Source organism: Pectinophora gossypiella, chromosome 4, assembly GCF_024362695.1.
Source record: "Pectinophora gossypiella chromosome 4, ilPecGoss1.1, whole genome shotgun sequence".
NCBI lineage: Eukaryota > Metazoa > Arthropoda > Insecta > Lepidoptera > Gelechiidae > Pectinophora > Pectinophora gossypiella.
This window is the reverse complement of record NC_065407.1, coordinates 11,093,098-11,232,563: the sequence shown is the minus strand read 5'-3', so window position 1 is coordinate 11,232,563 and position 139,466 is coordinate 11,093,098. Positions and strand designations below refer to the sequence as shown.

General features: G+C 38.1%; 9 protein-coding genes and 1 long non-coding RNA gene across 14 annotated transcripts; 6 read left to right on the top strand and 4 right to left on the bottom strand.

Annotated features, from left to right (window-relative positions):
* Positions 1-26,786: 26,786 nt before the first annotated feature.
* On the top strand, positions 26,787-34,474 carry LOC126366063 (uncharacterized). The gene is made up of 7 exons (XM_050008976.1): positions 26,787-27,106; positions 27,533-27,726; positions 28,556-28,704; positions 32,178-32,323; positions 32,708-32,964; positions 33,592-33,741; positions 34,075-34,474. The coding sequence occupies exons 1-7, from the start codon at positions 26,911-26,913 to the stop codon at positions 34,321-34,323; spliced, it is 1,341 nt and encodes a 446-aa protein (XP_049864933.1). The 5' UTR covers positions 26,787-26,910; the 3' UTR covers positions 34,324-34,474.
* Positions 34,475-34,884: 410 nt separating this feature from the next.
* On the top strand, positions 34,885-40,154 carry LOC126366062 (uncharacterized). Its single transcript, XM_050008975.1, has 7 exons — positions 34,885-35,481; positions 35,722-35,912; positions 37,035-37,183; positions 37,636-37,781; positions 38,152-38,405; positions 38,675-38,839; positions 39,658-40,154. The coding sequence occupies exons 1-7, from the start codon at positions 35,286-35,288 to the stop codon at positions 39,904-39,906; spliced, it is 1,350 nt and encodes a 449-aa protein (XP_049864932.1). The 5' UTR covers positions 34,885-35,285; the 3' UTR covers positions 39,907-40,154.
* A 141-nt stretch (positions 40,155-40,295) lies between these two features.
* LOC126366085 (uncharacterized) lies at positions 40,296-44,460 on the top strand. Its single transcript, XM_050009014.1, has 4 exons — positions 40,296-41,057; positions 41,279-41,488; positions 41,735-41,946; positions 42,350-44,460. The coding sequence occupies exons 1-4, from the start codon at positions 40,902-40,904 to the stop codon at positions 42,444-42,446; spliced, it is 675 nt and encodes a 224-aa protein (XP_049864971.1). The 5' UTR covers positions 40,296-40,901; the 3' UTR covers positions 42,447-44,460.
* A 2,539-nt stretch (positions 44,461-46,999) lies between these two features.
* LOC126366041 (tyrosine-protein kinase Btk29A) lies at positions 47,000-100,316 on the bottom strand. Of its 4 annotated transcripts, none has more exons than XM_050008935.1 (17): positions 99,861-100,316; positions 74,553-74,707; positions 66,640-66,765; positions 65,019-65,112; positions 60,807-60,995; positions 55,788-55,855; positions 55,242-55,322; positions 54,923-54,987; positions 54,205-54,270; positions 51,980-52,108; positions 50,968-51,161; positions 50,035-50,206; positions 49,235-49,400; positions 48,733-48,828; positions 48,053-48,194; positions 47,533-47,666; positions 47,000-47,165 (listed from the first exon to the last, which is right to left on the bottom strand). In XM_050008935.1, exons 1-17 carry the CDS (start codon positions 99,991-99,993, stop codon positions 47,064-47,066), a joined length of 2,112 nt encoding a protein of 703 aa, XP_049864892.1. In that variant the 5' UTR covers positions 99,994-100,316; the 3' UTR covers positions 47,000-47,063. The 4 variants fall into 4 exon arrangements, with proteins under 4 accessions (XP_049864892.1, XP_049864893.1, XP_049864895.1 ...); XM_050008936.1 differs by lacking the exon at positions 99,861-100,316 and adding an exon at positions 75,016-75,210; XM_050008938.1 differs by lacking the exons at positions 65,019-65,112; positions 66,640-66,765; positions 74,553-74,707; positions 99,861-100,316 and adding an exon at positions 61,198-61,562.
* Positions 76,937-78,488, top strand: LOC126366073 (putative nuclease HARBI1). The gene is made up of 2 exons (XM_050008991.1): positions 76,937-77,466; positions 77,549-78,488. Exons 1-2 carry the CDS (start codon positions 77,179-77,181, stop codon positions 78,311-78,313), a joined length of 1,053 nt encoding a protein of 350 aa, XP_049864948.1. The 5' UTR covers positions 76,937-77,178; the 3' UTR covers positions 78,314-78,488.
* Positions 78,590-80,832, bottom strand: LOC126366076 (uncharacterized). Its single transcript, XM_050008997.1, has 7 exons — positions 80,519-80,832; positions 80,359-80,435; positions 80,108-80,235; positions 79,844-79,954; positions 79,650-79,751; positions 79,376-79,465; positions 78,590-78,860 (listed from the first exon to the last, which is right to left on the bottom strand). Exons 1-7 carry the CDS (start codon positions 80,696-80,698, stop codon positions 78,607-78,609), a joined length of 942 nt encoding a protein of 313 aa, XP_049864954.1. The 5' UTR covers positions 80,699-80,832; the 3' UTR covers positions 78,590-78,606.
* LOC126366086 (mediator of RNA polymerase II transcription subunit 7) lies at positions 81,932-83,405 on the top strand. Its single transcript, XM_050009015.1, has 3 exons — positions 81,932-82,287; positions 82,368-82,636; positions 83,056-83,405. Exons 1-3 carry the CDS (start codon positions 82,099-82,101, stop codon positions 83,258-83,260), a joined length of 663 nt encoding a protein of 220 aa, XP_049864972.1. The 5' UTR covers positions 81,932-82,098; the 3' UTR covers positions 83,261-83,405.
* Positions 83,394-87,470, bottom strand: LOC126366052 (apoptosis inhibitor 5). The gene is made up of 8 exons (XM_050008953.1): positions 87,282-87,470; positions 87,032-87,193; positions 86,223-86,567; positions 85,681-85,878; positions 85,324-85,515; positions 84,947-85,240; positions 84,675-84,836; positions 83,394-84,559 (listed from the first exon to the last, which is right to left on the bottom strand). The coding sequence occupies exons 1-8, from the start codon at positions 87,354-87,356 to the stop codon at positions 84,281-84,283; spliced, it is 1,707 nt and encodes a 568-aa protein (XP_049864910.1). The 5' UTR covers positions 87,357-87,470; the 3' UTR covers positions 83,394-84,280.
* LOC126366082 (homeobox protein CDX-1) lies at positions 94,428-111,021 on the top strand. Of its 2 annotated transcripts, none has more exons than XM_050009009.1 (3): positions 94,428-94,849; positions 108,299-108,444; positions 110,241-111,021. In XM_050009009.1, the coding sequence occupies exons 1-3, from the start codon at positions 94,513-94,515 to the stop codon at positions 110,484-110,486; spliced, it is 729 nt and encodes a 242-aa protein (XP_049864966.1). In that variant the 5' UTR covers positions 94,428-94,512; the 3' UTR covers positions 110,487-111,021. The 2 variants fall into 2 exon arrangements, with proteins under 2 accessions (XP_049864966.1, XP_049864965.1); XM_050009008.1 differs by having other exon boundaries at positions 108,296-108,444.
* A 9,634-nt stretch (positions 111,022-120,655) lies between these two features.
* LOC126366110 (uncharacterized) lies at positions 120,656-122,742 on the bottom strand. Its single transcript, XR_007566312.1, has 3 exons — positions 122,642-122,742; positions 121,973-122,036; positions 120,656-120,749 (listed from the first exon to the last, which is right to left on the bottom strand). It is a non-coding gene; the product is annotated as an uncharacterized LOC126366110 (long non-coding RNA).
* Between the last annotated feature and the right edge of the window lie 16,724 nt (positions 122,743-139,466).

Genomic DNA, 139,466 nt, shown 5'->3' with positions numbered 1-139,466 from the left:
TTAAGTCCCTTTCGTGGAATATGCTTTCTTTCGCATACGATCCCGACGACCCGATTACTCTAGCCATAGAGGCAGCCAATCAGCTCGCGACACCAAACACTTCAGGACCCCGATACCGACCCCGCCGGCGTGGTAGACGATTTCCCTCATTCAGCGCTTATCGCTATCGACCCACTAGGGTCGATTAATTCTTTCAAATATTTTCCTCTCAGACGACGCCCTGAGCCGACGTTCGCGCCCAACTGAGCACCCTCAGGCCTGTTGTCTTAAACGTTGTACCGGGTGAGAGCCTTCAGCGCTCCGCATTTGGGTGGAAACGTCCTTACATTACAAGTCCTTACTTAATATAGTACTAACCAACCCCTAAATTATTATCGCGGAAACAAAAAAAAACAGGTAGGGCAAGGTAAGTAGACAGGTAGGTAGCTTATTGTGGTGTTGGTAATTGTTTGTGCTATATGATTTGTGAGTTTACACGTTTATAAAATATAGACAGGTAAATTGAGTGATGTCTTTGACTTTGAAGCGTGGGGCAATTATAGAAAGTGTCAGCGGCAGACGATGACATGGGATTTCTTATCGCGCCTGTGCGCTCATGCAGCATCGGGCAGGTATATCTTAATTCAAGTCACCCAGCTACAAATATAGCCAAGCCTACTACGCCACGTGCCTCAATATCCCTTCATTACCTATACAAGTCAGTGCGAACCTCCAAATGAGCATATAACAGCGGGCGGGGCCGCCCCTAATTACTACCTCGTATCGTCAAACATGTTTCCTCCCTGATTTCATCTATTGAAACACGAAAAAAAGGCCAATGCGCTCGTTTATCAAATGCTTTGTTATTATATTTGTCGTATCAATGGCGAAGACATAAATTTCCACTAAGTTCATACTCTTAAAAAGACGTTATAGTAGTTTTTATGAGTAAGTACGAACTTTAAATAAGTAGGTAGTAAGTAGATACTTAATTCATAGGTTATTATATATTTTCTTGTTTACGTTAAAAATTATACAGAGTAATACCTACTTAGTACTCAAACGACGCTTTATAAAATTAAGTACCACATTACTACGGCAGATAAAAAGATTTGGGTAATGAGCCTCGAAATCACACTGAATGAGTTTTAGGATCCGTTTACTTAATTCTGTTCAAACTCGAGTGTGTGCCGGAAAGTAAAATATTGAACGGCAGAAACCACTCGTGATTCTTTATTATGGAAAAGGCAATAAAAGATTGAGAAGAATGTAAATGTGGCACGTAAAAGTTGAGTTGAGGTCCCGAGGACCCTTCTACCGGCTGCGAGCTATAAGGTAATCGCGACCCTGCCCTCACACAACTATCCCATATTACACTACTATCTTTTCATCCTGGCTATTTCTGACCATACAACTATCATAGTATTATATTTAAACAATATATTAAAAGCTTTCTCGTTTTATTCCGGTAAGTAAAATTCTCATCTCGTCTCTGAATAAATAGGTAACTTTTCTTCTTTTCTGTGTCGATGACACACCTACCTTATCTTTTGGGATTTGACTTGGCAGCGCAGTGAAAAGATTTTCCCGTCAACGTGGGATTTATTCCCCGGATAACATTTGCTGCTTGACTATAGTAATGCTACTACCGTAATCCGTAGCATATTGCAGAAAGTCGACATGCAGCTCATAACAGTTGTGTGTATAGATGTACGTACTTAACAGTTTCTAAATATAGGTGTCAAGATAGGTAGGTAGTTCCGACAGATTGGTTGCGCCACCAGCTTGGTTAAGGTTATTTACCAAAAGGAGCTTTAGACTTTAACCGATCGAAACTAATTTTCAAAGTAGGTGCCTGTCTAACGTCGAGACGGTACACTCTGGTTTTCCTCATTTAGTAGCGAACTTCGAAATCATTTAATACGTTCGTACTTAGTATACGTGTGTGTTGTATTTTCTTGGGTCTGATTTCGGTCATACCAACTGTCACGTCTGATCCGAGAGTGACGGAGGTCCTAGGATCCAAATTTTTCTCCGAAAAACAATACATTTTTTATGTTGGTTCTACCTACCTACTTACCAGATAAAAAATAATCCTGAAGATACTCAAAACGTGACTCATTATATATAAGAATAAAATAATTATTATTATTTTTAAGTTTTGTGCAATAAAGTGCTTTTATAGACAAAGCAAAGCTATCCGACATGTAATTCACGCGTCAATATTGCGTAGAATTTTTGGATTTTACTGCGTTTTTATTTGTCAAGTTATAGGCTGGTTATTGGCTCGGCGCGGGTGTACTGTGTGTGGGTGCCGATGTATGAGGTGGAGGCTCAATGGCAGCGAGAGGCGAACACGATTGACCTGATAGATAAAAAAAAATTATTTACGTTTAAGAGGTGATAATTTGATTCTTAATCAATAAGCTGAGTTAGTTACATCCAAAATATCAGCACATGTTGTTTACGTAGTGTGCAAAGAGCAAACTTTAAGGTTTTCAGATCGCCGAAATATATATAATGGTGTCAATAAAGCCGGAGGTTCCTAACTAACTTCTTAATAGCCAGATCCATAATAGATTTTTTCTTTTGTAGGGGTATTTCCAAACTTTTTTAAAAAATAGGAAACATCTTGAGTGGGGCAAATAAATATTTCGATCATATGAAAAAATGATTGTATTTTTTATTCCAATGAAAAATAAATTTAAAGTTTTTTTCTTTAAACCGTTTTGCGTCGGTCCGCCTGTCGGTTAGAGGGTCTCAAAGTATTTAAAAGCCTATATCTTTAAAACCCTATTTGATATCGAGTTGAAATTTGCACAGAATGTGAACTATTATAGTGGATATTTCATCAAAAAATAAAAAGTTTGGAAAGTTGATAAATTAAGAAGAGCTCCATACAAGTAACTTTTTTTTCAACGTCGATGTTATGATGCCGTGGTCGCTGTCCGTTGCCATTAAGACCCCACCTCAAATGTCGAACAGAAGCGTACCTGTGTTATTAAATCTGCCGCCCCGCTTTCCCTCGTAAAACTTTGTTCAACAGAGCAAAGTCAGATATCTCGAAACAACACCTCGGACTATTAGGTCACCCAACCACAAAACGCCACACTCACATCCAATTCATAAAAGCACAATAGCGAGCGATTACTCCGTTAGTTTTCCAGTCGGTTGTTTCATGATTTGTTTTCAATTCTCTTTTATGGTTTTCTAAATAAATACTTAGAGACAGTTGGTACTTAGGCAGATGATGATTGATGAGTCATTAGAGACACTTCGAATTCTAGTATTCCTACTATATAGGAAAGTTAGAATTCACTACCTTGTGCACTAAAACTACGCACGAGAGGGAAAATTAACGTACTAAGTACAGACCGTCGACAAATTGGCACATTATTCTTCGTCCCATAAAGGGATGCGGCCTGAAGTGACATTCCGTCGTTTAACTTTCAGTAAAATGTATCCTGTCATCCGCTAATCGGTTTTGTTTCGGTATTGACGAGGGTTACTAGAACATGCATCTGGAAAACTGATGGATTTATAATAATGACAGCATATTATGGTAGTTTTCTATAGTTACTACTTTAAATGCTCGCTCGTGTACCAAACCGTTATTAGCTACAATCGATTAGAACGAAAAACTTTTCTAAAGATTAATTTACTTACTGTATTTTTTGCTAATCGTTTTCGATGGTCAAACGCAACTGAAGTAAGTACGAACTCTACGTATAATAAATTACTATGCTCCAGCCATGTGTCACGCGTAGACGTTTTGGGAACGTACCTAGCTAACTGTGACTAATTGATGTTCTTTTCTACTCGGTTTCGTTTTTATTTTGTTTTTATTTGGAAGTTAAGGTAGCTTGCGTTCATTTTTAATCTATTTGCTGAAGCCTTGCAGGTTCCCATTTACGGTCAGCACTCGAGTGGCAAGATTATTTTCAGGACCCTATCGCAGGCTTCTAAACAGGTATATTATTATCATAAACGGGTCTCCCTAAAGCTATGTCTGACTCAGCTCACCTCAGTTCAGTTCAGTCAGTACGACTGTGTGTTTGAGTTGTGCTTCATTCGATTGAAGTCAAACAATGGTGTGCTGAGGGAGGCTGACAGCGACACAGGGCCTGTCATTAAACAATTGATACCACGAGACACGACAGCTCTTCAACTGCACATATTATAATTAGTGGAGTCAATGAAGGGTTTCACTTCTAATTTACCAGGGACAGGTCCGATTTCGATGATTTTTGAACGTTATTTTATTTTTTACTAGTTCTTATTTTACCCCACTGTTTACAATTACACCAAGTTTGACGCTTAGTGTATTATTATAGAGCTAATACAAGTAGATGTTGGTATTTTTCTTTAAGTGTTACGTAAATATGGACACCACTCTCAATTTTATATTCTTTTATTTTTATGTTTTATATAATTATGACACTAAGTTTAACGATATTAAGTAGGTATTATCGTTTCTCTACAAAGTAGGAAAATAAAAGACATTGAAAAAATAGTTTTATGTATGAGGCCCCCTTCATTTTTGTCAGTTTTTGATGTCTTTATTACTTGATGTAAGTCCGCTATAGTAATGCATATTCTGTGCAAATTTCAACCAGGTGTCAAATATGGTTCAAAAGATACAGCCTTTTAAATGTTGAACTTTGAGACCCATTGACAGACAAACGCACAGACGCAAAAACTCATTTTCGTTTTATTAAATTAAATTACATCTTCGTTGGAAAAAAAAAACAAACATGTTTTTTATATGATCGAAATATTTATTTGCCGCACTCAAGAGGTTTCTGATTTTAAATGATATAAAAAACTACCCCTTCACAAGAAAAAAACATCAAAATCGGACCTGTCCCTGGCAAATCAGAAGTTAGGAAGCTCCGGCTTTATTGACTCCACTAAATGCCTGATGGAACTATCTAATAATTATATAACGTAGATTGAAAATATCAAAATAGCACTTTAATAAATTTTAAACATCAATTTGTTAAACATCACTATCATACATAGAGCAACACGGACCTATCATAGAATTGAAAAAACAAAGCAATTATATTGAAATGACCTGAAGTTCTCTTTCATAGTTCAATGTTCGCTAGTACTAATGATCTCTTCATAATGTAATTACCGATCTTGTTTTACGATCACTGACATTTGAATTCGCATGATCATTACTTTATTTTACCTTCTCGTTTTTCAATAAATTAAGAGTTTACAGTTTCATAAGTCGAGTTGAAACGTTTGAGTTGGAGTTTGTGTGTTTTAAAAGTCAAACATAATGTAGTCGACTCCGGAACGGTATATTCCCGCGGGCACCTCACCTCACTGCCAAATACAAACACCGTAATTAAGTGTTAATTGATAAGTTTTGAATTAATATAGGTACTGGGGGGGTTGCGCATATTAAAGTAAGTGCGCAATGCAAACAAATGTCAAATAGCAATATTGCTTTCTTAGATGAATTGCTTCGATGTAGCCATTTTAAACCCCTGTTTTTTTTTTAATTAAAAACATACGAGTAGATCACATACAGCGTCTTCGTGTCCTTCCTAACATGATAGATGATGCACTAATCCCCTATCACCACAGGATTCATCATCATAACCATCTTAGAACGTAGCTGCAAGTTGTCTTCTGATTGTTAGTGGCTCTGCCCAGACATTACAGGCGTGAGTTTATGTATGAATATTCATTAATTAAGTTTATAACATTAAGATTTTATAAATTTTCACTTGAGCTAAATGCAGCTCAATAGCAATTAGGTAGCTGCTCCTTCGTAGGAAACTACTTATAAACTTGAGTACCTATTTCAGTCTTCATACCCGGCACACATTGCCATTTAGCTTAATGAGCAATTAGACAACTTGTTTATATATCTACTGGACTGCGAGTAAAGAAAAAACGTAGCAAACGTTCACCTACTTCATGGTCCCAGGTGTGTAGTGTAGTAACAAAACACTAGACAAGGGGTAGTGGACTAATCATCTATCACCACCATGTACTTGTACATTACGACCTACAATAACCGTCTAGATAATCCGTTAAATACGTTTAGATTTCTTCATCAATATACTCTAGCATCGCGACAACAACCCATTCAGGGCCCCTATACCACCCCGCCGGCGTGATCGACGTTTTCCCTCATTCAGCGCTTATCGCTATCGGCACACTAGAGTCGATTGATTCTTTCAAATATAATCCTCTACGACAATGCCCTGAGCCGAGGATTGCACCTTAGGTACCCCTAGGCCTGATAACATAAATTTTACCCTTACGGTTGATTGAGAGGTTTAAATAGCTTTCGGGGAAAATCTATTTTTACTTAATCCCTAAAAAGCAAAACTAACCTAAGAATACGAGTATGTAACTCTCTAATTTAACACAATCCAATTTCCTACGAAACATTTAAATGTTTTTGCATATGCGCAACAATAAATAAAATGATTCATCGGCAATACCATTTAATTACAGATAAAAGCATTTCCGATAACGACGTAAATCGAAAAAGACTCGTAATTATCTTGACGAAAATAGCTCCGCTAATTACTTTTGTAATCCCCCACGAACTGAGCGTCATGGTTCACGTATCCATTAAAGAAGCCATCCAACCCGCAAACCTAATACCATATAGATAAAGGAGTCACTTTTAATGATATCTTAAATTACAAATTAAATATAATAATATTTTATTTTAAGACAACAGTCAATACTTACTGTGTTTTAAATACAATAAATTATCAATTATATTTTTTTTTTAATTTTATTTATTAAATATAATACTATTTTTTTCACGTGACCCTATACTTATTAACTATCAAAGTTCCAACCCAACGATCCTCATGTGTCCTTTGTCATCAGCAAGTTAGCACGTTGTACTTATAATTATTTGGGCAATAGGCTAGTCACCATACTCATTATGTCCGCTTTAGGACTTCGTACCAAGTGAGGTTGCTAGGTTGTGTTACAATTTTTTGTCAGTCTCCCCATCCCATTAAGCATTACGGGCATGAATTTGTGTATGTATGTGCCTAATACTATCCGAATGTAAAGATGTTCAAACACAAAAACAAGTTGTAGGTAACACGTTTTACTGACCTGTATGTACAAGGATAAAAAATATGCAAAATTTAGGGCGTACATAAAAGGAACAGTTTGCCCTCAAATATGTCCCAGCGCTCGCGTTTCATGACCATCGTGGTATATTTTTAGGGGAGTGATCAGTATGCATTAGTCTCATGTGTATTTATGAGGCGGTAGATACAATAACTGCTGAACTGGGAATAAAGAAAACAATGCGATCTGTTTATTGTCTCCAACATGTCGTAAAGGAGTGAGTTTCAATGCACCGAATGTCAAAATCATTACTGTTACCCCAAAAATATCGTAGATTATTTTGTTTTTGTTTTTGCAAATATCCACTTGGAACTTATGTATGTTATTATATTATTATTATATATATACTATATATATTATTAACTTACGCGTAACCAAGGGATTGGATTGTATCGTATCCACAACATGATGAACTAATGAATATCTATAGGTATGAGCTGGTAACTAGTCCATTACTTTGTGTGTACTCATGTTAGAACTTCAATGGCTAGTAGTTTTGCTCAACCCTATTGGGATCGCGGGCATGAGTGGAGTACGCCTGTCTGCATAAAATAATATGATTTTCACCAACTGAGCGGCCTCCATGGTCCAGTAATTGGGCCTATGTCGGTTCAAGAGTAACCCTGAAACAAGGGTTGATGATGTCGGTTATTGATCTCACAACCCCGCACGAGTGGAGAAGACCAACCGACCATAAATTATTAACATTACATAAGCTCACGACTATATTCCAATTGGGGTAGTCAAAGATACGTCAATCGCAAGACGAACTAAGTACGCACACCAAACCGAGCTTTCTGTTAGACCGTGATAAGTGATGAACCGTATCGCCGTCTATAATGGTCGAGCCAACTGTGTTAGCGAAAACTGCACTTAAGATAAATTAATAAGTCATAGCTGCAAGTCATATAGTATTGTTATTTTCTTAATACATTTCAGCTTTCATAAGGCAATTTGAACTAGCAACGATGCAATTTAGCTGAGGTAATTCCCGCGCGAGTTGCGGAGTCAGGAACAAACACACCGTAGCGCAATAATGCGTCGGGAAAAGAAAAATTCATTTCTCGCTTTTACTACTTAAGTACTTATTATTGTATGAGATGAGGGCCTTCTGCAAATGGTGACGTAGGTTCAGCAAAAATCTGGTAATTAAACAAAATCTTATATTAATACCTACCCCATATACAACAACAATAAACTTTAAGACGCTGCGATAACGACGTAATAACCATTAAACTTTGTACTGATTAAAGATTTGATTGAAACCTAAAGATAAGATAAAATATTATAATTATTTTGTGAAACTCCGTCAATCATACATCACCTACCTATCTTAATTGATTGATTTCTAATCTAATTAATACCTACGCTGCACTCTTTTTTATTTTGTCCAAAATTTTTATTGTATCTTACGTACTTATAGCTGATATACTGTTCTATTTAATGTCATCTAGCCCTTGTTGACAATTACCTATCTCAGGAAGAGGAAATAAGCTGTAAGCTCCCCAAACAAAATAAAATAAAATAAATCTGAAAACCAGCGTAGTACAAATCTAAGATTAGGTTCTGAAACAATTTTATTTTATTATTTTTCAATCTGTAAGTACGCTTTTTTGTACGAAATATATGGTAGTATATTTTCTGCGCGTTCCTAACAAACAGGAATATATTCAATTCTATTTGTAATGGTTTTTAGTTTGATTTAATCAAATTATTTGTGTGCGTTGTTTGGTGGAGGATTTATTACGGTATGGGCGATTGGAAGCGCAGTACCTACAATCTCATTACCGAGAGACGGCCGAGTGAACGTTTAATTATGTATCGCGTAGTGGACACACCTCGCAGGACCGGGGGAGGTGGGAGGTTGTTTAGTTTACCAATTACCAATTCCGATCCAAGTCAAATACTACTTCAAGGGGATCGTTTCACAGGCGCTCGACTCAACAATCACTAATTATTTGTATAAACAAATACTAATTGCCATACCTACTACACAATTGGCTACGGACACGCACCAGAATGAGAAAGGTCCGAAGACATCAGAAGATATTTTCAGACACACTTTGTAATGATATCCTGAATAAGTAAGAAAGAAACATTTATTATTTTAGAACACCACAGACATTACCATAAAATCACACCATTGAGATGATCTACATGTATGGATATTTCATCATGTTGAATAAACATACGAAATGCTTGGAATGACCATTACATAAAACATCTTCTATCTACAATCCAATTCTAGCAAAAAAGTAAAGTTGTGTACCTATCGAAAAGACGTATTTAGGTACCTAGTTAAAAGCAACATAGTTTGTTATTCTTTATCCAGCTAAAGGTATCCTCCCGTGCTATTTCCTATTTGAAAATACATCGATATTGCCAAATACTACGAAATGTTCGGGAACTCCCAGAGGGTCTCGCCGGAGTGTTATTTGTCTGTATACTGAAGGCATAATTCCTTAGATAGATCGATAAAATACTTAATTGAGCGCAATGGACACGTGATACAGAAATAAGGCCCACAGATACAGAAAGGCATGACACGTGGCCTTATTGCTCATGCAGCAATTTCTTCCAGGCAACCTTTGGGTATAGGAAAAAATTGTACAAATATAATAGTAGCCTTACGACGTATCCAGGTTAGGGTACTTAAACAATATTTTTATTTTCCACGGTATACGTCATATGTTCAAATTATTTACGTTCAATTTATTTGGCTCGTTCGTCACGTGTACACGCTATATTTTATTGACTAAAGCAGAGCGAGTCGGGAATGGAAGTACGATCTATGAATTATGGACTAGTTCGAACAAAAGGGCAAAAGAAGGCTAAAATCATGAAAGTAGGAAGCGAGACTGAAACGACGAAGCAAAGCTACATACATTTCTATTCGATAAGATATGAACGCATCCATTTAGAAAACGAAAACACCGTTTAAAGTTTAGATATATGTATGTAAAATAAGATCCAGACTTCAACATTATATTTCCACTTGATCTTCTTGATTGACGGCAGGATTCCATCGAATGCACTCAAAGCGAATATCTGAGTAGGGATTGTATTTGTAAATATACTTGAACATTTTTATTCAATCTTTCGAGACATAACTGGTGTAAATGACGCATTTTTCTTCATATTTTTTTTTGATTAAATATATGAGTTATTTATATAAATACGTAAGTAATACGATATTTTACAAACGGGAGAACAGGATACTTGTAAAAGTATTTGCTCCACTGGGTGTCATACAAGTATTAAACTCGAATTTATAGCTGGCACGCGGTTGATGCTGCGCTCTATTATATGAAAGTTTTGGGGATCCGTCCGCAGTAATGCGACGCAAGACGCAAGTAAGCGCTGCTCATAATATGAATTACAAGGGCTAATTACGAAAGTTTGCGTAGGGCGACAGATTTTATGCGACTTCACACAAGAGACGGGTTCAACTTTGACTTAATAAATGGCGAGACAACAATGTGAGTTTCTTCGGTGGTTAACGCAGCTAGTATCGGCAGAGGGATAATCCCCGGTCGGGGTTCGCGTCTAGCTCACCCTGTCAGGATAATGGCCCGCGTTCTGACCCCCGCATCACAAATATTACTAATTCACCGACCCGTAGGTAACCCTAACCCTCTTTACACAACTTTTTGCACATGTCTTGGATGTTTCACACAAGAAAGATAGGTGAGCGCTACAATTTTTCTGCCCTTCGAAACCCCACTAATAATATAATGGATTATGTATATTAGTGATATTGAATTATAGAGATAGGGTGTATATAATGTATATAATTTGTCAATAGATTCCAGCATAAAGACATTCTATGTACTTTTAGACACCAATTGCGACAAGAAAGTTTCACAACATTATACAACAAGTAAGCGGGTACTAGGTGGTAGGTACCTTTACCTATCTATCTACTTATAAGCTCACGAGTGTATAAAATCTCTAGGGGTGGTAGAAATCTGTCGCAAAAACGGTTTCCTTTCTACTTTGCAATATCTTTTACTTACATTTTATTTTATTCCCCTAGAGACTTAATCTTTCTCAATTTAAGAATGTTGATATCACTTTGTCATCGGGTTTGGTTATCTGCACTTAGCACCTTATACACTTAACAAAGCTATTGCATAATTTTATCTTAAATGCGGTAATTGACGCGAAACATAATGCTTTGTAAACAACGGCAAACTTGCTGTTAAACTGTTAATTAATCCTAGAACGGGTTAGAACTTATCGATGGATGGGGATTAAATGACCCCTGCCACAAGCTTCAGTGCCTTAGATAAATCGTTCCCACCATCCGGTATCCCAATATTTAGTTTCAGCCATAACCGAATTTTCCCTCATTATTAAATTCCGTAATATTGATATTATTTCATGTTTCATCATTATACCATAAAATTTCATGGTCTGTGATTAGGGAACATGAAATTTTAAGCCTACAAATGGGTTACTTATATATTAATTGAAGGTTCTTTATGCGTATCTAGACCTGAAGATGTATTAAAATATCTACTACATATCTGCGTTCTCGTTCATGTATTATGTTTCTGCAGACAAAATGTGTTTTTAGACTACCTAATAGGTAAAAATAACGACAATCTTAGAGGTAGATATGTATGCTTCAAATAGTGTCCCAGATTGTAAGGAAGTCGAGGACTATCAAACTACACCGGGGCGGCTATTTCAGATCGAAGAAAAAATAAAAGTTCCAATATATGTACCTATCTACCTACGAGTAGGGTCCCGTATGTATGTAGGATCTTAATTATTAACTTGATTTGCTTCCTGTGAAGCTCGAAAATTTCTGAGAAGCATAGATCTAAAATTGTTTTATTTTTCCTGTTCAACTCACCACCATCAATCTTCTGCTGGATGAAAAATACAAATAATTGCATCTCTGCTGGTCGGACACGCGAAGAATAGTCCTTGAGATAACATACACTCTAGATACTTAACAATAGTCAGACTATTCTTAAAATCCATTGCGCGAACAACGTTCATAGTACGAAGGAAATGGAACAAAATTAGGCGCTGTAATCACACATGACAGAATGGCCGTATTACCCCAGGGGATTACCCCAGGTTCCTCAATTCTTAGATATTATGGTATACCAGAATTTGAATTCAGAACTAAGTTTTCTTCTTCTATCGTTAGGGTTGTGAGGTGAATTACCAACCTCATCAACCCTGGTGCCAGGGTTATTGTTGAGCCGCCAAACGCCCCAACTAACAACAACAACTAAGTTTTGTTCACGCGGGAATCAATTTTTTCCAGTTTTTACTGTGTAACTCTAGAGTAAAATTTTTTCGCGCTTACGCTGTGTAAGAACCGCGTACGAATCCACAATATAAAACATAAATGGCTTGTAGATAATCCCACAATAAAACAGGCTTCTTCTTCTATCGAACATTGTTTGGTTACTGATTGCTGATAATGATATAAAATAACAATTAATTCGTACGTATGAGATAGAATCACAAAAAGTGTATCGATACGAGTGTCAAAAAACAATCTCTCTCTCTCGTAATTTCTGATCAAGGATTGTTTATCTATTGATCATTAGGTGTATATATATATTTTATTGATTATTGTTTGGTAAGTAAGTACGTGATGTATTTTGTACAAGGTACTATTCTCGTCTCATTTAAAAAAAAAAGGATTTTATCGTGTCGTTTATTTATATCTAAAAAATAAGTAGGTAGGTAACTACAAAGGGTTGGAAAAGCTGCAGTGCAACAAGTAGGTTTTTCAGTAAGGAAAACGCCTCGTTTACCGTCAGAAGGGTGCTGTCATTTACAGGGGCGTAGCGACTGCGGGGCCCTTTCATTCCGCCGTCAGCGTCACCAACTTACGAAGAATGCTACAATTTCTGTTGATAATATAAAAGCTGGACTATATAAGTAAGTATATAGATAAAAAGTAAGCTACCAAAGTAACCTACGCAATCAAAGTATTATGTGAAAGAAAATTTCGCTAGAAAATCTTTGCTCATTTGGAAATTCAAAAATATCTTTATTCAGTAGGTAACATAGTTACACTTTGAATCGTCAATTTTTACATAACGAACGTCTCATCCGCCTAAAACTACTGCAGCTTCTCACGACCTGTATAGCCGAAACAAAACAAGACGCGATGTAACGTACAGTATACCATGGTTTCTCTGATTAAATAACATAATACCGAGGTAGAGGAAGGGTTTTACCTTTTCTGGCTAAGAAGTTGGCGTTCAATTTATTCTTTAAAGAACATGGCATGGGCCTGAAGGCTATCCGCAAAACTATCCGTAACTTTTATAAAATAAATAGTTTCCATGTTTTCCTAACTATAACTTCACTAGCGATTAGTATACTTATTCCAACGGTTTTATAAAAAATGTCAGCCCTGTGGTATACGAATAAAGCCAGTTTTGGAAACTAGTTTCCTCGCTATTCACAACTTAAATTAATTTATTTGAAAATACGAGTATCTAACTTGGCGAAGGGGTTACCTACGGATCCCATCATCAGTGCCAAGCGAATGTAGGTACTTGGGTTAAACTCAATATAAACATATATTTAGGTGTAAGTATTCTGTATAATCAATTGATAATGCGTCCATTATGGGGATATCGAGTGATTTGTTTTTTTTTTCTTGACGCTTGATTTGCCGCAGATGGCATTAACTACTTGGCCGGACAAAAATCCGAGTAGTTTGAGCGCGCAGTAACTTCCATACTTTATAGCCTTTCCTATTAGAGCTTTAATTCAACTCCTGTAACCCTTATCTTAACGCCTAAATGTTAGTTGAGAATCTACCACCAAACATAACTAACTTCGAAGGCGACCTTTTCAACACATATACCTACCTATTTAGTAGAACGTAGAAGCTTTTCCTTTTCTGTAGTCGGCTAATAAGCAATGCTGTAAATTACCATAAAGTATGTATAAACAAGACAAATCGTTTTCTTACGTCCTACGTATTGCTCGGACGAGAAATGGGTACCTATATAATGTCAGATTGTAGATGTGTACGCTCGAAATCGGGTTCTCACCAGTAGTAACTCAAAAAAATCGAAAAATGAGACTTGAGGTTTTGTTAAAATTTGAAACTCCGTTTTATGTTTATGTTAGAGGCACAACACGTTTTTATTATAATTACATTTTCCTGGTAAGAATAAAGTGGTTCTATGTAAAGAATTAGGGGAGGCCTATGCCCAGCAGTGGGCGTCGTACGGCTGATGATGATGATGTAAAGAATTGGTTTCACAGAAGAAAGTTCTCAATAGTTAATGCCATAGACACGAAATGTTGTATAAGCATATTATATAAGATCATACTTAGGTATTTCGCATTGGGTTAGACAGAGACCACGCTTATATATAGGTATCTTGTTTTCCCGCGTTTTTCGACGAGATTTTTTCGACTAGTTTTGATGTCATTTCCGCAAGGTCCGGCGGTCATACTAAATTTTTATGGGGACTTCTTGTGATTTTCTAATTACTTACTTATATTTAAATATTTAGGCACTTATTCAAAAATCGGCTTCAATCGATCCGTACCTAGTATTTTATGTTTTATATTAGACACAAATATTTGCACGTAAGTTTGAAATTCATTAAACGGCTGAAAATGTTTTTCAAGTTTAAGCAGGAATTATTCTGTAAACATAAGTAATTTTAAAATTTGACTTTGATCGATCTATTAAAAGTTCATTGTGATTTGATACATATAAATGATATATTCAACACAGATATGTAGTTTTCCCAATCCTTAAAACGGTAACGATTGTTTTAGCACATTTTACACGACGCCCTCTTATGAAAAGTATTGCAAACAAATAGTAATTAACAGGATTACAGAATAACGTAAATTTTAATTAGGTTCATTGTATAAGCGGAGCATCTAATAGAATGGGAGGTAGGGAGGGTTAGAGGAAAATACAAGAGACGCCAGAGGGCACAGCTCGCGAGTAAGAAATACTTAAAGACTATAAATAATACCGATAAAACAGAAATATTGTTATATGTATAAAGGACAATGACCGTATCTGTATGAGACCCGTCCCCCCTTGCAACAGATACTTTATACCTGTAAGTAGTTTCATTATTGTCTATAAAAAGACTACCAATTAGTTTTAGGTTCAAAATCCATGAGGTTTAGAAATAAAATATAAGTACCTAAAATCATACTTAAAAACCCTAATTCCGGCTAAATCCCACACGTTTCGAGAAAGTTGTCTGACTCTGCGTCGAGCGGCCGTCCCGAACGGTCGTTTGTTCAGAGGTCCCGAGCTGCGCCCCGCAGCTCCCCGCGCTGCGCCCCGCAGCCCCCCGCCGCGCGCCCCGCGCCCCGTGCCGCCATTGTCTGCCGGCTACCTGCTGGCGTGACCCTGCCGCCATACATTGAGCCAACAATAGTTCTTCTCAGAACTTGCTGGCTTATCTAAGTTTCAAGGTTAAAATAACGACTGTTATTTTACAGTTGCATCGATCTTAATTTAAAACCACAGTTTCGTGGTCCTCAGTGGATACCTTGCGGTGTTAACTAAGCTGAGTGGGACGTGGCCCTGGGGCGTCCGCTTGCCTCACTTTGAGGCAGGCATATTACCCGGACGGGGCTAGAACCACCGGCCTTGGGGTCTACCCTAGTCGACTCTAGCTGTCACCCGGGGTAGAGTGACCAATCTCTACCCCTTATTCTTTTCTCTTCGTGTTTCGGGGTGTAAAAACCCTCCGCACTTAGAGCATAGGAACCCTCTTGCACAATAAGATCGGCAAAGGGATACCAGCTTAGGGCACACCATAAGCACACATCCTCTTTGTTAACCCCAACCAAAGAGGCAAAACTCACTCTCACACACCCTCGAGCAATCCCACTCGAGTTGCGAAAGTTAGCGAGCGATCGCCTCAGAGTTTCTTGCGCCGCTTATTCTCTGAGGAACGCTTTTGCGAAGCGGTAGTAATTATTCTATAGCAGATTGGCCGTCCCTTAAAAATGGCCGACAGCTCCGAGCTGTGGGCCGAAATCGGTAAACTCATTTTGACGCATATCCTAGCGGATAAAAGCAGCGCGCTTTACGCTGAGATATGCCGTTTAGTACCGCAAGTTGCGGCGTTAACTTTGCCTTCCGCGCCCCGCGTTGATAGCCCTCGTGCCGACCGCGCTTCGTCACCCAGTCTCCCCGCGACCCCCTGCCCCACCGCGTCCTTCGCGTCGTTTCCCGGCCCTGCCCTCCCCACCGCGTCTCTTGCTTTGTCCCAATCGCGCGCGTCATCTCCTTCCCCTGCTTCCCTCCTCGCCGGTGACGATGAGGTATCGTGCGATGTTCGTATGGACGTTGCCGAGTCCGATTCGTCGTCGGAGTGTGTGGAGTCGTCCTCTTCGGAGGACATATTCACGCTCGTGGAGGGCCGTAAGGGAAAACGAGCCCGCCGTCACCGTGAATCTGAGCCTGCTAAGGTTCAGAAAACGTCCTCGGGAACGTCGATCCCCTCTTCCATCCCCGAGGTCCGTAAGGTCCCTTCCAGCCCTTCTAAGGCTGTCACTGAAGTACAAAAAGGTCCCACCCCTCCGCCCTTGTACATGAGGGACAAAAATAGGTGGAATGAAGTCTCCCTTCGGGCGAAAGAGGAGAACATCGTAATCACCAGCGCCCGCACGACCCAAGATGGGATCAAAATCCAGGTCCCGTCATCTTCTGAGCATAGAAAGCTCACTTCGATTCTGAAAGGTAGAGGAATACAATTCCATACCTACGCCCTCCCGGAGGAACGTATCCTCCGTATTATTCTAAAGGGAATCCCTAAGGAGTGGGAAACCACTCTTGTTAAGGAGGACCTTATTAAAAACGGTTTTCCGGCTCTCGAGGTGCACCGTATGCACCGCGGTCGTGGCCAAGTCCCGTACGACATGGTCACCGTTATATTAGAAAGGACGGATGAGGGCAAGAAGATCTTCAACCTGAAGACTTGTTGCGGTCTATCTGGCCTTAAAGTTGAAACTCCCCATAAGGGAGGCCCCCCAACGCAATGTCATAGATGCCAACTTTACGGGCATTCTAGTAGGCATTGTCATGCCAAGCCTAGGTGCGTAAAGTGCCTAGGTGATCACGCTACCTCGGATTGCCTTAGAGGCAAAAACGAGGTGGAACCCCCTAGCTGTGTGCTGTGTGGTCAGCAAGGTCATCCTGCGAACTATCGCGGATGCACCAAGGCTCCACGCACCCACCATAAGGTAGCTCAACGAAGGGCAGCCCGCGCTGCAGCTTCCCAACCCGGTCCCACAAAGGCCCATATGGCCCCTTCCTCGCACTCTACTCGCGATTTCCCGGCTCTGCCACTCACGCAAACCAAACTCGCGCCACAGCGTCCATCCGCATGGATTCGTCCCCCGGCAATCGTCCGACCCACAAATCCGCTCCGCGCCCAACCTAGTAGCAACTTAGGTATTCCTGCAGCCACTCTTGCGCCTCATCCGGTTCCTGCGATGGCCCCTCAGGCCTCTGCGTTTCCTGTCAACCAGTTTAGGGAATTTAGTATTCTCTTTAAGTCGGCCCTTAATCAACTTGACAGTTTATTAGACTCCCTGTCCCAATTTAAAGCCTAATAATGGATTGTACGAATAAAAGTAGAGTCAAACCGCGTTCCCTTACAATAGGTTTTTTCAATGCTGATGGCATCTTAGGTCAACGTGCAGAGATTCACGAGTTTGTAAAACATCATCAGGTAGATATTTTATTAGTGCAGGAATCTTTCCTCAAACCCTCTAATCGCGACCCCAAGATGGCGAATTATAATTTAGTGCGAAACGACAGGATCTTTGCGCCCAAAGGGGGCACTCTCATTTATTATAGAAAGTCACTTCACTGTATACCTATAGACCCGCCTGCCCTCACTGACATTGAGGCTTCGATCTGTCGAGTGGGCATGACAGGACATCAGCCAATCACACTAGTGTCGGCTTATCTATCTCCTAATAACTCTAAGAGGTTACTTAGAAGTGACCTCGAAGCCCTCTTTAATCTCAGTAATTCAGTCATAATTGCTGGCGATCTTAACGCTAAACATCTTTCTTGGAGTTGCTTAACAACAAACACAAGAGGCAGGGTATTAGAAACTCTAGCCGAGCCCCTCTATTATGATATAATAACACCATTGCAGCCCACTAGATATCCCCCTGACTTGAACCACAGACCAGAAATACTCGACTTGGCGCTTCTAAAGAACATAAACTTACGTTTATGTTCTATAGAAGTACTACACGAGTTACAATCCGACCACCGACCTGTTATATTAAAACTAGGCTCCCGTTTAGACGCCCCTGATAATCCAGCAACCCCTAAGACAGTACTGGACTGGGAGAAGGTGGCCGAAGGCCTCCAGTCTTCTAGTTCAGTATACTTAGATAGTATCCCAGTAGAAATAGCCTCCTTAGAGGAGGCCTCGACAGCTATTAACTCCCTCACGGATCACGTGAGGTCGGTTTTGAATGAAAGTTCAAAACAGGTTCCGGAGATGGAAGACCATCGCTGGAAACTGCCTACCGATATCCGTGATCTGCTAACGGAGAAAAACGCAGCCACCCGCGCATATGATTCCAATCGCACCGAGGAATGTCGCCGTCATTTGCGTCTCTTGCAGCATACTGTAAGAAAACGTATTAATGACATGCGACAGAATCGGTGGGATAATCTTTTGAGCGGCATTGAGCCCCACCACCAGGCCATCTGGCAGCTGTCTAGGTCTCTTCAAAAGGATACGGTTGTTCCTACTTCTCCTCTCAATAGGCCTAACCAACGCCCCGCTTTTGACGATGACGAAAAAGCCGAATGCCTTGCCGACAGTCTCGAAGCCCAATGTTCACCCAGTACTCTCCCTATCGATCGTAGGCACCTCTCGACGGTGAACTCTGAAGTTCAGCGTAGGGCTTCTGTACCTCCCACCGATCCTCCTCTTCCACAGGTTACTGAGGAAGAGGTACTAGGTATCATCAAAAGATTTCATACCCGAAAAGCCCCTGGCTCAGACGGTATCACGAATCGTGTCCTTAAAAACTTCGGTGCTCCCCTCATCTGCTTACTAACGGCAATATTCAACGTCGCCATGAGCAACTGCGTCTTTCCACAGCAGTGGAAAGAAGCAATTGTAATTGGTATACCAAAGCCTGGGAAACCTAAAAACGAACCTTCCAGTTACCGCCCTATAAGTCTCCTCAATACCATGGGGAAGATTTATGAGCGGCTCATATTTGCTAGACTACGGGACTACGCCGAATCCAATAGTCTTATTCCACCAGAGCAGTTTGGTTTTAGAACCAAACACTCCTGCGTTCAACAAGTGCACCGTATTGTTGAACATATCTCCAGTAGATTAAACTTAAAAAAACCTGTCGCTACGGGAGCGCTCTTCTTCGATGTGGCGAAAGCGTTCGACAAAGTCTGGCACAACGGCTTGATCTACAAGCTTTATTCACTGGGAGTGCCAGACCGTCTCGTGCACATCATACGAGACTTCCTCTCAAATCGAACCTTTCGCTACCGCGTAGAAGGGACGCTCTCGTCACCGCACCCGATACATGCCGGAGTCCCACAAGGCTCCGTCCTCTCCCCTTTACTATTTTCATTGTATACTAGTGACATTCCCAAATCCCCTAATACCGAATTAGCTTTATTTGCGGATGATACAGCCATCTTTTCTTCGTGCCGTGGTCGAGTTATGATGACCGGAATCCTCCAACGCGCGGCCAATGCCTTGGGCAAGTGGTTTCGCAAATGGAGAATCGAGGTAAACCCGGAGAAAAGTGCAGCGGTGTACTTTTCAAAGGGCTATTATAACACGCCACGGTCACGCCGTCAACTTAAAATCATTAAGATGTTTGGCAAGCCGATCCCTTGGGAGGAGCAAGTCAAATATCTCGGCGTAGTCTTAGATAGACGTCTTACTTTCAAGGCCCATATCAAACGTGTGCGCGATCGCGCCGCGTTTGTAATGGGCCGTCTTCACTGTCTTCTTAACAAGCGAAGTAAATTGTCCCTTAGGAATAAGGTGAAAATCTACACGACTTGCATCCGTCCGATCATGACCTATGCAGGGGTAGTTTTCGCTCATGCGAGTCCCTCTCAAATCCACCGTCTACAGGTAATACAAAATCGTTTCATGCGGAAAGCCACGGGAGCTCCGTGGTTCCTTCGCAATGAAAATCTGCACATTGACCTAGGTCTGCCAACTATTGCCCAATGGCTCAAATTAGCTTCCAAACGTTTTTTCGATTCTGCTCCGCACCACCCAAATCCCCTGGTAGTTGCGGCTTCCGAATACATCCCGCTTAGGGACGGTACTGAAAAGTATCGGCGTCCGAAGGACGTAATTTACGATCCCGACGACCCGATTACTCTAGCCATAGAGGCAGCCAATCAGCTCGCGACACCACACACTTCAGGACCCCGATACCGACCCCGCCGGCGTGGTCGACGATTTCCCTCATTCAGCGCTTATCGCTATCGACCCACTAGGGTCGATTAATTCTTTCAAATATTTTTCCTCTCAGACGACGCCCTGAGCCGAGGTTCGCGCCCAACTGGGCACCCTCAGGCCTGTTGTCTTAAACGTCGTACCGGGTGAGAGCCTTCAGCGCTCCCCATTTGTCCGGCCAAGTAGTTAATGCCATCTGCGGCAAATCTACAATAAGTCACGTCAAAAAAAAAAAAAAAAAAAAAAAAAAAAAAAAAAAAAAAAAAAGAGAAAGTTGTCATATAACAAAATATCAACTCACTTAGGCGCTTCGAATGAGATATGTTTGAAATCTGTTGGTGGTGGGGGACGGTTTGAATCGTTGTTCTTGAGTACGAAATCACTTCAAAACCTAAAGCGTCTTTGACGTGACTTTTGACTTTTTGACGTTATTGCCGATTTTTCGCAAATGGCTTTAACTCCTTGGCCGCATGTTGTCATTGCTCTACAAAGTAAGAGTAAAATAAGCCTAGGCACTAAAGATCTCGTAACTAATGTAACTAATGCAACGTCATAGTACCTACATTTCTAACATCATCATACAGTTAATTAAGTATAGCCATTCTAGGACTCCTACGTAGGATTACTAGTGCCTCTGCCCTCCGCATTAATTACGAGTGTGATTTTACATACGTATCTATGAGTGTATGTACGAAATTGGGAAGTGACGGGAAATTCAGTGTGCAAAGGCTGTCAAGTCGGTAGCCGACAGGAAAGATCGGGTTACTGAGCTTTAAACGTCTGGCACTGACGTCATCGCATCGATACGACCCCGAGATTGACTTGCTCTACCCGATAGATAATCCAAATGATCACGCTTCTCTGTACTTATGGGGAAGCCACAAGTACCTAATCAGAGATTCTGGTACTTAATTGTAAACCTAGTAGTCTAGTATGAATAATTTCGAGCCGAATTCGAATAATTTATAGTAACTAATGCTCACGAGAGAGAGATTGAATATTTCATTCCATAAATATAAGAAATAGTTTTTAGCTGATAAGTAGAATTCGAAAGAACGATACATTATATTGAATGAAAGAATGAGTAAATGTTTATTTCGGATTTGGATCCATAGGTATTAGTGGGTACAAAATAACTTAATGTTAGTGTTAGTAAGTAATACATAAGGGTCAGTTCACACCGAGACGCGACGCGACGATACGCGAAGAGGCCAATGATTTCACGCTGCGCCGCGATCCGCCGCGAGACGTCGCAAGACGCATTGTAGACTATCCGCGGGTGCAGTCTGCCATTTGCAAGCGCATGTGACGGGTGCGTACACCAAGGTCCCAGTCTATCATTATGTTTTCACTCGAGCACTCGACCGAACTGCACCAATTCTAAACGAAGTCTAAACGGAATCTAGACAACTCGCTACAGCGGCCTCAAGCTGCGCCTCGCGGCGGCGCGCGGCGTCACAAAACGCAACACGACCTCTATACGCCGCGCGTACTGGCGATTCACCGCTACGCCGCGATACGTAGCGCTACGCTGCGAGGCATCTCGAGGCCCAGCGCTGCGTGGAGCCACGTATTCTGAATTCTCAAGATGAAATGTGTATCGTTTTATGGTGTAAGTAAATAAAGTATTTATTTTAAGTTGCTCTATTCAAATGTACGCGCATCGTCGCATCGCGCCGCGTCTCGGTGTGAGCTGACGCTAAGAAACAAAATAGCAATAAAAATAATACAGACCTGACTTCACCGACGGACCCCATATCCCGGCTTAACTGGTATAATATGGAGGTCCGTCCAGTGTTCCCAGATGCCTTCAGGACTACATTGGGGCTCTCGCGCAAACGCCGCATTACGAGTAAATAATGTTCTAGCAGTGTTTTTGTTACAGAGTTATCTTATCAATTTCAGAGTATAGGTACATGCTAATTGTTGTTATTGTACAATATTTATGCAATGAAATCGATCAAATTATTAAGCCGCTTGTAAGCCCGTTCGTAATTTTGATTCTCGTCTCATGACAAAGTCTTTGTTAAAAGATTATTTCATTACCTACCCGTACTCCGGTGTCATTGCTGTCCCTCAGAATATTTATATTAGGCGTGAAATTTCTTTCACGCGAAAAATGGCAGGAGAATAAAAGCGTATCGTCATCCGCATCCTCATATTTGAAATTATTCTATAATGAAATATGGGGTAAACAGCATCAGGAAAAAGATTACTTTTAATTTACAGTCTTATATAATATATTTTTCATCGCTATATAATGATAAGTAATCTAGTAGCTTTTGCCACAAATTATAAGAAAATAAATACAATGATGTACTTAGACACAATTTGAACCTACAGGTGAAAAAGTTTAAAAATAAAACAGTTGTTGTATAAACAATTTACTGACTGATGATGGTGATGTAGGTCACTTACACACCTTCACGAACAACAAATCGTTCGTTTTATACTGCCCATAAGAACCAATATTGGTAAGCATAGGAGGCACAAACTTACAGGACATGCTACGGGTGACGTCATCAAAAGCGACCCGAGTGATTCGTTAACCGAAACCGCACTCAACTCGGACTAACCACCAACACTCAGAATCGAATTAAGATTCGCTTGCTTTTACTTGCGGGTTTCCTTGTATTATTCGATAATTACGTTAAATTGATAACATAACTGCTCAGACATAATTGTTACATAACTCTTCCGGATAGGTTTTATCTCCAAATCTTGCATTATACTCGTATGGGAAGCACGGTCTCTTAATAAATAGGATCCCAAAATAATATAAATAAAAATAAAAGTTTAAAAACTAAAATCTAACTACGAAAAAATCACGCTCTAAAAATAGTCAGGTTTTAGTTTTTAAACTGATATTTTTACGTTCCGAAGCCATTAACCTCTAATATGCCGAGATACCAGACACAATAGATTTTACATTGTGTCTGGTCGAGATCCGCGTTCCGGCGTTTAAGGGGTTAAAATTGCCCTACTTATAGGTACCCATATCCAGATCTCGACTTATCCAATTTTCTTATACATAAATCGATAACAGATAGACAAACAGACAGAGTTATTCTTAGCTACTGTCGCATTTATAATATTAAATTGGATTATGCTTATACGTCACAAAATTTAAAGCACTACAAGTCATGTCAATATACTATATTGATAGATAAGATATTAAAATGTACGTTTTTTTTTTCAACATGTTGGTAGGTTTTGTTGTAAAAATATCTCTGCTATATCCTCCTGAGGCCCAGATTTCCAAACACAATAATTAAACAATATTAAACGAAGGACTTTGTACCTTAAGCCCATACATCACACTAAAGGCCTGTTCCAAATATAACTTAAAGAAAATGACGGCAGAATTTACAGGAGCGGCTTCAAGATTACAATCTACCCTTCCAACTTTCAGTCCACAAGATAAACTGGTCAGGATTATCCCAACAAAACATTTTCAGGTAAAATGATGCCAAGACAAAATCATATCGGTTGCAATGTCAAAATGTTATCAGATCTCATGTAGAGCCAAGCTTCTAACTCTACACGCCCTAAGCTGCCAACCTCTACACGTCAGGCAAAGTATGTGGCTTGACCGTTTTGCTACCATCATTCATAATTATGACGCTCATGCGTATGTACCCCCAGATATGAACCGGCAGAAACTAGTAATGCTGACAAATAATTAGGTAAGTATATATGGTAGTACGTAAAGCACGATAATGAACGAGGTAAGTACCTACATATCTTAATTATTTTAGATTTAGATTATTAGTTTAGCAAAGAAGTGTGATAAATATAGTTATGTGTCGAGGGCGTGATTGCCATACCTTCGTATAAACTACGTTTTTGTATAAGTAGATAAATATCAATAATTAGTTAAAGACTTATTAGATATTATATTTTATTAATGTATACCCAAAGCAAAGAATAAGGAATAATACTGCCTAAAGCCAGCCGTACACACCCCAAAATGTACTCTGAACCCTTACTTACCGACTCGTTCCTTTGATGATGAGATAGTAGGTAATTTACTATGATAGATTGAATGAATTTGGGTGCTAGAACGAAAATACTCAAACTTCAAAGATTTCACTATTCGTAGGCACCTTTCAAGCGATATTCTAATATTAGACTCTATTTATGGTATTCCTAAAATGTACCTATCTATAAATAACAATAATACGATAAATAATCAGATAAATCTGGTTCTACTTCTACTTAATTAAAATCCCTTTTAAACATTTGGAAAACATTTATTGCAACTAAATTTATTTTAGCAATCCGTAGCCTTTTACGAATATTATAAAAAATCAATAGGTATACCAACATGGGGGCTAAAATGGCCACATCGAAGCAATTCATCTAAGAAAGCAATATTGTAATTTGACATTTGCGCATCTAAAATTAAGTGAGCAATGAAAACAAATGTCAAATAGCAATATCGCTTTCTTAGATTAATTGCTTCGATGTGGCCATTTAACCCCCCTTATCACTAAACAAAAGTCATTAAAAAAATTGCAAATAATAAATAATATAGGTAATGGGTGTGCCGTATAAGGGATCCTAATCAAGGATCATGCATAAGGTAAATATAGGCACTTGCGTCAGACAGAGTACTGCGGGGCGGAAGGCAAGAGGAAAACCACTGCCCTATATTACCCTAAAAAAGTAGCATGGAGAGTAGGAAAATGATGTACCGACAAGAGCGTGGCTCTTGCCCTTTTTAAATGTGTGATGATGATGAAATATAGGCACTAAGTAGTAAAGTCTAAGGAAATACTGCTTACATTTATTGTAACTAGTTATGTGCCGTTTTCGGGAAGGTTCCCAAAGTGGAAATGTTATAAGTAAATACTCTTTAATAGTAAGGACATCGACTGTTTTTCTTTTTCAAATTGTTCTTTATCGTTTTATGACTTTATCAGCCTAAAGGTTAGGTAATAACGCTCTGTTTACACAACTTTTGCGCCTTTTTATACTGCCGAGAACGTTCCCAAAGTGGGATAACTCAAGAGAACGGCACCTCACTGATTGCAATGAAGCAATGGCAGTGAGATTTCATGTAGGTATCTTTTGTTATCTGTGGTTGCTTCGGGGGTAGTTTATAAACGCTACGTTGCGTTTACAGCATAAGGTAACCTCTAAATCGATCAAAAAATCTCTAAGTCAATTATATATTGCGCAATATTGTACAATAAAAAGTATTGTACAATGTTAGTGTAGGTCTAGGGGCCGCCTAATGTTATAATTTATCCATAAAATGATCGTGATTATCATCAATAGTGTTGGTCCTGCTAAGCTTTGGGCAGAAAGTCCAGGTTTAGCGTGCCAAAATCAATCACTAATGTAAATCCAAACATAAGCCTGATACATCCGCGATGATATGAATACAGCTAAAACGTTATCTCTTACAAATCCGTGACTGATGAAATTTTACATTACCTATTATCAGTCTTTGTCCCTTATAGATAAAACAGTAAGTATATATCCATGTCGGGTCGTCTCTGAATGCTCTCCGAGTCTCTGAGTAATTCTAAGTTACCTACTAATCATTAAATTATTATAAATTGTAAACTTACATTACTGTTGCCAGTATTGTTAATAAAAGTTGATTTGAGAAAATGATATTTAATGAGTTTTATCTTTTATTCATTGATAGTCTTTTATTAAAAATACAGAGAACCTTCATCTCAACTCGTCTCCCTGTTGAAGGTTTAGATCAATCACACCACAAGATCTTCAAATTATTGATAGGTACATACTTCAGCATATTGACTAAACAAATAACTTCTTCAGTTGACATTACTATTTTTGTATGACTATTTACTTACTCTCGAGATATACTCCCTGAACATTGACGTCATTGACAATAACCTTCCTTTGAATGGAAACAGATTAGATTAAGTCAGAAATAAATAATCTGTTGTCCTTACTACATAGTACTCAAGAAAGTAATCATATAATACAGGTAGATATATAGGATAATAATATTGAGAATAACACCAATTATAGGCCACACACGCGGGCGGCACCCAGCTGACTAAATGGAGATGGAGCCATCGAGGACTTATACGCAATGTCGAGTTCACCGCGTAATCCAAGGAATAAGCACTGAACCTTATCTAAAAAGTAATCCGTAAGTAATTAATTAAACGATGAGTATTTTTGAAAGCTGTTATCAAAGTAAATTCTAAAATAGATATGGATGCGTATAAATTCACTGAAGACAGCAACAGTAGTCCGACTCTCAATAAAGGCTTTATAGCCAGAGTCGGGTCTGCGCGACTTTTAGCAATAGGAGAATATTTACACGATATAAACCAAAGTGTGAGTGAAATAACTGGTGAAGATGATGGGATTAACGACGTTACTGGTGGGTGTGGTGACCGTGATGAGTGTGGTGGCGATGCCCGCGGAGATGCCGGAGCCTGGCGAGCTGGCGTTGCTGCTTAGTGAAGAAGAGTTCGATGACTACCTAGACAAGTGGATTGAGCTGGAGCAAGAACGATATGGCAACGCTACCTCACTGCTGCAGGCTCGAAATGGTAAGATCCTTTTAATACTTTATGATGCGATGTTCGCAAAGTGGGCTACTATTGTCAACTTACCAGAAAGCCTAGGCAAGATGTTACGTCAATCCTACCTACATTTTCATTTGTTAGAACATCATTTTTGTTCTAAAACTTCGCTAAGACAAATTGTAATTTTTGTGTCTCAGACTAATTGTCGGACTTGAACATTATATTTTATGTTGTCTAAGGAATAATTTAAGATTATTTCATCTCCATAATCGTTGTATTGGAGCATAACACACACACCGGATCTTCAAGTCGAAGTTCGGTTTCGATAGCCACATCAGAGCCCACCACTACAACGACCCTTATAGATATTTAGGAGTCACCGTCGCTGGATATGGTTTGGACGACATGATGATGATGTTAACACGTAACATAACCTTCGATCTCCTTCAGGTTGCCAGCTCCGTGTCAACGGCAACCTCGGTCAGCCTCAGCCCGTGTACATCCACAACAGGAACTATCCCGTGCCTCGAGGCAACACTGGCATCATCCACCTAAACACTGGTGAGGCCATCACCATCGCCTGCACTGGCTCCGGGCGGGCCATTCGACATCCGCAGATCTCATCTAACAACATTCAAACAGCGGTTAGTACCTAAGGCATGCTATTATTTAGCTATTTTCACGAAATGATGGTCATATAATATGTTAAACATCTCCTAGAATTGTCGCTGTAAGTTGTCTTTGATTACTTGTGGCTCTGCCCACCCCATTAGGGATTACAGGCGTGAGTTTATGTATCTATACTTAATGAGTTTAAATCACTGTTTGGTTAGAATAGGAACCAACACTACGTCGATTTTAGGGTTAAAGCTTGAGTGAGCCTAATCGGTCACCACAATACCTCGAAATATATATTATTGACAGCCTCCGTGGTCTAGTGGTTAGAGCGTTAGGCTCACGATCTGGAGGTCCGGGTTCGATTCCCGATGGGGACATTGTCGAAATCACTTTGTGAGACTGTCCTTTGTTTGGTAAGGACTTTTCAGGCTTGAATCACCTGATTGTCCGAAAAAAGTAAGATGATTCCGTGCTTCGGAGGGCACGTTAAGCCGTTGGTCCCGGCTATTAGCCGTAAAAACACCTCCACCAACCCGCATTGGAGCAGCGTGGTGGAGTATGCTCCATACCCCCTCCGGTTGATTGAGGGGAGGCCTGTGCCCAGCAGTGGGACGTATATAGGCTGTTTATGTATGTATGTATGTATATATTATTGACTAGACAAAGGAGTTTACTGTTGTTGAATTTATTATTTATTATATGAGTACACTGATTACATAACCTTCCCTGAATGAAGGCAGATTAGATTAAATGACAAATTATATGTTCTGCTGACTCTATTACTACATACCTACTCAAGAACGTAATCGTTTATCGTATTAGATACAAATCTTGAGAATATCATCAATATTTCAGACTGCACAATGTGTGAGCGGCGCATTGGTGTCTGGGCCCGGCTGGCTCAATGGAAATGGAGCCTTCGGTGGACTAACTTGTGACGGCCATGCCTTCCACATCGCGGAGTTCACCGACCAGAGATGTTTTAACAACTTCCGCGTCATTCGGTTTGACACATTGCATATTGCCAACTTGATTTGGGTGAATTGCAAAAGCGAAAAAAAAACTTGTCTTGGCTGAGAACGGTAGTGCAAAGTTCTGCTAAATGATTTTGAATATTTTTTCTGGGTAAAGTAAGTAGTCCTCTACCTTGGCAAAAAAAATCATTCAGTTTCAGCAACTGTAACACGCTGAAAAAATTTTTTAAAGTGTCATTTTATCATTTCGGTAGCTTGTCCGTAACCAATTGTCGCTTATAAAATGTCTTGCTCTACAATTATTTTCTATTATTGGGATTTAAATTGATAGAATTTCGTTAAATTATTAAATAATCTAACAACAAAAACTATTTCTGTCTGTTTACCTTCCTTCTCATACATTTGACAGGCAGTTAAATTTTGTCCGAAAAAAAGTTATCATTTCAGAGGACAGTAAGTTTTGGTAGAATAACTCCGTCAACATTGCGTCTATGACACCTCCTTACCTGCCAACACCTCGCATTGGTTCGGCTCGACCGCTAGACGTGAACATACCCGTCACAGCGTGTAATGGTTTCCCGCCAAAAAAAGAAATTTATCATTTCGGTGATAGGGGGACAAAAAAAAATCAGTAAAAAATCATTTCGGTAGCCATTATAACTCGTGTTAGATTAGTTCAATTTATTTCATATTGATGTGTTAAATCGGCTGCAAGTACTGTTTTGTTTGAGAAGTGTCGATTTTTCGATAGTTATTTAAATTCACAGTTTATACAAAAATAACCTGTTTTTTATCATCTCGGTGTTATCATTCCGGTGGATTCGGTGGACTGAAATGCCAATAACAGTCCATGGGAATGATAAGTAACACTGAAATGATAAAACCGTTAAGTTTTAGAGATCCGTGTGTTAAATTTTAGTTTCGAATTAGGTATTGTTTTAAGGGCCTTTTTAACAGTTCTGTGGAGCTATTTTATTTTTCCTCGAGATGATCTCATGGTTTTCCAAAAACATTTTGGGTGATTGGAAAACGTCATATAACCTTCTATCAAACTCCTCTTTCTGCTTTTCTCGGTAACCTTGAATACCCAGACTTATCCATTCTTTAGATCCTGGTGGACACTGGCCTGGATAAAATAGTTTACACCAGTGTCTTCCGATCGCACAGCGGTAACTCTGAGACAAGCAGGTTATTCACCTACCTCAGTAGGACAGTGGAGTTGGCACGGCGGAGGTATCTCTCAGCGCAACTTGTTCTTCTCCGGGACTCCAACGCCCACCAGCAAGAGTGGTTGTTCCCATTCCAGAAGACCAACCATGCTGGCAAAGAGGCGCAAGCTTTTGCCATGTGTGGCAAAATATCTCACGTCTGGTGAATTGCGTTACAAAGATACCTGACGTTGCTAACTATAGCGCCAACTGCTTGGACCTTTTGCTGATAACTGATCCGGATCAATATCAATCTCTATCAGTGACTTCCCCCATGGGAACATCCGACCATTGTCTGGTGAGATATGTGTCTGTCTATTCCCCACCTGATTCTAGCCCCAGAGGATCGAGGCAAATATGGTGACACACGCTAGCAGAGATGCCATATTGTCTGATCTACATGCTATTAACGCCGGACTCCCTCAGGGATCTGTTCTCTCCGCCACGTTTTTTCTATCAATGGTCTGCTGATTATGCCCGGTATATTTAGGCATGCAGACGATAGCACAGTGACGGAGAGATACATGTCTAATGCACGCGTAAGCACCAGAGATGATAGTGCCCTCAGAGAGGATCTTGTGAATCGTGTGAAACTGCCCCTTAAGTCCGTCTCAGACTGGGGTGACAACAAGTAGGTTGGACTCAACGCTTCCATGACCCAGGCGTGTCTGTTCACCGCAAAATGGAGTCCTTTCCTCCTGACTGGGACTTTCCGGAGTGAATTACCAACCATCTCGAGCTCTTGGGTATGGATATAACTTCCAACTCGTTATAATCTAGGAGACTTCAAGACTAGGGTGAATAGGCATTTGCTAGGTAAGTGTGATCCACCCTAGACCACATCGTCATTTACCATCAGGTGAGATTGTGGTCCTACGTGAACCTATATTATTTAAAAAAAATGTAGGTAAGTAATAAAGAAGCAATGACAATAGCCACAAAAAAGACATATTGACAATAAGCATCATCCCCCTAGCATTATCTCGATTTTTCACAGGGTCCGCTTACCTAACTTGAAGATTTGACAGGTCCTGTATTTTACAGAAGCGACTGCCTGTCTCACCTTCCAACCCACGAAGGGGAAACCAGCCCAATACACATTAGGTCACATACCTCCGAAAATGGAATTTTCGGAAATGTGGGTTTCCTCACGATGTTTTTCTTCACCGCTGAGCATGTGACAATCATTTCTGATCTAAACATGAATTTGAAAATAAATTCGACAATCACTGGTTTAGGCCTGTGCTGGATTCGAACCTGCGACCTCAAAGTGAGAGGCAAGCGTTCTACCAACTAGGCTACCACGGCTCCACATATTGACAACAACTAAATACATTTTTTATTGCTCGATGAAAGAAACGAACAACAATCTATTACTATTAGTAAATAGTATTAAACTATTTTTTATTTAGCAAGTATTGAACTATTTATCTAAGAATGTATAAATCGATCTCCACCAACCCGCAGTGGAGCAGCGTGATGGAGTATGCTCCATACCCTCCCCCCCCCCCCCCCCCCCCCGGTTAATTGAGAGTAGGCCTGTGCCCAGCAGTGGGATGTGTATAAATCGAACTTCACTTTGTACGGAACCCTAGCTAAGCAGCACAATTTTTCTTGACTGTATCATTTCGGTGGGTTAATTTCATTTCAGTGGACTCATTATCATTTCAGTGTACATTTATATCATTTCGGTGTACATTTATATCATTTCAGTGGGTACTTATCATTTCAGTGGACTCGTAAAAATTCAATTTTAAATATCTCAGTAAGTTTCGATCGTATTTGATGCCCACTCACGCACATAATTCAAAATAGGTTAAAGTTTTATTTGTCGTCAAATATGTGAAGAAAAGTATTAAAATAAAAAATCTCACCGAAATGATAAAAAAATGAGACTTGTTGAAATTCACCCATTTGCCTGGGACAACTAGTACTTATATATAGAATATCTAGTAATGGGCTAATTTAGATAATTATGTTTACTGTTCCAAAACAAATTAATAACAAAATGAACGAAATGTATACAAGACTACAAGAGCGTTGCTCTTAATAATGATGATGTTTACTGTTAATCTTAACAGCATCATCAAAGCATCTGGTATCTACCAGATGATGATGATGAATAGGCAACGATGAAGGACTTTCCAGGCTACGTTCCCCAAAAACAATATAGATGGCGTTGTACAGATTTAACGTGATAATTACCTATTTTCTCATTGCTGGACGCCGCTGCAGATTGCCTATGATTTTTGGAAAAGTTTCTATAATAAAACGTTTCTTCTCCGTTCTCTTCAGGGTTGGTTTCGTGGTAAACAACGTGTTCTATCCGAAGTACTTCTCCTGCTTCAATCCCAACAGACTGGAAGTTCTTTACACGTGGGCCACCCAAAATCCGTCCCACGCGGTGCACCAGACAGGAGTCGACCGCCCTAGCTGGCTGGGTAAACTCTCGTAACCTAACAATAACATTGGCGAATTTGTCGATTTGTAACCTCACTATACTAACTCTTTGTCTTCTTAATTTATATGAAGTACTTTGATGTTTGTAACATATTCTATGCTACATCATATGGGTCAGACGTCATACTGTCAATTTGTAGTGTCTGTGTAAAACGAGGTGTTTAGTATGAAGTGTCTGGGGTGTGCTAAAATGTAGGATTTCAGTTTAGTATATTCATCATTCGTGGAGATCCTTGGGGGAGGCCTATGCCCAGCAGTGGGCGTCATACGGCTGATGATGATATTCATCATTCATATATTTTATCCTACAGTAAAATGCTTATATATCAACTACCCCACAACTTAATAAATTCTTAAAATTGCAGCCGGCAGCTTCTTCCCGGGTGTCAACATTAACAATCTCTACACTCAGAATCATCAGAGGAATTCAATTGCTCAGTTAGTAGGGAGTGTAGAACTAGCCAACCGATACGTTACGAGCACTCAATTCCTGGCACGAGGTCACCTGGTGGCCAAGTCTGACATGATCTTCGCTACCGGCCAGCGGTCTACCTTCTACTTTATTAACGCTGCTCCGCAGTGGCAGCCGTTCAATGCTGGCAACTGGAACTGGCTCGAACAGGTGATATAAAAACATTATTCCTTTGGATGAGTTATACAAAATAAGTATAATCAAATCGACCTCATCTGTTCTATAATAAGAATAAAGGCGTATGTATGCGACGACCCCATCCAGCTTGTAGCTAGCTGTTGGATAGTAATGACACCACGGATCCCCGAGAGTCACTGACGGGCCGGAGTGGACTCCAGCGGGGGTCACACGCTTGCTTTCATTGACCTTCCAGAGTATAGCGTTACAGCTAGACACTCGTAGGGTGGTAATGAAAAATACATACTTGAGTGAATTAAAAAAAAGATTAAAAAGTTAAAAAATTTTTTTTTTAAAACACCGTGTTTAGGGAAAATCACAAAGAGAAAATTAATTCGAAAAGTACTTACTGCGGATCCAAAAGTCCCGACCGAGTTAGACTTTTTCGATTTAATTTTATCTTTGTAAGTTTGGAACGGCACTTTTTGTGCTCAAGTGTCAGTGGTGTCTAGATGGTATAACACCTGAGAAGTAACTATGCACCTCGCTAGATGTACTCGCTCGCGTCGCTCAACATCCTTGACGTGAATTGTCTAAGTTAATTCTGTACTTACGGGTTACTCTATGTCCAAATTACTTAAACGTGTTATTTCACGGTAGAATCTTCGTGCTCGCATCGGGGCTGCAGGGTACCACACGACCGTCTACACGGGTACCTGGGGCGTGACCCAGCTTCGCAACCAGGCTGGTAGGCTGGTTAACATCTTCCTAAACAACAATCAACTCCCGGTGCCACTATATTTCTACAAGGTAACTAAAAACAATTCGTTTACATTTTCAAGTAAATTTACTTGCGTCTGCATCATCTTAATTTCCGACCAAGTAGTTAATGCCATCTGCGGCATTGAGTACTTGGCTAAAAAAAAATCATCTTAATGAAGGAATATAATCTCCTTAAAATCAGCCTCTTTGTCAGGATGCTTTCACCACTTCACGCGATTAAAATGTAGTTTAATACAGATTTTATAAAATTATTCTTTTTAGAAGTTCATATCAAAGATGGCTGCAAGTTGCCTTGTGGCTCTTCCAATTAGATTACCTACTTGAGTTTGTTAAAGACGACGCTATTACAAATGTGAACAGGTGGTGTACGACGCTTCCCGTCGTCAGGGCACGGCGTTCGTGAGCATTAACAACCCGCACTACACCCTCGCCGAAGTGCGAGCCCTGACGTTTTGCACGGACCGGTGCCGCAACAACAACGCCTTCAACTGGCTGCGGTGGCAGCCCGACCGCATCGACATCGGATACAGCTTCTGTTGCGACGTCAACGAGTTTAGGCGCACCATTCCCCACCTCCCCGCTTTCACCGTCAATGGACTCCTAGCGTAATTAGCCATAGAAGTAGGTATAGGTAATGCGAATTGACTAAACATCTCGCTCATAGCGATCATGCTACGCTGCGTGGGGACCTACTTTCAATGGCAATGAACTCTTAGCGCTATCACCTACAAGAAACACAATAAATATTATGATATACGTAGCATTTTCTTTCTTTCATAACTCCAATATTATCTGCAATTCTTATCAATATGCAGTAGATTAGGATTACAAGATTATTGTGACCCAGGGGGTCGAATGATATCGAAGTAAATGCACTTACCCACTGAAAGCTACTTACATGTATCTGTACATAAGATGATGATTGCGAAAAGATGAATCCTTCTATTATGTCGCGGTCAACGCTGATAAAGCTAATTGGGAATGCAAATTGCTTTTTGGTATAATAGTTAATTAAGTACATAAAATGTGCTGGGTTTGCATATAATTTATCGTTATCTAGATATTCGCTTTACATCTGTGGTATGTAGGTACCATAAAGAAAAATATTTAGGTAATGCAGGCGACAGGATTGCGGGCAATAAATATTAAATAAGTACAACATGAACAACTTCGCAAAACTGCACATTATTGTACACTACTTGTGTGTATTGTAAGTAAGTAATTGTAGTGTATCATGACTTCTATCAATGGTCACACCCACTCGTATTAAAGGTACCTCCTAAATTAATCGCACCGCAATCAACACGCATAAAAATCATCATAAACCTCTTAAATTCAAAGAACAAGCAACTATATCTTATCTGAAACGTAATCCGTAATTAATTTAGTAATTAGTACTTTTAAAATCTGTTATCAGAGTAAATTAATAGATACGGGTGCGTATAAATTTGGAGGGATCCTTGAAAACGGCAGCAATAATCCGACTTACATTAATGGCTCTATAGCCAGGGTCGGGTCTGCTCGTTCTGCAGCGACTTCTAAATCAAAGTAATAATAATTAGTAAGAAGAAATGATGCGATTGACGACGTTACTGATGGGAGTGGTGGCGATAGTGGGTGTGATGGCGTTGCCCGCGGAGATGCCGGAGCCTGGAGAGCTGGCGACGCTGCTCGGCGAAGAAGAGTTTGAAGACTACCTTGACAAATGGATTGAATATGAACAGGCGAAATTCGGAAACGATACCGCTGTACTGCAGGCTCGAAGCGGTAAGTTTGAATTACGATTCTCATGAAAATGTTACGCAAATATTGGAACAATTTCATAGTGTATCCGACTAAACAGACTGCATCTTTCACCGAACTCATTTCGTAATAACAATCCTAAAATCTTCAAGTACGTATTTAGGAAGCGCGCAAATTCTACGTCTTAACTATTGTAAGTATTCGTAAGTTTACCAACGATTCGTATCGAAAGTGCGACCGGCCTAAGCAACGGAAACGTTTCAGGATGCCAAATCCGCGTCAACGGCGACCTCGGCCAGCCGCAGCCGGTGTACATCCACAACGGGAACTACCCCGTGCCTCAAGGCAACACCGGCGTCATCCACCTGAACACCGGGGAAGCCATCACCGTCTCCTGTGTCGGTAACGGTCGCACCATCGTCCACCCCCAAATTGCAGCCTCCGTCGTTACTGCGGTTAGTTCGACTTTTACAATTAACTTCCAATACAACAACAAACAAACAACAATTAACAGCCGTCGATATATAGAGCTGCTTTTTTTTTTGACGTGACTTATTGTAGATTTGCCGCAGATGGCATAAACTACTTGGCCGGACAAATGGGGAGCGCTGAAGGCTCTCACCCGGTACAACGTTTAAGACAACAGGCCTGAGGGTGCCCAGTTGGGCGCGAACCTCGGCTCAGGGCGTCGTCTGAGAGGAAAAATATTTGAAAGAATTAATTGACCCTAGTGGGTCGATAGCGATAAGCGCTGAATGGGGGAAATCGTCGACCACGCCGGCGGGGTCGGTATCGGGGCCCTGAAGTGTTTGGTGTCGCGAGCTGATTGGCTGCCTCTATGGCTAGAGTAATCGGGTCGTCGGGATCGTATATTACGTCCTTCGGACGCCGATATTTTTCAGTACCGTCCCTAAGCAGAATGTACTCGGAAGCCGCAACTACCAGGGGATTTGGTTGGTGCGGAGCAGAATCGAAAAAACGTTCGGAAGCTAATTTGAGCCATTGGGCAATGGTTGGCAGACCTAGGTCAATGTGCAGATTTTCATTGCGAAGGAACCACGGAGCTCCCGTGGCTTTCCGCATGAAACGATTTTGTATTACCTGTAGACGGTGAATTTGAGAGGGACTCGCGTGAGCGAAAACTACCCCTGCATAGGTCATGATCGGACGGATGCAAGTCGTGTAGATTTTCACCTTATTCCTAAGGGACAATTTACTTCGCTTGTTAAGGAGACAATGAAGACGGCCCATTACAAACGCGGCGCGATCGCGCACACGTTTGATATGGGCCTTGAAAGTAAGACGTCTATCTAAGACTACGCCGAGATATTTGCCTTGCGATATATAGAGCGAACTATGACTATGACGCTGTAATTGTACTTGCTAAAAAAGCGAGAATATTGGATGCTTTATTTGTAGTTTACAAAATGCGCTAACAAATTAGGTACGTATAAGTACCTTAGGTCTACTTTCTAAATTCAGCGATTGCCTATCGAAGAGTTATTTAAGGATTTCTATTTCTCCTTATAACTGCATAATAATGTTACACCTACTTAATGTATCTATTTATATATTAGACCGCCACTTGTGTAAGTGGTGCATTGGTCTCCGGCGCCGGCTGGTTGAATGGAAATGGAGCCTTCGGAGGGCTAACTTGCACCGCGCATGCCTTCCACGACGCTGAGTACACCAACGAGAGATGTTTCAACAACTTTCAAGTTATCCGGTTAGTTGCGGATCCTAAGATAATAAATAACACTTCTATAACAAGACATGGACCCGATTCCTGCACACACCTCCTAATTTCATTTTATGTTATACCCGTCATTTTCTTATCCGCCGAAAAGGAAAGGGACGGATGATAGTCAACAAGTTAATTTTAAAATGAATGAATAACCCGTGCGAATAAAATAGACATCTCGCTGGTATCCAACCCGTTTAGTCCGTTTAAGGCCGATGTAAAATTTTTAGACGGTTGTTTTAGATTTCTGCTTAAAATTTGACGTGTACTCCATAAATTTTATGCCTGTCGATTACCCGTCCCTTTATTTATCAAGGAATAAGAAAATGACAGGCATAACTTAAAATAAAATTAGATGGCGTCTGCAGGAGTTAGCACCATTATTTAGATATTATTTTTCCATTTTTTAGTTACCTAATTACATCTTTGTTTCGCAGGGTCGGTTTCTATGTAAACAACGTGTTCTATCCAAAGTACTGGTCATGCTTTGATCCTAACAGACTGGAAGTTCTGTACGTTTGGTACGAACAAAATGAGGAACATGCAGTGCACCAAACTGGGGTCGACCGCCCAAGTTGGCTGGGTAAGAACTTTTACAACTCAGATTTTAGTTTCCCTATTTTAGCAATGAAATTATTATAGCTTCGCAATGAAACTTAAGTTGGTTTACCGCTAGCAAGTTTTGTATGAAGAACTTTCAACCTCTGAACGAGAATTTTCAACATATTGCAATTGGTAGGTAATTATTAACTTTATCGTACCTACTCAACTCAAAAGAGTTGAGTTGGTGCTTGTACCATATTAGTACCTAATGAACTGTCAACTGTAACGTAGTTTTTACTTGAATAAATAACCTAGAGTTAGCAGTAAACTTTACTAACTAGTTGGAAATGCACTCTATTTTTCAATAGGTAAGTGTTATTACTTTGTTTCAAATTAATTATAACTTTCAGCTGGCAGTTTCTTCCCGGGTGTCGGCATCAACGCTCTCTACACTCAAGTCCAACAGAAAGCCAAGATCGCCGAATACGTTGGTGCGGAGTTAGCTGACAAGTATGTGACGTCCACGCAATTCCTGGCTCGCGGACACTTGACTGCCAAGTCTGACATGATCTTCGCTACCGGCCAGCGGTCTACCTTCTACTTCATCAACGCTGCTCCTCAGTGGCAGCCGTTCAATGCTGGTAACTGGAACTGGCTCGAACAGGTAGGATATATATAAAAACCCTTTACCTATCCATGATCGCTAATGGGGTGGGTATAGCCACAAGTACTCAGAATACAACTTGTAGCCACTCTTGATACAAAAACCTAACTACTGGAGGATTATCTTCTTCTAAGGATATGACGAACATAATTATGTGCGATTGACTATCCATTACCTTGTGGTTTGGGTAGAAAGGCTATTTAATAATCCATCAAATTTACGCTGAATTTACAAATGTGCAGTGACATAAACGTCTTGCTTTGTCGCAGAACCTTCGCGCCCGTATTGGAGAGGCAGGGTACCACACGACCATATACACGGGTACCTGGGGAGTGTCCCAGCTACGGAACCAGGCTGGCCAACTAGTGGACATCTTCCTACATCACGACGCCAATAACAACGCTCAACTGCCAGTGCCTCTGTACTTCTATAAGGTAAATAAATCGTGGTACTTACTAAGAATATTGTCGTAAATGTATTTATAAATACTAATATGTAACTATAAAACCTCCGTGGTCTAGTGGTTAGAGCGTTAGGCTCACGATCTGGAGGTCCGGGTTTGATTCCCGATGGGGACATGTCTATTTGTCCGAAAAAGTAAGATGCTTCGGAGGGCACGTTAAGCCGTTAGTCCCGGCTATTAGCCGTAAAAACACCTCCACCAACCCGCATTGGAGCAGCGTGGTGGAGTATGCTCCATACCCCCTCCGGTTGATTGAGGGGAGGCCTGTGCCCAGCAGTGGGACGTATATAGGCTGTTTATGTAACTATAAAACCCCGAAAGTAAATAATTGCAAAAATCTAAATTGTTTATCAATAAACGTTCATTTCATGCAAAAAAACTATATATTTAGGTGTCAACGACGTACTATGATTTCCGTGGTCCAGTAGTTGACCGTTGTTGCACAATCCGAAAGTCCTACGTTCAACTACGCTCAACAACTACGCTCGGGGGACACGTGGCTCTTACAATTTACCAAAATAACCAGGTGCCTTGTAGTAAAAGTCCAAAATAAACGATTATTGAAGATCATTTCAGACTTTTACCATCATCTCTTGGTAAATCTTAAGATTTACTATACTTCGGGCTTTTACAGTAACATACCTCCTTATAATCTTTTTACTTACATAAATACATACACTCACGCCTATTTCCCAACGGGGTAAACGCTATGGAATTCTATGTGCAACATGTGCAACTAGCATTAATTCGCTTACGTGAGATCACTTTACTAATCAATATATCATGTAGGTGGTGTACGACGCTTCTCGTCGTCAAGGTACGGCGTTCGTTAGTATTAACAACCCGCACTACACGGAGGCCGAAGTTCGTGCTCTAACATTCTGCACGGACCGGTGTCGCAACAACGCAGCTTTCGATTGGCTGCGGTGGCAGCCCGACCGCATCGACATCGGATACAGCTTCTGTTGCGATGTGGATGACTTCAGACGCACCGTTCCTCATCTCCCCGCTTTTACTGTCACTGGACTCTTAGCGTAATCAAAAATATCTAAACAATTTAACTCGTGCAAATTACCCACGTATCCTTAGTTATTTCGCACGAGTGAGGTAAACATCTGTAAAGTCCGATAGGTAACTAAAATGATAAACTTCCCCACTTACTAATAATAAATTCTAGTTAATGGATGTCTTCATTTTACAACTTCCTTTAAGTACCTGAAATCTTATCATTTGTATAATATGAAATAATAATAAATATATGAATAAAACGATAATAAACTCTTTCATTTTTGGGTTTTTTTTGTTTCTAGACTATTATATATCTATTAAGTTCTGCTTGTAGCTGAAAAAATCATTTTAGTTACATATGTTACATATAATAAAACAATATTAGATTCCTAGCAATTGCAAGAAGTGGTACCGACTTATTGTGCGTTTTTAAATACTCAATAATATAAAAAACATTTTTTTTTAATTTGGCTTCTTTTTATTGTAAAAATATGTAAATCCGACGATTCTTATTTATGTTGATATCGATAAGTCACGATACTTAGACACGTTTACAGCCCTTAGTGTTTTAACATTTGTGTGTCATTGTTGGTACGACTGTTTGTAGTAAGTGCGTTAGCAATTATAGGTTTTTAGATAAAAAACAATGCCTATACTTGGTTGTCGCTATCTTCTTTTCCTTATTTTGTTAATTCATACTACCACATACTACCATAAATAAAATATAATACAAGAACACAGTTGAAATAAAGATGATAGAAAAAAAAAACTTCAGATGTGGCTGTATGGAATATAGCTCTTTGCTTTTAATACAATAATAAGAAAAATTACATTGACATTTGACGTTTTTCATTTGACAACGACAACAGGGACAGGGCCACAGTCGAGCAATTTTTGTTGGATTCAATTTGTTTTATTAAACAATAAAACAATACAGCCAGCCGTACTGTTATTCAGGAAACAACTATTAAGAAAATAGTAATTAATTTCTATACATTCCAATAGCAGAAGTGGTAAGCTGAAAAATGGCCGAAGAACCCAAGCCTGTTAATGAAGAAGACTTAAAACAATTAAAAGAACGGATGAATTTGATTGTGAGCGCTGACCCAGCACAGTACCACAACGAGTTCTCACTTAGGAGATACCTGCGCGCATTTAAAACCGTTGACAACGCTTTTCAGGTATGTTTAAAAACAAGTTTTCTTTTGATTGCTTTCGTCGTCAATCTCCCTACCTAATCTATCGATTTTGCTGATAACACTAACTACAAGTAGATTTTGGTATTCTTATCGCTATGCTATTATGTATAAGTATGACATGGACTATTTTGTTTGATCCAAGTAATTAGGTACCTACCTTATTAGAGATTCTTTCTAAATTTCGCATTCCTGTTCCATTTTAGGCAATAATCAAAACAAACAAATGGCGAGTAGAATATGGAGTGGCAGAGTTGCATAATGATAAGGAATTGATAGAGAAGTATGCAAACAAAGCCCGGGTATTGAGGCATAGAGATATCACTGGCCGGCCTATCATATACATTCCTGCCAAGAACCACAGTTCCAGCGATAGAAACATAGATGAACTTACCAAGTTTATTGTCTACTGTCTGGTATGTTAACATTTATGTCGTTATAAGTAATATTAGTATTCTGGTAACCAAAACCAGTTCTAATTATGATTAATAGGTGTAAAATGTGAGAATCATTAAAACTTATTAAGACATTCTTTAGTTTGGAAGATTTGTATAATTTATTTTATTTTCAACAATACTATATACTTACTTTTACTTACCACTGTGTATGTGACATAAAATATGAGTTACTAGCAAATACTTACTACATGACTGTAATTTCAGGAGGAGGCAAGTAAGCGCTGTTTCGAAGAAGTAATAGACAACCTGTGTATTGTGTTTGACTTGAACAATTTCACATTGTCCTGTATGGACTACCAAGTCCTGAAGAACCTTATCTGGTTGCTCAGTAGACATTACCCTGAGAGACTTGGAGTTTGCCTTATAATCAATGCTCCAGCATTCTTCTCCGGTTGCTGGGCTGTTATAAAGGGATGGTATGTACTGGCCCTCCTTTCCATACAATAGGCTAGTTTCCAACTAGTCAAATCTACCACTTTTTACTAAACATCAAATCACAAAATTACTATGGAATTTGTATAAAAAGCACACTGTGACAACATAGAAAAACATAATAAAATGTTTGACTTATTACCTTTTTCATGATTAATATTCATAAATAAGTTAAATGGAAATAAGAAAATGTTTTTAGTTAGTTTTATATCTGTCTCTATTTAGTAATCAGAATTTCATAATTTATCTTGTACCTAGTACACAACACAATTATACACCCACATCCACACTTCAGATTATGACGCCTTTGTTTATTAAGTTCTCTCAATCTGCTAGATTACTGCTCACTGGTGGTAGATTTATTGCAGTTAATGTTTCTTTTTTCAGGCTTGATGAAAACACAGCTGGCAAAGTAACTTTTGTCAACTCAGAGATGGACTTATGTCAATATCTCATACCTGACATCCTGCCTACCGACATGTGAATCACACCAACAACTGACCAATGCATGAAAAATGGAACAAGCATTACTTAGGTATGTATGTTACTCAGGTGACGATACTTCTGTGTATTTGTATGTTAAGTAATAGTGTATTTAATTGTAAAGTGAGAACAGATAATGAGAAACTTTTTCCATTATGTAGGTACTTCAAATATGTCACTTAGTTTGAAATTAACATGAATGGTATAATTACTCATTACTTCTAAGTTTCCTTCCTCAGTTGTATAATTTATAGTTCCACTGATACAAGAATATGACTGTCATTTTGATGCGGCAGCCGGCATGGTTTGACTATTTGATTTTGTATTCGACTTTGAAGCTGGCTCTCAGACTTCAAACATGCATGTACTCGCGTCATACAAAGACAGGCTCTAGAACTATAATTATTTAATTATTAATTGTATCAAATAAAGCATATTGATTAAGCATGTTGTGTTTAGAACTATCAAGTTGTTAATTAATAATAAATAGTCTAGAATTTAATTTCTGCAAACTTATTATAATTGTATTTAAACTTGCCATTTTTTAATTTAACTAAAGCATAACACCACTAAGTCAATTATGTTACAAAAAGACTCGATTGCATTCATTTTGCTTGGCCATACCACTAATATGTTAATATATAAATTTAGATGGATTATATTAAGGACTTATGATTTTACAATAAAAAATGTGCTTTGGAAAATTTGTAAAACCGATGTTAATTCGTATTTCCAATGGTGTTCATTTAGTTTTAGGTGTAAAAACTGAAATACTCAAATAGCCATATAAAAATGTAGTGCTGCAGTTTCACATTGTGTGGACTGTGAAGTATATAAACCTATGCATTGCCACTAAGTCACTAACTTTTTTTAGATGTAACTTATTGGAATAATTTAAATACAGTTTTTGGATAAGTCACATACATTTAAGACATGGATTCCATGTTTTATACTTTACCAAATAAAATTTATATTCATAAGTAACTTAGTGATTTTGTTTTATGGTACCTATCTTGTCTAGTCATATTACTACAGTCTTTCTGTGTATCAAGAAGTTAAACCAAAAGTGTATTATCATACAAAAACTGGCAACCATCATTTATGGGCCTATCCCAAGTAGAAGAAGCAGGCTCTGCACGCCAACCGGTCTGCGCGCGGCGCGAATTATATCGTGGGTTTCGACCGATAGATGCGGCGAGTAGACGTCATGCGGTTGGTCAAAGCACTCTATATAATAGGCCCGCGCGCGGCGCGTTTGCCGAGCCGCGAGGACTGAACAATGTAAATATTGAAAACATGACAATTTGCAGCCACTTTTGTTTGATATTGGTGTATGATTGCAATTATGATGAAATGTATGTGTAAATTTATATAAATGATAGGTTACCATAAGACCATGTATAATAAATGTATCACATGAGACAACATGTGATTCCAAAGTCATATTTGCATGATCACTCAGTAATGTTCTTGAAATTGAAAGTTTTTTTTTTTTATATTGTCCTCAAAGGTCCCAGACAATGCATAGAAAGTATACAAGTTTTCATCCTATTGTCTACTTTATTCGATTTTAAATAACTTTATATAACAATAGGTCAAACAGATATTAAATAGTTTATTGGATATTTAAATAACACAAAAGCCTTTAAATATAACTCAATTTAAGGATATCCTGATGTAACTAACAGGGTCTCTTCTTAATTTATTATAAGAAACGGTACGTAGTAGATCATGACGTGTATTTCGTGCTTTAATTTTAAAAATACTTTTGAAAGTCCTACCGAATAAACCCATAATTCATTGTAGTATGCACGATTTTAATTATTTTTAAGTAGACGTGTAATTAGTTGGCTAGATCAGTGGACGTACCTGTTAGAAATACAACGCATTTCTATTGCTTTGAGAGTTTATAGTCTATTTATTTACTGTTAATTTTTGTCGTCTATGTGCTATAAATATTACATGTGTTTATTTAACACGGTCATAATAAATAATATGTTGATAAGCATCAGTCATATTGTCTTTTTATTTTTACTAATCAATGATTGTAACAAAAATTATAATCACTCTCAATAATGAATAAGGATCTCGTAAATAAAACACATTACTTTTATCATAATTATTTATACTTGACTTAATAGTTTTACAAAATAGATACAAATTAATCGCTGTACATTTCCAAAGCAAATACACTATTTGAACATAGTATTCATATTGTAATCAAATTATACATTGTACTGATAAGTTTTTCGGAATATTTTACTTGATGATCAAGTCGCGTAACTCCAAACTAGTCTTTCCTTAATAAATAATAACTACAAATAACACTTAGTGTAACCAAGTATTTCAAACTTTATCACAAAACACATTCAACTTAATTTATTTATTAAAATACAAATTACATGACATGTGCTCAAACTACGGAATACCGCGCACGTCGCGTAGCGTCACGTTAATACGAAATCATATCTTTGCAGTAAAAGCAAAGCTGAATACTGAAATAAATAATGTAGTGAGATTTTTATATTCAGTCATAAATGCCTAAAGTAACGTCTAACTATATACTCACTATAATTAGAAGGATGTATTGTGTGGATTAATTGGCACATTTTTGTCACTGCTATTGATACGCCTACAAAATCTACAAATTTATACAATTGAGGTTTGTTTGCTAAGGTATAGTAGTCTTGATTGGAAGTAGTATTAATACAAATTTATTACTATCTCATAACATTATTTGGGGCAGATATATTAAAAATTGGAAATGATATGCATGGAAGTCAAATTTCACACTCATAAAAGTGATTGTAAATAAAGGATAGTACTGCCAAGCATTTATGTAATTAATAATTATACAGGGTGTTAGTGGCATCGTGCCGAATACTAAGAGGGATGGGGGATTGAGACTATTTCAGACCGTGATACTGAGTGAATATCAAGTGGAATTTTCTGTCGTGAAATTCAAGTGCTTTTTGGGATTTTTTAAAATTCTTTTTAATTCTATAATTTTGCGACGAAAAAGTCCACTTGATATTAACTCAATAAAGGGTTGAATCATCCCGCTCAGTATTCGCTACGATGTCGCTTACACTCCGTACAAGTACGGTCACGAGTACAATAAAGAAAGTGTGTATGTGTGGGAAAGTGTATATGTATACACTTTGGAACCATGTCACATTAACTTTTTTGACAAATTAAACCGTAAGTCTCATTAAATGTCAAATATGATATTGCTCTAAAGTGGGTACATGTTATTGCTCATGACTGTACATACAGGTACGGTAAGTACGTAGAATACTGAGGGGCACAATTCAGACGATGATTATGAGTTGATATCAAGTGTAAATCCTGTTTTAAAATATTTTCAGTTTCATACTTATGCGACGGAAAATTCCACTTGATATCAACTCAGAATCATGATGAGAATTATCCCTCAAAGTTTTCGTTACAATGTCACTAGTACCCCGTAGATGATTTTATTTAAAACCGTCACAAATGTTGTATAAAATTAAATGCATCGTTACATTGGAATGTTGAGTGACAGTAGTAAATGCCCCTAATTATTTATCGAATAAAGTAGCAGTGACAATATGGAATGGTTCTAGTTCATGATACTGAATCGTAAAAAATCCGTCGTGTATAAAATATGTTTTTGGGATAATATTGTACGCAAGGGAATGACGGCTGTGTATAAATGCCGTCATCTCGTACAACGACTAGTATGTTCAATAATTATAATAGTTATGTACAATATAAAATATTCTACGATACATAATGATATGATGACGTAAATGAGTAATATCACCCTATGACTGAAGTCATCACACTAAGCGGTGCAGGACTAAAGGTCGAACAAATTTCCTACGCACCATTCTCAACGTAGTGGGTTTTCAAAGGTGATATTGAGCTGCATCAAGCTAAGGGTAAATACCCTAAACAGTGGTAATTTGACTCCTAGAGCAATTACTAATTATAAAAAAAATACTATTGTGTGTATTGAACAACTAAGTGTTTGAGGTGATTACATGTAAGAGCATGCAGTAATGGGACTATGTCATCTAGCGAAGGCAGTGGACGGTACTACGGATAATGAATGCGTCTCCGGCTAATAAATTCAATCTAACTAAATTTTCAATTCCATTTTATCAATTCCGTTCGGATCCGGTTTGCGTTTATTGTCAGCGTTCGATACAGAACAGGTGTCGCGCTGCTTCGTATACTCAACACATAAATGAGATCACACAAACGTCGCCGTTTAAAAAAAATATTCCATTAGTAATTTTAGTAGAAGCGCGAACGGAGGATATCTCGCGTCCCATCAGAATCCCCGCGTATTCGTCGTACACATTACTATCGTTCACAACACTACTGCTCTCGCTCCGCCGAGAATTGGTCCTCACAGAAACAAATCAGAGTTTCTTCGTCATTAAATTAGCACAGATTTGATTAGACCGTCGCGACGCTCGTGGCCTGGCGTCAGGCAGGGGCGGGGCGTGCGGGGCGGGCGACGGGCGCGTCACACGGGCGCGGCGTGCAGGCGGCGCGCGCGCGGCAGCGTGGCCGTGGCGGCGGCGCGCGCGGCGGGCGCGGGCCGCAGCAGCTGCAGCAGCAGGCGCAGTCAATCGGCCAGCACGCTCTGCGCCACGTTGCCCAGCTGCTCCTTCAGCACCCGGAACGACGGCCGGTCCTCCGGCGAGTGTCGCCAGCACTCGCGCATCACCTGGACACATGGTTGGTTAAAATAGGTATGTCTGTAACATACAGAGCTACTATGGGCGACTATTGAATGACACCATTTAATCAAGACCCCTCGGTGAGGAGTAAGACAGGGGCCTAGGGTGGAGTTTCAACAAACCGGGGTGGAGGGGAGAAATGTGAAATCGATCGAATCACAACCAAAAGCGAGAGATGGTCAGTTGCTCTCTCTCTAGCTATGATTCCTGCACTATTCCGATCGTCTCCTTTTGACTCCACTTTGGTGAAACAGATCTAGCATTCATGACAGGTTTGGATTGGAACACGTAATTTGAATATAACACGTTTCAATAACGATGACGTCAGATTTAAGGTCTCTTAGAAGTACTCACATTATATATTTCATTAAGACAACCCTTGGGCTTCTCGAGCACCTGCCCCCGTTGCACCATGTCCACCACTTCAGAGTTCTTCATGCGTCCATACGGCACCTTGCCGCATGTGAACACCTCCCACATTAGGACACCTGCAATACAATACATTGAACTTATATATTTGTGAGCTAATTATAAAATAGACATTTCAATCAGGATCAAAACCCTTTTATATTCACTTTTCAATAATCAAGATTCTACTTTAGTTCTATCCTACAATCTAGCAGGATCAGAACAAGAAACTGCTCAAAGCGATTTTACCTTACGCTTCTAACTAGTTCATCAGGTATTTCCGCTCATATAACAGAGATGGCGCTTATCGAACTTAAAACGCACTATCAGGCATGGTACTAATATTTGGAAATGAAAAATCATTTTCCCCCCAGTACGCTTCCCATCCCTAAATCCTAATATCCTTTAAGAATCCCGAATTGGTAATATGGTCGTGAATGTACGAGTGGGTGGGTAGGTAACATACCGAATGCCCAAACGTCCGATTTGGAGGAGAACCGCGTGTAGTTGAGCACCTCGGGCGGCGCCCACTTGATGGGGAACTTGGTGCCGCCCGAGCTCGTGTACTGGTCGTCCAGCACGTACCGCGCTAGCCCGAAGTCTGCCACCTGACGGAGAATTATTTCTTATTAAGCAGCGGTTCCCAACTACCACGTTGGTGTGAGAAAAAGCTCAGTGAGGTGTGGGTACTTAGTTCATCTTACGAATGATGTAGGTACTTCTGACTACCCCATCGGAACATAGTCGTGAGCTTTTATGTGGTTCAGGGCCTGTCAGAACTAAATCTAAGTCCGCGAAAGTACAATGTATCATTACCTCGAAGTTAGTAAGTTATCCAGAAAGGACACCCCAGTTTTCGTTAGCCTACTGTATCCAACTGCTGAGCAAAGGCCTCCGATCGCTTCTACTGTTCGTTATCCCACATATATTTACTTTTTTTAAATATATTTTTGAATGTAATTTTAAACCTTAGAAATGTATCGAAAAGTTCGAGAACCACTGCTGACCAGGGAGCCCAGCCAAAATTATAATTGTTAACACCATAGAACAATAACAACATGTCTATGATTGCCCTAAGCGAATCATGTGACATTAGCATATATGTCAAATATCATTTCAATAGCACAGTAACTTTGAATAACTTACTTTGACTACGTTTTCGTCTCCGACTAAGCAATTTCTCGCAGCTAAATCTCGATGGATGTAGTTATGCCTTTCTAAATATGCCATTCCTTTGCAAACCTGTAAGTAAAAGAAAAAAACGTATTACAAAAGACAATAAAACTAAATAATATGTAAGCTAGAACATAATAGGCTACTTGACAACCTAGTCAAATGAGATACTTTTTACGAAAAGTCAAAACGAAAGTTTTCTTTGGAGTTTGTATGGAAATACTGTCCTGTGACGTCATCAATAAAAGCGCTCAAACGTCGTACCCATTGTTACTAATTCATAATTAAAGTCCGAAAAAAAGTCGAAAAGTAAAATGAGATAGATTTTGGATTATCTTAGACTGGCTTCTATTTCTAGATTAACATTTTATAAATTATCTTTGAACCAGTCAAATACCGTATTATTATTACAAAATAATTCGCGTCTCTCTAATAATAGACTTTAGTTGGGAAAGGTTAGTGTGTTTGTATGTACCTGTATGCACATGTCTAACAAGACGGAGGGTCCGAGCTGGTCGGGCGAGGTGCGGCGCAGGTAGTTGAACAGGCTGCCGTGTCGCATGTACTCCGTCACGATGTAGATGGGTCGGTGTTTCGAGCACACGCCGTATAGCTGCACCAGGTTCTGGTGCTGGAGTTTGCTGGAAATATCGAGGCGACGGTTATTATAAAGTAAAATAACATAAAAAGAAACAGGCCAGCCCGGAGGGTTTAGAAAAGTGTCAAGTGGTAGGCATGGAGTAATTAATAAAAATATAAGTTTAAAAACTAAAACCCACTACGGAAAAATGACGCTTTAAAAGGTATAAAGCAAGAAAATAGGTATATTTCTCTGAAATTCTTCCGAATAGTGATGGTTAGGTTTAGGTTTAGATAGCCGTGGTAAACAAACTCTTAGGTCTGATTGGTATACGACCAAGGCTATCTTTTACATCACGGATAATCAAGACGCTTCTAGTGACACCCTATTCAAAATTCTGACAGGTGGTTTAGAAGTTAGGTTAGGTTACAGGCTTGCATATAAATATATACAATACATACGTAGCGCAACACATAACCTTCCTTTTTGCTTCGCCACAGTCGGGTAAAAACAGAAGGCCCCTCGACTAGAATGTTGCCGCTAAGTAGTCAGGTAAAAATGCGAGCACAAGAAATTTATTTAGTAATCAGAATTGCGTAATGTATTTTTGACATAGGACACTACCCAATTTCATAGTCTCTACTTACCCCAGTCGGAAATAGGCGTGAGTTTATGTGTGTATGTATGATACTCACGTCATGACCTTGGCCTCGTCAATGAAGTCGTCTTCGGACATGGTGCCCTCCTTCATCATCTTGACAGCGGTGTCGATGCGGCTGCGCCAGATGCCGCGCCGCACCACGCCGAACTGGCCCGCGCCCAGCTCCTCCATCAGCACCAGCTCCGAGGGGTCGATCTCCCATTTATCTTGAATGTCAACATTACGAGTTTAAAACACATACAAAGCCAGGCAAGGGGGCTAAAGACTGAGCAGGATACTTGGCCAGACAGGACGATAACAGATGGGCCAAAGCTGTTACGGAATAATGGCTACGAAATGGTTTCCAACTTCGGTGAAAATAGTCCAAAAGAATGGTTACTTTTGAGTAACTCTATTTTTTGTATCTGGATAATGGCAGTAGGCTCGCCCCCTCATTACATGGCACTCAAGCGTAACTGGCGAGGAGTGGGTGTTGGTGACACTGTAACGAAAACTTTGAGGAATTATTCAGACCATGATTCTGAGTTGATATCAAGTAGAATTTTCCAAAAGTACGGAACAGAAAATAATTAAACAGAACACTAAAATTTTCAAAAAAAAAATCCGGTAGGAGTCATGGTCTGATATAAACACAAAAATAACATGACTTTTGCGACTGGAAATACACTATATATATTAACTCAGAATAGCTGCATCATACTGCTCAGTATTCGGTATGGTGTCACTAACACCATGTATGTACTAACCCATGACACCATATAGGTTGCAAAATGCAACTAAATATGAATAAAGAAATAGGCCAATTAGGCAGTTAATGTACATACAGGGAGTTAGTGACATCGTAACGAATACAGAGGGGGATGATTCAGCCCATGATTCTGAGTTGTGGAAGTGGAATTTTCAGTCGCAAAAGTAGTGTTTTTCTTGGGGTATAGTTACACGTCGTGAGTTGTGATGCTATACTGACCATGCGAGAGGCCGGCGGTCGGGGGCGCGGGGCGGTCGCAGGGCGTGGTCTTGAGCCGCGAGCACAGCCCGCCGCTGTTGTGCTTGTGGTAGTTGATGAGCTCCGGGATGCTCGGGCAGCAGTGCTTGTCTGACAAGTAGAACTCGCCGCGGCTGTTCTGCTTTATGTGGTAGTGCTTCGTCTGCGCGTGGTTACTGGAATGTTAGAAAGACTTTTTGTTGACACGTGGAGTCAATGCTGTATTCATGTGTTAATGTCTGATTGTTTAAATGTAGTTCTGTGCAATAAAGTATATTTGATTTGATTTGATGTATGTAGTGACCAATGATGGGGTCGCTCTTTATTACATGGAACTTAAACATAGCTGGCGAGGAGTAGGTGTACAATCACGAGTACTAATATAGTAACACTTTGAAACCATGTCACATTAAGTTTTTAGACAAATTAAACCGTAAGTCTCATTAAATGACAAATATGACAGTGCGACAGGGTTCTAAAGTGGGTACATGATATTGCTCATGACTGTACATATTATTTATACACGTCTGAATACCCCTTTGGTGTGTTGTTAGCCACGACCTACGGCTTAACGTGCTTTCCGAAGGGCGGATCATCTTACTATAGCACAATCGGGTGATCAACCTGCAATGCCATAACCAAACGAGGGATCACAAAATGATTTTTGTGATATGTCTCTACCGGGAATTGAACCTGGGAACTCAGGATCGCCCAACGCTCAACCACTGTACCACGGAGGCCAGCAGTACATGTTGCAAACGTTACTGCTACTATGAATACTAATATCTATTATTTTATATCACTAGACACAAATTAATACTAATTAAGGTGGTAAAAGTATTTTTAAATGGTAACACCAAGTATTACAGTTTTGAATAGTTGAGTGAAGCAAAAAAGGAATAAAAATTCCAACTAAATCGATCAAACCCTCGTTTTTTTTCTGAGATTCAGGCTTGATCCTACAATATAATAATAATAATGTATCTATACATACACTTTGGTATAGAGTGAGAGCGTGTACATGCCCTTAGTGGAGGAGTTGCGGACGACGAAGCAGCCCTCCTTGTCCTCCTGTTTGAGGAGGGACTCGGCGCGCTGGCGCGACATCTCGCCCACGTACCACCTGTAAGTTGCGATTACTTTGTTTTGAAATTTTCACGGGAAATTACACAAACAGCCTATATACGTCCCACTGCTGGGCACAAGCCTCCCCTCAATCAACCGGAGGGGGTATAGAGCATACTCCACCACGCTGCTCCAATGCGGGTTGGTGGAGGTGTTTTTATGGCTAATAGCCGGGACCAACGGCTTAACGTGCCCTCCGAAGCACGGAATCATCTTACTTTTTCGGACAATCAGGTGATTCAAGTCTGAAAAGTCCTCACCAAACAAAGGACAGTCTCAAAGTGATTTCGACAATGTCCCCATCGGGAATCGAACCCGGACCTCCAGATCGTGAGCCTAACGCTCTAACCACTAGACCACGCAGGCTGCTGTGGAAAATTAAAAGATAATAATTTACTTAAAATATATGTATACAGATCCCACATATATAGATACTTTTGCATTAGAATATCATCACATAACAAGACAGAATGCATACAAAGTTATACTTCTTCTCTCGTGTGGGTTGTGAAATAAATGACCAACATCAAGAAACCTAGTGTCAGCGTTACTATTGAGCCACTGAATGCCCATGAAAGAAGCAAGGATCATCTTGCCTTCGGACAATCGGGTGACCTGCCTGCAATGTCCAAACTAGGGACTACAAAGTGATTTTTGTGATATGCCCCATCGGGATTCGGACCTGGATAAATACTTAAAAAGTTACACGAACAAACAGCCAATGACCATTTTTCGTCCGTAGTTTATTGTTAGATAGGGCTAACATAACTCATGTAATAGCTACGGTAAGTAAGTAGCGGCTGGCTGCTTTAAGTAAATGGTAACCAGGACGGCTTAAAGTGCCTTCCAAAACACGGATCATCAACTACTACCTTACAGAAGTACGGTCACGAGCACTAATATGTTACACTTTGAAACCATGTCATATTAACTTTTTTAACAAATGAAACCTTAAGTCTCATTAAATATCAAATGTGATGTGTTTTTTAGTTCACTTTCATGCTTGATGAATGAGTGCAAGGGAACGTTTGAAAGTATGATGCCTGCAAGTACGATACAATAGTTCGAAATTATGTATTGAGTTGAATATTGTTTAACTTTTTTAATGTTAAGTATACTTCTTTGTGTGTAAACTTGTAACGATTTGGTTGTGTACTGTTATGTTGCATTGTATAATAATAATAATAAATAAATAAATGATAGTGCGACAGGGTTCTAAAGTGGGTACATGATATTGCTCATGACTGTACGTAGTCGATACGAACCATGTCAGGCAGGAGCCTTGTAAGTACGTAGTCTTTACATAAGTTTTAAGACCATAGTGCGCAAGCGGATCTTCTCCCTGAGCAGCAGGGTACGGGGCAGCGACAACACATACCTGAGCACGTTAGCCGAGAGGGTTGACTGCCCTATCGTAGTACACTGGATGAAGGCACTTATAATGTCTAATTCTGGAGTATACGAAAAATAAATTACATATGGTTATTTTACTAACATATTTTATAAGTGCCTTTCTTCTTACTAACAATTATGGAGTAATAAAATAAAAATAATAACCCATGTCAAGAGCCTTTGGTGAGTCAATAATGTAATCCTGACACCAGGGTTTGTTATGTCGGTGTCGGTCATCGATATTGCAACCCAAATAAGGCAGTAGAACCAGTCTGTGAATATCCTGAACCACTACACGAGCTTATGTACGGTTTTCCCCACATTGTAGCATAGTTTATTTACATTTGTGGTTCGATAGACTACAGCGGGAATCCCAGACGAGAGTGCTTCAATATTTATCAGTTATTAAACATAGCTGGAGACAAGTGGGTACACAACACGTATACAGCTCTGCCCGCTTCTTTGGGGATACAGGCAAAGAGTTAGAGGGAAATTGTAATGTGCAAAATAATATAATTATGCAGGTCGGCCGTAGAGAGGATCAATTACAGGAAGATATTATTAATATTATTCTTAACGTATTATACAAACTGAATCCACTGAACTTCGATAAATTACTTATATATAGGTACCTACATTGCTTAATCTGAAAGTCCACTGTAAGCTGACTAACTCATAAATACCTGTTCCACAAATACTTACTCATATTTTTGTAATCCTATAGTTTCCTTTTCCTTTACATAATTGCTGGGTATATATCCGACAGACCTACAGGATAGAAATAAATATGTATAAATAAGTCACATCCTGAACAGTATGAAAGTATAAAGCGTCAGTGTAGAACACTCCGGACGGGTAATTAGAAGTGCTAGTTCAATACGTCCCCGCGGGCCGAGACGAACTGGAGTAGGATTTCCTAGCGAAAAACGCCTGGAAAGAGGGGGTGAGGCAAAGCTACGTCTGCCCCCGATACGAATTAGTGCGGGGCGAAAAGTTACAGTTCTATATGCATTACATAAAACATAAACAGCCTATATACGTCCCACTGCTGGGCACAGGCCTCCCCTCAATCAACCGGAGGGGTATGAAGCATACTCCACCACGCTGCTCCACTGCGGGTTGGTGGAGGTGTTTTTACGGCTAATAGCCGGGACCAACGGCTTAACGTGCCCTCCGAAGCACGGAATCATCTTAATTTTTCGGACAATCAGGTGATTCAAGTCTGAAAAGTCCTTACCAAACAAAGGACACTCTCACAAAGTGATTTCGACAATGTCCCCATCGGGAAACCCGGACCTCCAGATCGTGAGCCTAACGCTCTAACCACTAGACCACGGAGGCTGTCAATATGCATTATTATTCTTTATTCTATGTTGTAGGTAAATCAATGCATTAAGATTTGAAGATATACAATACATACCCCTCTTTATCCTCTACTTTCCACCAATGCTCCTGAGAATCATCAATTACTTCATACTCTTTGCCCTGGAAAATATAATTATGTAATTGTTTATTGATCACGTTGTTTCCATAAAGTAGGTGTTTACGCTTTTAAGGTTAATAAATAAGTAACTTCTTTGTTGACGTAGGAATTTAGAAAAAGCATAAGAATGCGTTTAGTCTAAATCAGCTGTTTATCATATTTGGGCATACCATGAAAGTGGTTTAAGGGATTGTGTCCCAACACTATAGACCATTATATTGAGCTGTGGGTATGTATGTAAAATAACTATAAATACCTTTACTAATGAGAGATCTCCACTTTCGATCGCTTTAAACGGGTAGAGCGCGACCACCACTTTGTTAGTTCTCTGCTTTTCCTGAAATATGTTAATATTATGGTAACTATATTTGTAAATAGACGCATATACTTGTATATTTCATTTATTTATAGACTAAGGAAATCGAGCAATTTATGTCGAGGGAATGACGAGTGATAATTAGGTACAAAAAGGATGTAATAATGACGGACACATAAGTCCTTTTCAATATCCATGTCTTCCGACTTGGGAGATGGGGTGAATAAACTGCCTGCCGGCTGTCGTTGTTTCGACTCATCATAATCATAACCCAGCTTATGACGTAATATTAAGAATGACTGCGAGCTATCTTATCGAAGATATGGGGCTCCCCTTGATCGACAGCCGTAGGTGGTGTAGGCTTGATTCAAAGTAGGTATGTGAGAATATATTAGTTGCTACGCGACGTAGGAACAAAATCATCACATTTTGTAGTCTTGTGGCTATTTCTCGATAGGGATTAATAATTACGTTAGTTAAGCTTACCTTCGGCTTGGCCGAGGGAGTGCCAGGGGGCGCGCCTCCTCCCGGCATGGTGACCGCAGCAGTCACCGCTGCGCACACAAAAAAAAAACACATTTCAACAAAAATACATAACCCGAACAGAGTAGCCCTTTACCTTCATATACGCACAAACAATCACATAACTACGTAAGGTTAAAAAAAAAACTAACGTATGCACTTGGATAATCTTTCAAGAAGAACCTTTCGACGGACTCTTGAGGTGGACATCATAAATGTCCATGTAAAAGGAACTAATTAACTGTTGACAAATTGGTTTTACAGCGGTCTGAATCGGTAGAAGTCCCGATGAATACTGAGGAAATGAATAATGGATAATTTATGAGGATAATGCAATAAATAGTTTTTGTAGGTATTGGATTTTACGAACCTATATTATAAAGCAGAAATTTTAAAAGGTTGATGACTGCCATGCCATGGCCTATGCTGAGTGATGTCCTTTTTTTTTGGAGTTCCAAACACAAGTGCAATTGTTCCTTTCCCAACCAACGACTAATTCTATTGACTTATTTGGAATATCTCTATAAGAGGCTCACACAATGTTATTTTATTGCAAATACATACAAAGGTAAACAAATATAATATTAGACTCTTTAAAATTTTAAAGTGGGCTAGTTACTCCACTAAATGTTGACCTAGTAATCTTCTTCTTCTATCGTGTGGGTTGTGAGGTGAATTACCAACCCCAACAACCCTGATGTCAGGGTTACTATTGAGCCGCCAAAGACCCCTGACATGGCTCATGTAACGACTACTAACTTACACCAGTAAGTAGTAACCGGGACCAACGGCTTAACGTGCCTTCCGAAGCGCGGATCATCTTACTTTCGGACAATCTGGTGATCAGCCTGTAATGTCCTAACCAAACTAGGGCCCACAAAGTATTTTTTTTGTGATATGTCCCCACCGGGAATCGAACCCGGGACCTCCGGATCGTGAGCCCAACGCTCGAACCACTGGACCACGGAGGCCGAACTAGTAATGCCGAGTGGGGACAAAATATGACCCACACAAACACAACACACGAACACAGACGTGACACAAATTAAACCCTCAAGGGTTTAAGTGCCCACTAAATGTATTTTTGGTATAAGTATTCCATCTTGAAATGAATAAATAAAATAAATGTGTCGACATAAAACAATAATAATAAAGTGTGCTGTTTAGCAATAAGGCCGCCTATTGTGCTTATTATTCGTATGTTTATGTCATGTGTGTACGTCGTTGTGCAATAAAGTATTATTGATTGATTGACAATCGTATGAAAGGGCTTAATTTGTTTTGATTATTACGTTGCATAAAAATACTCTATATTTATTTTTAGTGAATCAATAACTATGGGGTTGATTAGGGTCAGCGCAGACCAAGAGTAGCGAAATGCGAGCACTTTCTCAGTGTAGTTGTGTATCTGGCGACATCGGTTTCAATACAATACAATACAAGCGGCGTCTCATGGCATTTCTCCTTTATTTTCTGTTCTGAGGTATCGAAAATATCACCTCAGGGTGCCACGGGCCGGCGCGAGCAATTTGTCGTTGTCGAAGAATATTGCATTTTATGAGGATGGCAATAATGTTAGTTTTCCGTGATAAATGAACGCGTCTTCGCTGCTCTGTGATTCTGCCCACCTCGAAAAACATACGGGTGTGAGTTTTTGTGTGTACGTATGTGTTATCACACATAACTGTATTTATAAGTAGAGTCAGTGTGGGTGAACCAGTATTCTATACTGAATTTTGTTTTAGATTCAGAATACCTACTGTTTTTGGTACCTAGCCATTAAGGTAGGTACGAATACTTAATTGTAGGTACATAAATAACAGAGGAACTGCAAGTCTATGGTGTTTTGCTTAGACTACCAATTGATGCTTAGTGTACTGTATGAAAATCACTGATCATTAGTCTTGCTAATAATAGGAACAGAATAACAGTATTCATCTACTGTAACGTACCAGACTTAATCACATCGTGTCTAAACCGAAAACAATTTTAAGGACTTTATAAGTCGAAAGATGATTAAAACCGAAATAGTCACGATTGGCGAGCACTATCAGATCTTTAAGACATGTTATTGTTGTCCATGAACAAGTTTTAGTTTTACGTCACAAAAAACGTGAAGCGGTATTCACAAAACACAAGTAAAGGTTAAACTCCGACACAAAAACACTGGGGTGGTATCCAAATCACTGCACAACGTCACTTTTGCTGAATTACACAAACGAAATTATTACACCTGACTTGGACAAGAAAGTGAGTGCAACGAGACGAGTGAACGCAACCGGTGGCGGCGAGGCCACGAATAGAGGTCAGGCTGTGTTCCGTACCCTCTAGTGCCGGGAGGAAGGATGACAGCGACAGGCATGGTATCTTGGATTTCTTCTTGGTGACCATGGGTTCGTCGTCCGACTTGCTCGGCAGCATGGAGACGGATGTGGACGTCCGCGAGTGCTGGCTGGCGGCTGCGACTGCCGACTAAACGTGTCAATGTACCGCGCGACGCGGGCCGCGGCCACACTGTGCCGCCGCAGCCTCGGCCGCCGCGACACTCCCGCCCGCCACTCCAATAAACTTTTTGTTGGCATTTTTTGTCAACATTTATGAATTTAATGGAGTGTGAACTAGAGGATATCTACAGCGTTACATTTGAATTAGCTACGTCTACTTAATAGAGTACCTTGACATTGTATTAAATTCGATAGTTTTTAAATCTCGAATAATCTCATTAATGATTAAACTAGCCGTCCATAATAATGTACTACCTAAATCCCGTAAATTAGTTATTTGAAACAATGAGGCTTTTGTTAACATAAAATGAGTTCGATAGTCACAATGTAGAGTAGGCTTTACGGCTTTCGAGACGAGGTGGCGAGCGAGGGCTTCAAAGATGGTCGCACGCGGCCTACATTCACCATTCGATGCGCGCGCGCAGGCGGCACGAGCTCTCCCTTTCACTTGCGAGCAACGGTACTGGTGAGAGAGGGACGGAGAATCCCATACGTCATCAACGACAAATCGCCTCGCTTGTATCTACAGACACTGTAGTGCCGAGCAGCCTTCTGTAGAAGCCTCGCGCAGCAACACACAATTTTTTTCCTCCTATCTGATAAACGATTTTAGATTTCCGACCTTAAAACTTTGAGGAAGGAAACAACGGTAATACACCTGTATTGTTTATTTTTAAGTCTAACAAAGACATTATGCAGATAAACATATTAACGGAGAAGAACCAATACAACCACAAATTGATAAGCAGTAATTGCGCGTTTTCTTTCATGGCCGTCACTTTGGTGAATTTTAATGGATGAAGCAATTTGTTGGAGAAGGAACTGGCGCCAAATTAGTGGTCGGGAAGTTAGATTGACCACACAGTAATGTGGATAGTGATTTTCTATAAATTATAAAGTTAGTAAAACGGTTACCATTACGTTTTCTAAAATCGAATGCCGACATGAAAGACAAAAAACAAACAAGTAACGGCTGTACGTTCTAGGACTAGAATATGAACATACGACGTTATTTTTTTAAAAGAAATACATATAATGTATCCCTAGCCCTACGAATACCAGCGTAAGGAAATTATGCTAATCAAAACACACATGAGCCAAATATGAATACGTAATGAGGACAATATTTTTTTAATAAAATGTTTAAGAAACTTCACCTTGGCAACCGCTCTACTTTCGTTTAAAAGTATTGGAATGACTTTTGTTAAAAATATTTTTAAAATATGTTTACTTTAGAACATTCAGAACAAGGGTAAATTAACAAAACATATAAGATGGAAAGTCAAACTTGATACTTAGATTTACTAATAAAATTAATGCAAAACTCAACAGTTGACTTCTGACAGTTGTCTCCATGGCCTCTATTTACTTTTATTTATTTATTTATTTATTCACATTTACATTATACAATAAATGGTATCACTAACAGCCTCCGTGGTCTAGTGGTTAGAACGTTAGGCTCACGATCTAGAGGTCCGGGTTCGATTCCCGATGGGGATATTATCGAAATCACTTTGTGAGACTGTCCTTTGTTTGGTAAGGACTTTTCAGGCTTGAATCACCTGATTCTCCGAAAAAGTAAGATGATTCCGTGCTTCGGAGGGCACGTTAAGCCGTTGGTCCCGGCTATTAGCCGTAAAAACACCTCCACCAACCCGCAGTGTAGCAGCGTGGTGGAGTATGCTCCATACCCCCTCCGGTTGATTGAGGGGAGGCCTGTGCCCAGCAGTGGGACTATATAGGCCGTTTATGATATTATGGTATCATTACAGGATTCAATAAAGAATACGTATTGACGCGGCTCCAACCAACGTACACGAATGGGTTGGCAACTAGCCCAATCTACTTCACCAACCTGTAGTAGGGCAGCTGGGGTATGCTCCATATCCCCTCTTTAATTGAGGGTAGGCGCGTGCTCAGCAGTGGGATGTTGCGGTTGCGGTTGTTTATGCTTTAGGTAATAGTAGAGTCAGTTCCCTAATTTAACCAATCACTTGGCCTAACTATGTTAGTGCATTGACTGTATAAGAGCTGAGTATTAAGTCCATGATTACTTCTCATCTCTCTAGCGTTATCCTGATTTTCACAGGGTCCTCTTACCTAACCAGAAGGTTTGACAGGTCCGATTTTTTAGAGAAGCGACTGCCTGTTTGACCTTCCGACCCGCGAAGGGAAACCCAGGCCAATACCTACATAGGTCAGATACTTCCGAAACGCATTTCTCGGTAACATAACATAACAAACATAACAATTACTTTATTGCACAAACAGGAAAAAACAATATACAAAACAAAAGAGAAATAGAATTAGTACAATAGGCGGCCTTATTGCTAAGTAGCAATCTCTTCAAGGCAACCTTTAAGTATAGGAAATATTGAATATTATGCCACACACACACATAACACACACACACAACATGGGTTTCCTCGCAATGTTTTCCTCACTTCTAATTATAATAAACAATACGTATGAAACTCACGTGTAGTCAGTGTGTGTGGACGCGGCTCAGGTGTGTGCAGCAGTAGGTCTAGCTCGGGCTCCGGCAGCGGCCACAGCGAGGCCGGGAGACACCCGGGCGCCGCGCGCTTCTCCGCGTCGCAGCACGACCAGCGCCGCGCCGCCCACACCCCCGGGTGGTACACCGCCCGACGCTCGTTCGATATACACACTGTTGCACAACAAACACATACTTTCTTAGTCACTATAGGTTCGTGTTGCAGAATGCCTATATAGAATAAATACCTTTTGGATAAAGAGTTCGGGATAGAGCAGGTAGAATGGGGGTGGCTTTGCCCACCAGTAAGACAGCTTAGATATTTTAGGCTAGGATAAGAATAGAAATACAAGAATGAGTTTGACTTAAATCTCACCTAAAGTAAGTAAATAACGAATACTGACGATACGGCCTGATGATATGATAAAACACGCTATTCACTTTGAAATCTTCTCAGACACAGCCTCTTTAGGATGTTTTCAATCATCAATTACTTACAATAACAAAAGTAATAAAAGTAAATGGTAAGTCTTCTTCTATAACTTCAATAGCTATGATGACGATATAAACTGGCTACCAGTTGTATTTCTTGCTACAAATTTTCTCACGAGTAATTAACGCACTGATTGGCTAACTCAAGGATCGCACGTCACAATCACAAGTAATGGTTAGTACGCGATTACAATATAATATATGCGGTTATGAGGTAGATAGAATGGAACCAACGCGGTTGCCCTCAGAGGCTTCTAAGCGAATTCTGGTTGATTTTTACTCAAGTGGCACAGGTTACATATGTCATACAGATACGTATTCAGAGACAGGGTCTAACAAGATGAAATATAATTAATATGTATTAAAAATACATATAATGTACAATGCTAGATTAATAAACGATCGTCTATAATTCGTCTATATTGATAACATGTTCGGTATTGTATACAAAACAAATATGACTACACAACTATGTATTACTTAGTAACAAACTGTTAATTAACAAATAATAAACTTTGATAAAATAGCACAAAACAGTAACTTAAGTAACTTAGTAATACAAAGTTTAGTAGTCATTCTATTTTGTAAACAATCACCAAAGTATTGTTAAACATTTTTACAGTGTATCGTACGAGATTAAACAGACGTACTTAGTCGATTTCAGCGACGTATTGGAGATGATAAGCAGCATAGAATTTTAAGTTTTAATTATCGTTACGAATCACGAATGATTCCGCATGAACAAGGTCGTTAATTACTTTCGACAACTTTTTAGTCGGAAATACAGTCACGAGTTATAATATGTATACACTTTAAAACCATGTCACATTTACTTTTTTGACAAATTAAACCGTAAGTCTCATTACATGTCACATGTGATAGTGCGACAGGGTTCTAAAGTGGGTACATGATATTGCTCATGACTGTACAACACACGGTGAGATTAACAATATCTAAGCGACACCTGTAAACTTCTCATCCGTGCCATAACCTCTTCTGATTTCGTGCCTGTAGTTTCACACAGACAGTTAATATATGCATTATACAATTACCCGTATGCATTATACTAATTTATTCTGTACAAAATATTTTTGAAAGCGTTCAACATTTATTTTCAGTCACCAAATCGTTGTGGTTTATGATCCTAAAAAGATGGAAGTTCCGTATGAAAAACAGCCACAATGTTATTGAGGACAATGCTCAACCAGAGCAAAGGGGTTGAGTGTAGCAATGACTGTTATGATGAGGTTGTAGCACGCAAAAATTTCAGTGACAATTGAAATGAAATATTTAATTAAATATAATAAAAGTCCATAAACTAACAGATGAGCTCGGTGGCGCAGCGGTAAACGCGCTCGGTCTGCGATTGTTAAAGTTAAGAAACTTTCGCAAAGGCCGGTGATAGGATGGGTGACCACAAAAAAAAAGTTTTCATCTCGAGCTCCTCCGTGCTTCGGAAGGCACGTTAAGCCGTTGGTCCCGGCTGCATTAGCAGTCGTTAATAACCATCAATCCGCACTGGGCCCACGTGATGGTTTTTAAGGCCCGATCTCCCTATCCATCCATAGGGAAGGCCCGTGCCCCAGCAATGGGGACGTTAACGGGCTGATGATGAAAACTAACAGATAGTTATCCCCATTACGTCTTACATGAGTCGTAAGTAATACAATATGCATTATTCTGATGGCTATTCAATTGCACAAAACAGTTTCCTGTAATCAAAAAAGTCACGTACAAATAATTTTTAGCAAACCGTATTATGTACATTCGATACCAATTACGGTAACAATGTAAAATCCCAGTGTGGGAGAGCGCTAGACTGAACTAATTAATGACAAATCGATCCCTGATTATCCTGTTTCGTCATGAACTCGTCGCACTAATCTGTTTGATAATGAATACGTATATTTACGTAAAACCTGAATTCATTAACGGAATTGTGTAACCAAGCGGAAAAATACTTGCTTTATTTATTTAGGGCTTCAATAATAGGTAGTTAATTATAATTATCGATGAACTAGTTACTACTACTGATTATAACTGTAAGTAGAGTACTACAGAAAGTGATAACTGATTCTCCGAGAAATAAGGATAAATCAAAAGGCAACAATGGTATCCCTTTTTTTATTTATGAACTATTTTCTTTTACCTATTACCTAGAACTACATAACAGATAAGAGCAATTTTTCTTTGACCTACACAATAAATTAGCACAGTATACATTAGTATAAACATACTCGAATGTTTTTTTTAATTTCAACTATGAAGGATACATATGAAGGATAGCTCGGAGAATTGCAAAGCTGAAGTGGCAGTGGGCAGGACACATAGCGAGGAGAACCGATGGCCGCTGGGGCGGAAAGGTTCTGGAGTGGCGACCACGTGTCGGACGACGCTCAGTGGGTAGGCCCGCTACAAAGTGGACCGACGATCTGGTGAAGATCGCGGGAAGCAGCTGGATGCGGCGCAGGACCGATCGTCGTGGAGATCCTTGGGGTCCAGCAGTGGGCGTCGTACGGCTGATGTTGATGATGAAGGATACATGACACTAACGTAACTGGCTAAAACCGCGATTTTGGAGACCTTGACATATTTTTTTTTATCAACTTGTATTGAGACAACTTCTCTATCCACGGATAAGATGAAACTCTAGTCAAAACCATGGAATATTTTAGCTTAAAATAAAAGAATTATACTAATAGGATTACAATTTCCCAAAATAATTATTCTAGTCGCAATCATACCATTTTAGGAAGTAGGAAAAGAAGTTCGGAAGTAACATTGTGCAGCAGACTTGAATTTGAATTTTGTTTGAAATAATAATAATGGTTTCTCTGTTCTACGCTGTATTACATTTTATTATAAAACATCATAGAAAATAACGTTTTCGTAACTTTCGATAATCAATTAATCACTCTGCAAACAAGCCTTAATCGTAATCTTTTTTATTTAATACCACAGAATACATAATTTATTAATTACTATCTGAACTCTATTTTTCAACCAAAGTATTTATTTGAAGCTGGTAAGGAAAGAATTTTCTAAATTTGTCTTTTCAATTAGGGAATTTAACAAAGTTATAAACAGGACTCCTGTCACTGCTATTCAAGATATGGATGTAAGTGTGGATGATAAACGAGCATGTTCGAAGATATACCTACCTACCAAGCTTTATTTTATATAACATATCTTCTGCGCCCTTCAGTCCTAAATTGTAACAGATATACCCAGCAGACCACGGACAAATCTCAGCGGATTTTCAGTGAAAAATGAGCTGCATGTAACGTAGACAGGTTTATGAAAGTGTGCTATATTATTTTTACGAACTGAAGTCCATTCCGGACTGTTTCTCGGCGAGGTTAGTTCTCAAGCGCTTCAGAGATATACATGTACATGTGCACAAGGCGTTTTATGGTACATTTATTTATTTTATTGCTTTCATTTGCGATAAGTTTTGATATCACCACACCTCGGACATTCCATACAAAAATCTCATTCTTACAGTATGCCTCCTTACCGCGTAAGTGCGAGTGAGACAGACACTCCGTGCGCGTTCCGCGCTGCGTTGGGTTCGGGCAGTGTAATAGCCTAATAGCTCATTAGCCCTGCCCGGCCACGATTACGCAATACATTTTATACCTCCACCCGATGCATCGGGGCTGATGGTTTGGGTAGTGTAATAATTCCGATATGTAAGATACGTACCAGTCCTGATGGCTTGGATCCACCGCTGGCGCACGGTCTGTTCGTCTGCCACGAGGTACAGCGTGTAGTCCGTGCTTTGCTCCGTGTAACCCACCTACGCACAAACTACCATCTTAATATAAGCCCACCCGAGGCAGGAAAAAAAATAAAAGTTTAAAAACTAAAACTCGACTACGGAATAATCACATTCAAAAGTATACAAGAAAATCTTGCAGCTGGCTTAGCTGTTCACTTTTAAATTTGGTAAAAGGCAAAAACTGATTCATACTTAATCCTCCATCATTCTATAAAGCAATCAACTATTCTAAGCAACTAACTTTGCTTATTTGATCCTAATTTGGCCTTGTGGTGCGATATAGTAAACAAAGTAATTATTTGTGCGCGAGTATATTCCGTGCGGAGTATAACAAGCATTTGATTAATCTTAGAAATTACTTTACCTATGAAGAGGCTTGTGTAATTAAGGTGTTCAGAGATGGAATTAAGGTAGCTTTTGACAAAGGCAAAGGAAATTTCCGCCACACATGTCACATCGTGTCGAGTACAGAGTATTCTAGCGAAAATTAAGTTGTGTAGATCAGTATCAAAAATAGGACTTGTGTGGGGAAAACCTTAGTGAAATATCGATTTCACCTGCGACTTTAGACGTGTGCCTAGTAAATAGGTACAACCTTCTGCCACAACAGAAATAAGTATATTTTCCTTTATGAAAAAATCAAATCAAAGGTACAACCATTCCAAGGCTTTTTGTTCGTACAATTTATAACAATTGTATTAACAGGCTTCATGACAAACATATAAGAAACTGGGATTTAGAAGTACCTACCTAAATACAAATTATTATTAATGTTAATGTTACTGCAGTACGTAAGCGGCAGAAGCAAATAGCTAACAGCGCCATTATTAGTTTAATATGCGTAACTGCAAAGATCGCAACGTATTGTACCTATTGTATGTGCCAATGTTAGACCAAGGTCTGCTGTATCAATCGATCGTTAGATAGTTTCAGAACTGGCAAACCTTCGATTGCAAACAGATAACCAGGATCCTGTGTTCTGATGTACTTGACGAATGTCGTGTACTGTCCAGTGGTTAAGAGTTCGGCTCACGATCCGGAGGTCCCAGGTTCGTATCTCAGTCAGGATATGTCACAAAAATCACTTTGTGATCCTTAGTTTCATTACATGATGATCACTCGATTGTCCGAAAGTAAGATATTACGTGCTTCAGAAGACACGTGAATCGATTAGTCCCGGTTAGTACTTACTGGTGTAAGTACGTTCCATGAGCCATGTCGGGGCCTTTTGCGGCTCAATAATAACCCTAACACTAGGGAAGCTGACGTTGTCATCCACTTCACAACCTACACGATAGAAGAAGAACAGCTCTACGAAGCCAAACATTTTTCCAAGAGTCGTGTGCAATATTTTCAGCTACTTAAAAGTAAGTGAACCACCAATCTGAAGCAGCAGCGTGGTAGAGTATGCACCTCACCTTACCTTACCACCTCACCTTACGCCCTCTCCGGTTGATTGAGGGTAGGCCTGTGCTCAGCAGAGGGTATATATAGAGAGAGGGTGTATATACGCTGTTTATTCCCTGTTCTAAACATGTATATTACCTGAAAGGGGTAAACGGAGCTTTTGTCGCCGTCGTTGTCGGGGATCTGCTTGCTGATCTCACCGAGCTGCGCCAGCTCAACCGTGTGGATCGCCTCCGTCGGAATGCGCCCGCGCTCCTTACGCCGCTACAAACAACACAACTTTTATAATCTCATACTTGTAATGCTCACGATGAACAGGTAAGTGGGAGGCGGATGGTGGAGGAGGCTTGTAATGGAAGAGGAATACAATACATGTTGAGCCGACCCGACTTTGAGTGGAATGAGGGTAGGAGGATGATGGTCATGGTCATACTATTGAGATACGTGATGTAACATTTACCTACGTGATGAAAAATTGGGTTCTTTCTTACATTTTTAAGTAAACCCAGTTAAATATAGCTTGTTTAAAATGACAGCAGGACAGAAACACGATATGCAGCCTAGAGCGAAAGAGACAGGAAAGGGACAGACCATTTGGCAGCTGTCATTTTAAACAAGGTATTTTACCGTGGTCTAAATTATGATATCACTGATATCACATTAATCAAAGGCCTGAAGAATAACCTTCAGAATAATTTATGATACGTATGATACCTGTAATAAAAATAAAACGGGATAAAATATCTAGCCTAACATTTATAAATAATACCTGCCTGCATCTATTTTTAATGGTGCTGTATTTACATTTACTTAAAGGAAAAGGAGAAAGGGACAGACCATTGGCAGCTGTTAATTTTAAAATTAATTCGTGATTGAAACAATAACCCCGACAAATCAAATACTTAGGCATCTCGGTGCTACGCGATCCGTTTGAAGTAAGCTGTCAAATTAATTCTGTCGGGTTATACGCCAACACTATTATTTTGAAACCATTTTTGCTTAAATTTTACGTGTACTAATTTTTAACCCGTCCATTACTCGTATCTTTCCATTTCGGGGTATAAGAAAATGACAGGTATAACTTTAAATAAAATTAGGTGTCTGCAGGAATCAGCTCCATTGTCAGGCAGGACGTAGTACCTAAATCTACTTTTCCATCGTGTCCCGAATATTAAGCGACGTGACGTCTCGTTCGTTCTTTTTAGTCCGGTTCTAAAACGAAGTCATATAATTTATGATTCCAGCCGAAATTAAGAATCGATTTTCGAATGATTGAAATGGATTTTAATTAAATTATAGTTGGTAGCATTGGAAACATTGGTAGCGGTACAGAAAAGCTCGAAGGGAAGTGGAAAATTGGCTCGACCGGTTGGACATTCTCATTAGAGCTGAAATCTGGAACGGACGTACTTTACCGTGAGAACAGCTAGCAGTATACCTACTTACGGGTAGGTAGCTACCTAACTGTACTGGTTTAGGATGAGTACCTAATTCATAATTCGCTCTATCCAACAATATACACAATGTTATTTTAAGGCCTATTTATTACGCTATCATAGTACCTTCTTAAACTAACATCATAATAATCAGGCTCTCAAAAAAACATGGCAACTTTCTCGTGACAACCTAATCAAATCTAAATGATCCCTGAACATGAACCTTAACAAGATCTTAATTAACTTTCTTTGCACATTGTTTTAACTTTCTTTGCTCACAAAAATATCGCCCGCAATTTTTCCAAGCTTTGGATTCAATTAATTTTGCGCCACAAAAAATGGAAGAGTAGGAACCTGATTCACGCTACAGTTCCCACTAATTGAAGTCTGTAAAACTGAAGCTACCGTCCAATATTCGGCAATCGACAGTGCAGAGCGTTCCGCTGATGCGCGAAAATCATTTCCATTTTAATGAAATGAAAATTTAAGTCTCTTCAGTCTGAACCTGAAGTAAATAGGCAGACGGCCAAAATTTCGTTTCCGAAAAGTGAGTTGTGATATCAAAGTTAAAGTTTGCGTCAAAATTGGGTCTCGTTAGTGATATTGTGTACGGGAGTAGCGAAGCGGACGTGTGCAGTGTGGTAGTGTGTGGCGGGTGACCGAGACCGGGGGCGCAGTGATAAGAGCAGCAGCGGTGCGCTGGCGGCGCGCCAGCCAGGCCTGCCTACATGTCACACACAACGCCAATTACCGCCCTAAGACTCTTATAACCACCTGCATACCTACTCCAACCAAAAACAATTACCGCCACGCTTCACACCCCGTGAAAAACTCTACACCTATTAAGCGTAACCCGCGACCATTTTTAAAACTCAGGTAACGATGTGATGGGATACGGAAAAGGTCAAACGCATAAAAGATTCATGATGCCATTAATCATGTCAGGGGTTTATCTTGCAAATGCGAAATTTAAATAAAAACACTCGTGACGGTAAGGTAGTAGCCATAAAGTGCAGATAATTATAACTTGTCACGAATATTATATAAAACTAAGTGTAGATATAGATATAAATATTATAGACAGATAATTTATTATAAATGCGAAGAAGATTCTAGCTATCTGTCTGTTACTTTTTCACGCCTAAACTGCTGGACTGATTTGGATGAAAATAGGTCGAAACGCACCAATGAATATAACCATACTTACTACGATAACCTAAATCGAAGTCACGAGCGAAAAGTTAGTTAGGTTTCCTACTCATAAATCAAATTTATGAATACCAATATTGTCACAATACTATCATCATAAATGTCATAAACGTAAGTGTTACATTGAACAACAATGTTCTAGAGTTAATAACTGAAAGTATGTTTCATAGGTATGCTTTAACAAAGTTGATTGAGTAGGTGCTGTAGATACTTACTCCGCGCTTAACGCCTTTGTTACGAAAAACAAAGTCACGATACAGTAACGTAAACCCTACACAAGTATTATATGAAATATTACGGATGGATATAACTGCGTAGTGTATATCGCCCGGCGCGCGCGGCGTCGAGTAATAAAACCGCTAAGAGGATTTCCTAGCGGAGTGAGGCGCATCGCTTACAGGAACTCACTCAAAAGCAATGTCCGCTACGCTGCCTCGCAGCCGCATGATAAACCTCGTTACCCCGCAAGCTTGCTCCACGGATTCACTTTCCGAGCTCCTGTTAAGGACTAATATTGGCTGTATCCGCTTCCAACAAATATGAAATTGAACTTCAGTGAGATTTCCCTGCTAACTTTACAGACGAGCGTAATACGAAGTCAAACACACGAGTTAACAGGAATCAACTCACGCATAAAACTCGTTGAAAAGCTGGCCTGGGTGCTTAAAGTCAAACAATATTTTGCCCCGTGTATAAGTAAAATGACTTGAAAAATATACTACAAAATGGATGATAAGAAATAGTTTAATATGTTACCTCGGTAGGTACCTAAGTTTCCAGACAGATAAAATATTTCTGAAATCAGTCTTTTCAGAAAATCTCATTTATGTGAAGTCTCTACGAAGTCACTGCCCGAGAACGAGATAAATCCAGCATATCCGTTGAGTAGGTAAATAAACAGCATCCAGATATCTCCCACAATGGAAATCGCGAAACCAATTTCAGTTACCTGGCTGTTGGTGTAAATAACGATCTATTTAATTGAATTCCAATAGTTTCTAATCGAATTAAAGAGGACCTTAGATTAGAAAATAATGTAAACAAAACAAAGGAAATGAAAATGGAAAAACGGAGAAAAACACGATTACACAAAGCTAAAACTATAGTGACACGTAGAGTACGGAACGTTTAAAATGAGTAGGTACCTACTATCCAACATGAAAACCTTTTTTAAATAATTATTAATTCGAATAGGCTCTTACTTAAATATCTCAATGGCGATGTAATCCAATAAACGTCGACAGGACGGGATCCTTTCACAAGTAAATTTCGGACAGCTCCTGAGTTACGAAATAATAAGATATCGTCTATATAAAGAGCGTATCATTTGCTAAGATACCGAAACTACTACCACACGCGGCTATCACGTTTCAGTAAATGAATACGTATTTTTCACAACACGTTTTCGTAACAAATTAATTCGTTCCACCATTCATAAATACCTAAAAAGTTACAGGTGATTAATCGTATCAAAGAATAGTGAGCAAAGCCTATCTTTAATTGCAGCAACATAAATATTTTATTGTAAAACGAAATGATTAATGACTCGGTCATGAATTTGATAAAAATCGGCATCAAGACAATATTTCCTGAAAATTGACTACGGCATTTTGATTTAAGTAAAATATTGCCGTTTGTACCATAGACCTCGTATAACAAATAGACAACTAATCTCTGTAAAAGTCACTGTCACAAGTAACGGCGTGTAACGTCCCTGTACTACCGATATTGCACTTTATTTGAACAGCCATAACATCTTAATTTGAGGGAACGAACTTGTGCTATATTATACGAACTTAATGTATACGAATTTACAAAACGGTTCGGACAAAATGTCCTAAGCAAATATGAGTCTCTTTGTATATAGGATATCAGTGGTTTGAACGTATAATAAATAATATATAATAACGTCAATGTAGTGTATTTTTATGCCATAACAAATGCTTATTTGATATTTTGTAACTGAGACGAATCAATGTGAACGAAAGGTTGTCGCGCAACAGACAAAAAGTGTTTGCAGCTGAAACAGTCATACACATGCGGGCTTTTGTAACGGCTGAAACTAAGTGACGAGGTAGACGCGTGGAGATGTGAGCCTTTTCAAACAATTAGTGCACGTCGTCATAAGGGTTCTCTATTAAAATTGCTCACATAACCGGAGACCGCACGTGCCTTGTGGCATGACTACACATACATTAGCGCGAGGGTGCTCGCCCTCTATTGTGGGGCGTGATTACTGAGCACTCCGCGGGACCGAGTGTTTCGCTGTATGCCCTCTGTTTATCTTTTGCGTTTCATTTCACACTCTCGATTTAAACAAGTATGTTTAAAACATTTTTAAAACTCTCATTTTTTTCTAAACCTTTTTTTGATGCAGTTTCCGGCCAAGTAGTTGATGCCATTTTCGGCAAATCTACAATAAGTCACGTCAAAAATAAGATGCACAGTAATCTCATGTCGTATCTATCTATTATTATTCATGTGATTGATAAAAGCGATCTGCTATGGATAAGTCAAAATAAGAAAAAAGAGATCATTATTTCTATGGGACAAAACAAATATCAGCGTAAGAACACGTTTATAAACGTACAATGATTGAATAAGTGTTTTCTGAAAACCACTCAAAGTAATTGGAGAGCTATATACAACGCACAATACAACCGATCGAATGTTCTAATAACTGGAGATGAATAGAGGTAGGTATTACGTAAAAATAACAAAATGTATATGTTAGGCAAAACAATGACGGAGTGGATCAATTATAACAGAAAAAAAGGATCCTTTTTAGTGGTTTCCACAAAGTCGTTTTGCGTAGGCAGATACTGAAAAAGGAATGCGCACAAATCTGGCAATCGGTCTAGTGATTAGTTAATTTCCGAAATATGTTTATTAATCAAAGAGTATCACTGGCGGTTGTCGTAGATTACGCGTCAGGTTTTATGTGAAGAATTGTGTAAGGATATGTGGAGGATAATTACCAGCGGTGCGAAGCTCAGGCGAGGTGCGAGCGGGCGGCAAGCGGTGCGGAACTGCCGGGCGGCGGCGGCGGGTGCCGGCGACCACGCAGACACACCCAGCCCACGCATGCGCGCACCCGCTCACCCTCTTCCTACATCGCATTCACCCTCCAGCTTCTACGCTTTCTAACGGCGAGTGCAACCTATACTACTGCCGATACCGATACCCGCTCATTCAGCTTACACATAATGCGACCATTGCCCTTTACGTAATAATTGCAGTTTTTGAACTGGAAGATGTTTAGATTGGTCAGCGTATTATTTAAAAAATCTTAGGCCTTGTCATTGAAGATAATCCACGAATTGAACGACCTATAAAGGAGCTTTTCTTTGCAATATAATTCATAAATTAAGTCACTACTTTGATGCAGTACATGCATACCTTTATAATGAGTAAAAACTTAAGTTTTTTATCAACTGCACTATTTGTTTTGGATAAATTCGATACGCCGAAATCTGCTCTGTGATAGGGTTATAAAACCGTAACACCGTGCGTAAACGATACATTTGCATGATATGAATCATGCCCCAAGTCTAATAAGTTATTCCGGTTGGCTGCTCACTAAGTAGTGGCAATTCCTTTGTCAGCCAGGACACCGTGAGAGCTAAGTTTTCAGCATAATATTCTACCCTATTAACTCTTCCATAGGATGTATGGTAGGTAACCAAATAATATATTTACTGTATTCCAGAAACTAAAGTAACTTATTATTATCATTTCGTATAAGGGCTCATGCTGAAGCAGCCCGATACGCCACTGCGACCTTATAAGATTCGTTGTGCTCTTCTTCAAAAATCCTTATCCAGACCAATCAAAAAGGGGCTAATCAGCTGTTTGTAAGAGGCACTTTCCTATTCTTGAGTTAATATCGTGAACTGTTTTTCGAGATAACGCAGAAAGGTACGGATACCGAAGAACGTGTCTGTAATTCTTCTATCACAAGTCAGTCACTTCCTTACCTTCTATGTTGGAGTGCCTGGGACCCATCCTATTGTTACCGTCTTGTCGTGTTAGACGCACTATGCATTCCAATGTAAGTAAGAAGTCTATCTCATTAGACGTGCCTTTAGCTTGACTGTCCGACAATATCAGCATGTCACTGTTCCTCAAGTTTTGGTGCATACAATAAATGATTGCTGATTGCATAAAACTTGATATATTGTAGAGCGACATTTGCCTACTATAGTAACCAGTTCACCAAGTCGTTTGGGCATCCTTGTATCATTAACTTAAGCTCATTTACTAGGTCTAGCTCGTCAACCACTCTGGACCACACTAAGCGCGATAGATCCCGCGCGCTTGGGGGCTGCCGTGTGCAACCATCCAGGGTTGAATCCATGAGCTACATTTTTACTATTCTTGTCATCAATATTGATTCCACCTAAGTTTATCGTCATTCTGACAATTTTGCGGGCTTCCATACTTCGAATTATGACCTCTGTGGAAGTGTTGTCGAACGCGCCCTCAATATACCGAAAAGCGCATATAGCAATCTTCTTATCTTTGATTTTGTACCAATGTGTCGAATCCATTAGGGCCGACTCTGTTGATTTCAGATAGGTATGCATGGTGCTTTACATGCAAGGGGTTTTGAATAAATTATGAGTCCCTGATTTATATATTTATTGCCTTTTCTCAATGGAAAGACTATTATTTAGTAGAAAAGACGTCAGACTTAATATGATTACACCTACACTAGTATAGGTAGATCAGTAACTTACCTTTTATTGAAGAATTTCTAGTAAAAGTCCTTGATAGCATTAAAGGAAAGACAAAGAATATATATTTTGAGATAGGTAATTATAAATAACATCTTATTTATTGCAATATTCTATTTTCATTTAAAAAAAACTTATCTACAATGCCGAGCATATCTTTTTTGAGTTTGCACCTAATAAAAAATAATAAAATGAAGTTAAGGTAAATATATGTATAATTAATCACAGGCTCATAGATATTTTATTTACAAATAAATCACATAATGCCAAGGTTACTTCAATTCACTCAATATTCAAATAAATGGCTAAATCATGTCAGTTGATGCTATAACTGGAAACTAGTGAACTGTTTAATACAAATATCAATAAAGACTTCTATGAGTAGTAATTAAATCATAGCTTTTAAAATGATGTAATTCTTAAAGAATATACTTCTATAATCTAAATGGTATGTATCATTAAATTCTAATTTGAAATAGGTACATGCTACTAAGGAAGGCAAGTTTGTAATAGTAATATATACTATATCAATATCAAGATTTATATATTACATTACACCTCAACTGGATATTACTTCATGAACATTGCTTCCCTTATTATAATAAAGTCTTGTATTATTTGTAATGGATTATTATTTTTATTGATAAAAGGAAATTAAATAAATAATTACCTCACTATCTGAATCATAGTAGACGAGTGCTCTGCGTGTGAGCACCAGCCACCGCTCTCTGTAGTTGACTGGGGTGAACAGCTTCTTGTTCTGAGACCGCTTCACCATAAATGTCTGGCAGATCACCTCATCATCTTTCCCAGCCATATCTCTTACTGCAATAAAACCAAAGTTTTCATAAGTCAATACAGGAAAACATCTCTTCAACTACCATACATGGATAACGATAACACATTCATATACGTTATCCATATGTGAGATTACTTAGTTGTATATGTACGTCGAGTATAATAACAGGTTTCGCATCTACTCGGAACTTCAAAAATGTTTAAAGTATTAGATAGAAGTGACCTAACTTTTCATATGATTTTTGCTGTATCTAATCAAGAAGCAAGTTATTAACCGAGACTTAACAAAACTACGACCGGCTTCGTATAAAGATTATATATTTGTCGGTACATACCTGCTAAATTATTGAATTTCCATAACAAGCCTTTCATGAAACTACGGCTTAATTGAACACACGGACCAAATATTTATCGAATTCTTAGATTAGTCATCGGTTTCGACTACCACAAAACTTTTACTTGTCTTTCTTTTTGGTTTTCAAGAGTCAACAAAAAAGCTGCTACAGGACAAAAGCAACAAACCTGCCCGCCTGCTGTCAAACAAGTGTCAAATTTTCTTAGTGTTGCACTTGTACTACTATCGAGCTTAATTTTAATGAGAGACTTTCCAGGCTACTTTCGCCAAAAACAATACAGATGGCGTTGTACAAACTTAACGTAATAATTACCTATTTTCTCATTGCTCGAGTACATAATTATTGAGAAGTAATGGCAGAGGCATATATAAAAATCATTGTTGCTTGATATATATACTTTATTTATACGATATCGGTCTTTCTTTCTTCTTTCATGTGGTATAGAATTATTTTGCTACCTATATTGCAATTTTCTTTATTATGATCAGAAGAAATTGTGTGAATTATGTTTTTCACCCATCATATTGTTTTATTTCGTATTGTTTTTCGTTACTATGTATGATGTCATAATTCTGAATTAAATTTTCCGTCGCAAAGTGTAGAATTGAAAATAAGTTAAAAAACACAAAAAATAATTAATAAAGAGAAAATAGGTAATTATCACATTAAATCTGAACAGCGCCATCTATATTTGTTCGGGGACGTCGCCTGGAAAGTCCCTTAATGCTTAACTATAATCTTGATAAAAATTACATTTTATCCAAGGGAAAAAACAAGTTTTAAAGAAATGCATTTTATGTAGGTTTCGTTGTGTTAGTTGCCGAAAAAAGTAGGTGTGGGCCTTGGTAGATTATGCAAGACCTGAACAATTTATAAAAGAAGCGTGTTTCATTGGAGTTTGTAATATAAATTTTAATGCCCATAACTTGAAAAAGCGCGTGTTATTGCTTTTTTACTTCCGTCTGATTTTAGTGGAGCTATCGATATTTCGCTTGGTCTTTGTATTTCGACATCACTATCCTGTCAGTATGACAACGAAATGACCATAGACAACGTACATTTTTATTTCTTTCATTATTTGCACTCGACAAGGCTTTTTGGCGGGAAACGGGAACGGGACAGTTGCTTTCTTCATTGAATAATCTAAATAATTAATACGAAGTGGTGTTTTGTGGTTGATGATCGCATTAAGTTAGTCGGAAGACATTCGCGAGTGTTATTATATTGGAGTATTCAATAAACAAAGTGTATCTGCCTATTTTCGCTTCGTGTCAAGAAGCCGCTTCATAACTCGAAAGTTTATGCGGACTTTCGAGTTAATTCGTTTGGGGTTCGGAGTAGGAGTCTACTCCGAGGGTGGGGGCTTAGGTTTCATCATCATCACCTTTCATCATTTCATTAATCATCAAGAAAAAAAAATACGTAAGACATGGCTGTATGGGCATAGTTCCCTTTGCCTTACCCTTCGGGGAAAACCAAAACAAAAAAAAAAAAATTGCACTCGACAAGTCTTTTGGGCCATTTTTGTCACAGTATAAAGAGTTTATTATAAATGATTATAATTCAAAACTTATTTACAACATGTTTACAACTTTTTATTTCCACTTTTTCTTGGCGCGGACAAACTGCGTAAGCTCCTTTCCAAGGAGTAGATAGAGAATGGTAATATTTTAATAAACACTCTGTCTCTCTGTCTACTGCTAAATAATACGACTGGCTATTGCTGGCTATAAATACTACTTCGGATCCGTCACCCGAGCGTCACCCTGACTTGCCTTTGCTTCATACCGGTAAATTCAAGGTAAATTAAACAAAAAAAAATGTCTATGTCTTCAGACCTGTCCTCAGGACCCAGGATCTGTCAGTGAGTGAATGGCGTCTAACACCCGTATTCTCAGATGTCACTCAAGATTTCCTCCACTCGACTCAACCTTGGTTGAGGATTTTTGGTATTCATAGTTGACATTTACGTCCTCGACTTATGGTTCTTCCTCACTGGAGGTGAGTAAAAATTGAGGAATGAACTGTCAAATGTAAGGTACCTCGTGACCTACCTTAAGGACTACTCAACGCTTGAAATCCGTGCGAACGCTTGTTGTGACGATACTTTTTATATTACAAACTTCGATTTTTGTTATTAAAATGAGTGATAGTGACTTATATAGTGACTTTGAAGAGTTTATGGATTATGTTTATGATAATCCTTACGATTATCCGGCGCGGAAATATATCAGAGACGCTCAAAACCCTTTGGAATGTTACGACGAAGAACAATTTCAAAAACGCTTTCGATTTAGGAAAGATACCGTTGTTCATATGATATTGCCACTGATTGGATTGCAATCAAATGTAACCAACAAAGGGTTACCTTTACCACCCATATTGCAACTACTCATAGCGTTAAGATTTTATGCTACAGGAAACTTCCAGGTAAGTTAGCCATTCAAGCATTTATATAATTACTTATCTACAGTTATAAAAAATATTTACCAAACTATTTCTGTTTCAACAGATTGTTTGCGGAGACCTGCATAAGATCAGTCAGCCAGTTGTATCTAAAATCGTGGCTAAGCTATCGAAAATATTAGCAATGAAAGTAGTTGAGTTTATCAAGTTCCCTGGAGCACACGAGAGAGCCAACGTGAAGAGAGCATTTTACCAACGTGCTCAATTCCCAGGGGTAATCGGGTGCATTGACTGCACTCACGTACCAATTAAAAATCCGAGTCGGGAAAATGGAGAACTTTTCAGAAATAGAAAAGGTGAGTTCTCTATAAATGTACAACTAATATGCGGGCCACAAATGTTGATTTACGACATTGTGGCAAGGTGGCCAGGATCTGCCCATGATTCCCGCATATTCAGCAACAGCCGTTGTAGTATGCGCTTTGAAGAAGGGGATTTAGTAGGTGCTGGCATACTTTTAGGGGACAGTGGATATGCACAGTCGTCTTACACGTATACTCCCGTGCTAAATCCACAAACACCAGCTCAGGAGCGCTACAACAGATCCCATATCAGTACTAGAAATATTATAGAAAGGCTGAATGGTGTCCTGAAAAGAAGATTTGCTTGTTTAAGCAGGAAGCTTCAGAACAAAATAAAAAATGTCCCTAACATCATCGTGGCATGTGCTGTATTGCACAATATCAGTGTTAACACTAACCAAGAAATGCCAGAACCCTTGAGGTCAAGGATAGACCCACCAACACCTGTTCCAGACAATGAACGAGGTAGTATTATAAGAGCTAGTTTTATCGCAAGACATTTTAGTTAAGTATAATTTTGTTATGTTAGTTATGTTTCCTCAGCAAAAAGAACGCCTTTTGTACCACTTGCTTCTTGTATTTAAATAATAAAGAGTTACTGTATTGTGTTATGTACTAGTTTAGTTTCTATCTAGTTGTTAGATATGTATTAAATACCTATAATATTATGTTATAATTCATATAGAAAAAGTTCTTAGAAATATTCTTTAAGATTCCATTATTTGTATCATAGTTAAAATTAGTTATTGCTCCAAATACAAGGGATATGCTCAATAAAAAAAATGTTATAAAAACTATCAATTTATTTCTTTCTTTCCCTAGAAAGATGCAGCTCTGCTAGCTCTCGCTTAGCCCGGCTGCATAGCAGCAACTCCTGCGCACTTTCCTTTTCAAGGCGAGCTTTATGATATGTCTCCTCAGCTGCCTTTACGAGCCACTCCCGCTCTGCTACCCTCAATTTGTGTAGCTCCTCCTCCCTGTCCACTATCACCTGATATCTATCCTTTCGCAAGGTGAACTCCTGATTAATTACATGAGCCCGAATGTTCTTTGAAGCTGAAACGTAACAAGAAGATATGTTAAAACGCACGAAAGTTCTGTAGTTCTGTGCAATAAAGTATATTTGATTTGATTTGATTTGATTTGAAAGTTCACAGGCTTAATAAACACAGTTACTTATAATAAACGACATCGTATCAACAGTGGCTGCAAGTTGTCTTTGATTACTTGTGGCTCTGCCCACCCCATTAGGGCTTACGGGCGTGAGTTTATGTATGTGTATGTACTTATAATAAAAATATTTTTTAACCGATCCTTTTTACTCCGAAGTGAATACGTTTAACTGGCTAATATAAAAAAAGGTCACCACAAGTGCTGACAGATGGCCATCACATTCACAGATGTGAATGTAAACAAAAGATAAGAAAGCTCTAAAAACTTTTGTGGACGGAGTTGGGTCGCGCAAGATCAGCATGGGGTTTCTAGGAATTTGTTACCAAAAATACATTAGAAATTATTTTAGTTACTTATAAAGCAGATTTTGTTCAACAATATTGCTATAATAAGAATACCTTGAGTTTGAGAAGGTGCTCCATAATCATGTTCTCTCAATCCAGTTGATGGTCGACGAGGTAGCTCTACTTGTGCCACAGGAACAGACTCTACAAATAAAAAATTCCAAATATGTTACTTAAATAAGGTTACATAAGTGTTCATTAAACACACCTCTTTCTTAAAATCTTTAAAATCTTCACACTGGTTTAGATTACTTGTAATAATAATCAAGCCTATAGTTTTGTTTAAATGTACTAGATAATCAACTTAAGAAAATATCTAAGAAAATACCTTGAATTAGAGAAGGTGGCTCATAATCGGAGAGACGAGACCCGGCTGATGGACGATATTGATTATCCATTATTTCAATATCAACTTCCACAGGAATAGCTTCTGCAAAAAAGGCAAAACATAATGTATTCTGCAAAAAAAATATGTTGTTTATTGTGTTAGAAATGGCAAAAAATATAGCTTAACTATTATACTTTGTATTTGGGATGGTCCTTCGCCAGGTGAGGTATTAGCGGGTGCTGCAGGGGCTGCAGGTGCAGGGAGATCGGGTACTGGGGCTAACATGTTGTGGTCCAACACCATATCTGGAATGAAAATGTTATCAATTGCTATAATTTTTACTTGCAAGAGCCACTCGGCGAAATTCTATTAACTTTCAACTGAACATAGAAAAGAGATATAAAAAACATACCTTTAGTAAGTGGAATAAGGTATGTATGTATATCCTGATAACTCACCACTATCACTATCAAACACGCCTTGTAGCTCTATATTTGTGGCATCCAAAAGAGCAGCATCAATAGCCTCCTGGGAGCCTTGAGAGGTACTAGCTGCATACAACCCACCTCCGGTCCTCATGCGTTCCCTTCCAAATTCAAATGAAAAAAAGAGAAGCTTAAAAATAACATTACTTACAGCATTGCACTCTGTTTTGTAACAATAGTAAATAATTAAATATTTACTTTTAAGAAAGTATATGATATTTTACCTTTTTTCTTGTGCTAGAAATTGTTTTCTTCTGGTTTTTAAATTGTCCCAACATTTTTTTAATTGTGCCTCTGTTCGCTAAAAGAAATCAAAGGTTTGTTTGTAAGTTTAATCAAAATCAGGAATGATATTAATATTATGTGCTACAATTAGGTACTTACTTTACTATTGGTCGCAATGGAGTTAAATTCTTGTGTAAGGCGTACCCAAGCCATTTTTTTTACATTTGCATTTCCAGCCCCAATAGTTGCAGCAGAATTTAATTTATATTTCAAAACTAATTCCTGCAGACACACTTTTTCGTGTTCAGTGAAAGTTTGTCTTGTTGATCCGCTCGACATTTTGACTTGATAAACACTTTTACAAATCTAATAAACACTTTCACACTCCACAAAGTAGTTTGGGACGGATGATAACTTGCTCAGTGCAAAGTAGTCTGAAATTTGTGTTTGAAATAAACAAAGCCGGTACCGCGAAATCATTTTTTTTTTTTTTTGGTTTGGTTTTCCCCGAAGGGTAAGGCAAAGGGAACTATGCCCATACAGCCATGTCTGACGTATTTTTTTTCTTGATGATTAATGAAATGATGAAAGGTGATGATGATGAAACCTAAGCCCCCACCCTCGGAGTAGACTCCTACTCCGAACCCCAAACGAATTAACTCAAAAGTCCGCATAAACTTTTGAGTTATGAAGCGGCTTCCTGACACGAAGCGAAAATAGGCAGATACATTTTGTTTATTGAATACTCCAATATAATAACACTCGCGAATGTCTTCCGACTAACTTAATGCGATCATTAACCACAAAACACCACTTCGTATTAATTATTTAGATTATTCAATGAAGAAAGCAACTGTCCCGTTCCCGCCTCCCGCCAAAAAGCCGTACCGCGAAATCAACTGTCAAAGTCGATTTGACAATTTGTTTGACGTTTAAATGTTCCCATAAACTACAAACGTGACCACAGCCAACAGAATTCTATCATGCTGCCAACAAAATAATACGAAAACAATGACGTCATACCTCCACTCTTCCTCGCTGGAGGAAACCTCCGTTAAGGTTGAGGTGCCAACTAAGAATACCGATTTCAAGGAGATTTTGAGAATCCCTTAAGGTGGCCTTGGCTGAGGACCGAGTGAAGGCAGTTTTGAGTAAACATCTTAGAATACGGGTGTAAGGCTTTTTGGCGGGAAACGGGAACGGGACAGTTGCTTTCTTCATTGAGTAATCTAAATAATTAATACGAACTGGTGTTTTGCTGTTAATGATCGCATTAAGTTAGTCGGAAGACATTCGCGAGCGTTATTATATTGGAGTATTCAATAAACAAAGTGTATCTGTCTATTTTCGCTTCGTGGCAGGAAGCCGCTTCATAACTCAAAAGTTTATGCGTAAGTTTATACTTTTGAGTTAATTCGTTTGGGGTTCGGAGTAGGAGTCTACTCCGAGGGTGGGGGCTTAGGTTTCATCATCATCACCTTTCGTCATTTCATTAATCATCAAGAAAAAAAATACGTCAGACATGGCTGTATGGGCAAAGTTCCCTTTGCCTTACCCTTCGGGGAAAACCAAAAAAAAAAAGGGGAATGGATGGAATGGCGTCTAAAGTTTATTTATGTCTTAGATAGGTATATAAAGAAGTGATCTTGGTGAAGTCAGTAGTAAAACTATTTATTTTATTTAAGTAAATAAACTCAGTTGTGTCAACGGGTCTATACTAAAAGTTTAATAACTTCAAAATGTCGTCGGACACAGCGCAAGTTAGCTCGTTGCCCTTGCCTCCAATGCAGTATATCAACTTCTATACTGATGAAAATGTTCGAAGAAATAGAGCACCTCTGCCTCCTCGTCCGATTCATGATTCATATTCAATGTTTGGACATCCTTTTAATGCTGATGACACCATTATTAGGTCATTAGAGAGCCAGGTAAGTGTTCTACTTTACATTAAAATTATATCATGTTCAGAGGCAGTGTCTAATTTTAGTCCTTTTTAATTATTCCTCAGGGTTTCAGAAGACTTTATCCTATGCATTTTGAAAGGAGACGGGAATTGAAGAAATTGAATCACTCGCTGCTGGTTAATTTCCTAGATCTGTTAGACTTGTTAGTGCATTGCCCAGATTCTCCAAAGCGAGCTGAAAAGGTGGAGGATCTCAGTTTGTTATTCATCCATATTCACCACCTTCTCAATGAGTTTAGGCCTCATCAAGCCAGAGAGACATTGCGAGTTATGATGGAGCTGCAAAAAAGACAGAGAGTTGAGACTGCCATGAGGTAATATTTTGATACTTTTATCTCAAATGTACTTATGTTGATTATATAAAGTGTAACATTGTTATGTGAGCTTGAAGCGCTATAAATGACTGGCTCATAACCTGAGGCAGATTTGCCATCATGGCTGCCTTTGGCTATTTACGACAACCTTGAGTGAACCCTTTCGCCAGTGCTGGCTATGAGACTTTTACAATGTGCCTAATGTATTCATTGGTATAAAGAATAATACTATATGTTGGTATTAGGATTCAGTGTCATTCCATGTTTGCCTCAGTATATTTTTCCCACAATTAGCCACTCCTAATATCTGGTTGCCATGGCCCCAAGTTTAGTTCACCTTAAGAGAAATCCACCACTGCTTATAACAATTCAATAAGTACTTCATTTAAGAATAATTTAACTTTTGTATCTATTTTCAGATTCCAAAAACATTTGGATAAGGTTCAGGACATATTACAGAATGCATTACAAAGTTTGCCTGATCAGAATGAGTTGGATTCAAACTTCAAGATACCTACTGAAATATTGGATCAGATGGAATGCAACACCAATGATAATGCCAATGCAGACCCTTGTTATGAACTGGATCGCATTATGTGTAATGTTGTTGACAATATGAGATAAATATTGTTTCAATGTTTTATGCATTAACATCTCATCTACTGAGATACACAATAGATTTTACATTGTATCTGGGCGAGATCTGCATTCCCACATTAAAAAAGTTAATTTAAAAGGCAATAAAATAAAACAAGTATTACTATAAGAATGTGTATTAATTAATATTGATGAGACCCTCACATATCCATTCCAATTTATCCACGTGATGTTACTTCCTTGCACTGACAAAGAAGCTATAAGAAACATCTGAAACATTTAATAACTCCATTTTGTTGTATCATTGTCCAGAATGCTCCGCTGCTGTCTCTGCTGTAACTGTTTAAATAAGAAGTAAATATTACTTACTATTGTTGTAATATGGCTAGTCACTCTTAGCCACTCTTTTGGTACAATTACCGGCCGGAACTTTCCTGCATGAAACAAATGTAAAACTTAAAATTCTAAACTATACTTACGAGTTTACGAAGGTCTCCATATTGTAGTTCTATGCTCTTAAGTAATTTGCTGCAGAATAATATACTAAAATGTTAAGACTGCATAAATTATAACTAAAATAATTATTTACAAACCAATGTTGTATTGCTGTACACGTAGTTGTCATCTGCTACTACTTGGGTTCTATAAGTCCAGGTGAAAGATAGATAAACTGCATATAGCTAAATAAAAGACATCCTAGTCAACCAAAATAAATAGCGCGAAAATGAATTGAAATAGAAATTATCGGTTGAAAAAAATGCTCATAACAGATTAAGTTCATGAAGTAAAAGGTACAAATACCTTAATAAAAAAGCATGTCATGAGATGCCTAGCTGAATGTGCTAGAAAGAAGACAAATTGCAGGAATATCAATGTTATTAATCATCAAGGAGTCAGTTTCCAAAATTTGTATTGGCTTCCCAAAATCCAAAAATTCATATTTTGGGTAGCTGGGCAGCATTAGGGTAATCATTTCTAAAAGAGTAGTTGTAGGTGTTTTAGGTGGAAAGCACCAACTGCCGCAATGCTACATTTTTATATAATGTATTAGTAGTTACTGCGCCTCCTGTATGGCACTCCATTGCCTCTAAAGTCACGTCTCCCATAACCCCGTCCCCTCTGGTTTGGCCCACTGAATCTCCCAGTGTTATTTAATCTAGAGCTGTATTTGCCTGATGGTGGTGTGTACATTTTTATATTTCTTTCGCCACTACGAGCTCGTTTTACAGGGGAAGACTTTTCATCTCCATTATCAAATGTAATTGGGCGGTGACGCTTTTGAGTTGGTGACTTATCAGTGTCCTCCACTTTTTCATTCTGTTTAGGCTGAAACAAGAGACATAATGTACTTGAGTAATGTGTAGTAATTAATTACTCAAAAATGAAAGTTTAAGGGGTGATGTTATTGACTATATAAATAAGCTTTTAAATAAATAAATACCTCTTTTTCAAATTTTTTTGACTGGAAAGACAGTTGTATCTTGCTCTTGAAACTGGGTGGTGTGCGGAAAATGTCTCTAATGAGAGTGTTAATATTTGATGTAGTTTTCAGTGCTGCAATTTTCAGTTTGTTTTCTTCTGAGTTTTCATCTGCTTTTTTTGCCTGCAACAAATACATCTTGGTCAAAATCACAAGTATTGTTATCATTTTACTACTCAAGAAAACTATGTGTATTATCATTATATTCCACATAGTGTTTATAAAATTATTACCTGTGTCACTTCCTTTAATTTCTTTATATATCCTTGCGTAAGACGCGCAGTATATTGAAGTCGCAGACGTAGCGCTTTAAGTCTGGCTGGGTCTGCACTGAGTGCTTCTGGAGTCTTGCGGCATAAAGCATGCAACCCAAAGAGAGCACATTCTACATGAGAAAACTGTAGGGAAGGAGTTGTCTTAGCTTCCTCTGTTTTAGTCTCTGTGCTCTCTGATTTTTCGTCAGCCTTTTCAGCAACTTTTTCAACTGCCTTTTCAATCTCTTCCACTGGAGCTTCTGGTAAATATATCTAAAAATAACAAACATATTTACTATTTTTTAAATACTAATTTAATTCAGGCAGTATCTTTATCTATGGCATAATTTACATACCATGACTAAATCATAGACAGTATCTATTTTCTTTTGTGCATCTTCTAATTGTCCACAATGATCCGTTATTTCAGCAAATATCTTGAGAAGTTCTAATTTTGGGTCTGTTCCTTCAGGTGTTGTGATCTCATTCCAGCGTGGGAGCACATACTCACAGAAAATATTCACAAATTGAGTTGAATCCACTTGTGGCTGAAGAGGATAAAATAAATTATTAATAAGCTACTCTATAAAATAACTGACAAGAGATGTTTGCAAGACACAAATGCTTATATGAGTTGTGAAACTAGCAGACAAATAATTTGCCGAAAGCCAAACAAAATATAGCTCTTTCCCATAATCAATAAGGTAACTTACAGAAAGTAATGGAAGGGCATGCTGAGTACACTGCAAGAGCCTATCAATATATTCTGGGTCTTCTGGGTGCCAGTCATCTGGTGAGAAGGCTAGTGCTGCAATAATCTGTACCAGCTCCTTCTTTCCGATCGGGTTCTTGCCCAGTCGTGACCAGGTGAGGAGGTCCATGATGTGTTCAAATTCGCCAGCAACAACATCCTAGAAATAATATTTGTAGCTATGGAAATGGGTTACTAATACTTTGCAGAATATTAGCTTAAGTGGATTGAAAAGTAATTAACTAATTGATGATTTAATGATTTCATGGAAATGACAAATTTTGCTGTTTATCAGTAACAAAAAATCTACAATAATATTATAGGTAGAAGTAATTAAAACTCTATTTAAAGAAAGCTAGCACATAGATAACTGATATGCAGGGATAGAAATATAGGGTACTTTACAATACTTTTGATGAGAGATGCCATGTAACCATTCTCAGCCATAGACATTTCAAAATGGTGGTAGATTAATAAGAAAAATGTAATAAAATAAATACTAACCTCCAGAATCTTCTTGCATTCAGTAATAATCAAATCCTCAGCTTCCTTATTGATGACCTCTCTGCCGAGTTGCTTGACTTTAGTGGCCAAAAACTTGATGCAGCGCTCCCTAACTACTTCATTTCCCACCTCACTGTCCACATTCTGATGAATCTGAGAAAACAACCCAGTGAGTGCTCCCTTGGGATCCGCCTTCAAAATAGTAAGCAAGGAGTTTGTGACAACATTGATTTCTGTAGCATCGTCAGACTGTAGAAGTTGCGCCAAGATGTCAGCAATCCTTTGAGTGTGTTCCTTATGATCTTTGCAGAGATTAGGCAAGTCTTTGATAGCTTGCTTGCGAATCTGAAATGTTAGTTAGATTTAGAACTTTTAGTGTGCTAATGGTGCTAATTCCTGTAAATACCATCTAATTTTATTTTAAGTTATATCTGTCATTTTCTTATCCGCCGAAAAGGAAAGGGACGGGTAATCGACAAGCATAAAATTAATGGAACACACGTCAATTTTAAGCACAAATCTAAAACAACCGTCTAAAAATTTTACATCCGTCAATAACCCGTCACAGTTAAGTAGACAGCACGTCAAACGGATTGCATACCAGCGAGGTACCTTTTGATTCGCCCGGGTTATTCATTCATTTACTCATTATGATATATATGTAAGGCCATAAATACTTATACAAAAATAACAAAATAAATTCACTTAGCAAATTTAAAATGCAATCACTGATTGATGGGAAAGAATAGTTTTTGATATGAAAGTGTTTAGCATGTGGTATTTAATAAAAATGATAAAATACCACTTACAGCTACGTCATCGTCCTCGCAGAGATCAAACTGGGCCTCTAAGGCTTGCTCGGCAAGGTTAGGAAAGCTATTGAAGAATTTCGCAATGAATTGTGATGCTAAACGTTTTTCCTTGTCCGACCCTTTCACTGCTGCTAAGATCTCCTTGTACTCTTTCTCGTGCTGCAATAAAATAACACATTATGATAACCTAAGCAATTAAAAATAACAGATTTTTAATGAAATACGAGGTGATAGTGAAAAAGGTTACCTTTGAAATATCATCCTTGGCGTCCGCTAACACGCCATAGTTTTGGTATAATTTTTCAATATTATCTGTAGACATTTTGTAACACAAAAACACAACTCGCTTGTTCACTAAAATGACACGAAATGTGAGTGAATCAGACACTCAAGAAAGAAGCGTCGAAACACCGCCCGCCATAAGCCAACCATAGATATATTTTGTTTTGGTTTTCCCCCCCCCCGAAAAGTCAGGCAAAGGAAACTAAACTCGTACAGCCAAGTTTTAAGTTCTTTTTTAATGTTGAGATATTTTATGAAATGATGAAAGGTGATGACGATGAATGATGAAACCTAAGCCCACCCTTGGTGAAGACTGTTACTCCGAACCCCAAACGAATTAACACAAAAGTCTGCATTAATTTCTAAGTATCTTATACTTTGTTTATTGAATATTCCGATACAATAACCCGAATGCTTTTCAACTAACTTATTGCGATTATTAACCACAAAACACCATTTCTTATTAATAATTTAATGAAAACAGCAATAATGTCGATCACGTTCAAATCACGTTCCCGCCAAAAATCTCCCAACCATAAACAATAATTGTCTTTTTTTCTTTTAGCTGCAGAGCTTTAGCCAGCTTTAGCTTTGCCTAAGGCTCATAGCCTCATCGTCTAATGTTATATTAATATCGACACAATTTTTAGTATAACACGACACATGCCATACAGGTCATACAGGTGCTGGATCTTAGAGTAGGCACAGACCAAGTAGAGATGCTACGCATAGTAGGGAACATACTCAAAAAGCAGCTATATTGCCGCGCGGCTGACGCTTGTTCATAATAATACTAATAATAATAATGCTCATCACTCATATCAAATAAATTCCTCTTCAGCACGTAGCTTCGCTGTTTAGTTACGTCCAGTCAGTCCACACACTGTCTACAATTAGTCAATTAACTGTCATACGTCCTATCAGTCCTTCCATACCTTATATTTTAGATTTAGTGTACTTCATGTGCTAGTAGATGTCGCTACATGTATCAATTTGAGATAATCTTACAAAATGGTGATGTGCCGTTCTCGGGAATGTTTCCAAAGTGGGAACATTGCCCGCAGTAAAGTGGCGCAAAAGGTTTGTAAAAAAAGCTTTATTACCTAGCCTTTAGGCAGAAAGAATTAAGTACAAGAACAATTTAGAAAAAAAACGGCCAGTATCCTTACCATTAAAGAGTTTAACGGCTTTTCGGCGGGAAACGGGAACGGGACAGCTGCTTTCTTCATTGAGTAATCTAAATAATTAATACGAAGTGGTGTTTTGTGGTTAATGATCGCATTAAGTTAGTCGGAAGACATTCGCGAGTGTTATTATATTGGAGCAAATGCTCCCAAAGTGGGAATGTTTCCGTTAAACTCTTTATTTTTATTTTTTTTGTTTTGGTTTTCCCCGAAGGGTAAGGCAAAGGGAACTATGCCCATACAGCCATGTCTGACGTATTTTTTTTCTTGATGATTAATGAAATGATGAAAGGTGATGATGATGAAACCTAAGCCCCCACCCTCGGAGTAGACTCCTACTCCGAACCCCAAAGGAATTAACTCAAAAGTCCGCATAAACTTTTGAGTTATGAAGCGGCTTCCCGGCACGAAGCGAAAATAGGCAGATACACTTTGTATATTGAATACTCCAATATTGACCGGGAACGACACATTATTGTTTCCCCGCTTCGTCGTCGCCCCGCTTACGCGCATCACGTGGCAAATTTGCAAGGGACTCTTCGTTTTACGTAGCATATAATTTTTAACCGACTTCAAAAATAAGGAGGTTGTCAACTTGACGTGTATGCATACAGCACGGACCGCCTGTATGTATGTACTAAACACGTGTGTCAAATTTCACAGGTGTATTATGTAGCAAATGGAAGTCCATAGTCTGCTTACTCCAGTGGGAAGTAGGCGCTAGTTTTTATGTGTGTATGTTTGTATTTCTTAAATATAACATAAACATAAACAGCCTATATACGTCCCACTGCTGGGCACAGGCCTCCTCTCAATCAACCGGAGAGGGTATGGAGCATACTCCACCACGCTGCTCCACTGCGGGTTGGTCATTTCTTAAATATATTTAAGCAAAAAAAAAACAGCATTAAATCCACCACAGGCTTCGTCAAAAAGGAACTAAAAACAAGAATAAATCATAAATTCACAAAAGTTTCGTCGTGTAGTGTTTGTATTGTACATGCTTAAGTGTCGACCAACTTAGGGAATAGTGCAAGTGTCATCAAAATCGGATGAATAGTTTTAAAGTTATGGTAAAAAAATAATTATTATGAAACAATAACAATTCGTTGATGTCTTTTGTATGAAGGAAGCTAGCCTTTATCATTTTAGAAGGAAACATGAAGTCGTTGGAGATCATTGAAGTATCTACTTATCATTAGTAACGATTTGAGCGTAAATTAAAGAAAATTGGAAAACGGGCGTGTGGGACATACCGCACATCTAGTTCTTAAAAGTCATAAATGTCAAAAAATCTGAAATTGGGTTAACTTAGTAATTAACGTAGATATGGCAAAACAAAAATCGTTGAAGTGCTCTTTGACTTTAAAGAACTAGATGTGCGATACATTAAACAAGTTTTGATATCGTAGGTACCTACGTAATACTGACGTAATAATATTTTCAGTGTGTAGGTGACACTGAAAATATTATTACGTATTATTACGTTAGAGTTTATATTAAAAAAGAAAAAGTACCTATTCTTTAAAATTAAACCGCCTTCAAAATCTGCGTAATATAAAAAGTTAAATTATAGAATTAAAATTATACAATACAATACAATACAAATACACTTTATTGCACCAAAATAAAAAGAAATAATTACAAAAAGTCTCTTAATTAAGTACATGGCAAATGGCGGCCTTATCGCTTAAAGCGATTTCTTCCAGACAACCATAAGGTGAGGAAAAATATAAAAAAAAATGGAAATAATGAAGTTGGCACACATAGAAAAACAGCCGAACTCTATAGAACTGCATTGTCTACCCCATGCCGTTGTCAGTAAAGTAACAGCGATGGAGCATTTGCAGGGTTATCAGGTAAAAGAGGTTGTGGGTTGCGCTAACTTAAGACTATAAAATTCTAACATTGTATTCAACAAAATCATTATTTCTAATCTACTTTTTACTACTAACGGCCTCTGTGGTCCAGTGGTTGAGCGTTGGTCTCACGATCCGGAGGCCCCGGGTTCGAATCCCGATGGGGACAAATCACAAAAATCACGTTGTGATCCCTAGTTTGGTTAATAAATAAATAAATAAAGACATTACAGGCTGACTGATCACCTGATTGTCCGACAGTAAGATGAACCGTGCTTCGGAAGGCACGGTTCAACGCTACGTTATACGTCTTTTTACTCCTAGGAAATTGTCTGCGCGGTAAAAAAGTGTCTGCGACGCATCTTGTCACAAGCGACGGCGTGTAACGATACTATACAACAGATATTTCACTTTATTTGAACAGTCATTACATCTTAATTTGAGGGGACGTAGTTATACATAACTTAATGTACTTAAGTATACGTATTTACAATTTACAATTACGATACGGTTCGGACGCTGTTTAAGAAAAACTCTTTAACGAATGTGAGTCTAATTGTTATATAAGATGTTAGTGATTTCAGCACACGGCGTAACTTATCATGCTCGCTGCGAATGGTACCTACATTACGCTTCGTGACACCTTTGGGTAGAATAGGACGATGGTATTAAATAGGATGAAATGATAGTAGCTGTTACCATATCCTCGTAAAGCCGAGGTTTCCAGACACAATAGTAACACAATGGAGTTTGGATTTTAAAAGAACTGTCGGCGTTACGACTATATAATTTAAAAAAAAATCATGCAATAATTAGAATGTCCCTTATCTGTTCATGCTCATATAAAAGACATCAACGCGAATATTGTTTTTAAGTAAAAATGGATACCATGGTGCAAGGTGTCAACATAAATTAATCATCATTAGACTACATACTTAAACATGCACCAGTAACCCCTAACGGGATGGGGTAGGCCACAAGTATCTAATCAGAAGCAACTTGCAGTCACTTTACACACGAAGTCCTATGGTGCAAGACATCTATCATCCTTAGGTAGGTTATAGTATAAAAGGAAGTCAGTCCTATATACTTTCGAGTTAACCAAATAATATGGGGCATTTCTACAAAAATAATATAGGGTAAGTACCTAGTACCTACACAGGCAAAACCTGGTTTTCACTAAACGAGTACTCTCGACCCGACACACCCCTACCCACTTCTCTCTACTCGTACAGTGAAAACCCGTCTTTGAATCCAGGCGAAACCCGGTAGACTCGCTAATTCATGATAAACTGTCATGTACAATCAAAGAGCAAAAGTGCAGTCACTGAGCCCAGCGAATTATTTGTAAACAGTGGTGAAATTATGAATCATTAGTTGTCATAATTATAAAATTTATGTTTTTGTAGGTGTTTTTGGTCTAATACAGAAACGACATGTAACCAGGAGGTTTTAAGTGCAACCAGTTAATTTATTACTTTGCAAGAAACTGATTGGACTTTTGCACCTTATTGTACGTAGACACATACAAAACTGGAGAGAAGGATACAGGGGGGTTAAAAGGCTACACACTACTGTTAGTACAAAATCCTAGGATGGAGACGACGAATCGTATGCTGATGGATGATCAGCGCATAGCCCATATTATAATAGTCACATTTTATCAACCTAGAAAGGACACCTCCCTGTTGGGTCGGTCGTTCTTTACGATTAAATGTATGCTCGGGAAGATAACGCATTCTACAGATACGCTCACGACTATATTCCAATTGGGGTAGTCAGAGGTCAGAGGTACCTAAGTAAGTACTTATATCAGTGCTTAGTAACCGGGACCAACGGCTTAACATGCCTTCTAAAGCACGGATCATGTTACTTTTGGATAATCAGGTGATTAGCCCGTAATATATCCTATCGCAGGTATCCTAGTATGGCTTTGTAATAGACCACTCTGGGCGTCATCCCACTTGCGTCAGTCAGAGTACTGCGGGGCGGAAGGCAAGAGGGAAACCACTGCCCTATTTTTTCCTAAAAAAGTAGCATGGAAAATGCTGCACCGACAAGAGCGTGGCTTTTAAATTGATGATGATGAGCCCGTAATATCATAACTCAACTAGGGATCACAACGTGATTTTCGTGATGTGTCCCCACCGTGATTCGAATCCGGGACTACAGAGGCCGTTAGCAATATAATAATGACAGGGCAATGTTATGAATAATTAAGTTTAGATGGTAATTAATCACTTTGCCCGATAACACTAGACATTATTTATACAGCTCGAATATTATTATACTTAGTGCGATATTTTTACTAATCGATTAAAAAAAGTTTTGAAAACAAGTTGTCTAAGTAGGTACTAATATAAAATTTTACTGGCTTAAAAAGTATTAGTGTAGACTGCTGTAAGTAGACATAAAATATATAACAATATTGAAACCTACATTGATATGAAAAATCTTAACAATTCTATTTTAGTTTAAGTAATGTTCTACACTACCTGGTCTACCAATTCGAAACTTGTTATGATTATGACTTATGACTAAAGAGAATCCCTCCTTACGCTATCAATTAGGTAGGTATAATAACATAATACTTATATATTAATATTTGTTACCTACTTATTTGACAGGATACCTACCTACGTAGGTGCCCATTTCTTTTCGTTATTTGTTTTTAGCAGACATACCTGTGTATTTATTTATTACTTATTCTATGCTGGAGTCGACCATATTACACTGCAAACAAAATAAATACGAAATGAATGACGTCATGGATTAAGTAGGGTTAGCTTGAGGCGCCCCGTCAAAGAATACCGATTTTGAGCTGAATTCGAGGAAGGTTGGAGTTAATATCTTAATAAAATACGGGTGTAAGTGCCAGCCACAATCTCCTCAACAAGTTTAACAACACGGTTTTGTTATTTTTAATAATTTAATAACGATTATAATTTTTGTAATAATTATTAATTTAATATTTTTTGTTAATTTAATAACGATAATTAAGTACTTTAAATTGTAATAACTTTTACAATTTTATCCGTCAGATATTAAGATTTAAATACCAGTTAGATACACCATAAAAACGGTTTTGAAATACAAATATGTAAGGTACTTGGAATAAGTGCATAAATGTAAGTACTTCAATACGAATAAATAAATAGGCGCATTAGGTAGTTTACGTACAATATACCTACTAAATTTAATATAATAAGAATAATAACAAATATGAATAGGTATATATTAATATAGATAATAATTAGGTACATATAAACAATTTAAACATAAAATTACATATAAGGTAATGATTCAGTAATAGTACCTAAATATAATTTAAATTCCATATTCATATTCACAATGAGGGACTTTCCAGGCTATCGTTAACCAAAAACAATATCTATAGATGGCGTTGTGCACCTTCAACGTGATAATTACCTATTAACACATTACTTGGGTAAGTACATAATTACGTATTCTAAAATATAATTTGTCTGTTATCCATGTAATTAGAAGGTTAAATGAAAGAAAATGTGTACAGCGCCATCTATATTGAGCCTGGAAAGTCCCTCATTTAATAACATAATACTTATAAATATATTAATGTGTATTGATATTTGTTCCCTATTTGACAGGATACATAGGTAGGTGCCTATTTGTTTTCGTGATTTTTTTATACCAGACTTACCTGTGTATTTATTTATTATTTAGATAAGCATTAGGTACTTACCTAAGTACTTAGTGTAAAAAACACGCAACTGAATTGTATAATTTAATTAATGCAAATATGTTTAAGAAATTGCAATTAGGTACATTGTTTAATTATTTTTTTTAGTAACTTCACATAGACAAAAGATAATTTATCTACACGTAAAAACGTATTTAAAGTGAGTCTTCATTAAGGCAGTTGATTATTTTTGTTGTAATTAGGCAAATTAAGCGATAGTGCGGGCATGAAGGTACCGTGGGGCGCGGGGCGGAGCCCGCGGGCGGCGCGCTCATTGGCGCAGCGAGCGTCCGCCCCACGCGTGGCCCGCCTGCGCCGCCGCCGCCGCCGCCGCTCCAGTCGCGACCATACCTGCCGCGCGGCGCTACGAGTTCCGAGCGCTCCGGGGTGCAGTGACACCGAGTGAATGTGCGATGCTCGGACAGTGATCGAAGCATGGTGAATTACGTTAACCCGCTCGCCATGTACCAAGGCAAGGGCGGGCAGTACGGTGCAGGTGGCTGGTACGGCTGGCAGCATCAGAACTTTGAGGAGCAGCAGTGGTGTTGGAACGGGCCGCCGGCCGGCGCGGAATGGGCGCCGGAGCCCCATCACTTCCCGAAGCGGGAGCCCGGGGAGCGCGAGGTGGGCGAGATGCCGTCGCCGGCGCGCGGTGACCTGGCCAGCCCGGGCGAGGGCTCTCCGGGCGCTCGGCCCTCGCAGCCGCCGGCGCCGCCGCGCTCGCCCTACGAATGGATGAAGAAACCCAACTACCAGACACAGCCAAATCCAGGTTTCTTACTTTCTTTTTCTATCTATACTTACACTCATCAATTATCATTTTATACATCGCGCTCGTGACACTTTACAGGGAAGAACACAGTCAGAATTAAACCAAAATCGAAGAAATAAACTACCAGTCACTTTTTGCTCATATTATGGCTTCAGCTAAATCAAATTCTTATCCCGAAAAAAAGCTGTTTTATTCAGCATTCTTAGGTAATTATAAAAAAAAGAAGAAAATGAGTTTCTCTGCATCTATGACAATATTTGTTTGCTTTGTATTGTTATGGTAGGTAGATCACAGGTCAAGAGCATAAACACGCGTTTGCAAAGTTAGGCCTACAAACTATAACCAAACCATTTACAACAACACTTTTTTCATAGATGAATTGAATGTTTTTGTTAGATATTGAGTAATTGGTCGTTATGACAGAAAAAAAACCAAGATTATTGTATATAAAAAAAAAATACTGACTTCACTAGTCTGTAAGATGCTCTTGCCGTCGCTTAAAACTTTAGAACAACTTAGTACCTATTAAGTAGGTAGATACTTATTTTTATTACTAATCCTGTTTATATTTGCATATAAATTATAGGCTATAAACTTTGATATCATAAACTAAGTTTATGGTTTTAATACCTTCCTAATTATTATTAATTAATTAATACAGAGTTGCTTTCATTGATATAATTTAGAAGTTTGCATTCAAAATGATAATATTATAACGAACGAGCCAAAAAAAATTGACACTTTAGTTCTATTTACTTACTACATTTACTAAAGCCAATTAAAATGTATAAATACACAATTGCCAATTCAAAAAAAAATACAAAGACCAATTATTAATAAAAAATAGTTATCTATCAGCTACTCATGAATACATACAGAAAAATATAGTACTTACAAAGTATTGCATTATAGAAGGTTGATTGCAATAAGCTCAATTAACTAACTGGGCTAATAATCACTTTTTTAAATAAAGAAACAATATATACATTTGTATATAATATACATATGTATTATTATATACTCAATATTACAATTATATTTAATAAAAGATTAAATTACCTACGTTTATAAAGGAAAAAGGATCCATGGTCCGTAATATAAGTTTTATAGAATCTTTTCTTTTTTGTTTCCTAGACCTTATTTTATATTAAATATTATATCCCGTCGGGAAAGCCTGTTCTTTGGGTTCTGATTACACCCTCTTGATTAGCACGTACCTTTAGTTAGACCACATCAATAAATATAAATTTTTAGTTTTATTTATCCACTACGTACATAGTCAAGTAGGTAGGTGGTCGTAGGATATAAAAACTAAGTAGGTATAAGAAGTTAGTTAAATTATAATAACATTTAAATGAAATACCTATTCATGATACGGGTCCGTAAATTGTTCGCATGTGCTACCTATGTCTGCGATTTGCATCCATATTTTTTTATGCTTATTCACAATCGAAATACACATAAAAGTTAATCTTTTTGTTATATTGACAGTTAATAAAATTTTAAACTAATTAAACATCATAATAACGAATTAAAAACAATATGTCGTATATTACGTACTTACATAATAAAACAATATATTAAAACGTTCACTGGCCTGCAAAACTAAGTACCTACTACACTTTGAAAGCTATGAGTTAAGAGATTTAAAATATAATAATATCATTTTACAAATAATTTTATCTATTTTTTTGTAACTATTAAACTATACATTAATAACATGTTATATTAATTCGAAAGTGTATCTTGTGTACTAAAAATGTTATTATAACCTATATTTTACAGATCAAATTCTATAACTTCCTTTTTGAAATATAGTAACTGATAACCTACAAAAGCTTGTTTTTTGACATATTTTAATAATTAATGAATACTTAAGTATAGTAATTAATAATAAGTTATAGAATGTAACAATTATATTGTATCAAAACAAAATAACAAGATACAAAAGAAGGAGCTTGAATCGCTAGAGGATGATGAAAGGATTCATGGTTGGTGCATACATATTCAAGCATTTGCATTTGAATATGTTATATAAATCACGATATCGTCATCATCTCCCTAGCGTTGTCCCGTTTTTCACGGGGCCCGCTTACCTAACCTGAAGATCTGACAGGTCCGGTTTTTTACCGAAGCGACTGCCTATCTGACCTTCCAACTCGCGAAGGGAAATCCAGCCCAATAATAGGTTAGACCACATAGGTACCTTTGAAATACATTGCTCACGATATATAACAAAATAATATCAAATATGCTAATAAGTTAATTTTAAAAACTGCACAATTCAATCTTTACAAGAAAACCTTCCGTGATGGGGGTTATGCATATAGGTTCCCTATCAATAGACAGTTTGTTAATAAATAATTTATTAAATGTTGCATTATGATTTGTGATCAACAAAACTAGTAATTATTTAATATACCTATATGTCTGTCTGTCTTGAGAAACACTGAATAATATTGCTAGTGTTAAATATTATGAACTATCTATAGCAAGCTAAACTCATATTAACTATAATCATTGACTTTATAATATACGGTTCTCCACCTATCACTTTGATTAATAAAAAGCTTTGTGAAGCGTGGATACTAAGTTCATCTTGCGATGGATGTAGGTACCTCTGACTAGCCCGATCGGGAATATAGTCGTGAACACACAAGCATAACCCGCCAATCATAGTCCTATGACCGATTCTCGGTATTCCTTTCCTCGGTATCCATTATCCTTTTGTTAGATCTTGAAAGTAGCGATGGGCGTTATTAACCATAACTGGTTATATATGCAGTTACGAGCTCGAACAGTGATCACTCGTTTTCCACTACAACAAAAACTAGTGATATTCATAACGCCATTTAAACGATCGAAATAGGCATCAGTCTTCAATAACTCTTTTAATCACAACGCCATAAAGTTAAATCGAATTCACTCTTATGTTTAAGGCATAGCGTCGATGTTTGGCTACTTTCACTACTCACGCAAAATCACTGGTTTTACAATACCTACGTGTGCGTGAAGAAGAATTAAGTTATACTGCTACCTAACCAAACGATTTTACGTTACAATTATCACGTTTGCTTCAGAACGTTGTGAAAATAACTAGTTATAAAAATCACTAGTTAAGAAACTAGTTATTGGAAATCACATAACGCTTACGTTACGTTATCTCAAAAACCGATAACGACCCATCGCTACTTGAAAGTGTTATTTTAAATGTCTGCTTAATACCATGATAAAGTTATTAAGCGGCGAACGTCTACAAGTGAACCGCGCATGCGCGTTTTAGATGCTCAATTTTCATTTCGTCAAGCTATTGGAATGTCAATTTCGATGATTCGGCCATTGGTTAGGGTAGAAGTATATAACCAGTGGTAACTAACCTAACAACGTTACGTTACGAGTCTGTCTGTGCTTAGCGAAATAATACCTATATTTTGATTTATTTACTTACAACCTCACAATAGACAGCATTACAGTACAAAACAACCAACCAACCAGTACCTAATTAAAATTAGATACCATTACCTATTCGTTTGTTCACATAAATCAAAATTGAGCACGTTGGAGAAGTAACTGTTCTAGAAGTATATTCTACTTTCTGCACCAAATGAAAAATCTTAACTTTCATGTAGTTTTCGAGCATGCATCCATCCATCATTAATTACTGCATTTAATGCAAAAAACCATTATACATTTTCTTCACACCTTGTTTCTATTGTAATCAAAGAGAATATACCTAATTCACTATATTTTTGTACAGAGTTTCTTCGTGTCAACAGAGAACAAAGATTTTTGGACCCTGTTGATCTCAGAACAATAACTAAAGCATAGAAGGAAGGCTAAAATAGCAACAGAACTCTATAATTCTGCTCTACTTTATCTTACGGAACCGGCGTAATGTTAGACAAAGACGCATATACAAAAATTGTTTCGTAATTTCGTAGGTTGTCACAAGTTTTTCATTGCCTAGTGTTGGGTTTCACTTTAGTATATGTCGATAAAATTAAATTTACTTACAATTAATGTCGATAAATTTTTTTACAACATTTATTTTTGTAGGACGCAATTATCTTCTTCTTGATGAAAGGAGACTCTGTCTCTGATAGGTAAGTATCTAACCATTTTTGGATTATATTGTCTGGTTTATATTAGTTTGGAGCTGCAGCTCACATTCAGGAAGGAAATAAAATAGCCAACTGTTATCGTTTCATCGGTAAGTTTTTGTAATATTCGAATTTATTTATGATGTCATCCGCCGTGCACTGGTGTTGATCGACGTGCCGTGCAAATTGGAACCGCCGGGTCTAACCCGCACAGACGGTAAAAGGCCCGATGGGCTCACGCTCATACCCTAGGAGAGGGGGCGTGCTTTATTGTGGGACGCGATCTGCGCTTGCAGGGCCGGCTGCCGAGTGGGCCGCTACCCAAAAACTGGCGAAATATGGGAATTTAACACGGACCCACAATTTTGTCCCTTTTGCCGTCGAGACTTCGGGTGTGTGGTGCTCGGCCGTAATTACCATTTCATCTGTCTGATCTATAATGTTCAATGTAGGAATAGCATCGTCTCGAAGACGTCTTCACTTCGAATTAGGAACACACATAAATGAATCCGCAGTAAAATGTTTCGAGCAAATACGGCTGTACTTATTTGGAATAAAAAGAAAGAAAGTGCATTTCTTCGAGGCAATGACGTCATAAATCGTCTGAAACAGACATATAAGGCCAATGTATGTATGTATTTGGAATCCAATTTCGTCTATTAATGCGAATTATCCATTCTTTCTCTTTGTTATCGTCTACAGGAAATCTAAAAATTAAAAGTATCGATAATTTTAGTACATCACTATGGACAATCAACATAACCTCAAATCAATTTCGTATTCATCGATGAAACGTATAATATAATGGATATCTCAAATATTTTATGCTACAAATCTATTCAGCAAAACATATTACTTTCCTAAAATTGTTCAGCAGTTCACATTTCACTAGAAAATTACAAAAAACTTACCGATGAAACGACAGAAGTTGTTGGCTATTTTCTTTTCTTCCTGAATGTGAGCTGCAGCCCCATACCACACAATACATAATGTCACAGAGTCGAGACACTCAATTATTTGATATAAATAAAAGTTTCTTTCCATTTATTTGGAAAAATATTGTTAAATTATCACTTAAAACAATCTGAACACAAGACACTCGTAAACAAAGTTCACGCGACCGTGTCAAATAGTTCGGTAAATATAAGTAAAATCTTCTTATGTATGTTACTATGTATTTGGCCGAGTTAAAATGAGTCCAATAGGTCCAAATGACATTTCATGTTGTGACAACCTCGGAAAAAATGAAGCAAAGAGCGAATCATTTGTCCTTTTCTCACTCATAGTTTGTGTCGTAAGCTAGAAGAGAGCCGGTTTATAGTTTCTGAATTCTTATTTTAGCCTTCCTTCTATGCTTTAGTTATTGTTCTGAGCTGTTGATTAAACAAGGCCAAGGACCAAAGAAACCAAACCACTATAAAAATAACAACATTAATGATAATTAACCAGTGTAAAAAGATTTTATATAATTTTAATTATGAATTATAAACTGGCAGTTTCTTCTGAAAAACTAACGTGAAACGCCATTAAGTACAAATAATAAATTATTATTGTTTTATTTTTTTATGGCTTTTAAAAATATTTTTTCGAAAAAGTCGGCCTGTGTTTTGTAAAAGAGCACACACTTCTGAAAAAAATTAAACCATTTTATTGGGTACTATTTTTACATTTTTACATTTATGCTAGATCTTATTATTTCGCACGGGTTCAATAAATACTGATTACGTGTGCCTGTTCGTGGTTTATTGCATTTGAACTTAATCCAAAAAGTAGGATATTAAATTATTTATTACGTCTAATTAGGTTTTACAACCATAATTAATGAATTATAATAGTTTTAAGCGGTCTGTCTTTATTTAGTAATCAAAATTTTATAATTTATCTTTGGCCTAGGAAACTACCTAATTATTTATCCCTATTAGAGGTGCATGTACTGGCTGCAAGTTGCCTTGTGATCTTGTACTTGTAACAGTTGTAACTCTGCCGACCACGATGGATATTATGGGTGTGGGTTGTATTTGTCCATTGATGCCAGTCGATTATCCGTCCCTTTCCTCTTCGGCGGTTAAGAAAATGACAGGTATAACCTAAAATAAAATTTGGTGGTGTCTACAGGAATTAGCATCAATGCCTAATTAAAACTTACTTGTGTGTATAGTGACTCAAACAACGATTCTTTACAGCCGCGATACACATCAGCTTTTTTAATAATAGGTAAATACACTTGCTTGAAACACACAAGCGCCTTTCGATAGTCGAATATGATTCCTTAATAAGTCAGCGAACCGGATGAAAACACCTAGTGAATGTCGCCTCTTCTGACACATATAGTCTCCTTGTAATGAAAATCGCGTACCCAGTTAACCACCTTTTTAAAAATTGCATTCGAATGTGATTTTTGAATAAAGATTGAATTTCAATTCAATTAATTGAAAGAATTAGAGGTTTTATGAAGAAAATCACATCAGAATGCAATTTTTGAAAATGGCGCTTTCGCGGTTTTACCTGTAAGACAATAAATATGTACATATCTACTATTAGTAAGTATATAAAAGTATGGTTGTCAATGTTAAGTACTTCATTTTGATTCTACATTTCAAAAACATATTCAGTAATGATTATCTCGGTGGTCAAAAATATAATCCCTAGGAATGTTAACTATTACAAAAGCATAAAGCCTATTTGAAATGAAATATCACACCGTTCTGGATCTGCAATGTAGGTACCTGTATCACAGTTAAAATCTTTAAAAGAAATTAGCATTACTGGAAACGATTTAATTAATTAGAAAATTTTTGTGATTGATTGAATAAATATAACAGACTTTTTAGGCAGAACACTAAATCTGAGGTAAGTTTCACTAGGGAATGCCACTATATATTTTTTATCGCACATAAACAAAACTATGTGGATAATATATCCCAATCTATGGGATCAATCTATGTTCCGTGCATTGATTATACCGGTAGATAGGTATATAATCAACGGTTCCGTGTAGATAGTGTACTATTAGTACTATTACATCCGCATGATCATGCGGCGTTATATGCGGAAATTCTGCTTTATTAACCGACTTCAAAAAAAGGATGTTCGCAATTCTTTGGGACCTTTTTTGACGTGATTTATTGTTTTGCCTCGGAAGGCATTCAGTTCTTGGCCGAATGGAAAATACTCTTTGCTTTGATGATTTTAAGCAGTCACGAGTTAATTATAATACCTACACCTTGTTTCCTCTTAAGGTAGCCTGGATGAAACTGCTATTTAACAATAAGGCCTCCTATATTTCAGTCTTATTGTTCTATTTATAATCGTTCTTTTTTTGGGTTATTGTATTGCGTATATATACGTAACAGATGACCCGGTAAATTCCGTATCACGCTTTTCCATACTTGTATCACCGTTTTAGGATTCCCTGGACTTCTACGAATATTTCAAACCTATAAGTCAATTCGATTGAGCCGTTCTCGAATTTTAGCAAGACTAACGAACAGCAACTCGTTTTTGTAAAATATATATTTTGTTTTATTATTTACCTTCATCATTGATTGATATACAGTTACTACGCTTATGCGAGTCAAAAAAAATAACTTTAGAACCATATGGCATTGGGTAACTTGTTTGGCAAATTGAAAGAAAGTAATAAAATTTCTAATAATCATGACGGTGATGTACTTACTTACTCATAGATACAACACATGTCATCTCATAGTGGGCAGTCTCATGATCTATTCGTAAGATAAGTCTGTCCGTCTTTCGTCCATGCAGGTATATTATATTATCTATGAAGGCGGGCTCTAAATGCTTTTTTTTATAATGGACAAAAAAGAGGACGACCGCCGGCTTCAGTTCGACATTCGTTGGGACGAGCTATCTTTCTTTTTCCATTTTTTTTTGTTTTGGAGGCTGAATGTTGCGCAAAGTTTTTGCTTAAGTATTTAGCTCGGTAGGTATATGCGGCTTTAATACTTCCTATTCGTTTTTTCATTTAAATTTATATTGTGTGTGATAGCTGTTTTGTGGAGGTGTTTTATGACTACGACTAACTCATCGTGCTTTCCGAAGCACGGAATCATCTCAATTTTTAGGACAATCCTAAGAGTCCTAACCAAACATAAAGTGATTTTGAATATGTCCTCATTGGGAATCGAAACCAGGACCATGTGCCCAACGCCCGAACCACTAGACCACGGAGATGTGTATAATCTAGATTAAACGAAAATATTTTGGTTTATAAATATCCTGTATTAATAATAATACCTAACTAAATATAATATTTAGTAAACCTGTACCCACCCACCCCTACTATCTATGATACGATGAATAAAATAAAAATCGCCGTTCTTTCTTATTAACACTCTTTTAAAAATGTTGACAACGGACAAATGAGTTGTAACCGTCACAACAGGCCCCTCAATAACAAACACTTACAAGGCACCCTCGCGACTCGTTGTGTCAAGCCGCAATTATCATCGAGCATAACATTAGATGTTATTTTGCGTTCTGCACAACGATTCCCCGTTAACGCGTGTCTAGGGAGCGAGTGCATGGTGTGGGCAATTAATTCAGGGCATTCCACGAGCGGGAAGGGAGAAAGGGGGGGTGGACGCCCGGGAGGACCCCCGGCGACAATCACCGCCAACGGCGCCCCCGGGACCTCCCGAACAAGTTAAATCTTTGCCAACTTACTTGTGCCACTGTGATTGTACAGTTTCAAGTTGCACCAAGATGCCACTGCGGCTACTCCAGAAATTGTGCAAACTTTATACATATTTTGAGAATGGACTACGTTTTCTTCAGAAATCTTTAAGGCGTGATATAATATACTAATAGGTAAATACTTAGTTTTATAACGTTAATATTACAACTGTTTTAGTACGTATTGACAATCATTTACAGTCATAATTTATCTAACAACCAAACTATCTGAGCATAGTTACTTATCTCAATTCTCCATGTTTACACGTATTGTGTGGTATCTACATTGTACCTAACCCAACCGGCTTGTGTGTACAAAACCTTTCCTTATTTAACTTGGTTGTTTGCACAAGTCGGGGACGTTCGGGGAAATAAATCTCTATTTGTCTACATTCACCAATCGGACGTCACAACAGGGGGATTAGTGTCGACGCATTTCACGCTCAGCAAGATGGATAGTCTTTCAATCAACGCCTTTTAAAATGGCTCTTTATGAATAGAAAAAGTGTTGAAAGTTCTTACTTATGGGAGCGGTGGCCGCGCACCGGGGAGTCTCGCAAAAAATTCAGAAGCGAACAGAAGGCGGATTTGTTTGTTATTGTTGACATCTTAATTAGCGTAAAGATGCATCAGTCTTGTTCTGTTGTATCTGTCAGTCGTTGACTTTCTTTCTGGCGTCATGTCGTGAAGGTTACTGTATTATTGTCGTGTATCAGTAAGAATGACATTTACGCCCGCATCGATCACTGCTGTTGGAGTAGCCTCGTTTCGCATAATGTTTGCACTAATAGCGATATTAATTTATGATACACAATGATTGATTGCTTGTTGGAAACTCGTGCCACTTCAAGAGTCTGCATTATTATATTAAGTACTAAGTGTTGCGGTAACATAAAAGTAATATTATTCTGTGGCATGTGAATTTGCAGTTATCACTTTTACTTTGTGCAATGGAAATGGAGAGGCTATTGTGTGTATTACTAATAATGTTTATGATCGGATAATAGAGTGAGCAAACGCGTCATTTGGGTAAGCGGAGCGAGCGGCCGCGGCCTTCGGCTGGAGCCCTAAGTAGACGTAAAGTTGCACATAACCCGCGCCTTTACGACCGCCTACAGTCCCCGCCAGTCCCGCCCGCCTCTGGGACCCTTCGCCAATAACTTTATGCCACAATACCCTACCAAATTCCACAATAATTTTGCATTGTTTTGCTTCACGATACTTTTATCTCTAAATCTCAACTACAGTGGCTGATGGATGTCAAAAACAAGATCAACTCCTTGTTGAATGGATATCGCAAGTGTTATCGGAAATGTTTATCGTGATGGTGATATCGACCGCTCCCTCGTCCATCAAAAACGCATTACAAGCGCTTACAAGAAGGTAACCGGGCGATACGACCGCTTGAGTCAACACGTTCAAAGGTGCCGCTATCGCGGCGGACTCGCGATAATCGCGCTTTACTGAAAGCGGGATTTCGGCAGGCCGACAAAGCCGCGACATAACCGATAACCAGCCGATTAATTGTTTTCCATTTACAATTCCTGTCCAATAATATTTAACAAGCAATATTTGTGTTCGATACGCGCGATACACGTGTAATCATGTAATCGTGGAGTGGTTATCACGCCCTGCTCCCTCATCATTTCGTTCATCCACGCATTATAATATTCGGACTATGAATCTCATATCTTCATGTATTTAATGAATGAACGGCGTTATCGTAATTATTATATTGTAACAATAATTGTTACACGTTATGACCTAACTTTAACTAGTAGATATCTTTATAGTACTTAAGCACTCCTATTTGTTATTATAACACTGAAGTGATTTATTAACTGAACTACACCACTAAGTAAATGTTTATGTTTACGTTGTTTGAGTACTTATTTGAGTTTTTCGTTTGTTGAAATACGTCTTTTTACAAATTTGTCAATAGAATAGGTAATTGAGTAATAAATTTTATAGGATAATAAAGTTTGACGGAGTGTTAAGTAATAAACGATTGAAGTAGAGTGTAGGAAATTAGGAATGACGTGTATGATAGCGTGAGAGGTAGGTCAGGTCGACGGGGACCGGTTTGAGGGTTGAGTGTGAGGAGGTGTCTCCAGGGCTGTCATCCTGGTTATCACCCGGCCAGCTATTTGTGCATGATAACTGACTAAACACAGTCCGCCGCGCCGCGCCCGCCCGCGCTGTTTGCCCGCCGCAAACAACCTCTATTTTTTGTAATAAATTCCCACTACATATAGATAATAAACCTCATTTTCGTCATTTAATTCGCCCGCCCGCGCGCCGCCGTTGGCCGCTATTTACCTTCAAATTAACGCCTACTATCAAACGCAGCATCGCCTATAGATACACCACATTTGTTTGTCTTACCACTTCTTCTTTTGTTTGCTCTTCTAACAGGAAATTTATTTAAGTTATAATTTTCTGTCATTCGAGCACTCCAAAGAGTTTATCTATAGTGTAGACGTTTTCGAAGACGTGTTAGCAAACATGTCACCGTGTTGACATTTGACCCCTAGTGGTTAGCTATAATATAGCCTGAGAATGTTGTACTCACGGTGTATCTATGATACAGTGTTTCATATCATATCTTGTGATACAAAACATATTACCTATACTTATCGCCTGCCAAGTAGTTAACGCCATCTGCGGTAAATCTACAATAATACACGTAAAAAAAATACCTATACTAGATATTTAAAAGTACTACAAACTTCTCGTTATGAAAGGTGCTTAAAATATGTTAGCATATAACCACTGATAGTTAAGTATATTCGTTTTATTTCTTTTAAGTTAATATTATTATTTAGAATGTTCTCTGTGTAACTGAAAATTTCGATATCAACCCCTCATGTGCAATTTTATTTTTCGATAAACACATTGGAATGTACATAGGCACACTATGGCCAGAAAAAATTGGCCCCACATATGGGACATGCACGTACGAGTTTCAAATTTATTGTCTCATATGTGATATGTGGTTCATACACAGTGAACGTGTTAAATCTTACTATTTGTACTGAATTTACATGAAGTAAAGTCTATAGATATCAGACGTATTTTAACGAAAGAAACTGTTCTATAATAATCACAGACTTTTCAATAAGTACCTACCTATCTAGGTCCTACCTAGCGTAATGTAATTTTCCAAATATTTCAGCAGCATTTCAAAATATTTTGTAATCCGTACAAATGATTACGTAACGTAACAAAGTAGGTACACCACTCGGATTGTGTCGCATGTGACAAACATAATTTATGAAGTTCTTAATAGCGAGATAAGGAATATTTACACACTCTAAGTACACAACGAGACACCTCTGTCTTAGTGCAATGTACACAGATCTACGTACCTATCTCAGTCGTTTTACACGTTGACAAATCTAAAGACAGATAAAAAATTGTAAACAAAAATTACTATTTTCGACGTGACGGCTGAAATCTAGAGAATTTCCCCTGATAACATTTTGTTACGGTTAATCTAGGTACGTTTGTTAAACGAGTTGCTTTTAAATTTATCTTTATAATTGTTTAAATTGACATAAATGTATTATGAAGTAGGTAGGTATATGGAATACGTGATCGTTTCCTTGCGTTATAAACCTGAACCGATTTTGCCGAAAATAAATAGGTATGATTTTAAACCATTTTCCGTAGTTTATTCTCAATACTGAAGTAGGTACAGTATACATCGAAAAACGTTGTGCATTCTACGTTTCTTTTTTTAATCAGAAAAAGAAAAACGTTAAATTCAACTTACCTATTTCTGTAAAAGAATTAAAAGTTGAATCGGAAAAACCTTAGATGGGAAAACAGTGTGAGATCGCGCGGTGTGGTCTCGCTTATCCCTGGTGTAAGCGCTCGCGACGGCGGCGCCTCTGTTCCCGCCGCCTGGCTTAACCTTATCGAGCCCTCGGGAATCCGCCCCTCTCCTCTCTTCCTACTATACACTGCTTCTCGTTACGACTATATAAACGGCCCTCCAAACGACCGACCGTCGAATAAAACTCGCACTAAAGGTTTCCATTCTTAACTTTTAGATGTTTCAACATGATATACGACTTTGGACTTTGGACTTTTATTTTTTTGCACTGTCTATCCCGCTACATTTTTCATTAAATTCATAATATCCTATACCTAAAGGTTGCCTGGAAGAGATTGCTACCTTAGCAATAAGGCCGCCTGTTGTACTACCAATTTAATTATAATACTAATGTATTTTTAATGTGATTCAAGTGCAATAAAGAGTTTTTGTATTTGTATTTTGTATTTTGGCGGCTAGAGCCATTTTAGCGTCTTCAGAGGAGTCGCGTAGGTGTATAGACATTTTAAGTTATGCAATTTGAGAAATCAACACCTATAACTTAGCCATCTGCGAGGTAATCGCATTTCCATAAAAAAATATAATCACGTGGTGTGGTAACATATAGGTTTCCTTTTCTAACGACACTCTTCTTTCGTATAAAACTGGTGTCAGGGTACTTACTTAATTACTAGTCCACTAAAGTACATAACTCATGTGACGACTACGTAATTAAGTACTTTAGTAAGAAGTAGCAGGGACCAGCTACGTCGCTTCGTTGAAACATAGCGGAATCTGACGACATGAAATTTTATAAGTGTTTTCCAATTGTTGTAGGTAAAACGCGGACGAAGGATAAGTACCGGGTGGTATACAGCGACCACCAGCGACTGGAGCTGGAGAAGGAGTTCCACTACAGCAGGTACATCACCATCAGACGCAAGGCCGAGTTGGCTGCGAGCCTCGGGTTGTCCGAGAGACAGGTAACTGAATGCATTTATTTAATAATAGCCTAAAATAGAGTACTCATTAGGTAATTCATAATTATTAGAATGAATAATTCCTAAAAATAGTGGAATTATGAGTTTCCAATTCACACACGCGGTGTACGGATTTCCCTCTATGCGCTGATCTTCAGTGGAGTCAATAAAGTCGGAGCTTCCTAACTAACTTCTTATTTGCCACGGACAGGTCCGATTTTAATGTATTTTTTCTTTTTATTACTTGATATAATATCCGCAGTTAAAATATGTAATATTGCATATTCTGTGTAAATTTCAACTAGGTATCAAATATGGTTCAAAATGTACCTACAACCCGTTAAATGTACGGAAAGAATCACACTTCTTTAATTGTTGTGTAGGTCAGCAGTGTTAGTATATTTTACTAATTAAGTATTTCTCTAGGTTAACTAATTGTACATACATACATAAACAGCCTATAATACGTCCCACTGCTGGGCACAGGCCTCCCCTCAATCAACCGGAGTGGGATATTTTATAATTTATAGTGTGTTTATGCAGAAGCGGAATCTACATAGATATATGTCGGATCAAGACGATATTTTTTGCTTCAGGACTCTAGCGAAATAGGATTATTGGGTGGTCGTGTAGGTATTGTTGTTGTGTTTTTCATGTGTTTTTCTGTTCTATTTAATTGTTATAACTTGTAAGAGAAGTTTTATCATTTTGATAGTAATTTATTTGACTTTACAACTTGCTTTACACATTCATCATTCATTCATTGGCCTTATACGTCTGTTTCAACGATTTATGACGTCACTGCCTCGAAGAAATGCACCGGCACAACTGGTAGTGCGGCTTGGTAGTGCGGTGGGGAAGAAGGGACTTTCTTTCATGGCTGTCCAAGCCAATCCTAGAGCGGCAAACTCTGCCGCACACTCTGCACACACACACACACACACACTACTACACAACTACTCTGTACTACACATTCGAACAATGATACATAACAATGCTCTCCTAGGTTTCGTGATCGTAAGTGTGGATTTAGATGATAGGCGAAGTTTACTATGTAAACGGAATTTACGTTGTGTTATAAAGGTACATTTTTAAATGAGCACATATATACATCTTACACGTTCACGGTGTAGGATAATTATGAAGTTCAATTCATCATCTCCCTAGCATTATCCTGTTTTTCACAGGGTCCGCTTACCTAACCTGTAGATTTGACAGGTCCGGTTTTCTATAGAAGCGACTGCCTATCTGACCTTACAACCCGCGCAGGGCGTCCCAGCCCAATACAAGTTGGGTCACATACCTCCGAAAATGCATTTCTCGGGAATGTGGGTTTCCTCACGATGTTTTCCTTCACTGCTGAGCACGTCATAATCATTTATGATCCAAACATGAATTCGAAAACAAATTCGACAATCATTGGTTTAGGATTCGAACCTGCGACCTCAAAGTGAGAGACAAGCGTTCTACCAACTGGGCTACCACGGCTTATGAAGTTCAATTCCATGAAAATAATATTTTATAAGCACTTGGGTAAACTTAATGAGAGAAAGGAAAAAACATTCGCTAGCACACAATGGAATCTTACCCAATATGAATGGGGATTTACGTCTTAAATAGATACTCGAATGACAATCTTATCTTTAATTGGTTTAATTTTGTCATGTCCTTAATTATAAAAAAAGAGTAATGATTTCTTCTGTGCATTTACGATAGAGTTTTAAAGTATCTTTAATGATTGAAACCGTTCATTATAATTAACTTAATCTAGCAATTTTATAATATAATGTTTGTTGCAGGTAAAAATATGGTTCCAAAACAGACGCGCGAAGGAGAGGAAGCAGGTGAAGAAACGTGAAGAGGTCGTGATGAAGGAGAAGGGAGACCACGCGTCGCTGCAGCACGCACAGCTGCACCACGCCACCATGCTGCACCACCAACAGATGATGAACGGTATGATGCACCACCACCACTACCATCAAGGGGTCCTGCAAGGGGTGCCCGAGCCCCTCGTGCCCGGAGTACCCCCCGTGCCGCTCCTGTGACCTCAGCAGCAAGACTTTCCTGAGGACACCTTCTAGTGACTAACGGTGATTAAAAGTGAACAGTCTACACAATCATGGTACATTGGTGAAAGACAAAGTTGTCTCCTCGGCATGATCTTGAATTTGTGATAATATTAGTGCAATATTCTCGCGGGAATATTATACGTTTGTGACGGAATGACGTTTTGAGAAACAAGGAAAATACCTTAATACTCGTAGTATCTAGGTATGCAACAGCTGTAAGCGGACACTTGAGATGATGTCCTAGTTCCGGGGCTGTTTCTCTAATGAGATACTTTACATTACTTCCTTGAAGACCTATATAAGTTACTAATGCTTAGCCTTTATTGAAATAGTTCCTGAACTAGGTGATAACTCTCTCTTCAGCCTTTATTTAGCGCTACTACCTAAGTGTTCACTTCTTACGGCTATTCGTTTACTATTTTAGAGAAGTACGGATTATTTTAATTTAAAAGAATTTTGTCACTGTAAATATAGACGTACGTATACGTATATTTTTATATTATTATTGTAATATTAAAGCGATTTATTTTAAGCAGTTGATTTATATTTCTCAATGCTACAAGTGCCTTTATTATATTTATTATGAGATTATTAGAAATAATAGAGAAATTACTTGTGTTAAAGTCAAATAAGTAATTCAGTTTATCCACTTTATAATAAGTAAAGTGTGAATAATAATAATAAATAATATATTGATATTTAATTTTGAATTTAGTGGTTTAGAAAATTATAAATTGAATAAATAAATAATTTAATGTTAATTGAATCTCAATATTTGTCAATAATAAAGGAATTTTTAAATGTACCTACTTATTAACAATATTTCGCGCATTTGTGGCTTTGAGAAGTAGAATGATTTTACTACGATTGAGATTATACCTAGGTGTAATTGTTCTGTAAATAATAGCTTAAATTTTAGATTAACTTATTCGTATCCCAGTTTTTAAACATTAACACAGTTTTTTCACAAATACACCAAGTACCTACGTGAATTAAACCCAATAATAATATATTAGGAGGAAAAGTTGAAAGCTTATCAAAATTTCTGTCGTATGTAATGAATGTAATGTATTTCTTACTTTTCTTGATTGAGTTGTTAAATCACAATTTGTTCTACAAAGACTTGTTAGAAAAAATAATTTGTTGGACCATTTGTATCGTTTCAAGGTTTTACAAGTTTCAGTCATTGTTTTGTAAAGGTTCACTCCTTTTGAAATGAAATGTGGTGCTAACAGTGTTTCTCTTTTGGTATATTTTGTTAAGCCCTGTCTTCATCAGAAATTATCTTGGGAATTATTAAATTGTAAGTATTTGCGAGGGAGCTTGTATATTTTTGTGCTTGTTGTGTAATTTGTGTTGATGTTGGACAGTTTGTGACACGAGAGTTGTTAGATATACGCACTATCACGAACACATTTTGATAACCTAAATAAATCCATGTTAATCTAATTTAATTCTTTTTCTTTTAATCCACATTCATATTTTGGAGGTCAAAGATTCTGGCAGTAGGTAATCTCAAAAGTTATTTAAAATTATTTTCTTTATTGGTAATTAGTAGGTATATTCGACAATTTATCTTGTGGAAATTCACCATTCTGGATAATCTGGGAAATTAACAGAGGGAATTCTCAGAGATTTCTAAATTTACCTTTAGCTACCTATCTACATTACCTATTTTCGTTAACAAAGATTGAGTTCAAATTCATATATGTAAGTAGTAACTATTACCGGAAGTGTTCGGCTGAGTTATGCGCATTCATTCATAGCAAGGCGTTGTTTGGATCTAAATTAGTCGTAATAGACGACGGTCAATAGACAAAATTTACCTGAGTAGGGTTGAACGGTAAAACGGTAATGGGTTTTTATTGTTCCTACCTGCTCTAGGACTAAGTTTCAGTAAATTCGTATTTAAAATATCTACATATTCTATTATGTTACGAAAAAAAAAACTGTCTAAAAACTTTTCCAAGCCAAAACACCTGCATCGATTTGGATGAAAATTGGCGCATAGATCGAAACGCAGTTACAGACGTTAGCGTAGGGTATAGAGAAAAGGTAACTTTCCAGAAAATGACTTAAAATGCTTATTGCTATGTAATCGAAGTTCACGCTTTCTTCGATTTCTCTGGCGAAAATGGAATAAGTATCTACCTAAAAAGATTAAAACGGAACCGCATGTAAAATATTTAAAATATCCTTTCGTTTAGGTAATTTTGTAAATGTTTACATGACTGAACTTCTTTGCTATCGTGGTAGGCAGATCCATTCTAGATTTTTTTCTTGTAGTGAAAATGAGATTAAGGTAGGTACCTACTTTTAATTTATTTCCTTATTATGACTGTGACGTCGTTTCATGGAATATCATATAGAAGCTTTGTTATCAGTTATCAATATAGCCTACATGTTTGAAAACAAGGAACTACCACGTGGTTCCATTGATATACTACTACCGTAGCTCGGAAAACTCCAAGGTAGAGATAAGACAAACTTTTGTAGGAAGGTATTTTAGTAAAATTAATTCCATTATAGCCCATACAAAGTGGACACGCGTTGTACGAGTACATACCTAATTATATAACTGATAAAACTATTCTTTCCACTTATTGTTTTGGTGTTTTCATTGCCAACTCAGGCGGCACGGGTACCGCGTCGCGAACTTTATCAAGGGGTTTGACGAATAGACGTAGCGAATGCTATCCACGTAAATAAGCGTCGTATAGCTATTGGTCGAATCTCTCGATATAAATAGCGCAGCGGCTAGGAAGCCGTGCCGCGGGCGCTGAAAAGGATGAGGCAAATAATTAGGTACTTCTTAACGTGGGTAGTTGTGACGTTTCAGTTTCGTGTTTGTAGGGAAACTAAACGCTTGACGATTTAACCGCTAGAATGAGTATAATATTCATTTCCTAGGTAAGCGACCTCCTTACGCATCGCTAGTTACATCAAAAGACTATCATGAAAAAAAAGCAATGGCTATATTAGAAGGGGTCAACCCTATTCTAGAAGCGGGAGGCTGTGAAGGAATGCCGCTAACTGTAATGTAAACCGATGCTTATTGAGGGCAGTTTGGGGGCCGCTTCAAACGCGCCGCCTCTTTACATCTCACCGCCCTCTCATTCGTGGATTTTCCATTATATCTCTTGGAGACGTTCTGTATTTGAAATTCTGAAGGTTTGAAGAGGATTACGTGGCACTGATTTTCATGTTTAATAATGTAGGTAATTGATAGATGCTATGCCTCTTCTTCGGCCTAGACTATTCTGGCCTAGTGCTGGTAGTTTCAAATCAATAGAAGAGAATCCATGCACAGAGGTAGCACCAATCGGAGCATTTGTACCGGTCGGGCACATTCTCAAGAGGTAATCGAAATAATTCAATTCAAACTGAGTTTCGAATACAACCGACTTTAGTAGGTATAATAATCTAACAGCCTCTGTAGTCCGGTGGTTAGAGCGTTGGTCCATTTGGAGGTCCGGGTTCGATTACCGATGTGGTCATTGCCGAAATCACGTTGTGAGACTTTCCTTTATTTGGTAATGAATCACCGAAAAAGTAAGATGATTCTACAGGGCATATAGTTATAGTATAACACAGTTTGGGTATGAAACTGCTTAATTTGGTTTTTACTTAAAGATGAGTCACATTCACATTAATCATTGACTAAGATAGTAATGTCTTAGTCACATCAGCTTAACGCTAATGAGTAATTATCTGCTTCTTCATCGTATCAATGGCATACGATGATATCCTCGCCTTCCCATGGCGCCGTCGACATCGTGATACAAGGCCTAGCTAATCTGCGTCAGATGTTTTCGCAGATTGCCCAGTATTAGACGTAAAGGTGATCTGCCCGATACAAAAATAGCATTGGCTGTTTAAAAACGCCACATCAAAGCAATTCATCTAAAAAAGCAATATGGCAATTTGACGTTTCCGCATATGAAAGTAAGTGTGCAATGCAAAGAAATGTCAAATTGCATTTTAGACTCCTGGTCTTCAAACCTAAGAATCACACTTTTAAAATGATAAAAAATAAGTGCTTATTTTTGTCGCTTTATCCTTTTTTTTTAGTTAAAAACGTTACTAATATATAATTTAACGAATGAAAAATTTACAAAGAAATCCGATAAAATTATCTATAAAACGTTTTTTATTTTAAATCTCTAACTTCTATAGTTTATAAAAAAAGAAAAATTTGAAAAGCGTAGTTAGTTTTGGGGGCCAGTGTACATCCAGTCGCCACATGAGAGTTAGTGAGAGACTCATTTTTTACGTGTAAGTATGTAGGTTGGTGGTAGGGCTGGCTTCCTCTGCCAGCCCAAACTTGAGATATCCTTATTAACCAATTTTGAGATGTCCTTAGAAAAGATTCAGTACGATCTACTCTGAACCGGCGTGTGTATGAAACGATTTATGAATGTGGAGGAAACAAGAGAAGGGTGTCAAAATCGAAGCAAATGCAATTCCATAGTCTCTGTTTACCCCGATGAGAAATAGACGTGAGTTTATGTATGTATGTAGTTTTGGGGGCCAATGTACAACCAGTCGCCACGTGAGAGTTAAAACTGGGGGACTATATTTTTACGTGTATGTAAAGCTTGTATAACAATCGTCTTAATCAAACTAAGGTCAGCGTAAGTTATGAGTGTATGATCACACAGCGGCCGCTGAGGCAAACAATGATTGTTGACTGTGGGTGTTTGCCCTCTGACAGCAATCTCACAGGTCGTTAGCACGTCTGACGACCGCCAAGAGGCGTCAGTGCAAATGATGACGAACAACCACCGGATATAACGGCAACTAGGTAGATGATTTGTTGTGTAAAGAAGACTAGGATTTCATTGATTAATGATGTTCTTATTGTGTGGGTTGTGACGTCGTTTACCAGCCCCATCAACCGTGGTGTCGTGGTTATTATTGATGTGGCTCATTTTTTTGACGTGATTTGTTACTTCACTACTTGGCCGGACAAATGGGGAGCGCTGAAGGCTCTCACCCGGTACAACGTTTAAGACAACAGGCCTGAGGGTGCCCAGTTGGGCGCGAACTTCGGCTCAGGGCGTCGTCTGAGAGGAAGAATATTTGAAAGGATTAATCGACCCTAGTGGGTCGATAGCGATAAGCGCTGAATGAGGGAAATCGTCGACCACGCCGGCGGGGTCGGTATCGGGGTTCTGAAGTGTTTGGTGTCGCGGGCCTCTATGGCTAGAGAGATGTGGCTCATGTGGCTACATACTTATATCAGTAGGTAAGTAGTAACAAGGACGGGTGGAAGGGTGGTGTTTCTTGTGTCTGTTTCATTGTGTACAAATAAATAAATAAATAATAAATAAATAAATAAGGACCAACGGCTTAACGTGCCTTCCGAATGATCTTACCATTATGAATGCGTTTGTAAATATAACATACAAGGAAGAAGAAGGTACTAAGTGAGTATTTCACGATTCGGTTGCGGCTATATTATATTTCGATATATAAGTAGGTAACACACCGAATATAAATATTGAAGAGTTAGGGCGCTGAAAGAGTAACTTTTATATTTTTTTGATTTAACATACTTGCCTGGATTGGAAGCGAATAAAATACAAATATAACATTATTGACATTATTATGTGGACGATAGATTGAGGGTTCTAAGAAGGCCACATTGCAGCAACTCATCTAAATTTAACATTGCAATTTGATATTTAAGTACATAACAAAAGTACAACTAATGTGAAATAACAATCATCATCATCAATTTAAGAGCCACGCTCTTATCGGTGTAATATTTTCCATTTCAGTCTATCAAAGGCCAATTCCTTGACTTCCCTATAAGACACGACGCCTTTTCTTTAATCTGTTCCATGTAAGCTCTTCTTGGTCTTCCCCTTCCTCTCTTTCCTTCTATGATGTTTTTAATAAATTCGTCGTGTCTTATTAGGTGTCCAATCATCTTGCCTCTTCTGTCCAACATAACAACAATAAAAATACTGCGTTTTAATATTAATTGCTTCAATGTGGTTATTTTAGACCCCTGGTCCAAAGTTACCCGTCAACCTGCATACTAGTAGATATTATGAGTCTTAGTTTATGTGCCTATTTATATTGATAAGAAAGAGTAAGTAATACGACAATAAGTAGATAAAATAGGTAAGTAAGTATGTCTGTATTTGTTAGGGAAAAAAACAACTTTCCCGTTAGTAACGCATAACTTTCATATCAGTTTTCTGCCATTAACCTCGAACTTTAGTTTTTTTTTGGGAAATACCGAATAAGATAGAGCTGATAAGGTAACATTAAATAAAGATCATAAAAGATGTACACTTGTGCAGATGTAAGTAGGTATAGTATAATTTGTCAAATCGTCGCTTATGTCGCGAATTGACGTATCTGCAATTTTTGGCGGAATTGATTTGCACCTTTTACAATTGTCAATAAGACACAAATCATTTTAGAAAAAAACTATAGATACGTCTGTTAGCAAAGTCAGCCACAAATATTGGCATTCTGATGTTCTTGAGATATCGGAACCACATCGGAACTTTAGGTGAGTATCCTAAATGAAACCATATATCTAAGTATACATGCTACAAATAAATTCCATTGAACAACAACACATGGTTATTCAAAATCGTGCCTTAAACTTATAGTGATAAGTACCATTAGACAGTGTGTCGTTTGAACTATTGATTTACTTTTAATTTAGTACATACTTTTTTTTTAATAAAATAGGCTCGCGTTTGACCACAATCTCACCTGATGGTAAATGACGATGTGGTATAGGATGGATCACGCTTACCTAGCAAATGCCTATTCACTCTAGCCTTGAAGACTCCCAGATTATAACGAGTTGAAAAAACAGACGAAGGCAGACTTCCGCGGTTCGCGGAGGTCCGTGTTGCTCTATGAGGCAGACAGTTCCAGTCCTTTGCTGTTCGCAAGAAAAAGGAAGAGGTAAAACGTTTAGTGCGGATAGGTACCTACACAATGTTACGAAAGTTTGACAGTAACTAAAAGCGACGAAAGAAATAGCAGTTAAAAATATATGCAAGTCAATATAGACGTTAGGTGCTTATATATTCTTAAAATGTACTCAAAATGATAAAGCAGATAATCAGTCGTTATCGTGTCCATTGTATTTAACTAGGCGGGTTTAATCCCCTTGATTTGATATCTGATAATGTCGGGATTACCGGCAAACATGAAAGCGCCTAAATTAATTTTTAATCCCGCTTTCCCTCCGTCGTCGGTATCTTGGCTAAGGCACACAAGCCGGTGATACCGCCGCGATATTGCACTTGAAACAAGAAAACGCCCTTTTGGAACAATCGATGTCATACCTTAATGCCTGTATGGCTCGTGAAACGCCTTAAATAACCATAGGGTAAAACTGAAATATCTTAAAATGCTGAAAAGAAAGCAGCAATAGAAAAAAAGCGGATAGACAGGCAACCGTCATAGTACCGCTTATCGACTGTCGCCGCGAGTCAGATAGCTAAATGTAGTGAATTTTGAAATGCTAAACTTGGTACTTATTACCATACTATACCACCACCAATCACCATAAATCACCACCACCGTACCATAATCGGTTTTTGTAAAAAAATGTATATTATTCGGAATTTTAAGTCTAAAAGAAACTAAATGCAGTCTAAAACATTAGTTTAAAGAAATAACGCAGTTAAATACAACATACTTACCAACTCAACTGGGCTAATAGTCAAAGGTACACAGCAAGACTTAGTAGGTATTCACGATTCACCGAGTTTTTTGTTAGATCAACGTAATAGGTGAGCTGTATCGCTATCTATAGTGATCAAGACAACTGTGTTACTGAAAATCAATTACAAATACATAGCATTGATAATTTCAAAAAAATAATGTAGTCTGTTGAATCAATTTCAATTCAAATTCAAAAATATCTTTATTCAGTAGTTCACTTCGAATCGTCAATTTTTACATAACGAACGTCTCATCCGCCTAAAACTACGGCAGCTTCTCAGAACTTGTATAGTCGGGGAAAAGAAGCTGCAAGAAAAACCTCGGCACAGGGCCCTAGACGTTCTTTAAAAAAATAATATCCTATAATATCATACACAGTGATGAGCTTTATTACCTAACCTTTAGGCAGATAAGACCAGAGTATAAGAAAGGACAATTTGAAAAAGAAAAGCAGCCAATATCCATTAAAGAGTTTATACAACGGGAACATTCCCATTTTGGCAACATTTCCGGGATATGAACATCACTGTCACTGATCCTACAGCCGAAAGAATTAATAAAACTTTTTATTATAAGTATTGCATTCTTCATAAAATCACCAAAATGTCACGATAGTAGGTACTTACCTATGGCACAAAATACAAATTATTAACTTAAAAGTTGCATGTACCTAATTATATAAATCGTTGAGCAAACTTCATTTTATGGTTGGTATGTTTAATGTGCTTAAACAAAAGGTGCAGCTAATTAAATTTATGCAAATTATCTAGATAACGGACATACATTTTGAACTGATCATATAGACTGATATCGTTGTTGGAAGTGCCTAAAGTTCCTAAAACGTGTCATCAGGTAGGTACCTACCCAATGAGGAACTTTCCAGGCTACGTTCACCTAGAAAACTGTAGATGGAGCTGTACAGTTTGTCTTCGTTTAACCTTATTTCATGGATAACAGACAGAGATCCAAATATCAAGCAACAATTATTTTTTATATAAGTAACCCTTTGCCATTACATTATATTTGTGTATAATTATGTAGGTACCCCGAGCAATGAAAAAATAGGTGATTATCACGTTAAATCTGAACAGCGCCATCTATATTGTTTTGGGGAAAGTAGCATGGAAAGAAATTTGAAGATAAACAATAGAAAATAATAATTTTAAATTATTTAGACATGTCTAGTACGTCATGGCTATATGATTAGTATTTTATCTTTCTATCTATCTATCTAGTACCAACATTGAAATAAACATCGACTGTTGCTATTAAAGACAAGCACGTATCAGAAACAACGGTGACCCGTTACAGACAGTTTATTCATCATCATCTCCCTATTGATATACTGTTTTTACAGGGTCGCGGTGCACTTATCTAACCTGAAGATTTGTCACCTGTATTGGGAAAACCACCCCAATACAGGTTAGTTCATATACCTACACCTCCGAAACGCACTTCTCGGGATCATGGGCACATGATAATCATTTATGATCCAAAAATGAATTCGAAAATAAATTCGAATGCACACCGTTTATAAATAATACTTACTTACAAAATATTTTGTATGAAAATACCTAATTATTCAAAATGGTATGTAGATTGAGTAGATTATTTCGGTTTCGTTTCATTTTTTTTATTTTATTTAACGAAACAGACGCTCTATAGTTGCACCGGTTTTTTTAATATCAAACCTAAGGCATGAATAATGTGTACGATTTGACGTGGAGCAAGATTTATAGTTATGGCACTAGTAATTTATAGGCCGCTGTAAAACGTCGAAAGCCGTCGATAGCCGCGCGGCGCGCTGCCGCAGCGCCGTCCTTCCATACAACACGAATATTATTATAATATAGGTGGGTATCTACCGAGCTTATTTCTAGATAGAAATATAATATACATACTAAAGGATATTATAATCACTCCATCCATTTTGTAACTGATATATGTACTTAGCTACCAACCTACCTAATATAAATAATTAAAAAGACAGATGTCGAAATTGTCGAATTTACCTATTTGTTTTGTTATGTATGGAGTTGTTATCTTAGTTTATTTTGTTGAAGTTCCCTGTTTGTTAATTATAGATTTAATCAAATTGAGGGACTTTCCAGGCTAAGTTCTCCAAAAAAACCATAGATGGCTCAGTACAGAGTTGCCTTCTATTTTCATGGACAGCAGACATATGCATCTTTTATCTTAGTTTTTGGGTATAAATAATGACCTTTGTTATTACATAACTTGGCACAACACATCTTCCACCCATTATTATATTATAATTCTGATCAAAATAAAGTGAGGCAATAATTATTGGTAGCAACATATATATCTGATCCAAATATCAAGCAACAATTATTTTTATATATGTCTCTGCCATTGCCATTGTCCCTCATTAACTAAAACGTACCTTAATATGTTTACGTATTTTATAAGAATTTTACAGTCATTCATACTTTGCTAAGATTAATAATACCTACTCGTTTGGTTTTATGATCGCGCGCAGGTGCCGCGCCGCCGCCGCGCGCCTGTGCCGTCGGACTTGAAACAAATAGTTTAGCAACAGATATTATAACATCAATAAAGTAACAAACCGAACTCTTTTAACGGTTCATTCTTGATCTATTGTTTATAAAGTATTTTAAAACAGGACAAAACAACAGCGGTACTTTAAAACAAAACACAATGGAGCTGGCGCGGGCGCAAGTGTTGAACAGTTGAAGCTCACGATAATTTTGCGAAAAAGGAAAATGGCGGCCGGAGGCGGCTTACTTCAAAGTACGTTCGTTTGAAAGGGCGGTTGGGCCAGTCAAAATATGTACAAACTAATAGGCTAAATAATAAAAAATGGACATCTTATTTAAGTGTAACAATGAATCGGGTTTTCGTGCGGAGTCGGGCGTGCACAATAGTTAGTTTTACGAGGTCGTAAAGGCACGTCTTTGTCCACGAGCGTCAATAAACGCGGCGGGCTGTGCGCCGACATGCTTGCTCTGCCTATTGATATCTCAGAAACATTGCTTATTGTGGGAAAATACTGTAGGTAAGATGATTGAGGAGCTCGGTTGCGCAGTGGTAAACGCGCTCGGTCTGCGATTGTTGAAGTTAAGCAACTTTCGCAAAGGCCGGTCATAGGATGGGCGACTACAAAAAAAAGTTTTCATCTCGAGCTCCTCCGTGCTTCGGAAGGCACGTTAAGGCGTTGGTCCCGGCTACATTAGCAGTCGTTAATAACCATCAATCCGCACTGGGCCCGCGTGATGGTTTAAGGCCCGATCTCTCTATCCATTCATAGGGAAGGCCCGTGCCCCAGCAGTGGGGACGTTAATGGGCTGATGATGATGAAGATGATTGTAATGCCAGTTTTTATTTATTGCTAGTTGGTTTACTTTTTGCATGTTAAATGTTACTTGCATGTTAAGCCGTTGGTCCCGGTTACTATTTACTGATATAAGTAGTACGGCGGCTCAATAGCAACCCTCACACCAAGCTTGATGAGGTTGGGACTCCACCTCACAACTCACACGATAGAAGAAGAATAGGTATATAGCCCTAATATTACACCCTATTCGTACGTGGCAAAATGTAAGCTGTGTACAATTTTGCCATCTCGGTGTGAAGGGCAAGAAGAATAGGCTACCTGGGTTACCCGCCTGTGGCGAGTTCCAGCTACGGCTTCATTTGTATTCACCAATTGTAAACCCACCGACCCATTGTCTAAACGGTTGCAAACAGCACCAACATCCCTTAAACAATACACAAACCTTTTGTCCCAGTTCCTCAAACGACGCCGCTACAATGCACCGGGGATTCTCCATGTTATCGACACTAAAACAGATAATTGAATTATTTGTCTAAGTAAATATGCACATTCAAGTCGAATAATCTCCTTAGTGGGACACGCTTACAATAGTCTTGTCAACTCCGTAATTTAGGCGTGTTTGCCTCCTGTTGACGTTATAAGCCTTTATTGACGCCAAACAAAGGCTTATGCTTAATATGCTTTGGTGCCAAACATAATAAGTAAGTACGCTGAATAGATTACAGGATTGGATAAACCAGATAGTGATGTATGTATGTTAATGTGTTTTAATGTCATTGTTATGTCTATGTTAACAGTGATTATCTTAACAGTTTATTATGCGTCAGGGCTGGGTTATTTCCTCATTCCTTGTTGAAATACCTAAGTCTGAAAATATAACGCTTTGCCTCAAGGTTAAGCGCCCTTAACCATCACCAATTATAAGCCACCATCAATTTTAGTACAAAATACTCAGGTTGAACTACCGAGTTATGTAATTCCATTTACTGTACATAAACACAGATTCATTTATAGAACCACGAGAAAGGAAACCACTTAAATTTTAATAAGAGCAGTGATTATGTGCTATAAAACGCTGTAAATGTGTAGTTAAGCCGCTCGGCTCCCTTACCGGGCAATTTGCGAGGACCCTGCGTGCGGCTGGTGTTCGGGTATAGGTACCTACTGGTTGTAATACCTATACTAATAAATAAGTACATCGCAGTGTACGTGCATATGCTCTTGACAAGATAACATTACTAAATTGCATACTAATATGTTTGAAGCGTGACTGCTACTGATAGTTTTCATGTCGTGGGCAAACAAAGTAACGCCGCGCAGACAGTATCTATTTCTGTTAGAAACCTTAAATTCTGATTCAAAATATTAATTAAGTACAACTAAAATGACAATTACAGTTCCGTGGGTAGGTACTCCGTAGAAAAATATCTAAGTATTCCAAGTGCTCAAAACAAATACCAGCTTTTTTAAAGAGCTTTCATTAATCTACGTACTACTACTACTTTTTTTTTGTAGTCACCCATCTTATGACCGGTCTTTGCGAAAGTTGCTTAACTTTAACAATCGCAGACCGAGCGCTTTTACCGCTGCGCCACCGAGCTCCTCATTATTGTTGTTCCATTATTAACCTAACGAAAAAATGACGGCGGTCTGAAAACTGCAGTGCAGAGCAGTTTGCAGCACGAGCGATGCATATCAGGAGCATTGCATGCAAATCGCGATTATGTTTCATTCTTTTAATCTACGCGGTACTAGTTACAATAAAGACACGAGAGTTATGTTGTACAAAGTATAGTACTCGCTTGTTTGTCCGTAAACCAAATTCATGAAAAATATTTTATCTTTTAATAAAACTGTCGAAAACATTGCGCATGCATTTTCAGAGGTGGCCTAACCTGTATTGGGCTGGTTTTTCCTTTGTGGGTTGGAAGGTCAGACAGGCAGTCGCTTCTGTAAAAAACCGGACCTGTAAATCTTCAGGTTAGGTAAGCAAACCCTGTGAAAAACGGGATAATGCTAGGGAGGTGATAATGATGATAAATAAAACTGTCGAAAGGAGACGATCCTAGGATCAAGATTTCAACAACATATAGGTAGAGATGTACTTAAGTAGTTGAAATCAATAACTCTGCTACTGCAACATGTAACCATTTTTTATCTACATAGTCAATATCAAAAGATAGATTTAAAAGTACTTAATAACAAACATTTTGTCACTTTATCTAACTGCGCCAAGCTTCTCGTACATAAACACGTACCTAAGTCCAAATTCACTTCTGGCAGAAAAGGAATACCTAGGCAATATTTTCAATTTATGCCATACTACATACAAACAATTTCGTTTTACACAAACATCACACATTGACGTTATCCTACACGCGCATCTGTGTGTGTGACGTCTGACGCCATACGATTCAAGTCTAAACTATTTTCGAGGGGGGTGAGGTAAACCTAGCTCAGCCGCTAGTGGGGAGCGGAGGGTTGCCGTTCTATTATACGTACTATTATTTCTTATACTATGCTTATGGTTCCATTGTGGGTATAATAGAAAGACGTAAAGAGGTCTTATCATCAGGTGAGATCGTGGCCAGACGCGAGCTATTACGACTATAAATAATTCGCCATAGGAACATTCGTGTACACCAGTCTTTACCTTGAGGTAAGGTAGTAGCAGCTGAAACACGCGTACTAGAAGGCAACTACTGACTAATGAATGCAACATTGTTGCTGTAACACGGGAGTGCGTAACGTAACGAGTGGTTGCGGAACTCCCTTCACTACGCCGCTTCAGTCACTTGATTAGATGTTGCGTAACCTTTTGTTATGTCTACATGTTATGTTCCTTGTTGAAACATAGCATTAGCCTATTTATTTTATGCTATATTTATTATCGGTACGGCAATGCAGAAGGAACGGAAGGGGCAAGTCACAGGGACTGTAACCTGGAACATGACAGAGGGCAGCAGTAACTGTCAGTACTGTTCAGAGGCGGAGGACAGGCAGGTCTTAGTATGGCTTTGTAATAGACTACTCTGGGTGTCATCCCACTCGCGTCAGACAGAGTACTGCGGGGCGAAAGGCAAGGGGGAAACCACTGCCCTATTTTTCTCTAAAAAAGTAGCATGGAAAATGCTGCACCGACAAGAACGTGGCTCTTAAATTGATGATGATGATGATGTTTATTTGTATTTGGTGGATGGCCTAGGGCGACGGCAGAGGGAAAATCTGATACATCATCTGACCTCTCCTTCAGTCCTATTGGTTTTCCGTTCAACTGAATCAAGGAGGGCTAAGACGACTGCGTGCGTTTAGCACCTTACGTTTGCGCACCTTAATATATCCTAAGTACCTGACCGCTTCCATTATCATCATCATTTAGTATTCATTGAATTGTGCTCTTGAATGACCATTATATGGGCGGTAGTCTGATCACCTGTGACCATATGGTTCATAATCTCACTCAAATTGTCTAGTGTTTCCATTATTAGTATTGCAGGGCAAATATACTGCGGTGCAGTGAATGAAATATTTGAAACGCGTTGATGTCTTTTGTTTGACAAAACAAATGCTATTATTATATTATATATTTTTAATATAACTGCGTGATTACATCGCTATTTAAATATTATTTCTAGACAAAATAAATGTATTGCTCAGTGCAAGGTATTTAGAGTAAAACATAATTCTTAACAAAATACTAAAATAAACTGTATTTTGGTATGACCATAGACTTAAGATTTTTTGCGCGCTTACTAGATATGAAAAACGCTTCAAGTTTGAAGAGACCTTTACGAAACAGAAATATTGTTAAATATAGAAGTGTAATCAGTGATAGGTTGATTATCATGTGTCCAAGCGGTGATATATAGGGGGTTATATTTACAATAACGTGATAAGCAGATTCGGCGGCGCGTTTCATGTCGCTTTGTCCGGCCGCCGCCATGCCGCGTCCACGCCTGCGTCTCTGCGCCCGCGCACCGGCCGCGGCCGTAGTTGGTGGCTCCGCCCACGCTCCCTGACGTAACTATGATCAACTTTCCACACAGCTTTTTTAAGGTTATTTTAGCATTTCTTTGTATTCAGACCATTAGCGATGGCGATACGGCTAATCGCCTAACACGTTGGTTTAATAAATCTTGGTGAAACGCGGGTAATTAACTAGTTCATCGTGCGATGCTGTACCTCTGACCACCCTAATTGGGAAAATAAGCGTGAGCCCATGTTTAATTATATTTTGTATTAAGAAGCTTTTTAATGTGGTCATATAACTAAGAAAAAACATAATAGTCTCACAAAAAATATCAAATATTAGATCTAAATGAAGTGTGATAATGAAAAAGCAAGTAATAAATGTTTGAATCTAACCTGGTGCCTAAACTAGATACAAGAGCATTTATGTCCGGAACCACGACAATACTAATACCTAGTACGTAGGTAAGTCATTCTGTTTACACGCACAAACATTGACCTTTGACAATTTTATTATTGAAAATTACTTCCAATGATTTTAATTGTCCTATTACAAGGATTAACAATGTAAGTTTGCTGCACAATGCGATGGAAAACAGGGCCAGCGGCTCGCTCGCACGTCACTACTGCCATCAAAACGACCAACTCCAATAAATGCTCAAATACCTACCTATTAACATTATAAATTGAGTACATTATATTAAAAGTGTTTTGTAATAAAAACATCACACTCAATACAACCTCATCAGCTTCGAAGTTATTAGACAGCAACATTTATTAACAGCAAATATATAAAATCTTAATCAAAGCCCGACGGAAATGGCCAAATACCTAAACCGGTTGTTTGGAAACAAAACAAAGTGCAATGCAATATTCTTACACCTTTAGGTATTGAGTTGGTCACCTTAATAAAGCTTTTATTGGTGGTCAATTAGCGATGGTTCGTCAACACGGCCCGGCTTAGATCCCCTCATTTATGTCAAGGCAGATTCTGTTTACGTCCGTTTAATCGAGCCATTCCAACCATATTGTCCATTATGTACACTTGGATATAAAACCGGGTAGATACCTACGTAGCGTAGGTTTGTTGACGAACTTGGAAAGTATTGTTGTGTGTGTTGTGTTGGAATAGTTGTTGGTTCTGTCATCTATCCCGAAACACGATAACTCTTTTATTAAAGAGTTAGATCCACTGCCATTTTCAGCTGTGGGTAGGGTAATTCTGAAATGGATTAAATAGTTATGTGAATTGTCCCTTGCTTGCGCAGTATGTTTGTATAATTATTGTATTTCGCAGTAATACAGATAAATACATAAAAATACATTAAGTATTAATTATATTAAAGTGGTTGTGGTTTGATTTCAGTAGTACAGAAACGAAACTGAGTGGACTTAAATTATATTATTAGACGAAGGGTCTTAGGCGTAGTATTGTGTCTACGCCGGTATACAGTAAACATAAATAGAGTCGATATTTCGATTTCACGGCAGTTAGTCTAGCCCCCGGACAGACTTTTGTTCTAAAACTAAACTTGTTCGAAGAACAATGCTCGAGGTGACTGCGCGCACGCCACTCCATAAACCGAGGTGACGCCGTTTTGTTCCGACCTACCTTTTTATTGTGTACTGTATACATTTATGGAATCATCATCGAGTTGTATGGACTCCTCTATTCGGTCGGAGGCGAGTCCATAACCATTACGGATTGTATTTCGATACAAATTTATTTACACTCGTTAAGGCTATTACGCACGCTCTTTTTGTGTACCTAATAAAGTTTTGTTATAAACAAAAAGCTCGATCATTATACCTTACCTTCAGTCTTACGTCCGTCGTCAGTATTACCCTTCTAAATTAGTACGCGTTTAAAATCGCTAATTTTTAACCGGCTTTCTGTTTCGATGTTGTGGGGACTATGCCTTTGATTTTGATCTTTAACAAGAGTTTGACTCGACCTCCGACAACACGGATAGAGACACAGACGGTGTTAATGTCGGCAGGAGAACAAAACGCAAACGAGATGAAATCTATGAAGATTCGATGAAGTCTTTTATGGATGAGATGAAAAGCTTATTCTCCACTTTCTCTGGTAACCAAAATGAAAAACTCTCTCAATTGCAAACATCCGTACAGACTATTACCAATCAAAACTCCAGTCTACATGCGAAACTTACCTCTATGGAATCCTCCATCTCTGAACTACGTTCTGAGATAACCAGTGTGCAGCAGGAATATCAAAACATGAACACGAGAATAAAAGAAATCGAAAATGATATCACAGATATGAAACAATCTCTGGAATACACATCAGCCGAACAAAAAGATCTGGACAATAAAATAAAAAGCTTTGAAAACAATTCCAATATTTCTGAAAAGATGAAATCTGAAATCGAAGACTTACACACTACAATTTCCATTCTAAAGTCTGAAATAATGGAGCAACAACAGCGAGATAGGCTACTCAATTTGGAAATCACTGGCCTTCCAGAAATGACACACGAAAACCTGTCGGAACTAGTGATAAAATTAGCCAAATATGCTGAGGTCGAACTCGTTCCTGAGGATATTGTACATGTTACTAGAGTCCAGCCACGAAAAAATACCGCAGGACGACCAAAAGCCATCGTTTTAAAGCTTAAGAAACGGATCATCAAAGACAACATTCTAGCTGGTATTCGCAAAAAGCGGGGTTTGAGCACTGAAGATATCTGTATTACTGGAGAACCGAGGCGCATATATGTCAATGAACACCTTACAGTCGACAACAAATTACTTTACAAGAAGTGTCGGGAAGCTGCGAAGACATCGGGATGCAAATATGTGTGGATAAAAAACTGTTTAATTTTTATGAGAAAAGACGACAATTCAAAATCAATGAATATAAAAAACGACTTAGATATAAAAAAGGTTTGGGAATAACCTCACCACCGCCAATGTTTACTCACTTTATCGTACTTTTTTTTCTGCATTATTTTTCTTTCTTGTTAAATATTTTTTTGATGTGCTGGGATTCCGAGGGCTGTTTATGCTCTAACTTCTATATTATTTTGCCAATTGCAACTTTTATGTTTAACTTCAGTAATAACAGTCACCATATGGACGGAACTTTAAAACACATAAATAACGTAGTATCTATTTTTAAGTGCTACATTGTGAAACAGAAACAGTTTTACCAATTCTCATCTACTACACATAAATATAAACAACATACTTATATACCTGTCTTAATTCAATTATTTTTATTTGTCTACATCCATTTCTTAAAATTGATTTCATATGTACCTGTCAACCATATCTCACCTTTTCTACCCTACAAACTAAAATATTTTCATCTCCATATAAAGTCATATACACATTTCATTAAAACATATACGTTACGTTATGTCGCCCACAAACGTACATCTTACCAGTCACCTGTGTGTTCTGGTGTGTATCCTCCACCTAAAAATTGTGATATATCAGACTTAATAATAATAATTTTAACTACAATCATTTCCTACAATGGCTAATTTGAGCATTTACTATCAAAACGTACGCGGGCTGCGTACCAAGACACACAGTTGTTTTCAAAACATTCGGGCTAACGCATACGATATTATCATCATAGTTGAGACGTGGTTGTGTGAGAGTATTTATGACCGAGAATTTTGTGACGATCGCTACAGTGTATTTCGGTGTGACAGAGATTTGGTGGGCACAAGTAAATCCATTGGCGGAGGTGTTATGATATTAACTAGACATGAACTACAAGCATATCCAACAAACATAGCCGTTCGTTTCTCACCCACTGACATAATCTGCGTTACGATACCGGGTCGCACATTACAGACTGATAGAAGTCTTATTATTATGGCTACATACATACGCGGGGTTAGCGTAAATCAACAATTTGACTTACAAAACTTATTAAATGTTGTAAACTCCCTTGAAAGCGATGTTAATTTATTACTAACGGGCGACTTCAATCTGCCTTTTATACAATGGGAAACAACAGATCCTACCTACGTTCCAAAAAATGAATGTAGCATAATTCGTGAATTAGGTTTTAATGTTATTAACTCCTTGTATTTTAACGGCATGACACAATACAATGTGGCAAAAAATAACAGTGGTAATACTTTGGATCTCATATTTAGTAACTTTAATATCGAAACATACGTATGTGTTCACCCTTTGTCTAAAATAGACGTGGCTCATCCCCCATTAAATATCTGTGCCTCAGATATAACGTTAAAACCTCTGACTAACACTCACATAAGCAAATACAAGTTTAATAAAGCTGACTATGACAAAATTATAAAGTTTATTAACAATATCCAATGGGATCAGGAACTTATGAGTAGGAATACAGAAGAAGCAGTGATTTTTTTCTACGAAATTCTTTACGAAGCAATACAATTATACGTCCCCTTAACAATTATTAAAAATAGTCGATACATCTACCCGATCTGGTACTCCGCGAGCCTCATCAAAATTATCAAAGAAAAAGCAAAAGCACACGCAAACTGGAGAAAATACAACAACCTAAGAGACAAACAAGAATTTTCTTTACTAAGAGCACGTTACCACCGAGTACACAATGCCTGTTACAACAAATTCATATATAATATTCAACAATCGATCACAAAAAATCCTAAAACGTTTTGGAATTTTGTTAAATCACGAAGAGGTGGAAGTAATTATCCAAGCAAATTTACGTTGGACAACTCTTTGTTAAATACTGGTGCTGAGATTGTAAGTGGTTTCAACAAATTCTTTTTCAATATGTTCTCGCTTCCCGCCACAAGTTACTCGGATTTTCATAATAACTACGATCAATCTGCCACCTCGAATGTTCTTAATGACTTTAACGTCACAAAAAATCAGGTTCTTAAAATATTACGTCATTTAGATCCTCATAAGGGTGCTGGCTGCGATAATATCCCACCGGTTTTCATATTAAAATGTTGTGAAGCGTTAGCACATCCCCTTACACTAATTTTCAATAAATCTCTTAAAGATGGTGTTTTTCCCTCTATTTGGAAGGAAGCTAGGATTGTACCTATTCATAAAAAAGGCTTAAAAAGCAAAATCGAAAATTATAGACCTATATCAATTTTGAACATGTTCAGTAAGGTATTTGAAAAAGTCGTATACGATGCAATGTATCCCCAAATAGTTGCCGGTATACCGCAACAGCAGCATGGCTTTCTCAGGGGACGGTCGACTTCCACGAACTTAACAATATTTACAAAATTTGTTAGAGAACACATGGAAATAGGGCAGCAGGTTGACGTGATTTATACCGATTTTGAAAGGCTTTCGATCGTGTGGATCATGTCATCCTTCTGTCGAAGCTATCTGCGCTCGGTATCCATGGCAACCTTTTACGTTGGGTTGAGTCTTATCTCAAAAACAGGTCGCAGATGGTCGTCTTGGGAGGCTTTAAATCAGATTATGTAAATATTCCATCTGGAGTACCACAAGGGTCCCACTTAGGACCTCTATTCTACAATGCTTATCTGTATGATATACATAATTATATTAATTTTTCTCAGTTTCTTATGTACGCCGACGACACAAAAATATTTTTAAGCATAAAAAGTCCTGAAGACACTCTGAAATTACAAGAGGACCTAAACCGGTTGAGCTTTTACTACAAACGGAATCGCATATCAATTAATATAAATAAGTGTCAAATTATATCTTTTACTCGTCGTCGAGAGGCCATGCTAACTAACTATAATATTGATGGCATCTCTCTCACTCGAGTGAATCTAGTAAAAGACTTAGGAGTAGACTTAGATAACAAACTTTCTTTAAATCAACATGTTGAGACAATTACCAACAAAGCCTTTAAATCATTGGGATTTGTCATGAGAACCTGTTCAGTATTCCGCAACCCAGTAACACTCAAAACTGTTTATATTGCGTATGTGCGCAGTATATTGGAATATGCGGCATGCATCTGGTCACCACATTATAAAAAACATATTGCTAAGATTGAGAAAATACAAAAAAGATTTCTTAATTTCCTTAACTATCGAACTTTTTTTCGACCTACAACTGACGATTTCTACAAAGAGACCTGCTCAAGGCATAAACTGCTTTCTTTAGAACACCGGCGAACTGTATACGATATGACATTCTTGTATAATATCTTAAACTCCAGAATTGATTGTCCAGAATTAGTAAGCACAGTTAATTTAAATATCCCACGGCGTCTCTCATTCCGCACCTTAAATCGACCTAATCCATTTTATGTACCACCACATCGGACAAATTACTGTCAAAATGAGACTATTACAAGAATAACTCGTACCTACAATAAACTCTTTACTGAGGTAGATCCATACCGGTATGACGTTAAAACTTTCAAAAACCATGTCATAAATAAATTTTAAACACTCAGCATACAAATATAATAGGTACACACACACAGTAGTGGATGGTGGTTTTTTGAGATTATTTGAATAGCTGCCATCCGATCCCAAGTGGCAAACACGTAGGGCTACATACATACATACGTAAATACACATATATATTTATATTTAAAATACACTTGCATACACACATACACACGAAACTCATTGAGAGTAGGATTGGTGAGTATATACTTCAATTGTTGTAGATACTTAACTTTCTTTTCTTTTTCTTTTCTTTCTAATATTGATACGCATAAAAGTACAGTTTTTAGTAGTGTTTTTTTATTTTGAATGCAACTTATGGTTACAATATAGTTTTATTTTTCTAAAGAACAAGCTTACGGTATCCCATTTAGTTTCTCCTGTTTACAAAATATTTGTTTATATAATGATATAGTAAAATAGCATAATGTTGTAATTAGTTTAGATTAATATTATTAAGTACTTCATAATAATCCGGGGTAATCTGTTATTGGCCTTACGTTTAATTAATGTTCTACAATACACATGCATTTATTGTAACGCTGTTGATTATCCAAATAAAATAAAATAAAATAAAATTCCGAAGCTTGATCTCTTAATTGGAGTCGGTAATAAAGCTCTACCTGACACTCCTCTGGGTAAATACCAGGGTTTATCGATGTAAAAACTGATATTTGATTCAAATTAAATATATTTTAAACATGAGTTTAGTTAGTACGTCACAAGACGCTAACGGATGGATCAAGGACTCGGATTTATGGCAATATCGAGATAAGCGCTATCTGTTCGAACTTCTTGTAGCTTAAGATTTTCAATCAAAAGCTTTTAGATACTGTTTCATTACCGTTTATTTCATAAATTATATCTCAATATTTTTAAATATTAACATTTGTAATATTAAATTTACTAACGGATTTGCTACCCGTATACTTGAATAGCTAAGAGCAAAATTTTAGTAGACGGAGTAAAACAAAGATAGTAAAGTTTCGCCCGTTATAGTTTTGGTACGTAATTCTTATTAATTTTCACGCTTAATATGGAAGGTAAAAATAAATATTTTAAGGCGGCCATAAACGACACGGCAGCTGTACATAAGGGCGGCGCGCGGCTGCGTGTGCGCCGGCGAGGGCTCGTTATTTTCTGGTCAATTGCCGCTTTACTGCGCCCGCGCATCCTCGCTTCCAATTACTGCCCAGCCGCCAACGCTATAAAACCCATATCATTACGCAACACATCTTAAACGACATGCCGCAGCATACAAGTATAACTCTTATAAAGCTTGCCTCAAAAACCTATATTGAAAAACAAAATGATCGCCAGATGTGTGAGTTCGTCGCATCGGATGCAAATTATGCTTAGGTAAAACGTGTTTGTTGTCCGTCCTGAGTTTTATTTTTTACAATTATATCGGGTCGGTTACTTGGAAATGCATTCACGAGAAATCGGAGAGGGTTTCGTGATGTTTAATAGGCTTAGATTAGAAGTTAAAAGCCGGTCCGTGGGCCGGCGGCCCATTAAATGATTCTCAGGACGTGGGTAGGTATTCATCGCGGCTTAGCCCTCATTAGTTGGACAACTGCGGCCGAGAGCAAAAAACTACTTCTTATGTAAAGGATATCAGATAAGTAGGTATTACCAGCCCATCTTCAGGTAAGCATTCGGTTCCTGACAGTAAATAACCCAGTAGAGATACAATACATAGGTGCTGCGTATAGCTTTTGCATTTGTCAAACATGGACTGTATTGGAAAGAAATTATAAAGTATAGAGCAAGAACATATTCGGCAAATGGTATAGTAAGCAGAGCCGAAATAAATTTAAAATATGCAGGAACTTATTTGACATAGTCTTAAATATTACTTACAAAAAAGGTCCTTTAATTTTTGCACACTCTTGAGGTGCATTAAAATATCGGTTTGCTCTCTGTAACTCTGGCTCAATGCATTTCGAGCCTAACTATGAGAAGCCTTTGTCCATCTATGTTTTAAAAAACTATCAGCAAAATGTTTACACAAAGCAGTGTAGAAACATTCTAATCGCCGATTCAATTGTCTTGCGGGGGTCTGAATGCTCGGTGATATCTGACTTCATTTGAGGCAATAAAAGTTTTGCAATGGCAATTAATACGGGATGCCGACAAAGGGCGGTGGGCTTTGAACTCGCCGCCGGCAGCATCCGCTTTCTCTGTAGATAACGCCGGACGTGACGTAGCCTTGCGCCGGAGAGAGCTTTTCACGATTACTCGATACATTCCAACGACGGGATAAGATGGTATTTGCTTAAAGGTAAATAAGATCATGAATCATCTTATGGTTTGTATGTATATCTCAATAATTTGGGGCATAATGAAGTTTAGTTCTAAGGGCGTATTTCATTGGATTTGACGGAAAAGTAGCTTCATGAAAAGAAAATCCATGTTGTATGTAAAGAGCGGGAGTTTATGGCAGGGAAAAATATACCTTACAGAAAGGAACACGACACGAAGAAGTACGAAAAAGTTTTAAACTGTTAAGTTTAAAACTAGCGGAACTTAGTTAATAAAGGGTAGAACTGTTTTTCATAGGTAAAGTCGGAACAATGGAGCAAGCATCAGGGGTTTATATTGATTCACGACTGATTTCTTGGAAGCCGATATTGTAGCTGCAACTCGAATAGGTAGGTAAGTACTATAGATGCACCGATACGATTTACGAGCGCGCAGTTAAAATTCGCCACCAGTTTTATAACGCATTAAATTTCGTGCAGTTTTAGCGATGCATTTCCGAGCAGAAGTTCTTGGCGAACAAAAGGAAGGAGCTGGAAGTGGGGGGTTGGTAGGGCGGGGGAGAGGTGGGGGCGTTCGTAGCGAGCCAATAAAGGCTCGCAGTAAATCCACGTAATTTAGAGCGGTTGTAAATGAGGTTCCGCTATAAAGGCGGCGTACCTGCCGCGCCCGCGCCGCCGCCGCGTCACGCCACCGCGTATAAATCAAGCGCCCCGTGTGAACTCCGCATGTGCACGCTCCTGCCCGCTGCCCGCTGCCAACCACGTCTTCCACTGCGCCAATTAAAATAACGTACCTAATTAGTATTACCTACTAAGAAAGACGACACGTACCGTTGCGTTGTTAAAACGGTACTCAGGTTAAGTGTCATCCACACACAACGTTGGGAAGATGCAGGTTAACTATATCTACCTAAGATTATTTATAGCTACCCTTAATTCCTATTAATTTATAAGTAAGTAACTAAACTTCTATAAAGTAGAAGTATTTGCTGCCGTCAATGTAAGCATGGAGTGTAATGGATACGTGCCATAAATGTAATAAGTGGGGCGCGTACTGGCTGATACTCAGTATTCCTTGAAAAGTTTAATGAAAACGTCAATCTCAATTACACAACTGAGTATAGAACTCCAGACGGAGTCTCTTCTTATTGTGTGGTGGTTGTGAGGTGGAATACCAACCTCATCAACCCTGGTGTCAGGGCTATTACTGAGACACCAAAGGCCCCTGACATGGCTCATGTATCGACTATATGTATACTTACATCAGTAAGTAGTAACCGGGGCCAACGACTTCACGTGCCTTCTGAAGCACGGTTCATCTTACTTAACGATTCAGCTGCCAAACGATTCCAGGCGGAGTTATATGTACGGAGGACGGGGTATACGGATTAGTATGTAAATGTTAAATAGGTAAGTAAAAGGAAAGATAGATCGCTGTAAGTTTCCTATGTAACTATGTCACTCACACGTCACATGCATGCACGCATCAAACAATGGCAGGTATTATAAAGAATGACTTTGTAAACTTACAAGTAAATACCATTACTATTTTATCTTAGATACAGGTTTTATTGCTCAGATAAAGACATTTCGTTAATCCGTCGTAAATCTTGGAACAGTCTAAATCAATATCGTCGGCTGTAACTTGATAGTGGTTCATTTCGGTCGTTTTACTGTATGGGCAACCCTTCCTGAAGATTTACGTAGAATGAGCCCCATGACGCCGCGCGACTAAATTTTACGATTACGTACATAAAGAAACGCATTATCTGTGAGCTAAAACCCCAACAAAGAGATAAAGGTCCTAGTTTGGGCGTGTAAATAAATTATCTGTGGGCATTGTGCTGGGAGATTGTCTAGAGCAAACCAGGCCCGATGGCCGCCGTAAATCACTGGTTGCATCACGTGTTACGTAAAGGGTTTATAACCGCTCGCATCCAGCGAATCGATAAGGGAACTTTGATGTTTACTTGACTGAAAAAACAATTTGAACAGTCCCCAGACTTTGTATGAACACAGTGAGTGACATCGTAGTATTTTAAGAACACATTTCGACTTAATTTTCGCTATTATTTATATTACACGTTCATTGTGTAACCGAAAATTAGATATCGTGTTGTGTTCTTCGTGTATTTCTCGATAAACAGATTGGAATTTATGTACATAACCACACTATGGCAAGAAAAATGAGCCCTACATATTGGACGTATGTGTTTTAAATATACATACATTTAAACAAAACCTTATAAGTATGGCAACATATTGATAGAATTAAATATAACATAAACAGTATATGCCCCAGTATGCTGGATACAGACATACGTCCCCTCAGCTTAATAAACATTTTTTTAAAAATTGTATTAAAAAATCTATTAGAAAAACATCCATTATTAAAAGTAAATAATTCGTCTTAACTTATATAATTTATTACCCGATACCAAAGGAATATTTTTCTTATTTTTTTTCTAGGGCAATCAATATTGTGCGAGTGTAAGTATTTCTGTTTCTTTGTGACGTCCTGTTGCGGCTTGATGGATTTTGATGTATGAGGTATCGTTAGATTAGTCTTAATCACGGGAGTGTCATAGAATACATTTTACCCCGAAAGTCCAACGGGATATTCTAATGATAAATAATTCCGTAACGCCATCTGTTGACAAGAAGTGAAAAAAAAGCTCTGCTTCTCTATTTACATCTTCCTCTCGCTCATTCATTGATTTAGCTATTCGACACCAGAGGGCAGGAGCAGTCAAAAATAGTTACTAGAAAAGGCTGGTACTTGCATAATAATATACAAAGTTTTCGTAAAATAAAACCAATTAAAAAGTTACCTATGAATAAAATAAATAATTATCTTAAAAAAAAAACAAAACCCCATTACACACTAAAAAGCGAAAAACCAGGCCCACAAGAATATTGTTTAATCAAATGCTAAAACCAAGCTATGGAATACAGTTTAAACAATGTAAAATGCACTACGAAATGTATTCGTAATCGATAGTTAAATAAATAATAATAAATAAAAAAAACCTATTTGAAATACTAACTAGGTAACTATTATAATCTATAAATGTTGATGGAAAGTGCTGTAGGCGGGCACCAACGGCTACCGACGAAAATGGCCCCGATTCCTGCAGACACATCCTAGTTTTAACTTAAGATGATGGGACGGATGATTGGTTACTGCTAATTTTAAAAAATATTTTTTAAATCAAGCCATTAGAAAATGCCTCTTCGTTTCATATAAGTATAGCTTAGCAAGCAAAGCTTTTTTTGTAAGCGCTCAGTATTTTAATTAACGGCATTGCCTACTAAAATATTTTTATTTTATTTTCCACATGTACCTATTCATCGAAACATTCTATTTGGTATTTTAAGACTATGTTTAAAGCTTATAACCGTAGATGTATCAAAAAGTAAAACTACAAAAACTTAATGTATACCTACATAGTAGGTAGGTAAATATATAAATAACATGATGAAGGCTGAAGATGGAATAAATTGCTTAAGTTATTATCTAGGGAAATCATTAAAGAAGCACTCTAGCGAGACAAATTACAGAAAATATCTTAATAATTAACACTAGGTGTTCATTAGCCTGCTTTACAGATCCATTTTAATGACTTTGCTACAAAGGTATATTATATATACTTATATATACACTTGATAATCTAAAGTCCCTAGTTACCTACCTACCAATGTGATAATAATTGTGTGTATAATGTAGTTTTATGTGACTGGCCACTTGATAAGCGCGGTCACTGTGAATATTAGCCGGTCTGTATACCTACCTACATTATATAGGTAAATGTGAATAATACAGCATTATTATTTCCCGGTCAAAATGATTAATGATCCTGCCATTGTCATCAGTATCTAAATAATAATATAAACAGCCTATATACGTCCCACTGCTGGGCACAGGCCTCCCCTCAATCAACCGGAGGGCGTATGGAGCATACTCCACCACGCTGCTCCAATGGTGGAGGTGTTTTTACGGCCAATAGCCGGGACCAACGGTTTAAAGTGCCCTCCGAAGCACGGAATCATATTACTTTTTCGGGCAATCAGGCGATTCAAGCCTGAAAAGTCCTTACCAAACAAAGAACAGTCTCACAAAGTGATTTCGACTATGTCCCTAGCGGGAATCGAACCCGGACCTCCAGATCGTCAGCCTAACGCTCTAACCACTAGACCACGGAATCAGTACCTATAGTAAATTAATTCTTAGCAAAGGGTGTCATGACGTTAGGAATTAATTTAAGAACTGTCTCTATATTTTGACAGGCTTATATCTTTGACATGATTCACAAGTCATTTTCTATTATTGTACTGGGATGAATCAATAGCGTAATATAAAGATAATAATGTTACTATCTCTCAAGGTTATTATTAAACCATGTATCACGTTGGTCTAACAGAAAGCTCGGGTGAAGCGTAGGGTACCAGGTCATCTGTATGTGGGTGTATCTCGGACTAGCACAATTACAATAGAATATCCGTTGTGAGCTTATGTTATGTTATACAATGAAAGGAAATGGATAGAATAACTTTAAAAAGTGTGCGAGTGGGTTTATGTAGAGCCTGCGTCACGCTCTACCAGTCAATGTCAATAGACTCGGTGCCTTGTATTTTGAGTAATCTGCATAGATCTAATACCTAATATTAATTATGTAAAAAAAGTAATGTGTGTTTTTGTGTTAGTGTGTGTTTTAGTAGTGTTACACATAAGTTTGCAAACTACACAATTTTCCAAAGAAAACACGCTTCGTAATAATAAAGCTTATCTCAGCTGCAGGTACATTTTTTACCAAACAACTTGATACGCTATTAAAAAAACCTAAACAGAACATCCAATCCTCTGTTTGATTCGTTTTTATTCCTTTTTCTTCGATTATATGTCGATGTCAGTGGGATAGCGAGCAGAGTGTAGCAATGTGGCTCGACGGGCGGCGGCGGCGGGCGCGCGGGCCGCGGCGGAGCGCCGAGCTTTATCTGCCATCGAGGCGCAGCCCCGCCCCGGCGGCGCCCCGGCAACATGGCGGCGACGCGACGCCGTTTATATCCCCAATGAAAACCACTTTAATTAATTCACAGCAATCACATGCGCCATGCACGGCGCAGCTTTTATGTTTATTGTTTCCATATCATTTAAAAGCACCACATTTTGATTTCTCTAGAGTGTCACTGTCATAATGTTTTGTTTATGAAATTCGGTGTTTATTAAACGCAACAGTATTACGATTGTTACGCGAGTTTTCACTTAGGTAATAGTATATTAAATAATAAAATTAATGATTGTTTATCTTTACGATTT

Coding starts and splice junctions, on each gene's coding strand:
- LOC126366063 (XM_050008976.1), top strand. CDS start 26,911: ATGATGGGATTAACGACGTTACTGGTGGGTGTGGTGACCGTGATGAGT. Junction 32,324..32,707: donor CGACCGCCCTAGCTGGCTGG/GTAAACTCTCGT, acceptor TTAAAATTGCAG/CCGGCAGCTTCTTCCCGGGT. Junction 32,965..33,591: donor ACTGGAACTGGCTCGAACAG/GTGATATAAAAA, acceptor ATTTCACGGTAG/AATCTTCGTGCTCGCATCGG.
- LOC126366062 (XM_050008975.1), top strand. CDS start 35,286: ATGATGCGATTGACGACGTTACTGATGGGAGTGGTGGCGATAGTGGGT. Junction 37,782..38,151: donor CGACCGCCCAAGTTGGCTGG/GTAAGAACTTTT, acceptor TATAACTTTCAG/CTGGCAGTTTCTTCCCGGGT. Junction 38,840..39,657: donor TGCCTCTGTACTTCTATAAG/GTAAATAAATCG, acceptor TATATCATGTAG/GTGGTGTACGACGCTTCTCG.
- LOC126366085 (XM_050009014.1), top strand. CDS start 40,902: ATGGCCGAAGAACCCAAGCCTGTTAATGAAGAAGACTTAAAACAATTA. Junction 41,058..41,278: donor CCGTTGACAACGCTTTTCAG/GTATGTTTAAAA, acceptor GTTCCATTTTAG/GCAATAATCAAAACAAACAA. Junction 41,947..42,349: donor TGGGCTGTTATAAAGGGATG/GTATGTACTGGC, acceptor TTCTTTTTTCAG/GCTTGATGAAAACACAGCTG.
- LOC126366073 (XM_050008991.1), top strand. CDS start 77,179: ATGAGTGATAGTGACTTATATAGTGACTTTGAAGAGTTTATGGATTAT. Junction 77,467..77,548: donor ATGCTACAGGAAACTTCCAG/GTAAGTTAGCCA, acceptor CTGTTTCAACAG/ATTGTTTGCGGAGACCTGCA.
- LOC126366076 (XM_050008997.1), bottom strand. CDS start 80,698: ATGTCGAGCGGATCAACAAGACAAACTTTCACTGAACACGAAAAAGTG. Junction 79,955..80,107: donor CGTGTTTGATAGTGATAGTG/GTGAGTTATCAG, acceptor TTTTCATTCCAG/ATATGGTGTTGGACCACAAC. Junction 78,861..79,375: donor AGCACCTTCTCAAACTCAAG/GTATTCTTATTA, acceptor GTTACGTTTCAG/CTTCAAAGAACATTCGGGCT.
- LOC126366086 (XM_050009015.1), top strand. CDS start 82,099: ATGTCGTCGGACACAGCGCAAGTTAGCTCGTTGCCCTTGCCTCCAATG. Junction 82,288..82,367: donor TTAGGTCATTAGAGAGCCAG/GTAAGTGTTCTA, acceptor ATTATTCCTCAG/GGTTTCAGAAGACTTTATCC. Junction 82,637..83,055: donor AGAGTTGAGACTGCCATGAG/GTAATATTTTGA, acceptor ATCTATTTTCAG/ATTCCAAAAACATTTGGATA.
- LOC126366052 (XM_050008953.1), bottom strand. CDS start 87,356: ATGTCTACAGATAATATTGAAAAATTATACCAAAACTATGGCGTGTTA. Junction 87,194..87,281: donor CCAAGGATGATATTTCAAAG/GTAACCTTTTTC, acceptor ATTTTATTGCAG/CACGAGAAAGAGTACAAGGA. Junction 85,879..86,222: donor AATGCAAGAAGATTCTGGAG/GTTAGTATTTAT, acceptor TATTATTTCTAG/GATGTTGTTGCTGGCGAATT.
- LOC126366082 (XM_050009008.1), top strand. CDS start 94,513: ATGGTGAATTACGTTAACCCGCTCGCCATGTACCAAGGCAAGGGCGGG. Junction 94,850..108,295: donor CCAGACACAGCCAAATCCAG/GTTTCTTACTTT, acceptor TTCCAATTGTTG/TAGGTAAAACGCGGACGAAG. Junction 108,445..110,240: donor TCGGGTTGTCCGAGAGACAG/GTAACTGAATGC, acceptor TGTTTGTTGCAG/GTAAAAATATGGTTCCAAAA.
- LOC126366041 (XM_050008935.1), bottom strand. CDS start 99,993: ATGGAAAGAAACTTTTATTTATATCAAATAATTGAGTGTCTCGACTCT. Junction 65,113..66,639: donor GCTCCGTTTACCCCTTTCAG/GTAATATACATG, acceptor GTTTGTGCGTAG/GTGGGTTACACGGAGCAAAG. Junction 52,109..54,204: donor ATAGGATTACAAAAATATGA/GTAAGTATTTGT, acceptor CGCAACTTACAG/GTGGTACGTGGGCGAGATGT.